The following is a 121,896-nucleotide window of genomic DNA, read 5'->3' on the forward strand; positions in this document are numbered from 1 at the left end:
AAGTAGTTTGTGTATTTTACTTTCATATAAAGTGTGACTGGTGACATACTTGTGGTGAATTGCTTCATGTTAATTTAATTCTGGCACTTAAGTTGATATTAGTCTGCAGTTTATTTTTCTTTCAATTTATTAAATGAAAAATAGTGAGTCTTATCAATGTAAATGGTCTTCAAATTATTTGATTTGAAGTGCATGACATTGAATTGTTAGTTTCAGCTTTATTCCTAGTGTTCTATCTACATTTTTGCTGTAATGATGCACATGTTAGATGTTGGATAGGTAAGTGTGGTGTATTTAGCATTGCAAAATTTGGGATAAAGTGAAAAACAATTGTTCTTGTATTTGTGTTTATTTTCTATTGCATTTGTTTTTTCAGGGACCTGTTTGTCAGATCATTTTTTTATGATCCTTTCCAGTGTTCCTGAATTGTTGTTGTGGTTTTCATTATATTTTGTCCATTTTTTTCATCTTCTAGTTTTTGCTATTGACATTTATTTTTTATTCACAATGGCAAATTACACTGATGAAACACCTGAGCTGTCTGGATTGCAGGAGATAGAGTTAGCATACTATGCAGAGCAACTTAGGAAGTCAGGCAAATACACTGTTTTGGCTTCAACTATTACAAGCACGCCAGCTGTATCAAAGGTTGAAAACCTCACATTGTCCACACCGACACCCGTTAGGGAATACAGGATTTTGCATGACGAACCTAAACCTGTTCCCCGAGCACGTTCTTTCACATCACAGTTTGGTAGTCCCATTCATGGTGGTTCCCCAGTTCATTTGAAGTCTCCTGGTGATGATATTAAACAGTTAGGTGGTACTACTGGGTCTTCTGCATTTAGAGGTGCTTTTACTGGCGCTGTTGGTTTCAAACCTGAGGTTGTTAGAGTGAAACCACCTGTTACATCAAGATATTCAGTCTTGCCACATGCTTCTCTTTCAGGAATGAACAGTTCAGCTGCTACTTCTGTCCCAGTTTCTTCAGTTAAGGTGCCTAAACTTCCAGAGTTTGCAGGTGAGGCAGTTGTTGGTGGTGTTGAGTTTGATGTGTGGAAGTATGACCTGAAGTGTCTACTTAGAAGTCAGGTTTACCCTGCCCACACTATACTTGAGGCAATTAGACGGAGTTTGAAGGGCAAGGCTAGATTGGTGCTGTTGCATTTGGGTGAGTTAGCTACAGTTGGTGATATTTTGAGTGAGTTGGAAGGCATTTATGGTAATGTGCACTCTACGGAGAAGTTGAAGGAGCAGTTTTACAGTGCCAAGCAGGAGGTAAATGAGAGTGTTGCTGATTATAGTCTTCGTTTGGAGCAGCTCCTCAGTACTTCCAATTTACAGCTTGATCCTCATAGCAAGAATGACATGCTTCGTAATCGTCTGTGGTCTGGTCTTCGTAGTCCAGAATTACGTAATGTGTCACGTTACAAATTTGAAAGTGTTTCTGATTTCAATACTCTACGGAAAGAGTTGCGGGTCATTGAACAGGAATTGGGTTCAGTTGTTTCTGTTAAGCCGGTTGGGAACAAGCAGCCTACTGAGACTGTAGGTCAACATATGAGTGTTGTTGAACATAAGATGCTTCAGCAGTTACAGGAGCTGAGCACGCAGATGAAGCAGCTTAGTACCAGGATGGGGAAGCTGGAGGAGATGTCTAGTAAGCCAGGACAAGGTAGAGGTGGTCCTAAGTCAGGTTCATACTCTGGTAACTCTAGTAATAGTAAACCGGGTGATTTAAACAAGAAGGGGCCCCAATCAAACGGGAGCCAGTAGGTGGCCCTTCTTGTCGTGTGACGGCTCCCCTTGTAGGTCAATCTAGTGAAACAAAGATTCTGGTAAATGGTGTCTCTTGTAATGCTTTGTTGGATACTGGTTCCATGGTAACCACTATAGGTGAGAAGTTGTTTAACTCACTTGAACCTCATCCAGCGTTGCAGAGTTTGTCCGATTTCACACTCAACATTACAGGTGCTGCTGGTGCGAAGGTGCCATATTTGGGTTACGGGTTGTTGGATATTGATATTCCATCATCTGCTATAGAATCTGTGACTGTTCCAGTGTTGGTTGTGCCAGACACTCAGTACTCTTGCTGTACCCCTGTTGTTGTTGGTACCAACGTTATAAGTTATGTTAAGTCAGCTGCTGATTGTAGTCAGATGCCCTCTGTTTGGCAAAACGTCTTTTCAACATTTTCAGAGGCGCGTGTTATGTCAGTAAGGTCGCTGAGTAGGCTACCTATTGTGGTGAAACCATTTGAGACCCGTACAGTTACTGGAGCTGTGAGAGATGTTGGAGGTATGACAGTTGGTGTTACAGAGACGGATGAACGCTCCACTTATTTGAATGTTTGCCCTAGATTAGTACAAGTTAAGTCAGGAAGCTCATTTTGCAGGATTCCGGTCCGTATTTGCAACATGTCTGCACGGCCGCTTACACTTTTGCCGAAGTCTGTACTTTGTTCTCTGCAAGAAGTGAATGTAGTACGACAGGTTGATCCTTTTGAGGGCAAGTTAGACAAGTCCCGGAATTCTGACAAGAGTCTGGAAGAGTTGGGTATTAGTGTCCCTACTGATACACTTTCTGAGGGAGATCATATCAAGGCCAAGGATTTTCTTTCTGATTGGAAACATTTGTTTTCCTCTGGTTTTACAGATTTGGGGTGTACTTCTATGGTCGAACATGAGATCAATTTGACAGACCCCACTCCTTTTAAGGAACCTTATAGAAGGATCCCACCGGGAATGTTTGAGGAGGTTCGTGAACACCTGAAGGAGATGCTGGAGGCCGGCGCTATTCGTGAATCGAAGTCCCCATTTTCATCAAACGTGGTCTTGGTTCGTAAGAAGGACAACTCACTTCGGTTTTGTATAGACTTTCGTCGTTTGAACTCTAGGACTGTTAAGGACGCGTACTCACTTCCACGCATTGATGAGACCATTGATTCTTTGTCCGGTTCTAGGTTTTTCAGCAAACTTGACCTTCGAAGTGGTTATTGGCAATGTGCCATGAAAGAGTCTGATAAGCCCAAGACGGCTTTTTCAGTGGGCCCTCTTGGATTTTACGAGTGCCAGCGTATGGCTTTCGGGCTTACTAACGCCCCAGCGACTTTCCAGAGACTCATGGAGCGCTGTATGGGTGAGCTGCATCTCAAGGAATGCTTGATTTATCTAGACGACATTATCATTTTCAGCGATACCTTGGAAAACCATTTTCAGAGGCTCAATTCCGTTTTCAGTCGACTAGAATCAGCAGGGTTGAAGTTGAAGGGCAGCAAGTGTGAGTTTTTCCAGCGGCAGGTGAAGTATCTGGGTCACGTTGTTAGTGAGTCGGGTGTAGAGACTGACCCAGACAAGATTGTTGCACTTAGACAGTGGAAGGTTCCGACGAACATCAAGGAGCTGCGGAGCTTCCTTGGGTTCGCCAGCTATTACCGGCGTTTTATTCACAACTTTGCACAGCTGGCGAAACCCCTGAATGAGCTGTTAGTTGGTGTTCCCTCCAAGCAGAAGAAATCCAGAACTCAGGTTCCGTGGGAATGGGGTGATAGACAGCAACAGGCGTTTGACTCTATTATTGACAAGCTATGTTCTACTCCGGTGTTGACGTATGCTGATTTCTCAAAACCGTTCATTTTGAACGTTGATGCCAGTGGAGACGGGCTTGGAGCCGTTTTATACCAGAAGGTGGAAGGAGTTGAGCGTGTCGTCGCGTACGCCTCCCGTGGTTTGAGACAGAGTGAGCGCAACTACCCCGCGCATAAGCTCGAGTTTTTATGTCTTAAATGGGCAGTGGTTGACAAGTTTTATGATTACCTTTATGGTAACCAATTTCATGTTCGTACGGACAACAATCCGTTAACGTACGCCTTCACCACGGCCAAACTCGATGCTCTTTCACATCGGTGGTTAGCTGCCTTATCTGCCTTTAACTTTTCCATCAAGTACCGGTCCGGCAAGGAGAATATAGACGCGGATGCTTTGTCGAGACTACCAGGTTTTGGCACGACATCTGGTTCTGTGCATGAGTGCGTAGTGTTTCCAGATGTCATCAAGGCCATTTTTCAGTCCCATATGGTTACAGTGGAAGAGTTCCCTCTCTTTGAATGTGTGTCGTTTGACCAGGATGTGGTTGTTGACGCAGATTATGATGTATCAAATATGGGTACACCATTGTCATCTGTTAACTGGATAGACGAGCAGTCTATTGATCCAGTGATCAACCGGGTTGTTCAGATTGTGCGTGGAGGTCATCGGCTTACACGTCGGCAAACAGCGCTGGAAGAAGAGCCAGTGAAACAGTTGCTTCGTGAGTGGCCGCATTTGTTTGTGCGTGATGGTGTGTTGTACAGACATGGTTTGGTGAGTGGGCATAAGGTTGAGCAGTTGGTAGCTCCAAGAGCATTTCACGATCTCATTTTTACAGGTTTGCATGAAGAGGCTGGACATCAAGGTCGAGACCGGACATCTTCATTGGTACGGTCTAGGTTCTATTGGTTCGGCATTGATGATTACGTTGAGCGGAGAGTACGTGACTGTGAGCGGTGCATTTTGAGGAAGACACCGGAGAAGAGGGCTGCTAATCTTGTCCCTATTGTCTCAACGCATCCTCTTGATCTTGTTTGTATAGATTACCTCACTTTAGACATGTGCGCTGGAGGGTATGAGAAGGTTCTGATAATTACAGACCACTTCACGCGCTTCGCACAAGCAATTCCCACCCGCAATGAGACTGCGAGAACAACTGCAAGGGCATTGTTTGATAAGTTCATTTGTCACTATGGATTTCCGAGCCGCATCCACAGCGACCAAGGTCGAAACTTCGAAAGTCATGTTATCTGCGAGTTATGCAAAATTGCTAACGTGGAGAAAAGCCGCACCACACCTTACCATCCCCAGGGCAACGGAATGGCCGAAAGGTTCAATCAGACTCTGATGAACATGATTGGCACTTTGACCGAGGAGGAGAAGAAGAATTGGAAAGCACATATACCTACGTTGGTGCACGCGTATAACGCAACTCGACACGAGAGTACGGGCTTAACGCCACACTTTCTTATGTTTGGGCAGCACCCTCGTTTGGCTCTAGATGCATTTCTAGGCATTACACCTGATACTTGTTCTTCTTCTTCTGTCGATAAGTCCTCATATATCAGAGATCTTAAGTCTCGTTTGCATTTTGCATACAAGGCTGCCAGTCGTGAATCCAAGCGACAGGGCCGGAGACATAAGCGCCGATACGACCATCGTGTGAGATCTTGTAAGGTAGAGCCAGGCGATCACGTTTTGGTTAGGAAGGTTGGCATAAAAGGTAGACACAAGTTGGCTGATCGCTGGGACCGTGATGTCTATGTTGTGGTTGATCAACCTAACAAGGACATTCCCATTTTCCGGGTCCGGAAGGAGTTTTGCAGGGGTCCTGTGAAAACACTTCATAGGAATTTGTTGCTGCCATGTTCGGCAATTCCTTTGAGAGGTCCCGATGTCGATGTTGATGTTGGTGAAAGGCTTGATTCAACGGATGTAGGCGAGTCAGATGACGTAGTTTCACCAAGTACAACAATGGCGTCCCCGCCGGGAGCTTCTTTAATTTCAGACTCTGGTGGTTGTTCTGATGGTACTCGTGCTTTGAGGTCTAGAGAGAGTAGCAATGTGGTAACTTGTTCAGATTCCAGCCAGAAATACGTCATACCGCAGCGACGTGAAGCGAGGGTGCGTCAGAGACCCAGATGGATGGAGAAGGATTGGGTCGTTTGACACTGGTTTTAATTTCAGAGTAATTACGGTGTTTTCTGAGATAGTAGTTTTGAGATCTGAAGATTTTGTTTCAATTTTTTTTCTTGTTGTATTGAACCATGAATTTGAAAATTGTGTTATTTATTGTGTTTGAAATGCGTTATTATTGAATATGTAAACCATAACGGTTAAAAATGCTGTGTTTTCAAATGATAAAACAGCAGACATACAATTATTTAAATGTGCCATTTATTTGCTATTGATTAAGATTATGTCTTAATTAATATTATTTCACTACTACATAAACATATTATTATGTTTACTGTTCAATTTGGGGCCCGTACTGGTTTTTTTTTTCATAGTGACTGTCACCAGCTACAAGTAGTTTTGACAGTTGTAGTGTACTTACTTAAATGTAGTACCTGTATTTAGAATTATGTATATTACTTTAGCTGAATTTTAGTTTACAGCGTCTAGTTACTTTGCAATGTCGGGACGACATTCTCTCTAAGAGGGGGAGGATGTCGCAGGGTCATTTGTTTATGTGTTTGTCATTGTTTGTTTGTCTATATGTGTCTAATATTATTCATCATAGTAATAGTAGAACTTAACCCCTGTCATTCACTTTCACTTTCAGTCTGGTCTTCATTATTCGTTCACTTTCAATTTCACTTTATTTTTCTATATCCGTTAACCTTAACCTTTCACTCGTGCACGAGGAATCCGCGCACTCGTATATTAGATTTTGGACATCACAGACGTGTTTTGTTTATGTCTTATAATTATACTTTGCGTGGCTATTTCTTCAGGTAAATTCCATTTATATTTCATTCTGTATTCATTTTATGTCTTACATGCTGTATTTGTATTTAGGCACTCGTATATTAGATTTTGGACATCACAGACGTGTTTTGTTTATGTCTTATAATTATACTTTGCGTGGCTATTTCTTCAGCACGCCTGGGTTTTGAACCCTCGTACTCCGAGTATCGCGACATTACTATTGCGGACTACAGCATTGGCCTTGGCGAGTGCCTTGAAGGATCGGGAAAAATTAAGACGAAAATCCGTTGGTTTTGACACAACTGAAACTATTTTCAAAGAACGATTTCAATATTCTAAGTAGAGAAATATCAACCCCGGTTCTGTACAAATTCAGAAGAAGTGAAGATAGCCAGGTATGATCGAAGGCCTGCTTGGCGTCAAGAAAAAATATATATATAGTTTCGAGTTATTTTCTTTGTCACAGTAAATGCATCCACGTAACATAAATGACGTCATAATACAATTTACGTTCTTTTGAAAGCCACATTGAGAGGGGTTTAACTGTATTGAACTGTTTTTTTTTTCAAGAAGGTTTAAAGAGACCATTTCGAAGTTTTAACATAGTTGAACAAAGGGAGATAGCTCTATAACTTGACGGGTCAGATCTTATTTTGTTGCCTCCCTTAAACAGAACTGTAATCACACCCTTCTTCATCTCTGTTGGATTGTGCGAGAAATGTATCATGTAATTAAACTATATTTAGCTATGCATTTAATTAAGAGATTTTCGCAGTGGATATAGTTTTCATAAAACAAATTGTCTTATCCACAAGCCTCCCTTTTTTGCATGTTTTTATCGCTGTTGAAACCATATCGATATATATATACATGTAAACTGTATGCCCCCTTCACTTGTATTATTTGTTAAGTCATTATGCTCCCTTTCAACATAATTATGCATTCCTTCACTGAGTATAACTTTGAGAAATATGTTTTCCAGCCATGGTTAATACGTTCGGGGTCTGAGACTGTATTGTCATCAAAATTCATTTCAAAGCCGGGTGTAAAGTTCTTTTTTGTTTTGTCTTTGTTAACTAATTCCTAGGATGCATTGTTATCAAGATCAGCGGAACTATCAAATCGGTTTTCATTTTCTATAAATGCGAGAACTTCATGACGATAAGCTCGAATAAATATTGCTTGTTTGTAGCTTTCGGAAGTGACGTCGCGGGGCTGTCCATCCGTAACCCAAACTATCCGCGCAACTTCCAATTTTTTGTGAAGTGTTTTAAGACTTACATTCCAACATGGTTTTATATGCGGTTTAAATTTTAGATTTATTATCACAGCGATACTCGGAAAGAGATTGTCAATATCTAATGTGGAAACGACGGGTAGTTCTAGCGCAAGACCTCGCTGTTTTCTAGAAAGTCCCTATAATTTTCTATATGCTTTGCTTTGACCTTGTGCCAGTTGAACCCCCCCCCCCCCCAAGTTTAGAAGGAACAGCACAACTGTAAGATATAGCAAACCGACATAATCGTTACATGGAATGTTAAGTTTACAAATTATTGGCCTATGGGTAGAAACATTTGTTGCATGATCCTCTAAAATTTCACAATATGTAAAGCTATCAAGTGCCATTTTTGATACAAAAATGTCGTCAATAAGCGTTTTTCTGTTAGTATTAAAAGGGACATTGCTAAACTCCGAACCCTGACAAAATGACATTGTATTTTGAGATTCTAGATTATTCGGTTTACTATATATAATTACAGTTGTGCTATCCTTGATCCTAATATTGTGTTTATACATCTCTCAGAAGGGAGTTCAGTGTTAAAGTCCCCTAAAATAATCAGTGTTCCTTATCATTATATTTGCATGCACTGTTTCCTAACTCTTCAAGATAGCCATTATACATATACATTGAATGGTTTTTACATGGTGCATAGACATATAGATATATGCATCTGGGACTGTCATAATTTGTATACCAATAATCCTTTCCGTATGAAGTTCCAAAGGCGATATCATGTGGCTTATGGGTTTTTTTCCGGAGAAAAGCAAGATCGCCTTTCCCCACCTTTCTTTGGGACATAAAATCTAGGTCGGGATCGGAAAATGAATAACTCATATACCTGTTATTTATAGAATCTGTATATCTAGTGCTCTGAAAAGTTATTCGTTTCCAGCAAGTAGCTAAAATAAATTGCGCTTGGCATGATTCCATTGGCATTCTAGATGGCTAAATTGAATGCTCTAGGAATGACCATGAATGATTGTTTATGAGCGTGTTGACCTTGTCAACTTCAGAGTCGAGGGCGGTTAACGGATTATAGTCCTCGTCATTATCGCTTTGACTACCATAATTACTATGCCAAGGCTAAGACCTGAACTGGTCGGACGCATGTCCGTTTCTGATTGGTTGTCATGTAAGTTTAAATTATGGTCTGCTTTACGGTTTCTAAAGCTACCATTAGACATCCATGATCAGCAGGAAATGCCGCGGAGCCAAAACTTTGGAACCTCTATAAGCACATTGGCCTTTCCGTCATACTCGACGTTAATTCGAACCACAGTGGCTTGCCTTTATTTTTTAGGAATATTGTAACCTTTGTGGGCTCGGAGTCCTTCGTTCATACGAAAGGTGCAATTTTGATTTTTGGTAATGTTGGGCCAAAATCCTCAGTCGTAAAAGCGTTTTGTAAGCTTGCGTACATATTGACTAGAATCATCATGAGCTCGTCAATGTTTACATATTTAATTAACTGATTTATAAGTGTTCAATTACCTATATATGTGTATTTATTGACCTATATATATATATATATATATATATATATATATATATATATAAATATATATATATATATATATATATATATATATATAAAAAATCAATAGCTATGTTAGCTTGTCTGGAAAAAAAAACTTTCTTAAAAAACATTCAAAACATTCAAAGCACTTAAAGCATTTGTGTGTTTTGTCCATCTCTTGGATGATGTGAAGCTTCAAAGCGCGTTTAGCCTATGTGTGTTTTGTCCATCTCTTGAATGATGTGAAGCTTCAAATTACGTATAGCCTATGTGTGTTTTGTCTATCACTTAGATGTGAAGCTTCAAAGTGCGTATAAACTACAAGTATGTGTGTTTAGTCTAACTACTTCATATGAAGCTCCAAAGTTCGTATAGACTATGTGTGTTTTGTCTATCTCTTAGATGTGAAGATTCAAAGTAAGTATGTGTGGTTGTGTCCATCCAAGGGATCCAAAACATTGGAAAGAAATACAGTAAAAGCTTCATACTGTGACCTTCATTGTAACTGTTGCCGCTGACAAAAAGCATTATCCTGTGGTCTTTATACATATTTTGTAATATTTCTATGAAAACACAAAACAATTAACATAGCTCAACAAACGCAAACACTTTTTTTAACAGAATACACATGCGGATCCAGGGGTCGTAACCGGCACCCTTTCCACCGCCCCCCACCCCTAAAAGCGTCCAAGTTTACATTTTATTTCAATATCGGAGAAAGAAAATGATAAAATACGCTCAAAATGCACCATTTGGTACAAAAAATTGTTAACATTTTCTTTGGGAATACAAAAAAACTGCCAACATTTTAAACCAAATAAAGCCTGGTTCTGAGGGAGCGGCGAAAGTCAAAAGGTTACGCCCCTAAGATACACCCCCAGTACCGTAACATCCTGGATCCGCCGCTGCATATAACCATACAGCTACGATTCAATTAAATCTGCATGTGTAATAATATCATTTACTGGCATCATTTCACAAATGTTATGGGGAAATAAAAGTAGTCACTGGCTTTAAAAAGTAAGAATGATTACGGTCAGTCTGCGGACGTATTCATGCAGTTTTGTTTTTTTCAATAGCCAGGACATACTAGGATACATAACAGAACAGAACAGTTATTTACCAGAAGATCATAGACCCATGTCACCGAATATCATACAAAATGGCACCAAATACAAAATATGTGTACATGTTTATCTATACATTTATGCAATATTATACAGTACAGATCAACATATAACATACCAATGATAACAATAACCATCATGATTAAAAAAATAGGAATGACACTAGAAGTGTCTTAACCTTTTTGCTACATAGAAAAAGCGTTAATAACATATTCTGACATTTCACTGTAAAGCTTAATGTAAAAATGATTACAACGTACATGTATCTGCTGTTTGAGCCAAAATTGTCTTCAATTCACTTCTTATGTCAAAATAATTGCATTACTGTGTGTTCAAGCAACATCTGGAAGCGCCTTAAGCAATCCTTACCGCAGGTTTGAAAGAAACCAAAATACCAAAAAATGCTGTTTAAAGAAACAAAGCAAGCATCACACTCTTGAAAAAAATCATAGCGGTCGCATACAAAGCAATGGCGGGATTTGGGTATAAACGAGATTATTTAAGGAATGAATTGCGGTATTGATGTCATTATCGGGGTATGAACGCAGTTGGGCTGGTGAACTTGAACGCGTTCTTTAAACAGCCAAATTGAGTTTATATACCCGATAATGACATCAATAACGCAATTCATTACTTATATTTACACCAAAAGTTCATTATTTCATTCAAACAAATGTAAAAAGAATACTTGATTTTATTTTAAGAAAACCTTACAGTTATTCTTTCTCACCCATTCTGTAAATAGAACGACCCGACCGTAACCGGAAACACCTTTTACAATTACGTTACGATAACGCGGGAAAAATCGAATAATTTTTAAACGTAAACCATATCATAAATTTACACCTTCCAATGTGTTGAGTTCAATTTATCGGGACCTGCTGACACAATACAAACAATACCAAGACAAATTTCACTTTAAAAGTATATTGTTATTCAATGATTCACGATCCGAACATATCCAAAGATGTTGCGTTCATCGGAAAGAAGAGCAATTGCCGAAAGACAGTTCATTACAGGAATAGAACTTGAGGTGATTAAATATATGACTTGCGAAAAAATACCGTTATAGAGTTTTATCTTAAGGGTTTTTTAGGATGCTGCACCCTGTCAGTTTGGGAAACACCATGTCAGTTTTGCTTTCAGGGAGACAAGAATGTGCTTTCGTAGAATTAAAAGCTTAAAGTAACCAGACATTTTTGTTTTGTTTTAATTAAAACTTTAAATATCATTATAAATTCATACAAACTTAACATAAGTTGCAGTTAAAACCTGTTATTACTTAAAGTAAGCACAATTTCTAACACTTTCTGTGAAAATCATAATATTCAATGTTTTCACAGTGCTTCGCTCATTGTGCCCCATAATTTATTCCTTAGCACCTGTTCCCTTTTCTGCAGCACCATATCCGTTTTAAAACATGGCCAAAATCGGTATATCTTAAAAAGAAAATGTGTTGAACAATACATCAGATATAATCGTTTAGCCAATATCTGAAAATGGTCCGACCGATTAAAAATACATTAAGCTTGTGATGCATGTTCTGACAAATTCCGTTCACACACTGAGCTCCATACAGACACTGGTCATCATAAAGATATGATCTACTGGCCAGTCCTCGAAGAATGTTGTTTGTAGTATTGAAGTGTCCACATGGTATGTCCTCACTTACATACAGTCCAAGATCATAAATCCTAAGCTCGCCGTGTATCATAAGCAAATGTCTTACTTGAATGTCAACCATTGCGACTGGTCCTACTATCGTGTTGTTCATTTTTTGAATTAGTTCTGAAAATTCTTGGATATATCTCAGTTTCCTAGAGAATGGTATTTTTCCTAGTTCTTCTTCCGTTGTTTGATTGCCATACTCATAAATGCTTACAAGTTCTCTTGATAACGTTGAAACACTCTTATATTCAGGTCCATAAACAGCTGTGTCATTCAAGCAAAACCCCAAGTTCTTGCTGAACGGTCGGAAGTTTAAAATCGCGTGGTAAATGATTTCCATTAGCATATGGCGCATGTCTTTACTTGAACAGTTGTTAACAACCTCTATCATTTCTTTTAAAGGTTTATCTTGATATTCCTGGAACGCTTTCAAACATTCAATTGCAATATCTTTATTTACAGTTTTCACTACGACCTCTTTACCTCGATACAATCCCAAAAATGCCTTTCTTGATGTACCGGTACCCAGTTTTTTTAGGATTTTTATATCCTTCACATTTGTACAATTAAATGAATAAGATGCTATACTTCTGAATGTTGGCACGTCGTCTCCCGCTTCGTTTTTATCCACGTACAGGTCAGATCTATGAATTTTGTCAACCACAATCAGCGTCGCATAAAAGAGTATCGCCATAATAAGAAGCACTATTCCTCCAGTTCGAAGAATTATTTGAACGTTTGCCATTTTTCTTACGTTCTTACGTTGACACTTAGATGAATGAAATTCGTCTGCCGTTTCGTATATTCAAAACGAATTTATGCTCCGATAAAAGAACGAATGCTTCATCTCAATAGCTAAAACGAACATGCGAGATATATAATAGTCAAGTTGCGTTTGATACAAGTCTAAGTTGCAATACACGTAGTCCTACATTATTACGGATTAACTGTATTTTGATCCCAGATAACGAGAACAAATGTCGACACAAAAGTTTAGTGGTGATTATTAAAGATATTAAATCACATCTGTGGCAAATGACAAAGAATTATGTATCAAAGATTAATTCAGTGTTCTTTCTTTCCTAACCATAAGTAATAAGGATTACAATAAAAAATACATATCGTTGCGGAAAAACGAAATGTTATAATTCCAAGGCAAATTTTTAAGTATAAGACTTTCAGAACAGTTCGGACAACACCGGGTAATATCGAGATATATCGACAATCGCAGTAACAATTCGTGACGAACGTAAGACGTATTCGTCCTGTACCGGATGTTGCCATTTTAAGTAACGAAAGGTATTTCTTAACTTTTAATTAGTCATCTGTGTAGTGTACCCAAATAAAAGTCTATAGTTGACCAGCCTCCTTATCAAATCGTAACAGTGTTTTTATAAAGTTACGTTCCTAGTTGTTTGGCTATACTCAAATCCGAGTTCCTATTTATCTTATATCGTATAGTGTCCTATTACAACATTTATGTTTTGATAGTACAGGTTGTCTCAAAACAAAAAAAAATCCTGTTCACACTTTAACCAGTTAGTATGTTACTTATTAAGTGAAATTCGCAAACCTTTACTAGTTAATCTGTTAGCGCCTGAATCTGGAATGCCTTTATAGCAAGTGGTAACACGAATCTTATTACGTTAACCAGTTAGTATGTTACTTATTAAGTGGAATTCGCAAACCATAACTAGTTAACCTGTTAGTTTTGTAAAGCGAAAAAGGGAATAGTTGACAGTTCTGCCAACTTTCAAGCCTGTTTTAGTCTAATGCTATTTATATTACCAAAACGGTAACGCGAATGTTAACTAGATAGCTAGATAATTAAGTAGTCAACACGAAACAATTCGCGAATGTTAACAGGTTATCGTACGGCAGTTACATGCCACCATAGATTTTGTTTGCATGTCTGTTGTAACATAATTGTTGTCGTGACAAAATAAAAAGTGAATTTAAAGCAATAATACTAATCAAATACAAATTGAAATTATTGTTTTGGAATGCCTAAGGGTTTTAACAGATTGTTACTTGTATACAAAATTTACATTTATCAAAGCATATGTTCATAATTCAAACAAGTAATGCAGAAAATAATCATGTTTGTTAATGCGAATTCAACCATGAATTACTCTTTGACAAAAAAATAATATACCCCATTCTAACATTATGCCATGTAATTTTACTGACAATAACCTGTTTATGTAGTCTTTCCTGTCACTTGTGTGCTCTATGTGAATGGGTGGAAAAAGAGAGCTAAAACAAACAAAAAAAATCAAAGTATATTAATGCTGTAAGTTATCCTTACACGTTAAGGGTTAAACAAATGTTTGACATATCATGATACTTATCAATAAACAATTTCCACGCCAATGGTTTAATGATTTATATATGTCGTTTAAAGGAGGGTTAAAATTGTATTTAATTGACTGGTACTCAAAGAAAAACTACTTTTTCTCCCTGATCTATATTTTTATATGTTCTTTTTATAGCACTGTTTCGTTGTTACTTTCACTATTCTTTTGGTATTGACATTGCATTCATCGTTGAAATGAAATTGTTCACACCTTGATCTACATTGCCTTCAGTAACACTTATCATAGGCTTGGGAAGTTTTACTTCTTTAGATACTTCTTTATATATTTGGTCATTTTTAAATACTTTAAAAATACATTTTTAAGAAAGATCCGGGTATGATACCCTAGCTCGTTTAGAAGAGACCTCTTGGTTTTAACGTGTTCTGTGTAAAGCACCTATACACGGGTAACAACTTTCCTGAGATGAACCAGTAATAGGTACACCATTTTCCCAGTACTGCCCTTTAAATACCATATTTGAACGTATTTCGGATTGGTGCGGCCGGGGTTTGAACACCCGACCTTCCACACAGACATATTAACATTCATCAGAACATGAAAACTAAAGGATCAAGCCAAAATTGTTGATTCTGGATTTAAACTTATCAGTAGCGATTTTACATGATTTTGTTTGCATTATTAACACCAGTATACGCAATGCTTTTATGTGATATATTAACAGTATTACAATCATTATTAGCAATGATTTTGGATGACACATCAATGATATTATTTTTCAAATTAAGGGCAATTCCTATTTTGCTACTGATCCAATTCAGATTTTTACAACTTTATAGTTCAAACAGAGAAATATATTACTAGTTATTGTTTCCTGATTAATCTAAGGGCTATACATCTTGTATAACTTGACCAATGCAGGCATACCTTTTGCGCATGTATTTTTCATTACCTTCTGTCTTTAAATTGTATAGAACTTACTGCTGACTGACACGTTTGTTTCATTACTTGAAGGGCTATAGCTTCTGTGTAACTTGCCAAAACTAGGTAATATCTGTGTGGGCTTACTTACTTCATGAATGTTTCATTAACTTTTGTATATTAGTTATTAATTACTCTGGACGGACGGACTATGCCAAATTGTATATTCCTTAGCAGAAACCTCAGGCGAAGGATAGTATACGACGATGTATTCAAACAAATATATATTATTAACTTTGCTTTTTCGATCGTTTTCCGACTAAAATATATCCTTAATTAATCCATTAACATTGAAAAATATTAAAATACAGTGTATATAGGTAGACAATTTGCCAAAATTCCCCGACCAAACCATCTTGAACAATTTACGAAATTTGTCTTTTTGAAAGAAATATTAGTAAAAATGTGACACTGCAAAAACAAAGAGCAAGGCGACTTTTCTTCATATCTACCCTTCACACTTAAAGGCCTAGTTTAATGAATATTTGGCATGATAATCCCCTGCTGTGCATCTCCTGTTTATTGCACTGGTGTCACAGTAGGGGCCATTTCCTATGTATTTGTTTATTGGCTCAGGGCCATTTAGGGTTGACACTGTTTAAGTAGATAATCTCATTGTCTCACTAATACATATAAACAATACGCATAGCTAATGTATTTATTAATTAAACCGATTGGAAATAAATAATAAACAAATAAGAGTGATAAGATTTTTAATAGTTATATAACATATATATTTAAATCCATTTTAAATGCATGGTCACGTGCACCATTGTTATATCAAAATTGCGAGGCAGGTTAAATTATATTAATGGGCTTTTATATAAAACATGACTCCCATTCTTATTCAAAGGCATTGCAATAATAATTTTATTATCATTTGAAAAAAAAAAAAAAACTAAAGGGGGGGGGGTACTTATAGAAGGCTTAAACTAGGCCTTTAACCAATTACAATATATCATTTCTCAAACACTTTGACCTAACATAACCAATTACTGATCCTCTGAAACTATTTTCACAAATACAAACAATTTGACCAAGTTTCATATAAATATGATTGTAAATAAGCCACCTTGACCAAGTTTGATATAACTATGATTGTAAATAAGCCACCAAGAGTGTTTCTAGTTTTTGACTAGATATAACTCACAATTTTACATGTTTCGTTGGTTTGCCTTCAGTTCTTTCAAGTATATCAATAACTGTAACGTCATCTTCATTTAAAGTTACATACAGCAGATTCTTTGTCTAGCGGTATAAGTGTCCGCCTCACACATTAATTGCTCAAAATTATCCAATAATTACCATTAACCAATTAAATATGGGATAAGCCCAAAATTGAGTTTTATATAAATATTAATGCAACTGGCTGCAGCTGTTTGAAAAAACACAACTTACTTGCAATTTAATTCCCAAATGTAAAATTAATGATAAGTTAATACGTGAACAGTAGATACAAAATATGTATATTTTCTTCCGGTCATAAATTTGTGTGTTGTTGCTCCAGTGGTTGAGCCAATCCCTACCTTCTGGAAGTCAACACCATGTTCGTATACACACTCTAGTAGCGTTTATCATCTACTTCCCAGTGGTCAATAGGCATTTACTAGTAAAATAAAACTGATGCCGATTATTCTCACTGTTTTGATATTTAAGCCCATCTCATTTCCGAGCATGTGGTGCATGTATTTACTGGAACAGTTGTTAACATCCTCTATCAGATCTTTTAATTGCTTAACTTGATATTCCTGGAACACTTTCAAACATTGAATTGCAATGTCAAGTTTTCACTATGACCTCTTTACCTCGATACAATCCTAGAAACGAGTTTCTAAAAGTACCTGTGCCAATCCGTCTTAGGATTTTGATATCCTTCACATTTGAACAATTAAATTGATAAGAAGCTTTACTTCTGAATGTTGGCACGTGGTTTCGAGTATCGTTAAAAGCCATGTGAACTCTAGATTCACGAATATTTTCATTCATTTTCAGTTTCACATAGAAGAGAACCACCATTATAAGAAGCGCTGTTCCTCTACTTCGAATGAAGTTTAGACATATGCATAGTTGTATTTCCATGGACCCCCCCCCCATCCCCTCTCTTTGCTATCGGTTGCACATTGTCATCAAGGAATTTTGAAAACGAAAACGGAAATAACTAGTGCGCATGCGCCAGGTCACATGTAAAACCACGTCAGCCGTACTTATATTACGATTAGTTGTCTTTGAAATATTACTTTCAGTTTTGTAGTTTGATTATCCCCGAGTTATATTTTTGCAAAATAAAGTGTGTTTATTGACACATTTGGGGTTCACCGGTGTATGAACACCTTTGGTCAGTGGCAGGATGATCGCGATGTTCGGACTTTACAAGCCGTGTCGTACGAAATATTTAATACATCGATGAATCGCAGTACTAAAACATTGAACCTTAATTAAATCATATTTGAACATTCATGTATATAAACTTTGTTCTGTAACTGGTGCTGTTATGCTCTACATTAATGGGTGTTTTGGCAGTCTTACAATTAGCAAACGACGGCTTTAACAAAATGTTTCCTCACATGAATACTTTATTTTATCTTTGCAAATACATAAGTGTTATGAAAATGTATTACTTATCATGATGGTAATCAAATTACAATTTTCACATTTATAATTAATTGATTTATATGTGTTTTTATTACCTATATGTGTGTGTGTGTGTGTGTGTGCGCGTGTGTGTGTGTGTGTGTGTGTGTTTAATTGCTTACATATATGTGTTCTTATGACCAGGAGGATTAAAGTCGTAATTATATAACAAAAAATCATAGAAAAACAATTTTTGAATCTTTTTTAACGAGTCCGCATCTATATGTTTATATGCTCTTTCTATAGCAATGTTTCGTTGGTTCTTTGACTCTTCTTTTGTTATTGGCATCGTATTTATCGTCGAAATGAAAATGTTCACAACTTGATCCGCATCTTCAGTTACACTAGTCATACGTTTGGGAACTTTTAAATACTCCTTCATATCTTCAGGAAATTCTAGATACTCATAAACATGACCTTGGATTTTCAATGCCCTCCATATCCTCTCCGTGATTTCTAACGCAGAAATGCATGAACAGTTGCTCAAAGATGCTTTCTGAAACATGGTAAAAATGAGTCCTTTCAATGTAGTCTGTAGATGTAATCCCCGAAGAGTTTGATCAATAACTTTTTTATTTGCTTCTTCTACGTCCATCAGTCCTAGCATAGCTTCAATATCATCCTTATAGGATTCTTGCTGGATCATAAGTGTGGGGTTTGTTAAACATGGATCGCATAAAGAGCTTGATGGTAACCAGTGTATATCTCCTTGCCCATTTTCAGTTTGAAATATAACAAAATCTAGAAACTCTTGGAATGTTATATGTTTTATCATACATTCGTCTGTACTTATGTTACGTCCGTAATATTCAATTTCCTTGAACATTTCAACTAAATGTTGCCACATCAATGGCACATATATCTTGTCAATGTATGCTGAATAAAGTCTATAAAATGGATTTCTTGTAGCAACAACCTTTAATGCATTCGATTTTGCAAACGTTTCGATTGGAATTTCGATTGATTCAATACCCATTTTATGCACGGAAAGCCTGGGAAGTTTAAACACAAACTTTTGAATATTTTCAATTGATTTCAATTTTTTAGCCTCTATCTCTTTTTCCTGAGCTGTTGGAACTCCAACGGAATTCAACATTTCTCGAGGATCATTTATAAAGTAAACAAGCTGTTTAAGAAACGTACAACCCGCTTTGGGAACTACGCACACTTCGGCGTTGTATTTTCTTATTGAATATATCTGATATTTACCAGCTTTAGTGTTAAATTTTGAATGCATCCCTTTCGTCTTCAATTTTTTGCACATTGACCTCAAATGTTGGATTTTCCGTCCTTGGGTAGAATTGTGGAGGTTGAAATTCAACTTTGGTGATCCATCTCTGCATCCATCTGGCAAAAAGCAGAATTACTCACATTAATGCTGATTCTTGCACAATACTCTGATAAGTTGTTTTTTATGTATAAGTCTATATCATTTTAGCAATGAGTTTATACGTGCTGTTATTTATATATTCAGTAGCATTATAGGCAATGAGTTTACGTCCTGTTATTAAAAATATCGACATCATTAAATGAAATGAGTGGACTTGCTGTTGTAAAAATTATCAACACAATTATAGACAATGAGTGTACGTGCTGTTATTAAAATTATCAACATAGTTATCGGCAATGAGTGTACGTGCTGTTATTAAAATTATCAACATATTTATCGGCAATGAGTGTACGTGCTGTTATTAAAATTATCAACATATTTATCGGCAATGAGTTAACACATGATTGAAAACACGGCAGAAAATACATAGCTGACAAACGGTACCGGCCAAAATACACAGCATTTTGCCGGGAAGCTTTAGAAATGCTCAAAATATATGTTAGTTATTACTTGGTGTTTGTTCATAATAAAAGATAAAACATCTCCATTTGTACACATTTTGGAAAACACATGTTGCAAAGAGAGTCCCTTTAACTTAATTAATCATTAATTGCAAGGCTAATCCACACACACACATATATATATATATATATATATATTAATTTTATTTCGGAATGATAAAACATTGTTTTATTTCGTTGATATTTTTTTGAAAAGTCTACAAAATATGTAAGAAAAAACATTTTTGCTTTATATATTATTAATGGTATCTTAGTGCAGATAATCAACATCATACAACGAATGTGAATAACCTGTTTATCAATTTTACAAAGTTACCTGAAAATAAATGTAGCCTCGAAGACATTGTGGTTATAAGAAAAAATAGTCCAACACTAAATAATAATAATTTCGTTTTCATGTCAGCAATCTATAAGTAAATAAATACACAAAGAAAACGTACCGGTACAAGCCTTTTAAACAATTAGAAATAAAAAAATGCTGTATTTCAATTTAAAGTGCGTGCTGTCATACTATACAGTGTCAACAGTGTAGATATCAATGGAGTTCTGTAATTGTTGATTCTATCTTAAGTGCCCCTGGCTAAACACGATCAACGAGTGACAAAATACGCATATACAATTTGCTCATCGTGAAGATGCTTAATTTGTATCACTTAGAGTCCAAGGTTGGGTACATATTTTTATTCAGATTTTATGTTTTCGACATATCTTTTCAAAATCTGCTCAAATTGAACCTTTAATAGATTCAGTTTTGCAATTCAAAGTCAACACAAAGTCAAAAGTTGTTTTTCATTATTATTTCTTTTTATGGTGCTTAGTTTTGTTATTGTTTAATTATTGTGAATTGACTTGTATTAACTTCATGGGTTGTTTATACATGTAGTTGTTTTGTTTCTATTCTAAAAAAAATAGTAGAAAATGTTTCAATTTAGCTTGTATGCGTCCTTATGACCAACAAGACAGCGAGTTCCTATAATACTTTCTCGTGCACCAGGGTGATGATTATATGCGTAAGATTTAGCATTGTCGAACCCCTGATGAAGGAGAATGCTAGAGTATGCTCTCACAGAGCTCGAGGAATGTGAACAGGAATTGTCGGATAAATTTTTGCCCAAGGAATTGTACTACAGATAATCGTTAAAAATGCTATATTTAGTTATTCAAAGTTACTGCGCTCTACGACGTCAGTAAACAGCGGCGCACGCGCTTTTTGGTGTAATTGAACAAAAGTTCACAAATTGATAAATTTAGATATGCAAGAAAATATATCAATCTATATGTATCTATATGTTTATATGTATCTATCAAGCCTCGTTACCGGCTTACGCACGAGCCCTCGGGTCGGTTTTTTCCATCCGTACCGGAAACACATGATAGATACATATAGTTCCACACTAAATAATAACAATTTTGATTTAATGTCAACAATCTTCAAGTTAATAAACAAAGAACAGTGCAGGTACAAGCCTTTAACTCGAACCCTTGTCGCAAAATGTTAAACACTAATAGAAAATCGCTGTATTTCAGTTTAAGGTGTGTGCTTTCATAATATAGAGTGTCAACAGTTTAGAAATTTAATAGTGTTCCGTAAATGTTGATTCTATCTTAAGTGCCCCTGGCTTAACACGATCATCGAGTAACGACACACACATTTATTATTTTGCTAACATGGGAGTTCGTAAAGATGCTTGACTTTTATCACTCATAGTCCAAGTTTGGGTACATTTTTCTTTAGATTTTATGATTTTGACAAATCCTTTCAAAATCTGCTCAAATTGAGCCATTAATCGATTCAGTTTTGCAATTCAAAGTCAACACAAAGTCAAACGTTGTTTTTCAGAATTATTTCGGATTATTTCCTTTCAGGGTTCTTAGTTTTGTTATTGTATTATTATTATTGTGTGTTGACTTGTATTAACTAAATGTATTTTTTTTTACTTACATTGTTAAGAATATGTTCGTAGATAAGATTTCTATTTAGATTGTTCGCGTAGTTAGGCCAACAAGACAATGAGCTTCCACAATACATTCTCGTACACCAGAGTGATATTGCTATGCGTTAGATTTAGCATTGTCGAACCTCTGATGAATGAGAATGGGTTTTTTCATGAAGATATGGCTTCTATTGAGCTTGATGCGTACTTGGAACCAACAGTTTGATCACACAGAGCTCGAGGAATGTGAACAGGATTGACAGATTAAGTTTTGTCCAAGGAAGTGTACATGTATATCGTTATCTCTAATAATTCTGCAACAATATCAATACCCAATACAGTCCCCATTGCTACTTAAGTTTTTATTTAAATCCTGCAGATTACTGACCGAATGAAGTGCATATGTGTCACATTGAGTGAATATCGCAGGTGAGAAAAATGCGTCAACTGGACAACTGAAAGGCCCAACAGAACCCCATGACTCGTCCGCCGCAATCTTGAAGACTGCACATAGTCAGTTAATGACGCCAGGTACTCATCCTTTGTCCTACATGTACATTGGAATTGACTTCACATTTGTTGAACCCTACTGAAACAGAAACTCCAAGTCGTGTGTCCAAGATGGTGCAGAATCTAGGCTGGGACCCACTTCAGCAACTTGAAGCCAAAAGGCGGTGGAAACCATAATGATTGATATATTGATGATCCTTCAGCGCCAAACGTTTTGTTAAAAGGAAAAGGCTGTCCTCTTTAGAGCCTCTACGCTGGTCTTAGTCGAGGCTCCATCGTCTGCACACAAGAATGTAATGTATTCAACACAAGGGGTCCTTCGATCCGTTGACGTGGGCACGTTATGAAGAAGGCTTTAAAGGCTATTATATTCTATTTGTAATGTAGTAATACATATTAAAGACTGCGTTTCATTAGTTATACACCCGCTTTACAAAGTAAAGAGGGGGCTAAATAGGAATCACGCACGTCGTCAAATCCGTCCGTCCCCTTTTTGTCCCGTCCATGTCTTTCTCATTTATGGTTGGATTTTAAAATTGTATACCAGGCCTCGATTTCTCGAAACTTCTGAAGTCTCTTATAACAGGATTAAGCTTATCTCTCTATTTTTGGTTTTCAATAAATTGCTTAATGTTTACTTCTTTTAAGAGTTTTCATACTTGAGATGGGAATTATTATCATGATTATCAGAATAAACAATTGGGATTTCAAAATTGGGAAAATTAAAAAACAAATGCTGATGGTCATATGCTCATTCAGGCTGCAGAGGAAGACATTACTTGTCAACACTTGGAAAACACTCCGCAATTACCCAAAGGAGCTAGCCGAAGCTGATTCTGTTCCATTCACCAACAAATGGATGAGTTTCATCGACTTTTTGAAATGGACATAGTATTTATTTGCAAATGAAGGATGCAACGAATGTAGAGTACTCCCCACTCCCCCCCCCCACACACACACTAAAAACTTGCAGGAATTACAAAATTTTGAAGCTCTATTTCATTTTAAAATGCCTTTCCAATGCCTAGTATAATACAAAACAAGCACAGGCCTTATTAACCAATGGCAATGCAGAGTGTGCAATAACATTTATTTGTAATTATTAACATCATAAAGAGGCGATAACATTGAGTCCACAATTATTTAGGCCAGAGTTGTGGGCCTTGCTGTCCATGTCCATATTGTAATAGGCGATAACATTGAGTCCACAATTATTTAGGCCAGAGTTGTGGGCCTTGCTGTCCATGTCCATATTGTAATAGGCGACAACATTGAGTCCACAATTATTTAGGCCAGAGTTGTGGGCCTTGCTGTACATGTCCATATTGTCCGTCTCTGGCAACATACATGTACATGTTTGTACCAGGTTTCAGTTTACTTGAATTTATAACTTCAATGGTTTTTGAGTAGTGGAAATAACTTTATTTCGAGACAAGCTAACAACGATCATTCATATTTAAACATGCCTTTATTTGAAATATGCTTGGATGGTTGACATTTCGAAGTCATAATTTTTTTAGTTTTTCAAACTACATGTAATCTCTTCATGACATTCAACAAGCATACTAAAAAGCCAATACATATTATGAAACAAATGAAATCTTCTTCACACAAGAGATGTTTTTCAACCATTATGCCCCCCTGAGCGCCATGTTGTCAAGAATATTTAAACAATTGAAAGAAATATGCATGGACCGAAATGACGGCTGATTTGTCATTGACATTGGATGCCTTTGAGGCAGTTTTAAGATTATGATCATTCATAGAGTGAGGATAGTAGGTACAGTTTGCAATCATGTTCATGCTCATTCTAATGACCAATACCAAGTCATTGAACGACCAATATGTGTTGTGACCTTGACCTTTGACTTTATGACCTAAACATCACTAGTGGTCATCTACTTGGTACCCCCAACCTTAATGTTAAGTTTGACGGCCATGGATGCAGGAATTGTCGAATTATCACTCAGACAATCTTTTTGCATTAAAGGTCACTGTGACCTTGACATTTGACCCAATGACCCCTTAAATCAATAGGAGTCATCCACTGGCCAGGCCCAACCTTCATGTCAAGTTTGATGACCATATGTCCATGAATTATCAAGTTTGAATTCAAGGTCACTGTGACCTTGACCTTTGAACCATAAAATCAATAGGGGTCATTTTCTGGTCAGGCCAAACCTCCATGTCAAGTTTGAGGGTCATGGGTGCAGGCATTGTGGAGTTATCACTTGGACAACCTTTCAGCAATCAAGGTCACTGTGACCTTAACCTTTGACCCAATAACCCCTAAAATCAATCGGGGTTATGTACTGGTCATGCCCAGCCTTGGTGTCAAGTTTGATGGCCATCGGTCGAGGCATTGATATGTTATCACTCAGACAAGCTTTGACAACCTTTTCTTGTTAAAGGTCACTGTGACCTTGACCTTTGACCCTATGATTCCTCAAATCAATAGTGGTCACCTACTGGTCAGGCCCAACATTAAAGTCAAATTTAATGACAATTGGTCCAGGAATTGTTGAGTTATCACTCGGACAAGCTTTCGTCTACCGATGGACCAACTGACCTACCGACATGTGCAAAGCAATATACTCCCTCTTCTTGAAAGTGGGGCATAATTACTTAACAAAAGTTTACTGAGATCATTGAATTATGAAATATGAAATATTTCATGTGTCTACATAAGTATCTGGAAGAAAATAGATAGGGTTTTCATTTTCCAGGGTGTGCATAGCTTTTTGTAAAAAAATATATATAAAAAAAATAACTTATATTTGGTTAAATCATTCAATTTTTTTTTATATTATTTTGAAATCTCTGAATATACTTACTGTATGTGGAAAACATTTTCATTTCTAGAAACAAAAAATCAGACCCCATTTTCTTTAACAATCCTTTAATAAAACAATAACCCTTAAGGGCATTGTTTTCGTTTCTGTATAAATTGCATTCCGGTAATTACCTATTTTTGATAAGATAGGAGATGTCTAAAGGAAATTATTTTGAATCATCGACACAATAAACTACTTTTATTTTTTAAAAGAAGTGTAAGCAAGTTATTCTGCTAAATGAAAAATGACACTTTAACCGGTTACTTACAATATTTTGAGAGGTTTTGCCAAGGGCAAGGACCAGCACTGGTATTCATAAAACATCTTAAGTCATTTCTGAACTCAATATTCATTTCTTAAATTTATTGTGTTTTTTTTTTTTAAATAAAAATGATAAATATTCAAAAAAAAAATCAATGTTAATAAAGTATTTCAGATATTTTTGAATTATTTAAGAAATATTACACACCACTGAGGGTCATATGACATTATAAGGACCGGCCAGTCAGCCTCCGAAGGTGTATATGGACCGAGGCATTAGCATAAAATTATATACACATAGAAGGGTCACATCAAGTAAGGTATAATATTTTATTATATGACAAGTGAGATACCTTATGGAGGAAAATGACTTGAGATAGATTATTACCTCAGACGTTTCATGAATACTGGCCCAGGTCACAATGTATGACTATAAATGAATGAGAATAATTCTTGCAGGAAAACAATTCCCCACTAGGTAAACTTTACCACTGATGTTATCTGCAAACAATTATAATGAAATTAAATGATTGTATGGATAGTTGTAATGATAAGTTTAAATTACTAAAAGCTCTTCCTATAAAAGCATGAACATTCTAAGTGATTGTGTACTGACATGTAGATTCAAGATGAAAATCTCAATTCATCATTATTTAAACATATACACAAATACACATACATGTATACACAAATACATAAGTGCATATTGTATGAACACATGATTTCATGGCATACAACACATTTTAAAAGTATGTTAACAATATATTATGTATATTTAACATGATGCTAAAATATGTTATGCAGTTTAACAAAATGAAGTATATAAGCATTAAGCATTGAAAAACCCCATTTCCAGTGAGTTCTGGTTTTATTTTCATGAAACATCAAAAACGATACAAATAATTATTGTCTTATTGTCTCTTCTTCTTTCACTTACCCGTCTTTAATAATCTGCCTACTATTTTCACGCCATTCACACCCAATAAGCTAGATGTTGTAAATATGACATGGTGACCTTTATTCAATATCATGTCAGACTGGTATTAATCTATATGCGCGTAGCTTTATTTAAAATATGACTTTTAAGAAAATCGGTATCAAACATTCGTGGCCCAATTGCCATTACCAGCCCGAATATTGGGGCCACAACCGTAGCCCCTGCGGGCCCAGCTCCTACAGGCCTGAAGTCTTAACTATCATGTATTTTGATATCATAAAAGTCAAGACTGGCTTAAACAAAATGCAAAATATAAAATGGCAAGTTATATTCAAAAGCCAAAACATACCGATCTTTGGCAATATTTAATTAAATGTTATAACAAAACAGTATCTTAATCTATGAGCATATCGATTTACATGGTATTATGAAATAAGTTATAATCTATGCATTTTCTTTGGTAAATAGCTTACAAATATTTCAATAATATTTTCATAAGAGCAATTGTAGAGTTATAAACTTAATATAATAAATAAAAAATCTCAATTTTGTACTTGACCAACACCTGATAAAAAGGTATACCTTAATAATAATAATAATAATAATAATAATCTTTTTCATGATTAAAATACAGTGATACAAATACTGACAGTAAATAATATATAAATTTCCTTCAGAATACACAAATAAATAACTTAAACATTGCTAGCACCACAAGTTTTTGTCACGTTATTGTGAACTTTACAGCTACGCGACTGAATATCAGTTGAGTCTGTCCTTGACATTTGTTCAAGGGCAAATTGAATATCTCTTTGGGCTTGCTGTAGGGTGCACATTACACACTTTTTGTCACACCCCTGACAACTCTGAGTATTTTCTTCTCTGACCTTGACCTCTGAACCATCAAGTTCATCTATTTTCCCAAGGTCAAATAAATTTCCAATTTCAAGGTCACTCATAAGAGGTTGTTGTGACTCATCCCCATTATTTCTAACATAAGCAGTTGCTCTGGTATCATTTCTTTCAGCCATGCTTGAAATGGTTTGTATAGTACTGGAATATTGCTGTGAATCTATATGACCTTGACCTTCATGTGAAGGTCGATTAAGAAGTTCTGAATGTAGGGTGCATCTGCATTGATGGCAAACACTGTCAGCCTGTACAGAAACATCCCTGAAATCAAAAAGAATTATAACAATGTTAATATCAACATCAAATTCATGACACCGAAAAGTATTTAAAGCTGCATTCTCACAGACTGACAATTTTGACAATTTAAAAAAAAAAGGTCAGAGAATCAGCTTAAATTGGCATCAATGCCTTCAATTTGGTCATGTCAAACAGATCCCAATACTTTAGAAAACTGCTGATAATCTTATTTTTCTTAAAGTGTAAGTAAAGCTTTAAGCCATAAAACATTAATCTGTGAGATTGCAGCTTTAACTGATATTCTTTATTATTTTTGTAAACTTCCTGATGAGATGGCCACAAAGTATTCATTTTGCAAATATGAGAATAATAGCTCTTGTTTGACAACATGCATCTATTCTTATTCACAAAAAAAAACATTTGAACAAAAAATAATATGCTTAATTTTATACTTATTAAAGTTTTATACAAATTAAATGAAAAAAAAAGATGCATATTTTCATTAAAACAAACAAGACAATCGGAAGTTCCTGTTAATGCTCATGTTCATCCATCATTTAAGCAAAGGTGATATCATGGGCTCTATTTCAAGTAAAACAGTTGTATGTAGTAAGATAAGTACTTTGTTTTCGGTGATTATCTTAAACATTCATCTGAGTTATGGATAAGGTTCATGATGTTGCACGACCCCATTCAGAGTGAAAAATCACTTGACTTGAAGGGTTCTCACATGGGTCACCATTGGTCTCAACCAATGCCAACAAACCAGTAACTGACGTTTATTTCAAAATATTTTTTTTTACAGAAAAGACAGAAAAATATTTCTTAGCCTATAAAAGAATATTATATTTAGGGGAGCTAAATGCGTTTGAGACAGCGATCTGCAATTATCATCAGTGTGCGATAACCACTAGCGTGGGTTTTGATAACCTCAACACGCTTTGCCATTGCTGAAATCCTGCACAGAGGAAAGAATTCAATGATTCAATCCTTTGTGTCAAATTTAATTATTGGCCAAGGATTGCATCAATAAAATATAAGGACCCGTGGTGACTCAAGTGAGAACCCCTTTAAGTCTTGTGATTTCTCACCCTGACATATCCACTAAAAAAATACAACCTCAAGGCTACGACAAAATTCAAAAACATATGAGCTAGATTATTTTCATATTTGGAACCTCAAATTTTACAAAAAATATATACCGGTAAACATTATTCAGTTCATTTAACATTCAAATTTTCAATAAGATAAAATAAATATTTGAAATGATAATATTTTATTTAATGTGCAGTTCAATCTTTTAAACAAATTATGCCAAAATTTTACACCATTTAAAATTCAGTTCTGAGGGAGGGGCGAATGTCTAAAGGTTTTGCCCCTAACGTCAATTCCGGGATCCTCCCTGGAGTGAACATTTGGCATAGGAAGTGAAAAAAATCTCTTAAAAACTGTTTGAAATGGATACAGCAGAGGCAATAATTGTAATAAAAATTATGCAATATAGGTAATGATAAGCATTTTATGTTCTACGTAACCGGTTAAAAATCAAGAACAATTCTAAGGAAAGCCCAAGAGAAACCAGCAACATAAATCTGCTTTGGACTCTAAAACTATTGGGAAGCTACTTTTAAACTAGAACTCTGCGAGTCGGATGTGTCGCCTGACGAATTATTTACTGTCGACATTATAGCTGTTAGATTGGCATTTTATTCATTTATAGACAATGATGTTGCCATTTAACTTTCAAGTGTAGGTGGCATTTGAACCCTCAATCAGATATACCTACGGAATAAGTTTCAGGTTGAAACCTCCTATAGTTTACGAGATGTGCCACGGACAAAACCTAAGCAAGAAAATTAACAAAGGGCAATAACCCTAAAAATATGGCAGCAAGAGTAACGGTTCTTGTGCACTGCACTGGCCCTCAATGAGATCTATCTAGCTATGAAGTTTCAAGTTGATACCTCTTATATTCTTCAAGATGTGCCACGGACAAAACTTTAAGCATGAAAATTAACAAAGGGCAATAACTTTAAAACTAAGAAAGCAAGAGTTACTGTTATTGTGCACTGCACTTGCCCTCAATGAGATCTATCTAGCTATGAAGTTTCAAGTTGATACCTCTTATATTCTTCAAGATATGCCCCGGACAAAACTTTAAGCATGAAAATTAACAAAGGGCAATAATTTTAAAACTAAGAAAGCAAGAGTTACTGTTATTGTGCACTGCACTTGCCCTCAATTAGATCTATCTACATATGAAGTTTCAAGTTGATGTCACTAATAGTTTAGGAGATATACCCCGGACAAGCGAAAATGGGCCGCCGACAAAAGTAACCCCTATATGTCGTCTTTTCAGGCGATACAAAAATGAGAGATTGCATCATCGGGGTAAAAGGCAGGGATATATTCTTCCATAGTATTACCACATAAATTTCCACTGCTATAATTTAGTTACCACAGAAATTGCCACTGCTGTATAATTTAGTTACCACAGAAATTGCCACTGCTGTATAATTTAGTTTTCACAATTAGGAACAGGAATTTTCCAGAAAATGGAAAAAAGGAGGGTGAAAGATTCCAACGTGAAAAGGGGGTTTCCGTGGTGATGGGAAATACTTACAAATCATCTCTACACATCTAAAGATAGATATGAGAATCTACTTCAGAAAATAGCCTCTACAAAGAACATAACTAAACCAATTATTAGAATTAACTAATTCTAATCAGATACTGCAATCTATATAAATAAATAATTCAAAATGAAAATATTTCTCATCATTATACAGTAATTTAAAGGTATCTAATGTACACGTGAGCTTGTCAATTCATTGACCTATTGGTAATAAAGTTTTATTTTATGTTTTACAGTGGTTTATAGAATGCGTAGTGAAATAAAATTGATATTTCACTGTTTCGAAGAGTAAAAATATGAAATTGATATTTTTCATTGTTTTGAAATTTAACCCTGCTCACTGTTTTAAATCAATCAAGGCTGGGAAACAATTTAACTGCCATCAAATTACATTATGTGCGCATACAAATTAGCACTTTTTTTCTACCAAAAAATGTAATCAAATCAATTTAATTCCAATTTAAGGCATATAATAGTAAGAAATAAATGTTTGTTCCAGTGTAAGATAGCATTACATTTCACCTTATGAAATATAACTTTTGGTGCTCACTCAGTGAACCTATTATGATCTTACATTGAAATAACAATTATCCTCTATAAATTTTGAATCCTTAAGTGACCAATATGATTTTGGTATCATTTGTTATAGCATTGCTTGCTGGTTACTAATATATAAAAAAACGACCAAAAACTTAAGATATATATATAATTTATATATATATATATATATATATATATATATATAAGATATCATTGCAGTTCCAATTTTTGTTCTTCTTTTCTACTGTTAATGTTATATTTTAAGCCAAAAGTCCTTGTAATATATTTTCGGTATAATATTAGGAGCATTATTTCTCTCATTACTAAAAATAACTTAACCATTCCCTTCATAACTATGCCTTTTTACTTCTATGCTAAAGTTATATATATATATATATACGAGGGATTTCAACTTGGACGACTGATTAGGCCACTTCTCAATGAAAGAAAGGGCATATATTCAATGATACCAAAAAAGTATAGGGTCACTAAGCCAACAAGATTAACATCATTGTACGATGGATACCTTAAAATACAAATTAAAACATATAACATTAAGAACTGCGTAAGAAATAAACTTACTAATTTATTATATGCTTTCAAGTGGTTTATAGAGATTTATCAGTGAAATAAAATTGTTATTTCACAGTGAAAATATCAATTTGATTTATTTTTATTTTTTGAAATTTAAGTCTCCAGGTCTCAGTTCTAAATCAAACATAATTTCAACCACGCCATTTCTCAAATGACTACGTGTGCATTCAAATTGGCGCATTTTTAAAGAAAAAGTGTAATTAAATTACTTTTAATTCCAATTTTAGGCATATAATAAAATGAAAAATAGTTTGTTTCTGTGTTAGAAAGCACAAGATTTCACCTTAGGGACACCAAAAAGTGAATATTTCAATCGTTGCTACGCCACTCATGAAAATATAAATTTTGGTTCTCACTCGGTGAAATATATTACGATCTAACACTGAAACAAACAAAAATCCACTATATAATATTAAACGAACTTACTAATACATCTGGCATTTTAAACATGCAGAAGAAAAGAAAACAACTGAGACGATCATTGGCTAAAACTAGAAATAAAGATTACTGTGAGGACACAACATATATCAATCTGCACGAAATGTTGACTTTACTGTTTCCAGGCTTAGCGCTAGACTGTTGTTACAACTTCTATTTCTATATCGAGTTCCAACCTTCTTGCACTTAGCCTAGAGTTTGGTTTTCGTAATAAGTGAAAAAAAAATAATCTTATTTTCTTTAAGGTGGAACGCGACTATGAATTTTTTTTCGAGTTACTGTCTGAAAATTGGTATACGAATAGAAGAGCTTATGCCCAATTAGGGACTGTTTTTACTTTTTCAATATTCGGAACGGTTTTGAAACTATGACTCCTCAAAATATACCACTGACGTCAATTTTGAGACGTCTCTCATATTTTTGCGTTCCAGCTACAATAACCGATAGTTTCACCAATTTTTCGTTTACCGCTAAGAAATTTAAACCTCAAGTGCGTCTTGTGAAAACGTTCACGCTCATTTATTTTTCTTTCTATTGTTTTACGTTATTTATTTAAAATTCGTCTTTAACGTCATTTTTCGCGGGAAACACGGCGTCGTGTTTTGCTGAAAAAAGTGCGCCTTTCTTTAATTCTTGAAAAAACTGCTCGTTTAATTTTTGATTTTTTTAAATACATGTATTCAATGTTTTATTACAAATCGCCTGATATCAAAAAAAGGGTACCTCACCGACTTCGTTTTTGCGCAGTATCAAATAATCTAACCTCTATACCTGTTTTTTTCATTACGTATTGTTATAAAACGTTTAGCATGACGTAAATCGAACTATTATTTACGCTAATAAGAGCTTAGTTTTGAATAAACCACTGATCAATAACATATAACAGTTGTTGTTAATTTTAGTTAGATTGATAATTCAACATTGTTTTCTTCTGTTGAATTCCGAATAGTTAACATTTTTAAATAATTAAAGCACTGATTGTAAATGAACTATAGTTAAAGTGACATGCTTATCCAAAATCCATGCATAAACATGTATAACAAGATCAATTTTGTCTAATAAAACTTTAACTTCTTACTCAATTATGCATTTATGGAAAAATTAATTACTGATTACAAGATTTTAACCGCGTGTTTAATAACAGAATGCACAAAAATATTAAATTATTGGTGAATGCTAAAATATTTACTGTGGTCTACTCTAATCTCATAATGTAAAAATACCATGTTTTATGCTCATTTCTTTCAAATGAACTCGGTATTTCTCATAAGAACCTTTGTTTTCGACAAAATTTCTCCATCCAAGCGTCAGATCACATACGACCTTACTTTCATGAAAGTCAAATAGACTTATTTTATTTGCATGTAAAATGTAAGCTTTTTATTTATACTTATATATAGCTATATCCTACCTATATAAATATTATGACAACAATATGCTATACTTTTAAACTGTACTATTATTGTATATACTATAATTTATGTTCTATGTCTATCAATGTTTGGATATATTATGAATATGTCCAGCCATGGGGAAATTAAGATATTGAGTTGAGTTGAGATGGGAGAGTAAGAGTGCATCTTTAAATAGTTAATATAAGCTCATTTTGTTAAGGGTTGTTATAGCTCGCTCGCTCACACGCACGCACGCACGCACGCACGCACGCACGCACGCACGCACGCACGCACGCACGCACGCACACACACGATCATACTCACGCCCATACACACGCACGCACACGCTCTCACACGCATGTACGCTCTCACACGCAGGCATGTATGTACACACGCCCGCACGCACGCACGCGTGTACAATACGCACGGCAGGGACATTGAGTGCGGGATAAGGTAGCTATGTTGGCTTCGGTATCATGGGCATTGAATGCATCGCCAAAAGTTGTCTCATGAATTTGCTTGTACTCACGAGAAGCTTTGATTGCCTTATAACTGCAGATCTCTACTGATACTTATTAAAGAAATTGGTAACTAATAAAGTAGTAGAACCGTTTATTGTTGTGTTATTACTGTAGATGTATATATATATATATATATATATATATATATATAAATAAAAACAAAGCACTAATCAGCATAGTCACAGCTCATAGCATAGTGACTGGAACGATTATTGTTGTGTATTATCAAAATATTATAATTCGGCAAATGAGATTGCTTAATAATTAAGAAAGCCTCTCATTAAAATAGCCGCCAGATTTAAGTCATTGATGTATAAAGCTGGTTATTCAGCGCCCGTCTTGTGTGGAATTAGATATTTTCACAACAACAATAACAAATATCCCTAACATAAAACTGATCAGACACTCTAAGATTTCTAATCTTTCCATTTAATAAACAAAAACAATTCGATTAACGTCATGCTAAACGTTTAAATACACTACGTATTGAAAAAAGAAACAGGTATAGGGGTTAGATTATTTGATACTGCGCAAAACGAAGTCGGTGAGGTACCCTTTTTTTGATATCAGGCGATTTGTAATAAAACATTGAATACATGTATTTAAAAAAATCAAAAATTAAACGAGCAGTTTTTTCAAGAATTAAAGAAAGGTGCACTTTTTTCAGCAAAATACGACGCCGTTTTTCCCGCGAAAAATGACGTTAAAGACGAATTTTAAATAAATAACGTAAAACAATAGAAAGAAAAATATATGAGCGTGAACGTTTTCACAAGACGCACTTGAGGTTTAAATTTCTTAGCGGTAAACGAAAAATTGGTGAAACTATCGGTTATTGTAGCTGGAACGCAAAAATATGAGAGACGTCTCAAAATTGACGTCAGTGGCATATTTTGAAAACTCGTAGATTCAAAACTGTTCCGAATATTGAAAAAGTAAAAACAGTCCCTAACTGGGCATATGCTCTTCTATTCGTACACCAATTTTCAGACAGTAACTCGAAAAAAAAATCATAGTCGCGTTCCACCTTAAAATTTAAAAAAAAAGTGAAATGCTTGAAAAGAAAAGAAGTTTCACATTAACATGTACAAGAATTCAGTCGAATAATCGTTCTTTTCAAAAAAATATTTCAACAATGCACCTGACTATAAAAAGTATGTCCCCCAGGGGCCTGTTTCAATAAGGGATTTTAATTGTACTTTGTAATTTCAATAATCTTAAAAATGTATAGACATCACAAATGGCCATACAGCAATTATTTTAATTTCCTCAACCTATATAATGTGTTCATTTTCAATACTGGCTGAAGTTTTATTGACTCAAATATGCAGCAAATTATGAAAATATGCCAGATTTGAAGATAATTTCAATTTTCGACATAAATCAACTAAGATCTTTATTAAAATGGCCCCCAGGACACTTTTAATAAAATGTTACTGAACATCATTTTAATTTTACGAGGTCCTTTTTTGTGCATTTTTTTAATTCAGTCAATGAATTTATCTTCCATAAAGATCATTTTCTCCTACTTTGCTTTATCATAAATTTCCAACTTGACAGCTTAACAAAAATTGTTAGTATCAAAACTATGCTAAATTTGAACAATTTACATTAATTATTTAAAGACAAGCAGTTATGAAATTGTTCATTCATGAACCATCTTAATGAAATTTTACTGAGAATTTTTACGTAAAGAATGCTAAATCAAAAATCAGTATTAAATGGTGAAATCAAACCTGTTGTATCGACTCCTCCTGTTAGTGGTCAACATAATATTTTGTCCAATGTTTAGGACAAACTTCCGAAGTTTTCCAATACATTTATTTCAGTAAATCAGCAGTCAGCTGTTATTGGTTTTAATCATGTGAAGCGGTAGATACAAACAGTGGCTGTCCCAGTTAGTGGGTAGTTTACAAAACAGTATGTAGACAACCAAAAAGCTTAGATATTGTTAGTATAATTATGCTTACACAAAATAAATGGTTATGTAACTGTGACGCTTCAAACCATTTATTTTTGGAAGTACATTCTAACAATCTATCTTTAACCATTTTTTAATTTCAACTGGAACTCTTTCACTTCTTCATCTCTAGATACAAAAAAAATAACCAAGAAAACCAATTTGTGCAGTAGAAGTCTAACATTTCGTGCAGTCTGACGGGTATTCGTATCAAATCATACCTCTTAAGGCCAGTCATATTTCTCTGAACAAGCACAATGAATAGTATACATATATTGTCAACTTTATACCAAATGATCATCTGTTCTATATAGAAACCAATCAAACATCGTCCTACAATACTTGTCAAAAATTGAAAAATACAAAGTTCTGCTTCTAACCAAAATAGTAAATCATATATTTTTAGTATATCTAACATTTAAAATACATGTTTTTTATAATTCCAATAAATTAAATATCAAACATTGGGTCGACTGTTCAGAAATAAGTTAGATAACAACGTTGTTAACACCATCATTGTTGACTTTAAAATCTTTACTGCACTGGAAGAGTAATGGATACACTTGTAATCTGCAATATTTCTGACAAGATCTGCTACAACTGTCTTAGCTGTACTTGTTTTATGCAAATATGTGAGCATATCATACAATAGTTCACCTTTTTAGGTTAACAACGATGCCGTTAACAAATTTGTTAATCAACAAAATTCTGAACTATCCGCCCTATATCTAACATTCCCAAATCTACCTTAAATGCCCACATCATTTAATATCATCATCATGTCTGAAAAAAACATCATATCTAAAAGCCATCCAACTCCAATCCCCACTAAAAACATACATATGTTCAACATTATAAATTTTTTGACACACGTCACATCTAAAAAAATGAATAAATAATTACCTTAACATGACCGTTGCCCTGTATCTTGGCCCCGTCATGCAAGTGTTTAGGATCAGCCATGCCGTTATGCTTGGGCGCCATTTTTGCTTCTGAGGGGTAGGGCGAGGGGCCCACCCAGCTGAGTATTACGGGCAGGTATACAAGCCCATGGTAGAGCCCGAAAATAACCACGGTCATAAATACCTGAGAAAAGCAGTTATCATAAGGCATGCGTGTTATATAAAAGTTAAAATGCTGAACATAAAAATATAGGGACCATTTAATACGCCAAAATGTTGTAAGAAAAAGTAATTTATTGGTCAATAAGTCAGCGTAAGAAATCAAATAAAAATGTTAACTTGCAAAGACCAATAGACCCAATGTTATATTTCAAGTAATAGTTAGATGACATGAACTAAAATCTTAATGATTAAGAATGGGCGGAGTGAGCAAAGCAAACTTAACTGACAGAATACAATCTCATTGGCTGATACAAATAAATTGCATAATCTAACGCAGGGAGTGTGTTTCAGATGAGTGGCAGTAGGCGGACCTTTAAATTAAGCCTGAGTACATAATGATTGCCTATCTGCAATTTCATTGGCTGTAAATGTAGGTTGTATTCTAAGCCAATTTATTAGTTTAGAAGAATTTCTTATTAAAAACCAAAAATAAACATTTTGTTAAATCAATTGCTCCAGAGAGTGAGAGATAGTGTTATTTGTGAGGCAAATAATGCTTACTTGTCTGTTGTAATTGTTTTCAGTGGAAAAAGGGGAATAACTCTACAATAATTAATGCCGAGTTATGGACCTTGCTACACATGTGCAACATGTGAATATGATGTTTTCTGAGTTATGGCCAAGTTTGATATTTGTGCATGCTGTAGCCAAGGCCAATTATGGCAATACATCAAATACGTCAGGTTGATTTCGTCTAAAAACAGAGAAGCTAAAAATGGCATTTCATCACTGATTTTCTTTTATTTTGGCATAGTATTCTAACTGTACAAAGCAATATAATGCCTACTTTGTATCTGTTCAAATACAATTCTCAAATATCGTCTGGTGTGATTTACAAAAGAACAATTTTCTTTCGCATGCTAGAAGGCTCTTGAATTACATCACCATCAGTATCCGCCTTCATACAAATAAAAAATGCAATTTATATCCAGTGTGAAATTAAGTCTGTCTGAGAGCCATCATTTTTATCATTCTCGCTAGACATTTTCATGTGAGCATAGACCTTGAATGTTATACAAATAAGTGGCATGGCGTGATTTTGGGCCTTTGGACATAATTACTACATATTAAATTAACTTTATTATACTAGACATCAAATCTCTAGCCAATTGAAAGAGCCTTTGACACAGACATAATGCTCTTTGATGCAATTGCAACACAAAATAACATGGTGTTGAACAATAAGCAGATAATTATCATTGCAATTTATGGCCCAGACAAGGTTGAGGTCTAGATGGACACACTATCATACATACATGGAACCTGGTACAGACTTAGGTCTTCTTAGCCACACAACACCTCATCATGTTGAACCTTCATGGCAAGTTTTTGAAAATCCTGTAATGCATGGTCAAGATACAGCCCAAAAAAGTATCATTGCACCTCTAAGAGTGACCTTGACCTTTGTCATACAGACAAGACTCTTGTGGGCTACATGCCACCTCATCATGGTGAACCTTCATGGAAGGTTTTTTAAAAATCCTATAATGCATGGTCAAGATACGTACAGCCCAAACAAGGATCATTGCAACCTTTGACTTCTAATGGTGACCTCGACCTACGACATACAGACAAGAATCTTGTGGATTACATGCCACCTCATCATGGTGAACCTTTATGGCAATTGATCATTTCAACCTTTGACCTCCAAGAAAGACCTTGACCTTTGAGGTACAGACCAGGCTCTTGCGTTTGACACCCAAACCTATCATGGTGACCCTTCATGGCAAGTTTTTTGAAAATCATATAATGTATGGTCATGATATAGCCCAGCAAAGGATCATTTCAACCTTTGACCTCCAAGACCTTGACCTTTGAGGTACTGACCAGGTTCTTGCGCTTGACACCCAACCTATCATGGTGAACCTTCATGGCAGGTTTTTTGAGAATCCTATAATGTATGGTCAAGATTCAACACGGAAAAGAATCATTTCAACCTTTGAACTCTAAGGGTGACCTTGACCTTCGAGGTCTGGGTCTTATGGTAAGTTTTTTAAAAATTCCTTTAATGCATGGTCAAGACACAGCCCGGACAAGGTCAGTCCAAACAGACAGACACACTGACAAAAGTACAAACACGAAACGGACATTGTGGCAATATGTCTAGCTGACAGCACAAGGGCTTGACAAAAATACCAAATATAACAGACTTTTTATTGCATTTCAATATTTCAATTTCTGCTAAACTTCCTTTTTTTAATAATTTATGAGCACTGTTTAAAAGCGGTTTGACATTTCAGACGCACTGAAACTTTAAATCAGGAAGTATTGTTAGTTATTAATTTTCAAAGCAGCCATAAATTATTATTTTCATATAATTATGTTTTGCATTAGCAAATAATAACTTTCATAAAAATATTATCATCATCTTGAAAACTAAAAGCAAGCTATTTTATCTTACTGACAAAAGTTTCCACACTCAATACATCAACTTTAGTTTCACATAAAATTATTCCAAAGGCCTTCCAATTTAGCGGCTTTTTCAGTTATAACACATCTAATAATAAATATTTCTTTGACTTCAGCCATTTTCAAATTTAAAGAAGTATATACACATTTTTAACATGATAGTCTGTATTCTTAATAAAGGCAATGAAAATAATATATTTCAGAAATTATCAAGTACTTACATCATATGACCAGTGAGATTTGTAAATTTAGAAAATTTCTTGAGTTTAGAAATGACTTAAGATATTTGATGAATACCTGTCGTTTCAACAAGCTAACTGCTAACGGATGCAAATGCTAATCTGTTTTTCTAGGTCAATCAAGGGACAAAACTCAACAAATTCCTAATGGTATGCATCGTCGGATACCCCCAATACACTTTTGTGCTATGCTTTATTGTGTACTGTGGGCGATTTGGCTAAATAATTCTCAGAATTATGAATAATAAATGAGGCAGTATCATTGATCCACATGGAACCAATGTTGAAATATGCTTTAACACTCATACTAATGTTTTCCCCGTAAAAAAAGGTATTGTGGCAAAAGCTTGAATTGAACTCGGTCCGCCAGTTCACTACAAATTTGAAAAACAGCCTCCACAGTCTCCAAAAAAGACCACTCTAAAATACAAGGTCTATATACTGTCTATATTCCGAACCAAGGATATGTTTCAAATTTTGTATCTATACTAAAACAGAACCTTATCATCTTAGACTTAATCACTTTTATTCATGCATTGGCTGAAACAAGAAAGTTGTAATGAAACTACTTGTTCTATATTTTATGTCTTATTCCGACTTCAGAATATAAACGGTTCATGCGAGTTCATTGGAAGAAGAGTTGCCTCCCCTGCATATTCATATGAACGAGAATTTGTGAGTCAATTGTCCCACCATAAGCATTAAGTGTAACGGAAGAAAGTAGAGATCACTATGTATGAGGCTGAGTTAATTTGTGTACCAAGTTCCAGTTCAGTATCCTTAACAGTTTAGATGATTTGGTCATAGATTATTTAATTGCACTACTCTGTCGCCCTCACAAATAACATCAAGTCTATGACAACACCAAGGACTAACCTTGAGCTTTCCCCCTCAACCTTTCCGTTTAACAAACCTAATTATCTATTTACCCGGAAAAACAGCATAAATCCGTAACTCGTGCTGTTTGCAAGAAGTACAAAGGCAAGGAAGGTACTGAGCCCTCCGTTCAATACTGCTGGACCTATACTGCAAAGTGTCGCTTTCGCTCGATCTGAAATAGACACAGAAAATCATATGAAAACCTTTTTTCTGGGACATGGACTTGCTTAATCAATGTAATAGCAAAATCTCCCATTCAATAGGATGATATGGGTGTCTATTTTGTTTGGAAGGTATACAAGCCACACAGAGTGAATGTAAAATGCTGTTGTTGTTATTCAGTTGAGCAAGGGGCATAACGCAATTATTATAAAGCCAGAGTTATGGACCTTGCTATACATGTGCCTCTTGTCCCCGGCAACACAAGTTTCATTTGAATATCTTGAATGTTTTTTTTTTACATATAATTGCTGAGGTTCAAGTTTTGCAAAAGGCTGCCCCAAACAATAATGACACATACCTCTCATTTCACTTTGAAAAAAAGATGAGCTAAAGATTGTTCTGTTATTTAAGTCAAACATGTACATGTGTTAATAACCAGGAATAAGGAATAACCTCTATCAATAATACATTTATAAGTCAATAATTATGAAACCTTGGCATGCTGGCAGTTGAATAGTAATCAAGTTGAGGATCTTGTTAAGATCAGACCAAAAGTACGGCCCAAAACAAGTCCCTTATATACCAGGATCAACTGTAACTCAATATTTTCGTTTTGGTTTAATTTGTGTTATACTCCCCTTTTAAAGAGTTTTGTTTTGTATAAAATCAATTTTAAGCAAATTTTTAGGGTACATGAAACATTATACTTGAAATTTTCATGATTAAAATACTCATGAGAAATTGGGGCCATATGTTGGACATATCCAATCTGGCTCATTATCATACCCTTTTGAAACAGGAAACAATACACAATATCAGTGTTGTCTAACCTTCCCTATCCCCGAGTAAAGTCATGAACATGTGACCCACATGGGCAGAATAGTCCACTGCCAACCCAACTGACAGGGTGATCAGAATGCTAGTAGCTGTATCAATGGTCACATCCCAAAACTGCAGGGTACCAGTCACATCAATCTGAAAAAAGAGGTACATGTATTATAGCTCATTATTGTATACTAAGGGGTTATCAGAATGCTGGTTGCCATATACATGTAAATGGTCAAATCTCAAAACTGCAGGACCAGACACAGCAATCGAAAATGAATGGAAGAGTCCATGATTGCTTATATATGGAGGTTGATAAGGATGCATGTTGCTGTGTCAATGGTCACATCCAAAACTCTTGAATACCAGTAACTGCAAGCTGAAAAAGGTAGAACAGCCAAATATTGTATTATATGGAGGGTGATCAGGATGCTGGTTGCTATGTCAAGGGTCACATCAAAGAACAGAAGGAAACCACAAACATCAATCTGAAAAAGGTGGATAAATCTATTATTGTATTTTATGGAGGGTGATCAGAGTGTTGGTTGCTGTGTCAATGGTCAAGAACTAAAGAACTAAAGGGTACCAGTCACATAAATCTGAAAAAGGTGGAAAAGTCCATTTTTGTAATATTATAAGGGGTAATCAGGATGCTGGCTGCCATGTCAACGATCACATCCAAGAACTGAAGGGTACCAGTCACATCAATCTGAAAAAGGGCAGAACAGTCCATTATTGTATTATATGAAGGGTGATCAGAATTTTGGTTGCTGTGTCAATTGTCATATCCTAGAACTGAAGGGTTCCAGTCACATCAATCTGAAAATGGTTATAGGCCATTTTGGTATATTTATGTATCAGGATGCTGGCTGCCATGTCAAATTGGTCACATCCAAAACTGCAGGGAACCAGTCACAGTAATCTGAAAATGAATGGAATAGCCCATGACTGTACAATGAGGGTAATCAGGCTGCCGTGTCAATGGTTGCATCCCCAAACTTTAAGGTATCAATTACCTCATTCTTGATCACATCTAGGTATAATCAGGATGCCAACATCCAAGTATTGTAGGCTAACTGTGCCACATCAATATAGTAATAGGAGGAACAGTCCTTTGACATTTCTATTTATGGACTTATTTTTACAGAAAGTCTGCAATCAAAACCACAAAAGCAACTTACCACAGTGAAAGCAACACATGAGAAGACAAGGATGCTGGTCCAGAGATTGGAAATCAGCAGCAGGGTGACTATAAATACACACAACCCAGCCAATGCCAGGTTCCGATACAGCTCACCCTTTAACACCTGTAAAATGGACAGCATTACTCTGGGTTAAAATGAGTCTTTTTGGAAATACGGTCTGCATAGGTTTAAGTGAGGTTTTTTAGTCTCCAAGTAAGGATGGTGGCAAAAATTAAAAATACTGTTTGGCCTTTTACTTCCTTGCAAACCCCACTTAATTGTTGTTGAGTTAGCCAAGCAAAAAGTTTGGGGATTTTTCAGAAAAATTTAGAAGAAAAGTATAATATCTTAAACAGGCTACACAAATAATTATCATAAAGATACTTTTTGCAAAAAGACTGTACATGAATTTTTTTCTTAGAAACTAAAGCAACAGCAGAAGACAAAGTTTAAGACTTAACAAAAAACCCCACATAAAACATTATATTACCGCATCAGCTTCATTATTGAGATTTATGGATCCATAGTTAAAGCAAGATCCATTCATAAAGTTTGTTATTTTAGCTGTTTTTTTTTCTGATCATTTTTTTTCCATAAAAAGTGTTTTTTTTAATCCACAAACTTTCAAAACAGTTGGGTGTGCGCCTGTATCGTAGATAGGGTCAGGAAGCCCGTCCAAGGTGTTGTTTCTGTTAAGACCTAAGTTAAACAAAGTTAATCTTAATAAAACTATCCATAAAACTTTATATTACCCTATTTGTTTCATTGTTGAGATATTTGAACCCATAGGAAAAGCAAGATCCATTGACGAAGTTGGCCTTGTCCAAAATGGCCATCAGACTATCCATGGCATCGATATCACCCGCCGAGCTTGCCTGGTGCGTGTGGAAGAACGGGATATATGTGGCCTGTAAATGGAAAAAAATTATCATCATGTTTTATTACTGCTTACTTCTATATAAATATATTTCGCCTTTGTTCAAATGCTTTCAATGTTGTACATAATTTCAAAATTGTCTATTTCCAGTGGAAGATACTACTGTGAAATCATTTATATTCGTTGGCATTAAATTTCGTGGTTTGCCAAAAAAATACAATTTCGTGGGTACTTGAATTCGTGGTTTTTCGTTTTTGAAAAAAAAATCGAAACTACGTTCGTTCTAGATCGTCTGCATTATCTCCACGCGCTGGCCCGTGATTTCCGTCTTCTACGTCACTCGGTTTATAACACTCGCTAAAGTGGTACGGCATGCCAATTAAGTGCATATACCCATGTCATACCGTTGTTTTGTACATTGTCACGTTGGAAAATAAGTAACCTCCAATGTAATCTATTAATCATTTCATTAAAGAAAAAAAATCGAGAATCGACACTCACTCTTGTAAACTTGGAAATTTCCATTAACAGCACATGTTTAGGCACGTGCTTCAGTTATTTGGTTCATAAAACACATAAAAATGATTTGGTTTGTTATTTGTTAAAGGCTGATATAATATATTAACAAAAAAATGATAGTAAAATATGCAGTGAGACGGAAATTTACGCTGCGTACTGCGGCCTCTGTAACGATTAAACTAGACTATACGTACATAACATGGCAATTGAAAAGTGAAAAAAGGGTTTATATTTCGTTGGATCTTGAATTCGTAGATCACCCAACCCACAAAAACCACGAACATTAATGCCCCAAGAACATTAATGATTTCACAGTAGTTCGGTCTAAATACTAAATACATCATCCAAAACCTTTTCCTCTACCTAAACTGTACCTATACAAGTATATGTTTTCTAAAACAAGAGACCCACAAGGGGACATTAATGCATGTCAGTTTTTCTCATGGTTATCAACAATAATTTAAAGGGACTAGACACCAGTGGTTTAAAAATTGGCAAATACAGTATTTCCTCTAAACAAGCCTAGAATTGTCAATGTGAGCTAATAGGAGGCCGATAATACATCATTTTACATATTTAAAAGAATAAACACAACAATCATGATGCTGTCTCATCTGAGTTTCCACAATCAAAAATAGCGGTAATATTGGTTTCCTAGTTTAAATTAGATGTGTTTATGAGTACAGATAAATATATCAACGCTATTTTTAAACTCACTGGAATTTAAATGGTAGACAACCGCAGTAAATTTAGAATTGGAAAAAGTTTTTTACAATTTTATTTTTTTTCTTGCAATTGTATCATCTGGTGTCTAATCCCTTTAAGACAAAGTAATAAACCATGCAACACATGTGCAATATGTGAATATTTTTAACAGTATTTGAGTTATGGCCAAGTTATGGCCAATGTTAACACTTTACACGATAACGCTCTCATCACCACCCCTAGACATGCAAACAAGGCTTCCACAAAATCTTCACTTTTAACAGACAAGCTTAAAGGATAATTAATTTTATGATTCTAAGCATGCATTGAAGCTAGAAACTCCTCGAACCAATCAGATAAAAAGTGCTTTCAGGGTATTTGTTTTATATAGATCTAAAGAAAATAAAATGTCTCTGTTTTAAAAACTGATTATCCTTCCCAAACTAAATTGTGATGGGATTTCACCTACTTGAATTGTTGGTGTGGAAGAGTTATCAAACTTGATGAACTGTCCGAATGATCTCCCTTCCCGCTGTTGTAGGAAATACAGCAACAAGGAGTTAAATGCTTCACTGGACTGAGGAAAACCATCTGCAAAATGATCGTGAAAATTATAAAAGTAGTTTTCCAACCAGACAAATCCTGTGCTTGTCATTTTTGCAGACACTTTTTGCACTCATCGTTTCAAATAAAAATGGCAACAGACACTGACAATGACAACAAGGCTGTCACAATTCTTTTAACTTATAGTTTTAAAAAACAGAGAGGGGGGGGGGGGGGGTGTTGGAGGTTGTTTGTTAAGCTAGGTACCAAAACATATGGAACTCATTCTTGAAGCTTGGTACCAAAACGTAACAGAACCATTATTAAAGCCAGGTACCAAAACATATTGGATCCATTCATTAAGCTGGGTACCAAAACGTAACAGAACCGCTCTTACAGCTAGGTAACGAATCATAAGGAAATCATTCTTGGAGCTGGGTATCAAAATGTAACGGAACCATTATTAAAGCCAGGTACCAAAACATATCGGAATAATTCATAAAGCACGGTACCAAAACATAACAGAGCCATTCATAAAGCTGGGTACCAAAACATAACGGAGCCATTCATAAAGCTGGGTACCAAAACATAACGGAGCCATTCATAAAGCTGGGTACCAAAACATAACGGAGCCATTCATAAAGCTGGGTACCAAAACATAATGGAGCCATTCATAAAGCTGGGTACCAAAACATATCGGAATCATTCATAAAGCACGGTACCAAAACATAACGGAGCCATTCATAAAGCTGGGTACCAAAACATAACAGAGCCATTCATAAAGCTGGGTACCAAAACATAATGGAGCCATTAATAAAGCACGGTACCAAAACATAACGGAGCCATTCATAAAGCTGGCTACCAAAACATAACAGAATCATTCATAAAGCTGGGTACCAAAACATAATGGAATCATTCATAAAGCACGGTACCAAAACATAACGGAGCCATTCATAAAGCTGGGTACCAAAACATAACGCAGCCATTCATAAAGCACGGTACCAAAACATAACGGAGCCATTCATAAAGCTGGGTACCAAAACATAATGGAGCCATTCATAAAGCACGGTACCAAAACATAACGGAGCCATTCATAAAGCTGGGTACCAAAACATAACAGAATCATTCATAAAGCACGGTACCAAAACATAACGGAGCCATTCATAAAGCTGGGTACCAAAACATATCGGAATCATTCATAAAGCACGGTACCAAAACATAATGCAACCATCCTAGATAAACAGGTTATGTCTCTAATGTGAAATACAGAAAATGTATACAAAACAATTTATACCTTTTACTTGTGAGGTAACCATGGAATCTTGTGTAGTTTTGAGGTAGTTGGTGAATGCTGGGTACCAAAATACAACAGAACCATTCTGAATATATGGGTCACTGGTTACGTCACTGTACATAGCTTCTAATTTCCTTCTGTTTACAAAGTAGTCCATGCCATCTGGAAATTAATAAATAAGCATTACGAATCTAGAACAATCACTATGACTATCACTGAACTCAAAGCAGACTGTAGCTATACATATTAATGACATTAATTTTTCTTCATACCGCAGTATATGGAAGCATCAAATCCCCTGTCTGGGTAGTATTTCAGCTGGGCTTGTACATACTCGGTGGCGTATGAATCTTGTGGAAGGTAGTCGTAGATGTTAAAATCCTGTCGCAACATAGTAAAGCTCCATATATTTACACACACTAGCACGGCTGTCACTATAACTACACATACCTGAAATATATTAAAAAGTTATCAAACAAAACAATAAAAATTGCAATAGTTTCTATGTTTACAAAGGGCCATTAATCTGACAATGGTAGAAAAAGTTTGTTACATGACTTGTCACAACATAGTGTGTTTTTCCTGTAAGGAAGTTCAGAAAGTATGAATTGGATATCTTGAACAGTTGATAAGTTATTAACAATAGTTATAAAAGAAATGCGGTGGGATGGACAGATGAATGAACCAACAGGGTGATTATAAGTATCTTCCATGGCCGAGAGTGTAAGATAGGTTCATTCCGACCCGAGCGTAGGGTATTTTGCGGAAACAAGGTTTACAGAGTTTCCACAAAACACCCTGCGCGAGGGTTGGGATGAACCTATCTTACACGAGCGGCTATGGTAGATGCTTTTTCTCCCACCTCAGTTAAACAAAATTAAGTAAAAATGAATATTTTGCTGGAACTATTTTGTACTTGTGCGCAGTAATTCAGATTATGTTAATAGTCAAATTGGACTTTAATTAGTTCTAAGGAGAGTGAAGCATTGTTTCTTGAAAGGTGCGTGCAAACTGTTTTATGGTGACATTTGAAGCAAGAAATAATTTATAAGTGTTCTAAATATTGCCACAAGACAAGGTTTCCATGCTGCTACGGACGATGTCCAGTCTTCAACAAGGGAGGTAATTACAATGTGGTGACTATTAAAAAAGGAGTTCCATACGGGCATTTTATCTTCGCCCGTGGGCAAGATAAGAATATCTAGCATGGTAAAATTATTGGATCTACTTATCTGAGGTGGGAGAAAACTATAGGGCTCCTGCAATGTTTTGTGTGCACTAAATAAAACATGAAAGTTTATTTTCGCAGTTGAGAAAAAAGTATGTTTAAGCATTTGAATGGGGTCAATTCCATCCCCACATTGGTCAGAAAATAAGATGCAGGATATTACAATACCTCAACTTTGTTTCTTTGAATCCAAAACAAGCTTAAAATTGCATAATTTGAATATACTTACTTTACATGGTAATTTCATTAAAGTCGGTCCATAGATCTTCTTTATAAAAGATCCTATAATATCGCGCTTGCTACAAGAGTTTGGCACATAGTTTTTATGCTTATAACAAAATATCACAGAGTTTCGATTATCACTAATCCTTCGCTCGTCCAGAGTCAATATGGCAACGAAGAATGTCGAGACGAGGAAATATAATCCCAGAATTCCGAAGGCTGCGTACGCACAGAAAGCGCTTAAAGCTGGGATGACCTGAAATAGAAGAACTGTATGTAAATCTTATATGTATCCTAACTTATGTCAATATGCAGAGCATGTATAACATGAGTGTTTATTTAATATAGAATATCAGTGTTCTAATTAAGAACCAGCTCCCTGCCAAAATTGACGATTCAAATGGCAATTGGAAAAGTAAGAGAATCTCAAGTAGATTAAGAAACAGCTGGGCTGTTACTTCACTATTTGAGTCGGTTCAACCGAAAGTTTGTGATAACCCTAAATATATAAAACAAGTTTTCTAAATTGATAAAAACGATTCTTGGTGAGATTCTATCAATTTTCATAAATGAGTTCAACAAATTTAGTTCTGAATGGCCATGATTTTGATATTCTTTTTATATCATACATACTTCTTTGACTATTCACAGAGCTTAATATAAAACACTGCTATATATAGCAAAATCACATTTTCAACACTATTCAAGTTTTTATACTAGTTATATACGTATAATATAACATGTAAAATGACATTTTTCATGCTGGCAACATCATGCTGAAACAATTTAGAGCAAGAGGAATGCCTGATGACCCCAAATTAATTTTCAGTATCATTTGAAAGGGTTTAATGTGTAAAGGAAGGATATGTTAAAATAGGTGAACATTAAACGGATACAAACATTATTAACAGGCTGATCTGACTTTGAAATATTGAAAAATCATTAATTTCAATTCCGATTTCAGTAAAAAAATAAAGATCAAAATAACAAACTGACATAATTCTATCTGTAATATTTTCAGTAACTTATTTAACATATTACTGATCAGTATTTTAAATGATAACAAAATTACATGGAGTCATTCGGCATCAAAATATGAATTTATTGCCGATGGCTGGATGGAACGAAAAGCTTATATGTACATCGGATACATTAAGAGCCTTCAATAGGAAGCCTTACCGTGGAACTCCCAATCGCAAACGCAACAATATCCGTGACTGATGTCACCGTTATCGACACACCCGCGTGTTTCAAGGTCAAGGCCATCTTTTTGTCAATTGGCAGCTTCTGTTCTTGAGGACTGAGATTCTGCCATGCTCCAACGATCACAAACATGTCATCCACACCAATACCTGTTGAGTAAAATAAGATAAAATGAAATTTATAAACACAATTATGCAAGGCTGATTCTTTTCTTTATCAACAACCCAGCTTATCTACATACATGTGAAATGTCATTGGAAACATGTATTAAGTTTCAAGTAAATATCTTCAAGAGTTTTAGAGTTACGACTTAAGCAAAACTATTTCATGATGATGACTAGAACACCACCAAGTGTCTGACAATACCTTGGTGTTTTTTTGTTTTTTTATAAAAGATGACCTTTAAAAGGAACTTTTATTATGCTCAACATTAATCTCATCTTAAAATGAATCAAAAAGCATTCTACTAAATAAGTCTGATTTGTTTTAGCATTGCAAAAAATCAAAGAGAAACCATTCATATTCATGTTGACATTAATTTTATCTAGTTGTTTCCCTTGGTTATTAACTCCCTGGAACACATGAACAGTTATAAAATGACCTCCCTTTAATTGCCTGGAGAACGCATAGAACAAAAACAATATCTACATTTTCTCTCTCAGTTCTTAAGAACTTTGATTATGTTCATATTTCAAAGTCAATTTTAAAAATTAATTAACTTCAAAAACTTCTAATTCAAATTCTAATTCAAATTGACACTGATTAATTATTTAGATTTCATTTTTATTCTTTCTTATCTGCCCACATACCCAAAAGCAGGAAAGGCATCATATTGTGTATGGGCCCATAGAGGAACCCAAAGCCCATGGCGAGCCCGTAGCTGAACAGGATGGAGAGCCCAATGGTGAATATACCGGTCAGGGACACATATAACTGGAAAAAACAATATTGATAAAACACATTTGTGCAAATAATGCTTATAACAATTATTTATAAAATTGTTTGTAAAACAAATAATTTTCAAATGCAAAATATTTGTGTCCCAATATTCAACAAGAGTGCCACGGAGTGAATGCAAATGCTTGACTGTTCTTTTCCTGTTTAAAAAGGGGCATAACTCAAAAACTATTAAGCCAGAGTTATGGCCCTTATATTGCATGCATGTACTGACTCTGGCAACATGTGTACCAAGTTTCATTGTTATATCTTGACCACCAAGGCTATCACAGTACCAAAGAATTCTTCTTTGATAACAGGCGAGCAAATAATTGCACCACAGGCGGTTTTTAACACTCATCTGGTTATCTTTGCATCGTGTTTTGCCCCTGAAATATGTGTACCTGGTTCAGTGAAAGTGGTTTGAAGGTTCAGATTAAAACTAGAAATGTGTCCATAGGACACGGATGCCCCCACTTCGATTTTTTGTCACAGAAAATAAGCCATAATGATTATTCAGGATAATCTGCACAAGGGCAAATCCTTTTCAAAAATTAGATTGGATAAGATATTTTTTAAGTATTGTTGGGAAATAAAGGGCCCTAACTCCTAAATGATTAAAGCGATTTCCATGGCTATCGAACTTGATCAAGGTATTATGGTCACAAACATGTGTTAAAAGTTTGGTGAGGATTGGACAAACAGTTTTCAAGAATTAGATCGGAAACAATCTTCGGGACGTATTTTTCAAGTCTTTTTTTGCAAATAAAGGGCCGTAACTCCTAAATGACAAAAGCGATTTCCATGGCTATCGAACTTGATCAAGATATTATGGTCACAATCATGTATGTAAAGTTTGGTGAGGATTGGACACATACTTTTCAAGAATTAGATTGGAAACATATATTTTTGAAGTATTTTTGGCAAAAAAGGGCCGTAACTCCTAAATGACTAAAGCGATTTCCATGACTATCGAACTTGATCAAGATATTATGGTCACAAACATGTGTTTAAAGTTTGGTGAGGATTGGACAAACGGTTTTCAAGAATTAGATCGGAAACAATCTTCGGGACGTACGTACGTACAGACAGACAGACGTACGTACGGACAAGGGCAACCCTATATGCCGCCACTTTGTGGGGGCATAAAAATGCTTTCACTGACAACACCGAAGAAAAAGCAATAACTTTTCATCAAATGAGAAAAAAATATGCAGCCAGATTGGAGTTTGAGTCTTGAACCTCCTGCTGAAAAGGTGAGTGCTCTTACAATTGAACTGCTGCACAGGTTTTCAGTACAATGACATATGCCCCTGCCATTGTTTCCGAAATTCCAGGATAGAGAACAAAGAAAATAAACATGATCTCAAGAAAAACACAGATAGGATATGGAGTACTTATACATTCACAGGCACTGGTTGGGGGCCATATGTCACCGGATTTCAAGGTCAAGTCTTGCTGCACATTTTTCTCACAAGGGGACATATCAGTCTTTTAAGATAAAGAATAACAATCCAAGTACCTTGTTTTCCACCATATTGAATCTTCCAAGGACTAGAATAATAAACACATAGACGATCATGAACCCAGCGGTCAACAGAGATGTGTCTGCCTTCACTGCTCCGTAACCCTCATCATCAAACCTACAATTTAATGTCATGTTGCCATATTATTACCCAGTATATTCTCATTTTGTTATGGTTGCAGAACAATAGTAATGAACACACAGATTATTATACATCCTGCTGTTTATAAAGAAGTGTTGGCCTTCGATGCTTTGTTCTATAATTTTATTTAAGTTCTTAATAGCCCGATACAATGTGCCCTTTTACCCTGTCCCTTTCCTGCAGCACCCTGCCCTTTTTAAAACCTAGCTAAAACCCTTGGACCAATTGACGCCAAAACACTTACGTCCTTGTTGCATAGATATATGACTGGGCAAAATATGGTCGGCCAGCATTCACCATGTCTATCATCTGTTTTTCCCAGTCAAGGGCAGCTGTTTCAAACTGAAAATAAAAGTTTAAAATATGTAGAAATACATAAAATTATACATGTCATGAGTCAGTATGAAAGGGATCTATGAAAAACTGTTGTAGATAAATCAGGCACACTTCAGAATCAATAAGTAAATTTGGTCAAATGCCGTGATTCAAGGGCAAAAAGTCCAGAGTGAATTGTGCGATCAGGCTGGTTATAATACATGCCCAAGACATTGTGTTCTTCAACATTGTAACCATATTTTGTAAGTATTGCACAAGAAATGTATAAATTATAGAGAAGACAGGGAAGTGTGAACCTGCAGAAGTGAACAGACACTGAGGCTGCTGCCAGACACTATGATCCATACATGTCTGCCATGAGCGAAGTGTGCACAATTATATACATGCCACATAAAACATAAACAAATTGTTCACAATTATAAGCAGGCCAAATAAAACAAGAGCAAAGTGTTAAAAATTATATGCAGGCCACATAAAACATGAGCAAATTGTTCACAATTATAAGCAGGCCACATAAAACATGAGCACAGTGTGCACAATTATATGCAGGCCACATAAAACATGAGCAAATCGTTCACAATTATAAGCAGGCCACATAAATCATGAGCACAGTGTTCACAATTATAAGCAGGCCACATAAAACATGAGCACAGTGTTCACAATTATAAGCAGGCCACATAAATCATGAGCAAAGTGTTCACAATTATAAGCAGGCCACATAAAACATGGGCACAGTGCTCACAATTATAAGCAGGCCACATAAATCATGAGCAAAGTATTCACAATTATAAGCAGGCCACATAAATCATGAGCACAGTGTTCACAATTATATACATGCCACATAAAACATGAGCACAGTGCTCACAATTATAAGCAGGCCACATAAAACATGAGCACAGTGTGCACAATTATATACATGCCACATAAAACATGAACAAAGTGTTCACAATTATAAGCAGGCCACATAAAACATGAGCACAGTGTTCACAATTATAAGCAGTCCACATAAATTATGAGCAAAGTGTTCACAATTATAAGCAGGCCACATAAAACATGAGCAAAGTGCTCACAATTATATGCAGGCCACATAAAACATGAGCAAAGTATTCACAATCCAATGCAGGCCACTTAAAACATGAGCAAAGTGCTCATATTTCTACACTGGCATAATAAAACATGAGGAAAGTGTTCACAATTCCACTCAGACCACATTAAACATAAGCAAAGTGTTCATAATTTTGTGCAAGCCTGTAAATCATAAGCAAAGTGTTCACAATTCAACACAGGCCACATAAAACATGAGCAAAATGGTCTAAATTCTATTATCTGGAGGACCATATATCAAGATCAGAAATTCACAACTACAGGCACCAAATAATACCTCAGGATTTTTATGTAGAACCCAGAGCATGGTTGCTGATTCTGCCCCTAAAATCTTTCCGCGGTTATCTCGACGTATACCTCCTAGCATGTATTCCAGGCTGAATTCTGTACCGTACGTTGGGCTAAAATGTACAAGTAGTAAACATTTCATAATTCATGACCAAAAATGTAAAAATACAATTCTTAATCAAAATATATAACATATGACTATTTACTAGGATTTGATTTTTGTTTCATACATATTTTGCAATATTTCCCAAATCTTGCACATCACGAATTTCCAGCCCCAAACTGTGACCAATCAGTGCCTGTCATTACCTTAGATAGGATGATGAAAAATGAAGAATTTTTAATACAATTAGCTAGTGTCAAAACAGTAACTCATAAACCTGTGTCTAACAAGTGTATTGCTGGTGTAAAGTTAAATAAATTAAACCCAATTTTGGCTGGTTTTGACTATTAGACAATAAAGTAAGGCAGGGTCTTTTTTCAACACATTTACATTTTCTGTATTATTAACTTATCTATTCCCCTTGGTTCCTCACCAAAATTAATATAAGATTCTGCGGCTTGCTTTCAAATTCACATTTATATTACAATCTTATGAACATATTTAAAATTCGCACTATTTTAAACCGCATTACTTCATACACCCCATTTTGTGACATCTGCACATTAATTCTTTTTACTTGTCATGTTAAAAGTAGATCTGACGATACCCGACTTCCATTTGTGGTACTTATTCTGTAGACCACAGAAAAAAAAACAGAACTGGGGCTTCAACCCAAATTAGATCGTGTGTTATTTATATTTATGTAAAAAAAGCCTACCTACGACCATACAAAAAATCTCACATAATTTTTTCAACTTTATAAAAGTTCACCTAAACTTGGACTGCTTTTTTGCACTTAAGTTTGAACAAGATCTCTCCAAATTTCAATTGAATAGCATAACAGGCTAAACAAAATATGTCTCAGGTTTCATGCAAAATAAATAGGGTAGGTAGGACGGAAATTCTTTGTATTTTTTTATTAGGCAAATTGTTTCTCAATGTTATTTTGTTACCAAAAACTATACATTATAGGCTTAAGAACACATATACAATCCATCTTAGCATCAATGGTATTAAAAAGTCAAAAACACTTCATTTTGTAAGAAAAAATAAAATAATCAAACAAATGATAAAAGAAAACATTTCTTAATGCAAAAAAGATCTAGGGTAAGGGGAAAATATGGTAGGTCCTGAAACCTAAAACAAACGTTTTATTGTCTAAGCCTCAACTAAATTTCAAACCTTAACTTCATACCTTACAGATTAAATATAGATAACCTAAATATCAGTAATTTGCAGAACAAGAATATAGCCTTATTCAAATTACAATTAGTATTCAAATTTTTGTAAATTTACCTTCCTGGCCCCGTAATTTGTTATATTTATTGCCTGTTTAAAAGGTAACTTAAGATATATCTATGCCAAATGCTTTTACAAGTACATAAAGTTGAACAGATTATTGTTCCACTGACATATGAATAAACCGATATGTTTAGACACATCATACAGAGTGCACGTAAGTCATGCATGTGGGTCTTGAAAACCATTATCTACTTTTGTTCTTAAACAAAACAGGGTAACCTTGAAGTAACCTGACCCATTGACCCATCTAAGCTTTTCTTTACCCAACATTTTAAAGGGGAACAATATAGGTCGATGCAAAAAATCTTTTTTAATTTAATAAATGGCCACAGTAAAAAAAGCGCCAACAAATCATTAACATTTTTCAACTAAATTGTGTTAAATATAATAATGTTATTAAATTAAAAAACAACATTTCTTTTCATCAGCCTATATTGTGCATATAAATAGATAAATATAATCAAGGTCCATGTAATAAAACTTTTTGCGCTTAAGTCATAAGGAGTTGTTTTTCAAATTTCCAAACACATGACATTTTGGACAATCGTAACTAAAACATATGTTTACGAAAGAACATTCAAGTTATTTATTTTATGATTTCCTTTTCACAAATTTATATTTACACCTCAACTTTCATTCCTGAAATGAACTGCCTTTCGGCAATTGCGTTCATCAATCGATGAACGCAACATCTTCGGATATGTTCGGATCATAATTCATTGCATAACAATATACATGAAAGCTATTGATCTTGTTATTGGTTGTATTGTGTCTGCAGGTCCCATAAAATATAGATCGACATTTTTAAAAGTGTTAGGCCAGAGTTTTTTTTATTTTTCGTTTTACGGGAGCGCCGTACCTAAATATTGCAAATCCCAAATAAGAAAAAGATTCAAATTCCTAACTTTATTTTTATTTTTTCCGCCGCCCGTTTCTTAGATCTCCGATAGAAAATAAAAATTGTTATTTAACCTAATGCTAATTTCACAACAACAAAAAAATATGGCGCACAATTTTCAAGATGGCAAAAGCCGGCGCTTTTGCTTATGATGTCAACTGAAATATGTTTCATTGTTTTGTAATATCACATGCATATTATATGCAATGATGAAAATAAAACTTGAAACCTGCCTATTATCATCATCTAAGCGCTTGTAAGGAAAATGGCTGCCTTTTATGAAATTTTAAAGTGGATTGAGTTTGAAGACTAATAATGTCCTTTATTGTAAACTTTACAATGTAATTGCCTACTGAACTAAAAGAAATATAAGCTTTCACCTGGTTTTATACAAAGGTCAGATAACCCCAGTGCACTTCCAAAATTAATGATGATGCATAAGGATCCAATGCTAAAATATGCCTAGACACTCAAACAAAATTTTAATATCTTGATTCTTCCCAAGAAAAGAAAATAAGTACAAATTTTAAAACAACTACTTAGACCATTCACCTGTGCAGACAATGGACAATTCAGGGTTATTGAAGAGTAACTGAAATACCACATAGTTTACAATGAATTTATTTTTCACAGTTTTTTCATATTTTTCCATTAAAAAAGATTACTAGGTATATCTACCTAGTAAAAATCAATTCCTTATGCGTGATTGGCTAGTCGAGGTAAGCCTTGGTAGCACAGCGGATAGAATGCTGGATTGCAATTTTGGCGATACCAGTACGAAACCCGGTCTCCGACACAATTTACTCTTTTTTTTTTTTTACAATTATGATATCAAAGAGTAGAACACTTTATTAAATGATTATCCTGAGATTTGGTGCCAATATTGTGTATAGTCCTTTTAATGTTACAGTAACATCTTTGCTTGACTTGTAAAAATTGTTTTTGCATCATACTGTGATATCTGGTAACAGAATTTTTGCCATGACTGTAACATGTTTACAACTGTACCAAAAGACTAGACTGTACTTGTACTATTCACAGAAATACTACCCAACATCTTAACACATACACCATGGGCAAATTCAATGAAAATCTGATGCAAAACCAAAGTACATCACCTCATTGTGTAATTTTGTCCACTTTAGCTATACGTGTTGTAATTTTACATAATACTATACTAAAAGGAAATAAGACCATTTCATGAATGGCTACATAAGTGCTAATTAGTTTGAGGAATTTACACAGACAAGATTTTCTTTCACGAGGTCTTGACACATCTTGCTTACTTTATTGTCAGAGCGGCTTCACCCTGATCAATATTTCAACAGGATCACTTTCCATTACTTTCCACAAATCAATCCATGCATCTGTTTTTCTACCTCCAAATGCATACATTGTACATGTACTCATTATTTGCTTTACAGTACTTTAATATACTGAAACTTTCAAGGCCTGTAATTTCTTGTTGTTGGAGTCTGTTGTCAAAATATATGCTTTTTTCACATGTAGGTACATTAAAGAGATAGAAGAAACAGTTTCAGCCAAAACTATGTCCTTATTTTTCTTCCCCGCTCGATTAAAGGCCAAGAAAGGCTAGCTTTATTTAAGACAAAAATGGACAAATTGAAAGACGAAAAGCATGTATGCTATTTTTCCAAAAGGGTACCAGGGGATTGTGCTCAGAAAAAAGGGGATTTTGACCTATAAACCATGTGATTTTTCTCACTCGTCACTTTAATTGCTCCGGTGCAGGCATTTTTTTTATGTTCTCTTTTGTAAAAGCTTTTTAGTGAAACTAGAATTTCTATTTAACTGAAAAGCACTGTCACATATGATTATATATATCTAATTGTGAATATAACTTGTAGGAAAATGTTTTATAGAACAAAGATGTGTAGTATCTGGTCTTTTTCTCAATCATACACAAGCAAAAAAATAATGATATGATATGATTATATAAGATATCATTGCCATGATAAAGTGACATTTTTTAGCAATTAAGAAAAAAATCTGCCTTTAATCAGATGTGTGAAGTCAATTAAAGTTTAGAGATATAATTCTGCTAACTTAAGGTGAAGGGGCATTTCATTTCATCCCCCCCCCCTCCTTAAAAAAAACATAATTAAAAAAACAGTGTAAATAATTTTATTATTTTCTGAAACAGAAAGCGAACATACCACATTCTTCAATTTAATTATATTAAAGTAAGTCTTAACAAAAAGTATATTATAAACAAAATTATTGAAATGCAACAGTGACCTTTGAATGACCTAATGTATTAATACACGTTAAAGTAAAGTGCTTGCTAAAGTGCATTATACAGTTGACTAGAGGCATATCATAATTCAATAGAAAGTTTTATACTTGGATAAAAAAATGCTTAAGTCTAAATATTTTTAAAGTGCACCAAAACATATTAGAGTTTTTACCTCAGTACAATAGACTGTCATTACGGTGCATGCATTTGCAGAAAGAATTGTGATTCCTGGGGAGTTTTTTATGGCCCAAGAGTGAATATGAACAATTGAATTTCACCACAAATATGTTGGAAATGAACCTTATCGCTCCCATACTCAACTCTCCCCAAAAATATGGAGTTAGAGGTTGTAATTTCTTTAGAATTTATGAAAAGGTCAGAGAAAAAAAATGTCAGAGAAAAAAAATAAAGAAATGGAGCTAACTCTAAAATCTTGCAAATTAAAATCTTCTCAGGATTGGCCGTAGATAAACTATTACTTTATAATATTTTTTAAATATACATTTCAAGAAACCAACCTGTATGCTATCTTCTGGTTCACCGTTTGGAGAATATCATCGAGGGTTAGACTTCGAATGATTGTGCCGTTATACTGCCACAATTCTAGGAGGCTTTTGACATGGCACATGTGACCAATCCTAAAAAATGTTCAATAACCCATAAAAATTATACTAAATAGGTTATGATTCGAAAAGTAAAATATGTTAATGGTCAAAGGAATCTTTAAGGAAGACATATTTTAACAAGAGCATAGCCGAGTGAAAGTCAACACACTTCTGTTGTTTCTTTTAAAAACAGAAACCTCTAATGGCATACAATAATCAAAGAAATTTTATATCATTTTCATTCAGGTTAAACTTTTGAAATTAGTGAAAACTGTACATCATATATATAGCATTTCAGTTCTATTTTTTTAGGCATAATTATTTATCATGTTTTTCTTTTGGGGCTGACACCAAATAATGATAAGGAGACTATAATTTGATATTTTCACTGTTTCAAACAGTGAAATATCACTTTTATTTCACTGATAAATCTCTATAAACCACCAGAAAGCATATATATATATAAGGTTTGTAATAATAGTCTGTTTTCATTAAATTTAAAAGCAAAGGACATCTTGGGGATATTTGTTTCAAAAACGTACTTGACACACATGTAGTCCAGGTTTTTATTATCGACAGTAAAGGTCATCCGAGACTGCAGATACATATCATACATCTGAAATACAATAAAAATATTATAATTATGTAATAAGAACTAAAGGTCATACATTAAACTGGTTGATAAAATTTTGGTTCATAAAAATACCTGCTAGTAAATTATTTTTTTTATTATAATAGGCTGATTTGAATTTCAGTTAAATTGTATGAGAGAGTGTAGCCCCCTTTCTGGTAATTTCAGAGGCCTGTTAACATGTTTAAATGTTTCATTTATTCATCGGAATCGTAAAATAGACGCCATTTTGGTATGATATACATTTGGTGACCCAAAATGGAACAAAATTGGGTCACTGTGTGACCAGTCCTGTACCAATGTCGTTGCATCATTTATGTATGGAGGCGTGATATATATGTATTTATTAAGAGAGAGATTATTTCACTCATGATAAACCAGAACTTACAGAATTAATTGTTGTAGGCGAGAAGATATTATAAGCCGTGACAATAACGGAGGTGAATCGATATTGCTGGGGAAAGTTTTCATCGACCCAGGCCTTTTCTGGAAGAACGCGTGACTGCTTTGGGACCCAGAGCTTCGCATCATCAGTCGTCTGTTCAAACCGCATCAGACCGATTCCGCAAAGGCCGCAGAGGGAAAGACTTAACAGAATTGTGAGAAATGGATGCCGCGCAACGTACAGGCCTACCCTGAAATAATAAAAGAAATTAACTAAATAATAAAAGAAATTAATTAAGAAATAATAATAATTACCTATTCTAAAAGTTTTGCAAACATCAAATATGTAGCAATCCAACAATCTAACTGGAAATGCCAGATCACATGATGCACATCATTCTTAACATAGGTCATTGAGCAAAATTCATTGTTTCCTATTTTCTTATAACAGTGACCTTGACCCAACCAATCTCAAATGGACTTAACGTGAGTAAACTAATAACCTAGTTGCATTACTATACATCAGTCCATACTCATCTCAAGAGAAAACTGTTTTTTATTCTTTTGCATATCAGTGACCTTGACCTTTACCCCTTCATTTTCAAATGCATTCCACAGCAGCTTACTACTGGGGTATATACCAAGTTTCATCACTCGGCATTATTCCATGTACAATGACACTGACCTTGACCACCACCAACCTTAAATGCAATACCAAGGTACATATCCACATGACCTTGCAATATACCAAGTTACAATAATCATGCAGAAATCACAAGTTAACCACTTGCCCAGGCGCCAATCCACCCATCCATCCAAAGACAAACCCCATCCTTAAAACAGGGTCTTCGGTGAAGTAAAGTTATACCAAAACACCCAGCAATTATTCACATTTATCTATTATTTCAAGTCAGTAGATTGTAATTAATCTAGCATAGTTCGGTTAATTTCATTGAAAAAGGATTTAAAGGTTAATTTCAATAGAAAAACCAAAATATGATTCATTGAATGTGGGACCAATATTATCAACACTTGAATTAATGTAAATATATGTACTTGCTGTTTCAACTCAATGTTTCAGTTAAAAGTTCAACTAATCAACACCTCAATTTTATAATACCAGCGCGCAATGCAGTATTTTAGAGTGTGTAATGCAGTATTTATGAGCTTATTCTGTCAGGGGCGTAGCTAGCCCTCTACTCATGTGGATTCATAATTGTGCTACGGGAGTTCAGGGAAAATTTTTGTAAACCATTGTGCGATCTGATGCATTCTTGGTGTTTTGAGATGCTTTATTTAGTACTGGAAAATGGACAGTATTAGGATCATGGAGTCAAGTACGCATACTATAACTTACGCTGTTTTTATATATGTCAGAATCATGTGGATTCAGCCGCGTACTCAGGTAAAGGCAGCTACGCGCCTGTCTGTTAATGCATCATTAGTCAACAATGCAACTTGATGAGGCTCATTGTTTCATTAATAGCACCATGGGCCATTTGACTAGTAAAATCTAGTTTACAATGCAAGCAAATTTGATTTAGAGACTGAGCTTTAAAAAATAAGCAGACTGCATTATTCAGTTATTTTATACTCAACAGCTCATTCAGTCACTCAGTCAGTAGGTAGACTGCGAATCCCGTTACCTTGTAGAATGGAATCTCATCAAAACTGCAAGCTTTTGTTAATACCATATACATACACAAATCTGCCTCCAATCATTTAATACCTTTTCAATACAGTAAATAAACTGCAGAACTAATTAGTGACTAGCAGAAATGGGGCTTAAAGTGCATATGACATAAGAAAACAATACAATGAGTGGGGCAACCACCTATACCACTAGACCACTCTCACCCTGGTTGGGATTGAACCTACAACCACTTGGGTGAGAGGCGAACACCTATACCACTAGACCACTCTCACCCTGGTGGGGATCAAACCCAGGACCTCTTGGGTGAGAGGCAGACACCTTTACCACTGGACCAACCACACCCTGGCAGCAACCTATACCACTGGACCACTCTCACCCTGGTGGGGATCAAACCACCAACCGCTTGGGTGAGACTCAGGTGGACACCTATATCACTAGACCACTCTCACCCTAGTGGGGATCAAACCACCAACCACTTGGGTGAGAGGTGGACACCTATATCACTAGACCACTCTCACCCTGGTGGGGATCAAACCACCAACCGCTTGGGTGAGAGGTGGACACCTATATCACTAGACCACTCTCACCCTGGTGGGGATCAAACCCAACAATCACTTCGTAAGTCTTTGTTGCTATCAATAGATTATAAAAGGCTATAATTTATATTTTCATATTTTACCATGTTATTGCAGAAGTATTTTGCACAAATTAAGCATTAAGTCTACTAAAACATATTTTACCTCTTTAATTAAATTTGGTAAACCAAGCTTCAAATGAAACAGACGACAGTTTTACAAATCCGTCCACGTTCAATTATCTGGACTTAGCCTAGGTTCAAATGAGTAAGATGCACTTATATCATTTAGTGCATTTTAGGTCAATTAATGTTTTCGAACATTGAAAGCTTTATACCCAGGTTAAAACAAGAGCCGCACTGCAAGATTGTTGTTGATTTTTCAGTTAATAAAGGGGAATAACTCAACTATGAACAAAGCCAGAGTTATGGGCCTTGATACATCTGGGTGTGTTATAACTTGTAACAAGTTTACTAGGATATATGTAAATATCTTGAATTGTTTTAAAGTATTATCTTAATATCTTGAATTGTTTTAAAGTATTATCTTAATATCTTGAATTGTTTTTAAAGGGGCTGTACTCTGTATGATGAAATAGCGGGAAAAAAGAACATTGTCGAAAAATGATTTTTTTTTCATTTTGGTATTTTTTTTACATTTATGATATCAGAGAGTAAAACATTTTATTAAATAATTGTCCTGAGATTCGTTACAGAAAAAAACTTTTTTTGGTTCCAATCTGGTGTACAGTCCCTTTAAGTATTATCTTATTATCTTGAATTGCTTCTTTCAAATTATGACTACGGTTTTGCACAACTATGTTTACAATACCAATCGAATGAGTGTCCTTGTTTCTTACAATACAAACAAGCTGAAAAAAGGCTACTTAGTCTGTCATTATATTTATATAAGTTATTTACAAGTCCAGAAGTTTATTTATTAATTAGTCCTAAAAAAATTGTTGTTTTTTTTTGTTTTGTTTTTTTAGTCTTTCATTTTGTTATCAAACTGATTATAAAAACATTAGGGTCGGCGCCTATTCGAAGCACGCCAGCATTAGCGAGACTGCAAATTGTGCAAAAATTGAAGGAGAGCAAAACACGGATAAAATGTACTTCATACCCTTAGAGGCCAATGAAACTTGATATTATAATTGAGAAACCATCCGAGTTGCCATTGGGCGTTGAATTACTAAATGACATTTTACAACTTCTTTACAAGATAGAATATCTGCATTAGAATCTAAAAACATGAACAAAGCAGTCCTTGAAGGTCACATGAACACATCAGTCCTTAAAGGTCACGTGAACACACCAGTCCTTAAGGTCACGAGAATTTAACAATACCTTAGTTGGTTAGAAAAAATAAAAAGGTTAAATTTCTGCCAAAAATGATTAAAAAAATCAAGATCATTCAACTCAGTTCGCCTTTAAATATATAAAATTTTCTTTTTCACAAATTCTCATTTTCAGAAGTTTAAAAGTGCAGAAACATGACATTTTATTTTTAAAAATGTACTTTTCAGAGGACCATGAAATTTAATGTAATCAGTCTGCATCAGTTACACATGACCGCAGCCTTACCCAATTGCACTTTGCGACCTCTTCATGAGATAGAATATCACACAAACTCAATAAAGATGGTGTAGATTTTAGATCATTAGTCTTTGTATGGTTACATAAAAGTCCAGGATGATCACTTTTCAATTAGACATCCTTCTTTTTCAAAACAGCATACCTGACTATAGGATGATTTTAACCTTGGGAGAGCTATTGTTATAATAGTTTTTTGGTTGAATTACAGGTTAAAATTTTAAAAATCTCTTTAACTCAGAGGCCACAATAAATAAATAAAATGTTTGACATGACCTGACTGAAAGACAAAATATCCGTAACCTAAAAGTCTATTAAAGGGACTCGCTCAGGCTTTGGCACCATTTTTTTTTTCTGGAAAAGCATAAGAAACCACAAATTATAACAATTTTAGTTTTTGATATCAAAATTTCAAAAAAAAATCACTTTTAAATATCAAAAAAAATTCTAGTTTCAGTTGAATGCACACCCAGGCCAGTATAGTCAAGGAAAAATCAGAACTGACAACAAAACCTCACGCCAACAAGGACTACACAAACATAAGGATAATAACGTTCAAGCCTTTTACTGTAACATTACCGTATTATATCATGCATAGGACGTCTTTTTTACCCCTAATTCTCATCTTAAAAATTGCCTGCGTCCTTTCTATGCTATTAGAATTTCATCTGTTTTTTTCCAAGTCCATTTCAGGTCGAAAATATCGGACCGGGGAAGAACGCAGTAATAGTAAGTATCTGTACTGCGTCACCGAAGAGAACAACTGACATAGGTAAATTCACGCAAGTTAACACACGCAGAAATATATTGAATGTTTAGTTTAAAATGATTTATTGAGAAATAAATTGAAAAAAACATGAGTGTTTACTTTTTTACAAAAGGGATGCTACTCACAAAAACTCGATGTGAGTCGGCACTTTAACTGGATTGAGTTATAACGGCAACAGAAAATCGGGAAAGGAGGTAAATATCAATTAATCGTTGTTCATGATTTTAATGTTTCGATATTTTACAAAACATTTTGTTGTATCTTACTGTTTTAAAAAAATAATAAAGGAATGTGCACAACGCAAAGTAGCATATATTGTCACTATCAAATCTTTTCAAATGTGCGAAGGTGTGAAAAACACCCGCTGTGTGTCATTACAAAAACATCAATAGAACAAACTATTGAGATGGTAATACTTTATAAAATTCTTATAGACTCGCCTATAATACGGGCCCCCTACTTTAAGGTTTAAAATCGGGACCAAATTTCCCCGTCTTATAGTCGAGAAAATACGGTAAGTTTCAATGGATTGTACACATCGATACCAAGTTTATGTCAGTTTTTGACAATTTTCTTTTTTTTTGCTTGTTCATCATACAGAGTACAGCCCCTTTAAAACTCTTTAAAAGTTGGTTTATTCATTCAGCAAAAAAATCTCTATAGAACAGGAAACGTCTTTATGAATTCAAATTACCCATCTTATTTCTATCACATGAAATTCATCCTGGATGCATTTCTATTTATTTCTATAGTGTGGTTCAACTTTTTGGAGAGCTGCCAAGGTATATGTACTATTATGACCTTGTCTATTTTAATTTGACATTTGATAACTATAACTTTTCTGCACTCCTGAACATGTAAGTTTACTTAACAGTCATACTTGTCAGGAAAAATAAATATTTGGTTCAAAACTTTGGGGGAAACATGTCAGATTTTTAAGGTTTGTGTATTGCACATTACTTTCAATACTCTGCACAATGCATTCTATTCTTTGGTTATGAACATACATTGATATATTTATAAGGCCAGAGTTTTTATATCTTTAGATTTACGGGAGCGCCGTACCTAAATATTGCAAAACCCAAATAAAAATAAAATTCATTTTCGTAGTTTTATTTTTATTTTTTCCGACGAACGTTGCTCCAATGTTAAGAAGAAAATAAAATTAGTGTTCTATAACCCATATCCCAGAACCAACTGGTGTACCAATTGTCATTAATTATAGGTCTTTTTACTGCACAAACCACGTAAACCAGTCGGAAATACGCGGGGAAACAGAACAGGTACCCGTTACCATAACAACGTCCTGTCAAAAGTGAAAGTAGTTTTTGTCATACCCCTTATTTCTCGCAATTTCTGCAGCTATATAGAAATGTTTTACTACAAAAACGTTCCGATGTTTATTTTTCATTATTTAAATCAAACCGTGGAGAACTTTAAGCGTGTTTATTGTGAATTTTTTTTATATATTCAGTATGTTGTTCGCGTTTCGTGGAATGATTGCGAAACTTCCGGTCAAAATAAGGAGACAGAAATTCTTGGGTTGTTTTGTCTATTAAAAGTCGTTGGCGCACGTCGTATATTAACAAGGATGAATTGGATTACAGTGCAAAAATGTATAGCTTCTGACAAACACAAACTGCAAAATGATATCGTGTTCATCATAGTCAAAATGGATATTTTTTTCTGAATTTGACTCTGGGGAGCATTGAACACACTACTTCACGATCACATATTTGAAGAGAAAAACACAAGGTATCGTGATATTCGTAGTTGTTAATTAGTTTAATAATGAATTAGAATTTAAATCGTTAAAGAATACTGAAAATGATGTAATAATAACATAGTGTGTGTTTCCGATAAAACAGAAAAAATCTGAACATAAGATATCTGGCAGTCAGTGCAAGAAGTCAAACTTATCCGTTGCTTATTGCCAACGGGCATAGCTGGAATTAGGATATTTATCAGGACTGCTTCTAAAATCAGTTCTTAGACCTGGTTTTTTGAAACATATAACACTTGTCAAATTTATCATAATGCTCCCAAATTTTCTTTGGTGAAGTACATAAATGTAGATTTTGACTGTCTGTGTATCCGTAAGCCCTGTCAAACTTTGAAGTGAAGAGGAATTTCCATCAGGGCGTCAACTTTTTTTGGTTATTTTTTCTATATCAAAACCACATCACGGTAAATTGTCACGGTACTATTTCGTTAAAAACACATTTGACCTCCTTATTATACCGTGTCTGAAACTGTGTTCAATGTTTGATTACTTCACAATGGAAAGGATATGCTTATATTGTGGGCAAAAGGTTAGAAATGGCCATTTAAACTTCTTTATTACACTGACATGTTTCATAAAATCCATGGGTTGATAATATATGCACCTCATATGCATAGATGCATTCGAACAAATATATACAATTAATTTTAATGAGCGCTTGAACTCAACAGTGTTGAGGTCAATATTTTCAGTCATTAAAAGGATCTTATAATTATGCTTTTGAAACTTTATGGTGATCTATCACCCTTTTTTCAGCCTATGAAATAGCTGACACAAGTATGGTGTGTTTTGTCTTCATGATATAAGAAGATTTAAAAAATAAAAAAAATCGGAGAAAAATCCGTTTTATTTTTATTTATTTCCCCTTCGGGACATTTTATGCATTTTATTTTTATTTTTATTTCCTCCTCCTTACCCAACTTTTTGAAAAATCTCCCGTAAATCTAAAGATAAAAAAACTCTGGCCTAAGCTATATTCATTTATCAAATATTGTACATTCATCTTCAAAAATACATTAATTGCAATAAAACTCATTTAAGGTTTTTTTTATAATTATTATCCAACTTATCAAATAATGCAGTGGCCTAAGGCCATAATAATTTTCATCCAATTTATCATGTAAAAGCAGTGGCCTAGCTGCTATAGTAACTATCATCCAACTTCTCCTTCTCCAGTGGCAAAAACCTATCACGTAATGCAGTAGCCTAAGAGATGTAAAAATCATCATCCAACTTACCACATTATGCAGTGGTCTACAATATATGATAATATCTTATCACATAATGGCCTAGAACTTATCACAAAATGCAGTGGCCTACAACTTATCACGTAATGCAGTGGTCTAGAACAAATAACACAATGCAGTGGTTAACAACTTATCACATAATGCAGAGGCCTTTAACTTATCACATAATGCAGTGATCTAGAACTTATCACATAATGCAGTGGCTTACAACTTATCACATAATACAGTGGCCTTTAACTTATCACATAATGCAGTGGTCTAGAACGAATAACATAATGCAGTGGCTAACAACTTATCACATAATGCAGTGGCCATTAACTTATCACATAATGCAGTGGTCTAGAACTAATCACAAAATTCAGTGGCTTACAACTTATCACATAATGTGGTGACCTTTAACTTATCACATAATGCAGTTTCCTAGAACGTATCACAAAATGCATTGGCCTAGAACGAATCACAAAATGCATTGGCCTAAAACTTATCACGCATTTCAATGGATAACAACTTATCATATAATGCAGTGGCCTACAATTTATCACATAATGCAGTGGTTAACAACTTCACATAATGGAATGCAATGGCAATGACTGGGTATTAGACGCTATTTTTTCCCTCAGATTTCGATGTAAAAAAATGCCTGCGTATAATACCCAGTAACACGCTTTTGAACTTTTTTCTGAGGTCGATTTCAGGCCGAGAGTTTGTTTAGATTGTTTAGATTTATGTAGAAAGGGAAGTTACTCGCGTCATATCGATTGAGTATATACGGGTTAAAACGGCATTTGAAGATCGGGAAACGGTATATCGCAAGATGTTTATAATTTAAAAAAAATATTGTACGATTTAAATTATTAATATTATTAAATATTAATTTGAATAAAACAATAATTAAACATGCATATAAAAAAGCAAAGATGGGCACTGTCAGAATATTTTTGTCAGTTTTACGATAAGGTGTGAAAAATTCACACTGCCTTAAGACCTGTTTAACATACCAATACTACAAACTGATGCAATAATGGTCATGATTTTTCGCACTTTTCCATGTTCTTTATTCTTTTCTGTAGTGTTGAAACTTTGAGAACAAGCCCTTACATATAAAGTTTTTGCATACAGTAACTCTCCTATTCATTCTCGACAGGTTATCGTTTACGATATACTGTCAGAAAGAAATCTTAAAAATAGTCATAAAAGGTACATTTCAGTGCCATCCAGAAACAAATTGTCACACTTAGTAATTTTCAGTGCCTATCCTAACATGAAACAAATAAAAATGAAACATATTTTGCATTATCGTTGTATGGTTTTAAAGATAACCATCGCCATTTTCACAAAAAAAAATAATTTCGTCACTGTCAACAAACATGGTGGCCAAGATTGGCAGACGATTTTGACTTATTTTCTATGCGTCCTTTAACCCAAAACTTTTTTTCTCAGATTTTTCACATATTTTTTTGCCTGCATCTAATACCCCCTATCGTCTTATACCCAGTCATTTACGGTAGGTGATTAATTTCCTCAAACACTGATAAACACTTTTTTCAAAGTATTATTTTGACTGTGCTCCATCAGGCAGCAGTTTGTAAAAAGGTATGTCAAAAGGATATAAGACACACAAAAAAAATCATCACATGAACATCTAAACTAGATACTGTACAAGTTTCATCGAGATAAAATCAAAACTGAAGACTGTATCGTGTTCACAAGCAATTGTTTACAGACGCACGAACGCACGACTGCACGGACGCACGGATGCACATACAACATACACATTACCATCGCATAAGCTCTTCTGGCCTTTGGCCAGTAGAGCTAAAAAACCAGGATAGGCATCCATAATTTGTTCAATTTCACGGTGATGATGCAAAGTGGATTCTTTCTGTCCACATTTTTCATTTTCGGGCTCTATCTGGCACCGATGCGGATTCTATCCGTCGTGTTTACATTAAAAAGTGGAATGCCAAAATGTAAATCGGTAAAAATAACAACAAGCCCTGTAATTATGTTTGTGATTTTATACCTATAGAATAACTCCATCAACTATCGACAAACAAACACAAAAATGAAAGCCCCATATCTTTTTATTCATCTAAACGAATGAAAATAAAACAGCCATCATAATTCTGACAGCAAATAGCATGCAAACGAAACCTTAATATTTTCTTACTATCAGCTATTTACATCCTGATAATTACGTTTATCTTTTCAAAAAAGGTATCGAAGGAGGTATAGTTTAATTTCTTGCTTCTGTATATACTCTTTGCGATAAAAAGTGGAAATAAAGTCCTCGCTTCTCGGTTCAGCGGAGCTCTGGTTTCTATCTTTTATGAGTAGTTGTACAGAAATTTGGGCACCAGATATATTTTGACACTCGCACCAGGTTCTATCCAAGATTTGATATGCTTTTTTTTTTCAGCCGGAAAAGAAGATCAAATCAACACGTATATCATTCCCAGGCATTCTAATGACATAAACAACAAAATAAACTAATTACTTGTTACTCTTAAGATACGGGATAAGATCGTCTTGTATGAATAAATATGGAGCAAAATCCAAATTCCTTAATTCACATATGAGAGTTATAAAGTCTTGAGAATTATTTGCTTATACAATTTAAAGTAAATACTTACTTAATGCTTCTTTGCTGTTGCCTGAAAACAAATGATTATTTTTGTTTGGTTTCGATTGTTGCAACAAGACCGTTATTTTTGGAGCATAGATGCTAATTAACAAAAGTCCTGAAAAGAAACAGATTGATTAGTTTTAACTACTATCCATTTAGTCATTAATTGGCTTTATTACGTGAATCTAGAAGCTCGCGCATTCGCATGTGCACGGGCAAATATAAAGGCATGCACGAGACTTGTACAATTTATACATTGCAATACTCCCTGGGCCGTAATCTGTAAACTAAAATACTTCATCCCTATATATATTAATATACAATAACGCACTTTTATTGATTACTTTCATTTTGCATAATTTTAATTCATCTTCCCTTTTAATGACTGTTTCCTATATCAGGAAAAGGCATCATGATTATATAATTACAGTAACAATGTATATGAATATAGAACTCATGCCATATTTGCGACACAAATGAGCAGTGAGTTAAACTAATACCTTAAATACACTTCTAAGTATCAGACTAAGACTAAAGAATTGTTTCTGTGTAAAAGGCAACCTGACATACCTAGCACCCCCACTCCGGAACAAGGAGTGCCTTCGAGTATATGATAAATATATGTTTTGCAAACGTTATATTTGACCTTAGTGTCACGACCCTTCTTTTACGTTTGAGACCACTACGATAAAAACAGATTTTTCTTTTTCGGCCTACTTTAGGCCCAACCATTTATTCAGTTGAGCATACCAGAGTATACCCTTACTAAATACACACACAATCCTCTAGCATTAACTACCTACAGACTCCAAAACAATATAACATGTAACGTGCCATTAGAATCCGGTGACCACAAACGCTAGATTCCGTTGCCGTGTTAAATCGAAAGAAAGTTCTTAAAACACGATCGAACAATGAATTTAGTTTAACTTGAAGCACGATTCTAAGGATAAAACTGCTATGCGTTAATATAATATGTTAGAATAAGTGTTATTTAAAAAAAAACACACAAAAAACACCGTTTCTGCTTGTCGCCTACGTTTTTCATGTGGATTTTTTTTCATTTTTTGGGTTAATTTGACACGACATCCCTTAAATAAAAAAAGATTTACATTCACTAATAATATGGTCATTCTTTAAAATAAAGATACTTTCCTAAATCCAAAACGATAACAGTAACAATGCGAAGAAAATGCTGAGATGTACTGAACTTTGTTGCGATTTTACGGATAGAATCTGCATCGGTGCCGGATAGAACCAGCAAATGAAAAATGTGGACGGAAAGAATCCGCTTTGCATCATCACCGTGTATTTTGAACGGGATTACAAACCAAATTGACCTATATCAGGGTATTTTAAAATAAATTTTAAATATAATATGGTCAAATTTCAACATGTTAACTCAAAAAGCGCACATTTTTTAGAAAATTACGAAAAAAATCAACACTACGGCAAAACAAAGAGTAAGGTCAAGAGGAAAAATAGGGTCGGTTGGGGAAGTCAAAACAAACAAATCTTATTTACGCCTAACGACAGATCTATATCTAGCCTATGCTTCTTATTACTTGAGTACCAAATTTCATCAATACCAGTTGTTCAAATTTAGTTTCTCTCAAACATTTATGACTTACATGTAAAACATAGTCTCCAGAACTCGTATAATTCTGTTGCTGCATCGTTGAAGACACGAGGGCTCGTACTCCTGATATACCACCTCTGTCGTCTGGTACGTCTTCGTAACATGCACACCATCTGTATTCTCTTCTTCATTTACCTCCACCATTTCCGTTCGTTCACGTTCCATGTTGATAATGGGGCTGCAGAATCAAATTATACAGTAACTACACTAGTTTAAATTATCAATTGTAAGAATGTTTACCCATGGATAACCAAGTGGCATGCGCGACCCATTAATTGCCGCCTCGCTATAAACTTATCTAGAGCTATCACTGAAGGTGATTAATACCCCCAAACGCCCCCTCTCATTATGATTTATCACTGAATGAAGTTTTCTGAAATTCCATCTAGTAGTTTTCAAGTAACTGTGCGGAACTAAATTTGACAAAAAAAACACAGAAAAAGGCAATAACTCTGTAATTTGCTAAAAGAGTGCAATGATTCATGTACACTGAACTCCTTCTCATTGTGCTGTAACATTGTATAAAGTTTTATTACATTCCATCCAAGAGTTTTCAAGTTATGCTCCGGACAAGAAAAAGTAACAAAGGGCAGTAACTCTGTAATTGGCTGAAATAGAAATGCAGTTCCTGTACACTGCACTTCCTCTCATTATGATCTATCACTGTATGAAATTTTATCAAATTCCATCCAATAGTTTTCAAGTTATGCTCCGGACAAGAAAAAGTAACAAAGGGCAGTAACTCTGTAATTGGCTGAAATAGAATTGCAGTTCCTGTAAACTGCACTTCCTCTCATTATGATCTATCACTGTATGAAATTTTATCAAATTCCATCCAATAGTTTTCAAGTTATGCTCCTGACAAGAAAAAGTAACAAAGGGCAGTAACTCTGTAATTGGCTGAAATAGAATTGCAGTTCCTGTACACAGCACTTCCTCTCATTATGATCTATCACTGTGTGAAGTTTTATTAAATTCCATCCAAGAGTTTTCAAGTTATGCTCCGGACAAGAAAAAGTAACAAAGGGCAGTAACTCTGTAATAAGCTGAAATAGAATTGCAGTTCCTGTACACTGCACTCCCTCTCATTATGATCTATCACTGTATGAAGTTTTATTAAATTCCATGAAATAGTTTTCAAGTTATGCTTCGGACAAGAAAAAAATAACAAAGTGCAGAAAAAAATAAAAAAGGGCAGTAACTCTGTAATTAGCTGAAATAGAGTTATGGTTCTTGTGCACTGCACTTCCTCTCATTGTGCTTTACCATTGTATGAAGTTCCAATCAATTCCATCCAGTACTTTTTAAGTTAAACTCCGGACAAAAACAGAAACAAAGGGCAATAACTCAGTAATAGGCAAGAATAGAGTTATGGTTATTATACATTGCACTTCCTCTCTTTATGCTCTACCATTATATGAAGTTTAATCCAATTCCATCCAGTAGTTTTTAAGTTATGCTCTGGACAAGGTAAATTGCAACGAACCGACCGACAAACCGACGGACTGACCACAGGGTGACTCCAATATACCCCCTTCAAACTTTGTTTGTCGGGGGTATAATAAATTTGGATCATGTCTGATGCAATAGATGTCGTCTTAAATAATATGAATACACGAAAGGCCGTCATAAACCAATTTAGGCAGAAGGCACATAAGGGCGAGCTGATACAGCAGCATTGAATATTTCAAGGCTTCACGTGGTCGACAACGCCAGTAAACTTGGAATTGGAAATATATGCAAAAACTGTGAAAGATACATGTGTTATAAGTGATACTATGCATCAGTAAGTATGATTCAATGCGTTGTACACAACGATATCAGTTTTATGTGAGTTTTTGACTATTTTCTATTTTACTTGCAATGGTCTCATCTGGTGGCTAGTCCCTTTAAAAGGGTCGGACATCAAAATCAATTCACTGCATAAGAAATATACAGAAAGTCATTGTTTCTGGGATATTCATTATTGAAGCTCTACTGTGAACAAAATCAAATAAAAGTGACGGTAAATGCTTTGAACAATTTCACAACTGTTTTATTTCTATTCTTGGAATGAGCCAATATTTGCATAAATACATATATCTGAAAACCAGAAATATAAGACTGCTGTTAAAATATCAGATTGCAGATTTTCATATTTATGTTCAAAGATTGATGTTTTATGCATTTATCTCAAAGCGTCAGTAATGTTTTAGCCATAAATCATTAATATTCAAACCATTTTTACATCTTTTTTCTTTTTTGTCTTGGAAAGAGCAAATTTTTGCGTAAATATCTGGAAATCAGTGATATAAGACTGCTGACAAAAGATCAGATAGTAGATTTTCATATTTCCGTTCAAAATTAATGTTTTATGGCTTAAACCGTTACTAATAAACCATTACTAACGGTTTAAGAAAAATGCATAAAACATTCACTTTTGAACTTAAATATAAAAATCTGCTATCTGATCTTTTGTCAGCAGTCTTATATCACTGGTTTCCATGGATTTTCGCAAATATTGGCTCATTCCAAGACAAGAAATAAAAAAGTTGTCAAAACGGTAAATCTGTGAGAGTGCATCTTTAACATTTAGCAATTGAAGCAGTATCATGCTATTTATGAATGTTACCATAAGTTTGTTGAATGAAATGTTTGAAAACAAGTTGAACATTAAATGAATCATGTAAGTATTATTCCCCTAATGCTATTTTTCCCCAATCAAAGCTCGGCTCCACCACATTTTCCTTATTTATAAGTGGAAAAGAACTAATAATTAAAAGTTGATTTATTGACAAAATATAAAAACAAATAACAAATTTGTATAACAAATCTATGCCTGTAATTAATTTCCCATGTCTTCTTAACCACAAAAGTGATAATCACAATGTTTGTATTATTTTAAAGCTAAATTTATTTCCTGAACATAAATGTTAATTTTGAATTGTCCATAGTTATTATAAGATATTTAATTTTGTATGAAAATATCCCCTTTTTTTCAAGCTCAACAACACAGTGTTGAAAATATCCTTTTTCGGGGTGTACTATCAAAGCTTATGGAACGATTATTTGATAGATATTTGAAAGCAGTATAACATTAGCTTGGTCAATCTGGGCCTATGATTTTCATCGATTTTGACAACATTCGCACAAAAACTTGTGATATACTTATGTACAGCATTGAACACAATAAATTGCTCAAAATACTGTGAAAGTGGCAATTGAACTTTGCAAATGTGAAATATCAGCGCAACCAATTAATATGTAGAAACAACAATGACTGAAGAATCAGAAATACACTTGAAGCTGAAATGACTCTATAAAATTCATTTTTTTTTTTAAGTAAATTCTTGTTTTACATACTGGAAAGAAATTTAACAAACCTTATAAAACAATTCACTGAAGATTCTGGAACTGTCCTCTTATTCAGTCTTCTTCCTCGTTGACAGAAACACACATCCTTCCAGTACAATATTTTCTCTTTCTCTGCAATTAACAATTGCACAAAGTTTTTAAACAAAATTTCAAACACAACCTACATCTACAGCCAATGAAATTGCATTTAGGCAATCATTAGGTACTAGGCTTAATCATTAAGAATTTAAACTTTCGCGGTAGTTTAAAGGTCTGCCCACTGCGACTCATCTAATACACACTGCCCGCGTCAGATTATGCGCTGACAATGTGTCAGCCAATGAGGTTGCATTCCAAGTCATTTAGATTACCTGAATTAAAATCTTAATGATTAAGAAGGGCTTGTTTGCTACGCTTACTCTGCCCATTCTTAACCATTAAGATTTTTATTCAGGTCATCTAACTATTACATAAACAAAGCTTTTAATGTTTTTTTTTCCAAATATTTCTTTTTTGCAAATGCTAAGTAACATAAGCTAAAAAGAGCTTTTTATAGTGACAAACATATCTACAGTTCTTATAAAATAACCAGTACTGGTACTTGAGTCATCAACTAGGCCCTGAGTGGGATTCAAACCTGGGATCAGTCAGATTCAGACACTTACCATGCCATCCTTGCCACCTATAAAAGGCCCCCTTATAGTAACTAAAAATTATTTATTTTTTGCTAAATTATCAATACATTGACCACTGAATAAGGCGCCAACTCCTATGAAAACTGTCCAATGTCCTTTATTGATGCAGATGATAAAACTGTAAATTAGTAAATTAGAAATTATTTCCTATAAAATTTAACTGTGTCTGAAAATTCAGGTTTATCACAAAATACTCCCTCAAATGCACCATATTTTATCTATTGAATACTGTTGTTCCATCCACATATTCTAATTTCCAGATTTTAGTTTTCCTTTTTGTTATATACTTTTTTTTCTTTCCCTTTCATGGATCAATAAACATTAAATTTTTGTACAATCCAGTTTAAACATCCTCTCAAATAAGTTCTTTCATACAAGACACAATTAAAATTATACTTCCTCAAAAACATAAAAAATCACAATTATGTCTCTTATTGATCTGCTACTATATCATGCATATATCATATTTCAGTTTTTCTCATGTCTGCATTCTTATACCTTTTCAGTAATAACATAGCATTTCACAATGATAAAATAAGCTTTGAAGTCATCGGCCTATTGTAAGCTTTCCTAGATTTTGCACTGTTTAAATAATCCAAACATGAATATCTGTTAAAGGGACACAGTCAGATTTCATGTCATGCAGGAACAAAACTGTCAAACAATTTTTTAGATTTTATTATTGTTCTACAATTGTTTTAAAAACCATGCCAAACAGAGAGATATATGCATTTAAAAATACTTGTAAATTACAGCTTGAAATCACCCAACTTTTAATTGTGTTTTGAATATTTTCTGTCAAATGAAACATTTTCTGCCATATATTTGTTTCAACCAGTCTAGATATTTTGTTCAAACTGACCTTTGTCACAAGTTAAATTTTCAGATTGGAAAAAGATCAATATCTGACCATATAAATTAGTAGACTACCTTCACCCATATCTATTTTCTAGTAAAACAAGGGCATAACTTAATGATTATTAAAGCTAGTGCTATGGACCTAATTGCTATACAGGTCTCTACTGTGTGTACCATGTTTGATTCAAATACCTTGAACATTTTTAAGACTTTATATGGCCAAAGATAACTTTATTAGATGCCGCAAATGTCAAGGCTTTATATGACATGTGAGTACCTAGACTTTTACTATGACAAAGGCAGATGAGCTAAAAGTGTGAGAAAGTCTCTTTAAAGGGACTAGACACCAGATGATAAATATACACACTATAAAATGGGAAACCATTATTCACTACTTTTAACACATAAACTCAGCCGAGACAGCGACAAAATATAAATTAAATCATAAAAAATGATGTATTATCGGTCTCATACTAGCTCATATTGACAATTCTAGATTTGTTTCGAGGAAATACTGTATTTGTCGGTTCTGGGACCGTCTCGTGTCTAGCCCCTTTAACTGTGTACTTGCATTCATGGACAACTTACAATATTAATTGATAATCAAGATACTTATAACCGACACAATACTTCAGAACCAAATTAATCCTTAAGAGCTGTTTGAATGCACTCATACATGCATGAAGGAATATCAGTTAATATATAAAATTGTCCATTTAAAGCTGCACTCTCACAGATATACCATTTTTACAACTTTTTTATTTTTTGTCTTGGAAAGAGCACATTTTTGTGTAAATTTCTGTAAACCAATGATATAATGTTGCTTACAAAAATCAGAACGTAGATTTTCATATTTCTGTTCGAAAATTAATGTTTTATGGCTTAAACCATTACTAACGGTTTAAGAAAATGCATAAAACATCAATTTTTGAACTTAAATATAATAATCTGTGATCTAATTTTTTGTCAGCAGTCTTATATAACTGGTTTCCATGGATTTTCGCAAAAATTGGCTCGTTCCAAGACAAAAAATAAAAAAGTTGTCAAAACGTTCGATCTGTGAGAGTGCAGCTTTAATACAGTGACAAACAACCCGATGTTCCACTTAGTTTCTGTGAAATAACCTGTTAAACTGGAGTAAACATATACTTAGTAAAGGTCAATTAGTTTTGCAAGGGATTTTGTTTGTTGTTATCATTAATTATGTTGAATTTAAACACATTGTACAGAACTTCTCGTCACCTTTACGTGCAAGAACTCAATATCTGCTTCTATTTTTTTATATAGTTATTGAGTTATTGCACTACGGTAATGTTCTGTACTAAAGTATACACAAACTGTATCTTTAAGTAAAGATAACATCCTGTCAGTAATTGCTTAACATCATAAATGTCAGTAGATCTTTGCTCTAAATGCACTTAGTTTAAGCATTCATACAATACATTTTTGATAAACTAGTTTGATAGGCCCAGCTATTTTTTTTTGTTATGTATATTCAGGAGTAAGACAAGATATTTAAAGCTGCACTCTAACAGATTTACCATTTTTACAACTTTTTTCTTTTTTGTCTTGGAAAGAGCAAACTTTTGCGTAAATATCTGCAAACCAGTGATATAAGACTGCTGACAAAAAATCAGATAGTAGATTTTCATATTTCCGTTCGAAAATTAATGTTATATGGCTTAAACTAATGGTTTAAAGAAAAATGCATAAAACATACATATTATATATAAAAATCTGCGATCTGATCTTTTGTCAGCAGTCTTATATCACTGGTTTCCATGGATTTTCGCAAAAATTGGCTCATTCCAAGACAAAAAATAAAAAAAGTTTTCAAAACGTTCAATCTGTGAGAGTGCAGCTTTAAGAAGCAGAAATAGTATATAAAGCTGCACCTCCTCCTAAAATCTGTCATGATTCTTTTGTTTTGTGCAAATAGCACTTGTCTGTTTTACATCCCACATTACCACATTACCACAGACGACCCTTAATTTTCATATTTTTTAAAAATGTTTTAGTGAAATAAATAAAATATTGTTTAAACCAAATAGGTATATAGTAGATATTGTTCAATATTATGTAATTGTTTTAGGTTTTAAAAAAATTGTTAGTTGCCATGCAGTCTCCTAACCATTTATTTTGCGTAAGTAGATACTAACAACCTTTAATGATCGTGCAGTCTGCATTCTCTTGTGTTAATTACCTGCTAAATGTGCTGCAGCCACCGTTTACATATATCGCTTAGCATTATTAAAGTCAACAAAAGCAAACTGCTGATTTACTAAAATAAATGTATTAGAAAACTTCAGAAATACTGCCATCTCATTGGACAGAAGAAAATGTTGACCACTAATAATAGTTTTGAACATGCCAGCTCTATTCTAATACACCATGTTAGCGTGGTTAAGTAATTTTGATAAATATTGATGCAACAACTTTACAAAAACTTACATGCAAATATTGACATGATATTCATTAGCCGCAGTGGGTTTACAATTTCCATAAATATTGATGCAGTTTTACAACCTTCACAAATATTGACTTGACATTCATTAACAAGAGCAAACTTTTCACTCCGATGCAATGTTTACTGAACATATTCAATAACGTTTCATTTTAATAAGATTATTAAGATAAAGCAGATCTTATCACAATGCCAAGAGCAAAAGTACCATTGATATATACTCCGGGCTGACCCATAAATTTGTTATCAACAGAAAAATAAAGACAATGCTTTTAAGGAGAAATCTTCTTGTTTAGTCATGTTTAATTTTCTTAAAAGTTTTATCTATTTAAAGATTAAAAGTACTAGACACCAGAGGATACCATTGCAGAAGAATTTTTTTTTTATCAAAAACTTACATAAAATTAATATTGTTGTATACAATGCATTGAATCTTACTTACTGATGTAGGTAGCACATCGCTTATTACTAATGAACCTTTTGCAGTTTTTGCGTATTTTATCAATTTGAAATTTACTGGGTTTGTCCTCCACATAAATTCAAGTTGATTTAAAAATAGTGTAAGTATATGTATCTGTACTAATCACATGACTTTCACATGCTTAATACAAATGTATACACACTATAAACTGGGAAACCAGTATGAGCTATTTTTAAACGGATCAACTCAGCCCAGAAAGCAATAAAATATTATTTTAATCATGCAAAAAATTTTTTATCGACCTCATACCAGATCAAAGGGGTATTTCTAGACTAGATTTTATTTTAAGAAATACTGTATTTTTCAATTTTGGGACCATCTGGTGTCTATTCCCTTTAAAACATTTCAATTGAAATTTAACTGCATGAAGAGTTAACACATTGTTTCTTTCCACAATAAATGAATAACTGTCTTGATATAGAACAATACAATTTATCATTTTCATGAAATGTCTAGACTGTCAACCCAGAGGTTACAGGTTCGATCCACTGTCTCACCAAACTAAAAAAATAATGCTGATTTCCGTGAGAAATGTTATTCCTCTCAACCTTAGCAAGACTTACTGGGTCCAATGCCCTTGGATAGACAAAATACAAATATATATCGCACAAAGAATGACTGTATGATTTGTCATTCATAATAAGATGTGCAACATCCGTCATTGTCTTACTGTACTTTTGAGTTGAACTGTGTTAAAATATATAGCAAAAAAGGTCCAAAAGATATTAACAGACATGGGAAATGACATTTTGCAAAGTCCTAAAAATGGCTTCATAGACAATCTAAGCCAAGATGCTAGATACATCGAGTTACATGAAAACAATTGCAATAACACGCTGTTAAACAGTGTGTGAAATTTGAATTGGGGCCATTTTATGATTACAAAACAATGTCCAAGCGATTTAAGGTCCTACACCAGACATTTTTGAATACTAATTATTTTGGTATATCTAACGCCTAAAAGGTCTAAGACTGCATAGAATACATCACAAAACATGCAACACTTATAAGACAAAAATTGCAAACTAAAAGCCTGGGGGGGGGGGGGGGGGCGCCACAACCTCAGGGTCCACCACACACCCCCAGCAAAAAGTTTAAGCCTATATTTAGGGGTTTTTAATGTGCAGCACATGTCAGCGAGGGCTTAACGTAAGACTGTAAGGCCTTCTATTTCAATATGAGTAACACTTGCACTAGCCCAACATCTCAACTTGAGCCCTGTCTTACCTCAAACTCTGTATCAGCACCTGAATACCATCATTCTTGTCTCCTAGTATCATAGCAAAATTATTTCATTATCATTGTGCAAATGATTACATGTACATGAATTGAATTATGGTATTAAGCTGGCTTAACAATCATATTAAAGTGAATGACCAAGATTACAAATGTTTGATAACACTGTCTGGACATTAAATGGTTGACATAACCTCAGTGACATACTTAAAACACCTAAAAGTACAATACAGTTTGCTCTGCAGCGCCCCTCTTGATGATATATATGGTCAGTCATTTTCCATTAACTCCTCTTGATGATATATATGGTCAGTCATTTTCCATTAACTCCTCTTGATGACATATATGGTCAGTCATTTTACATTAACTCCTCTTGATGATATATATGGTCAGACATTTTCCATTTACTATTTGTTTTCGGTGTAAAAAAACCACTTGTACTCTAAAAGTACAGGGAAGTTAGTGCCGCACTGGTACATGAATACAATACCTTTCATAAGACATAAAGACATAAAAAGTCTAGGTCTGCTCTTCAGCGACCCTCTCATTAATGTATGTGGTCAGACAATTTCCATTTATTATTTGTTTTCAGTGTAAAAAAAATATAACAACAATGTACTCTAAAGTACAGAGGAAATTAAAACATGAATACAATGCCCTTAATAATCACTTGAGCACTTGTAAAAGACAAACATCGCTTAATAATATCAAACAGACAGTAAAATTTTAATGAAACAAAAAAAGAAGGAAAAAATACCCACAAATAATGTAAAACAGTACCAGTTTATCATAGTTTGAACCAAATTACCAGTTAATTATCATTCAATAATTTAAGACTGACTCTATTACAGCAATTTTGAACGAACAAAACACACACACACACAAAATAATGAATAACAGTACCTGTTTATGTCAAAATTGAAAGCAAAAAACCTTGAAAATTATTCCAATTTTTATCTTAAACAAAAGAGGAAATAAAATCCAAATTTATTTTATAAACATCACAACATGACATTTATATATAACTACATGCAGTACATATAGGGCATGTGCTATCATATTTGAGTACTGGCAGTTTATAAGTATAACTGATAATGTTTGTAACTGACGGCTAAGCCAAGACAGGAGCTGACAAACTATTTATTAGTATGATTAACTAAGGTTATCAGGTCATTAAAATTAATATCAAGGAAGCATTTGTTAAACGTTAACTTAATTATAAATTATACAACTTAGTATAGTAGTTTCCTTACTGCCAATGTTAACAAGAAATAATAAAATAAAATGTTATTGCTTAAGACCTTTGACTTTCATTTTAATAAAAATAATTCATCAGTTTATTACATGTTAAGATATATGACATGGGTATGTCTAACTTTATGTATAAAGACACAAGCCCTGTACTGCCTGTTCTGTTCTGTATTCCATTTTGGTCTGTATACATGTTTATTTTAATAAATCCAATCTAATAGCCAATCTGAACTATTTTGATATTTTTTTGTTCTTTTATTTCAAGCTATCATGATTTAACTGAAAATCAAAATTTCTGGGGGGGGGGGGGGGGTATTTTTTCAATACCTTAGCTGATTGGCCTTTTATCTACCTTGTGAAAACATCTTTAAATCCCTCCAGGGAAAAATCCAGTACTGGTGTCCTCTTTGAGTGGCCAAAAGCATGATTGTTACCTTGAAGGGGCTAGGGTTTTAGCTGAAGGGTGCTGCACCCTGTCCTTTTCAGTAGCACCCTTCTGCCTTCATAGAATTAAATGCTCAAGAGTCAAGATTGTCAAATATTTCTTTTGTATCATTTAAGATCTATAATAAGATTATAAATACATACCCACTTTACATTTCTGGCAGATGAAACCTTATACTTATTCATTTAAAAACAATTTCTAACATTATCTGCCAAATTCATAATGTTCAAGTTCTTCATGGCCCGTTTCAATGTCCCCTTTTAACCCTTAGCACTCTGTCCTTTTTCTGCAGCACTCTGTCCTTTTTATATTCTGGCAAAATCTCTAAGGGGCTCAAACTCAAAACAATTTGGGTGAGAGGCGGTCAGGCGGATACTTACATGTAAACCACTATAGACCATGCTCAACTTTTCTTTGAAAAATCATGGACACTGAACAAATTGGGAAAATCAGTCAGAATGTTGGCCCTGTAGAACAAGAGTGAACACCAGCCCTTGTCTGTTTTTCTTCAGTCGACCAAGGGGCTTAACTAAAAAATAATGATATCCTAAGTTATGGGCCTTCCTAAACATGTGCTTTGGATGCATTTGAATATCTTTCATGGTTTTTTGAGTCTAATAAGGCCACGGTTAAAGATTTTGCACAACAACGCCAATGGCAAAATCTTTTTTGTTCTTCAGACAAGCTAGGGATAACACTTTGTAATACTTTAACATTTGTTTGTTTGCATACAAGCTTTTTTACATAATTCTTATACATTCATTTGATTGCATATAAGCTGCAAACATTTATAAGCTAGCTAAATACATGTAGCTCACCATATATATAAAGCACTCTACATAAGACAATCTGCAACACTTGAAAGTACTTAAAAAGCAATTAACATAAGACACCACTCCGGATCACAGTAATGATGATAATCTTTGTATCAATTACCATAAATTATCAACTGCACTGTCATTTAAAGATGCACTTTTGCTTCCAAATAAGATTTACCACAATTAATAATATTGTTTTAAATTTTCAAAAATGATGAATAAATGTTGAAAACAATGGTTCTTTTGAAGGATAGTTTGACTTGAAAGAAATTAACATAAAACACGGTATTTCTACCTTATGAGACAATAGTAGACCACATTAAATCTTTTAGCATTCACCAATTATTTAATATTTTTGCACTTTCTGCTATTAAATACACTGTTACAATCTTTTTAACAGTTATTCATAATTTTCATAAATGCATTATTTAGTATGTAGTTAAAGGTTTTAAGTCAAGATTAATGTTTGTTACACTTGTGTATGTATTGATTTTAAATAAGAGTGCCTCTTTAAGGGAAATATTTTTGTACAATACTTTGTAAAGAACCATTTCAACAGCCTTTTTTCAAGAGAGCGAACAAGTATTTCCAAATATACATTGGACATATACAATTGTATATGGTCAAAAGAACCAAGGGACAGATGCTTTAAAATATTAATATACTGAACCAATGCAATTGATCTCCTCTTAATGTGTACTGGTGGTTAACAATCCAGACAAGTGGGTGTCCCCTGGGTTCTCTGGTTTTCCAACAGCACAAAGATTAAGGATTTCCTTATAACATCATGCCAATCAGTGTGACAAGATAACATTGTGAAATAAATCAAATAAGTTGAACATATATTTATGTATGCAGCTCATAGGCCATAAAGGTTTTATAAGTCTTTTACTCAGCACCCTTATTAAAATGACTGCTCACATATTTTGGACGCATATTGCATTGAAGTAAAAGCTAGGGGCCCCTCAAGTTTGCTATTTAGAAAAAATAACAATGCTTCCAAAAATGAAAGATTGTGTGCCAGTGTAACCACAGGGGGCAGTAGCAAAGTATGTCTATGACTATGTTTTCCTTGCCATAACTTTATACAAATTGCTTTTGCCCATGTACTGTAGCACTGGAAATTCTAATAGACCTAGCAGAGATTTAACAAACCTCAGGTCTTCTATGGCCTGAGCATTTCGCAAAGACTGTAAGCTAAGCCTATGCGACAACATAATAATAATATTACACTTTTTTTCACTATAAATTGATAATGGGTTTTTGATTTAGATTGGAAAAAGGGACTTTTATCCTCTGAAAAAAATAGTTGCATGTAACCTCAGGCTAATACTAAAATTATGAATTACTAGCAAAGTTTGTAAAATACATTTTACAACAACTTACCATTTCAAAGTAAAGCACCGGTTTATAAAAATATATTTACTCTGATATATTCGATACTTTCACTTTCCTAAACAATGGTTCGTTTGATTGGAATTATGTCTTCTTAATCGATCAATGTTTGAAGAGGGAAATAAATCAAAGCACTGAAGTGAAGAAAGAGGATGGTAGTTTTGATAGAGTCTAACAAGTGGCTGATATATATCTTTACATATGTAAATTACCTATCACTATTAACATTACCCAAAATGGCCAAATAGTCAATTGATCCAGTTCTATGCAACAGGCTGCTGTATGTCAAAAGCTGTAAGAAGCCATTATAATTACCACAGGATTCAACACTAAAGTGGGTATTCAGAAGTCCAACATTGTAAATTTGGGCCTTGACTTGTAGGTTGTTAAACTTGGTACCAAGTTCATACAAAAGGTAACAGCAACAATAACCACCATTTTGGATCTATTTTTGTAGTTTCTGGAATCTTCATATTGAAACTTAAGACATGGTAATTTTTGGTGATTTTAATCAGCATATTTGAAATATAAAATAATTAATTATACTTTGCGACATTTACTTTCTCTTTGGTGCATTCGGATTTACATATCTACTTTCGCTTTGTCTCATCCGGGTTTGTTGCAGTTAATGTTTACATCGAGTTTCATTTGGACGAAATTTTGATTGGCTGTTCATTCGCGCTAATGAAATTTCTTGGGTAAATTGTTACGCGTTTTTTGTCATTCGATCTTAGTTGTCATGACAGGCAGTTGACTTCAGAATAATTTTAAATTAACAATCACTATAAATCTACATCTAACAAACCAAGCTTAAAGCTGCATGTTTAACATATACAAACCTGTTGGAAACTGTATGAGGCCCCTTTTTTTAAATCCAGTAAGAAGTGTCTTTATTGGTTATGGACTGGGAGTAGGATCTTCGTATCTATATACTTCATATAACTCTAATATCCAGCTGTTTCATAGTGGTTCAATACTTACTTGATTTTTTTCTAAAATGCCATAGTAGTTCAGAAAAAGGTCTTTTAACTTAATAGTAAAGACAGATTAGCAGCTGGTCGCGTAAATGGTCTATTGGTTATCTTGACATGTTTATTGAGGTATTTGGGAATGTGTGAATAAAAAATAATGTTTATGTATAACATTTGCTACTGCCAGCCATTTTGAACTGAAAATAATTACTAAACATTTTTAACACAGTTCAGACTGGTTTATTAGCATTTTTTTGTTACTAAAATCAGTCTTGCATGCGTAAAACAGGTCAATTGTAAAATTTTATCAACCCTGGCAAAGACATATCAGGTATTATGAATCATGCTTTAGTTCCTTTCCTCGGTTGTAACAATATCAATAGGATTTGTATCTTTTTTGAGCGGTCAATAGGACACGTCCCTTGCAGGGCTCGAAATCCCCAGCCCCTTAGGAAAATGTTGGACTGCTATAGTTCTAAACCGTCCAACCTCCTCTTCCTCATTTCCTGGATTGAAACCAGTGTTGTAATACATATTAGACCTATAAAAACAATATCAAACTTGGGACAAAGACACCTTGACCACTCTCATCTCATTTAAGTTTCTTAAGGTTAGCTTGGAAATATTTCTTTTAAATCAGAATAGCAGATAATGTCAAGGGAACGTAGTAACTGGAGGAACAATTCCAAATTGCAGTATTTTTGCGGAAATTGATAACAATGAAACCACAACACAACATATTCACTACAAAAGCTTTTATTCATTGGGAAATAACAACATAATCAAAAAAGAAGTACAAAATAAGGTTAATACGTAAAATTGAATATCATAACATTTAAGTTGATCTGTATGATTCAAAACATTCTAACATCTTAAAGAATCCTATGGACAATCATGTGATTTGTTGTTACATAGTGACCCTGTGCTATTTTGGCATTATCTGAAAGCATTTTACAAACAGGGGAAAGAATATGTTAAAATAGTACCGAAACAATTATTGCAAAAGTTTTTTTGTACTTGGGATATTACCATATTCCAGTCAAATTTCAGTTCAATTACTGGTAAAGACTAACTGTCATAACTTGTAAACAACGTAATTTCAGTAAATACTTATTTTACATATTAGTAGTCATCAAGCAACACCCTTTCAAATGATACCAAAATCATACAAGGTCACCAGGCACCCATATTGAACATAATCGTCTATGGCTCGATAAAATGATAAGTTTAGTTTTACATGAGAAACATTAACAACTAACAATTTTCAAAATCATAAAAATCAAAATTGCAGAAATTCCATGCAATCTCATAACTCTTCTGTTGATTCTGGTCTTTCAATAGTCTTACACGTACGTTTGTTCATTTCTTACCCTGAGTTATGGGCCTTGATGGCAACACTTGTACCAAGTTTTATTTCTAATATTTTGATGTCTTTTTTTAGCTATGGCCAAGAGATAGATCTTTGTACACTGAGACAACACCACCAACTACAGCGACAATGACACCAACACTTTGACAATAACTATACTTTTTCTTCTTACACACCAACAAGATAACAGGCATGAAACATATATTTTTGAAAAAAAGCAAGAAAAATACTTAAGTTATAAAATAATAAATTATGCATTAATACTAAGGTACATGTACATAACAGTATACTAAGGCATTTTATCTCACACTAAATGGTGAATAATTTGCTTTATATTCGCATGTGTATAAAAATAGGAGCATACATATTTGAACATTGTCACACATTGAATAAACATACTACAGCAAGGTTTGTATGTATTTGTGGTTAATGTAATCTTATGCATCTACCTAAGTTTTCCCCAATGGGGTGGCATGCTTGAGGCAACTTTAAACAACTGGTTGTCTCTGACAGAAGTGATTTTGACAGGCCCAAAGAGACTGCCACCAAAGAAATAAACTTGGCCAGGTTTCTTTTTAAAAGGGTTTTTGATACCTGAAACTGACATCTGATTTTGACAAGTTTCCCCACTCCAGGGGATAGATTTGAACCACAAAATTAGAAGTTTTGCTAAATCCTCTGGGTATGCCTGCCTCAAATGGGGTTGAACCATACAAAGGTACTAAGGCTAAACACTTATTCAAACAGAAACTTTTCTCAAACCTATTTACTTGGTGTTGCATTATATATAAGCTGTAAATTTTATTACAAAACAAAGAGTACCACAAATGGTTGCTGATGCTAATCTGTTTTTCTCAATGGATCATGGGCATAACTTGAGAATGATAAAAGTCAGGGCCCCATTTCAATAAGATCATAAGGGTCAAGTTCAAATTTCCAGCCATAACCTCAATTTTGGCAGAAACTGTGTTTGAATAAAAATGTCGTAAGAATATAAATCGCATAGATTCCGCATGTAACTTTACTGGTGTACCTAAGCACTCTTAAGCAGTAAGCAGATTTACAATTATCATAAAAGATATCTTATTGAAGCGGGATCCAGAGTTATGGGCCTTGCTAGCTACACCATATGGCTATTGTCGCTGGTAACATGTGTTCAAGATTTCGTGTGAATATCTTGAAGGTTCCCCTAATGGCCAATGTTATAATGGCCAATGTTATAATGGCCAATGTTATAATGGCCAATGTTATAATGGCCAATGTTATAATGGCCAATGTTATAATGGCCAATGTTATAATGGCCAATGTTATTTTTTCCTTGAAGAAGACACAAAGGCTATGACAGTGCCTCATTTTTGTTTTCTTTCAATAAACACACAAACGTACACATAGAGAATAATATACATTGAAATTATGTCAAAATGTGGATTAACCCTTAGGCTGCTGATGGCGATTTTAAAGGCTTTGCAAACAGCTTGGAACCAGACCAGACGCCGAGTAACTCGGCGTCTGGTCAGGTTCCAAGCTGTTTGCCACTCAGTCAATATATCCCCAAAGTTTTAAGTAAATTGAAAGAAATTTAGAATAAACCAGATGACATTTTTGAGCAGACGACAATTTACCCAGCATGCAAAGGGTTAAATCTGCACTTGTAAATGTAATGCCCATTCAGAGAAATATTTGAAATACATTCTGATGAATGTTTAATACTATTAGAATGTTCAATACTATAAGAATACTCATGAAATAAATACTTTCAGGATCCTTTAATTAGTAGAAACATCATAACTGTTTAATCATGGTTTCCTTGTGCATCTTCTCACACAGGAAAGAGTTTTGATTTACCTATAAGTCTATCCAATTTTAACACCTTTTCTTTATGCACAAGAACAATTGAATCCCTTTGGCTCGAACTTAATTGGCTTGATTTCCTCTTTGGCTCAAACTGGATGTAAAGGTAAGATTCCTTTCTACTGAAGGTTAGCATTCCTGCTTGGCTCATCTTTCCCAGAGGCTCGAGGTATTTTCATAGGTCCCTGGGAGTTTAAGTCAACTGGGTTCCACTGTAGTTTAATGAGATATTAAAAGCAAAATACCATTTCATATGGACTGTAATATGTCACGATGTGCCAAAAATAATTGAGAAGAACAAAGAGCAAATTGCAAGATTCGCAGCTTACTTGGTAAAAGCGCATTAGAAAAAAACAACAGATGTAGATAATGTGTAGGTAGTTATGGCTTTTCGAAACCTTATTGTTTTAAAATGGGTATCCTAGTTTAAGAAATGAAGAAAGAGCTTAAAAGGCCAGATAATTTCAGTGCAAAAAGAGTGTGGATTCCAAGATGGAGTCTAATTTGGAAGACTAAAATAGACATTTCTGCCGAGCCATAATCTATAATGATAATGCACCAGCAGGTATGTGATTTCTCTGAGTTTCATGCCAGGTAAGAAGGTTTTGAATTTGATTCTGAATGCTAAACATAGGAACAATTTGGTATGGCTGAAGTTTGCGTGAAAAACTTACTTCACTCGGTGATAGTAAGAATAAGACTACAACTAAACACAAACATAGTATAATGCTTCAAATATATAAGACAAGTGGTACGCCTTTGAAGAAAAAATTAAAACAGTGACTTTGGTTAGAAAGAAAAAATAACACTAAACACATGTTTATAACATAATGGTGTTCCGGTAAGTTAAAAGGGCCACTGTCATAGATTGACACATAACAACTTTTGCTAAGAAAAAAAAATATTAAAGAGAATAACGAGCATTATATTAAAGCACCTATCCCACATTTTTTTTAATAATGGGAAGTTCAAGTCTGTTTTTCTGAAAACACATTCTTTTCCACAACATTTCACCAACTTTTAAATGTAACGAAAAATACATGTAATTATTCTAAATGCAATACATTTGTTTTGATACGAAAGCCAAACAATACAAACTTAAAAAAGCTAAGGAATAAAACAGGTGATCAGGTATCGTAAAATCTCAATCGGTTATGACAGAGGTTGCCGATGATCGATTGCATAATTACAGACTTGATATGTGGTTTTATTCTCTATAAACAGAAAAACAGAAAAATAAGGAAGAACAACAACATAAACTATGTGGTGAGCTAAAACACTAAATATTATCATTGAAAAAATACTTCATGATAACAAAAATACAACATAAAATTTGCTTTTATTTCATTCCTAGTTTAGTTCACTTTAAAAAAATATTTTAATGAACTTACGAATTGGATAAACATAATTGAATATTTATCAAATTTGCCCGATCAATTTAAACTTATTTTCAATCCTGATGTTAGCCCATTGCCAAAACACAATAAAAATGAAAAATCAAATTGATATTTTCACTGTTAGAAACAGTGAAATATCATTTTTTGTTTCACTGATAAATCTCTATAAGCCATTCGAAATCATAAAATAAATAGTTTCATATTTTCATTGGTTTCAATGTATGAAAACAAGGGCGTTTCAGCTTCTCAAAATCTATTTATGCTTGAAATTCTTTGTTTATGTATCCAATAATAAAACCAACAACTTAGAATATTTGAACAAGAAATACATATACATATGGTTCTTATTGGTTAATATACGGTAAATGTTAACAACCCTGAAATAAATATGCATCAAATACACAAGTCAATTAACAGTTTGTTCAAAAGCTCTACAAGAAAACAAAAATCAGACAACAGGCCTTGGCCAAAATGATGGAGTAAAATGCTGTAAAATTTAACAACATGCCGCCTTGATGTTTGTAACGAAATGAAATCGTAACAATTTTTGAATGAGAACCGGGTTAATACAACATGTTTAAGCAGTTTGACATTGCAGTTTACAACACAATTTTAAACCTAACTAATACAAAATTACAGAAGTATGCATTATAGTGTAATGTTTTATCAATACAACAACAGAGTGGGAACGACCTGCAGGGATACATGTAAAGTCTGTTTATTTTGCAATGAATGAACTATGATTTGCTTATTGTTTATCGTTGAAACTCAGCCCCAATTTCAACAATATCAAGTCCCTTATAACATATTAAGCACAGCACATGATTTTTGTACTGGTGAAAATTGTGTAATTTTTTTAATAAAAATGTTTTGAAATTGTTTTAAAAATTATCATAATACATAACTGTTTGTTTTGCATCACCAAGTTAAAGCAAGCTATTTGGATACCTGTTAAAATACGCTTACGATATTTTGAGATTTTCTGTTTTTAGGGGCCGTATCCAATATAGTTCTTATCCTTATCCTTAGAAATGACTCAGTGATTCCATTCAATCTATTGGCCAATTAATTTTACAGTCCAATCAAGTCACTCTGATTCTACTCTTAAAACTAATCAAAGGTGGTTATTGGATACTGTCCCAGGAAAGTAGATCACATAATATGATGTCATGTCCTCATTAATGACAAAAATGAAACGAAGTCAAAATGTATATTTAACAAAATCAATGATATGTAAAACTGAACATTGATCTGCTACCTTTGTATCAATCGGAAAACCTCAGCCATTTTCCATCGAAAACAACCTTGGATGTATATGGACATTTTACAATGTCAGAAATCTTTACATTTAACTAAGCTGCAAGTAAATCGCGTAGTTATTTCAACTTGGCAGTTAAACTTGATGACTTTAATCATGAAAATCTTAATTTTTATGCAATTATACACTTCACTGACAATCTCTTTAAGTTTAGTAATATATAGTACACATAAAAAGACAACAATTAATTAAAACTATTATTTTAAACTTTGCAAACTACTTCTATTGATGTACCGGCATACATCCGAGGTGTTATTTTTAATGTATAATGGCCGAGGTGTTCCAAATGAACTGGGCATCTATTGGCTACTTTGTATCATTAACAAAATCAAGGATATGTAAAACTAAGCATTGATTGGTTACTTTGTAAGCCCTGAACCAGGAATACAAATACAGTCGAACCCTGTTGGCTGGAACTCCCAGGGACCGGCGAAATTACACGGAGCTTCGGAAAATTCGAGCAAAGCAGGATTGATAACATTAAGTTTAAAGAAATCGGTCCTCTACATCTAGTTTAAGCCAACGAGGAATTCAAGCCAAGCGAGTTCGAGCTAAAGGGGTTTGACTGTAGCTCATGCTGCAAATGTAACGGCTTAACAATTAAGTTTATACCACAATTTAAGCCTTAAAAAGGTAAAAACAAACAAAAACATTTAACAAAATATCTAAATTAAGCAAAAAATATCATTTCCTATAGCTCTCTAACACAATGTGTAACGGGGGTAAAAATATATTAAAAGAATAAACTGTGTAGTTAAGGTTACATCTTGTCTGTAGATTTGATCGTTATTGCCATCTTTGAGGGAAAAGTAATCTTCAGTAAAAACCTTTTTAAAACTGCATACTGGTATTAAAACACACATTTTCTAGATTGTTTTGTTTTATGGTGTGTATTTTTGTAATCGATGGACTATAAAAACGGTAGGGTCAGCCTCTTTTTCATAGCTAGGGTCGGGTAACCCGAACCACAAGTTATTTTCTAATCCCCGTGAGAAGTTCAATTAATTGTTGTATGGACATATTAATGTGTATGGTGTTTTCTCTATGATTTGCATATACATTTGGTGTAAAGAGAACAAGATTATGTTTCTTATGGCACTGTGTTTGTTTTTACCTGCCCAGTATGTAGGTAGATTCTGAACTTGGAACCTGACCGTAAACATAAGATTTATCTGGCATAAATTGAACGTTTGGTTTAGTTTTAGACAGTTTATCTACTAAAATTTTGAAAGGAAATAAAAGCAAACATTACTTCCCTAAGATTCAAACAATAAAATATTATTTTCCTGAAGATATCAAAACTACACACAGTTTTGTTTCCTTAAGAAGTCCTTAAGATGCCAAGCAAAAGTGTGAACTAATAAACCCTACAAAACAACCGTTATCAATGTTTCTTCTGTTTTCCATTGGTTACAGTAGACCCGTTGCCTGTATGGCTATCTTTATGACTCTTCCGATATGCTTGAACGTAGAAGTTCCCGAACATAATGAGGAATATAAGAGCATAAGATAGGATCCAATATACAAAGACTGTAGGGTAGTTGCAGTTTTTCATCCATAGCAGCTGTACAGAATGGATGGTCACTACCAGAAACTGAATCTGAAAAAGAAGAGATCAAATTATGGTTAAAAGGTTTTGTTTTGATAAGATTAAACTGAATTAATTTATCTTGATGGTTTTAAGCTGGTATAAGATAATCATGATCCAGTAAAAGAATTTTCGGGCTTGTTCAAATTCTAAATTTTATGTAGCAGGACTTGTTGAAAAAATAGATACCAAGCAATATAAGTATTCTGGCTTTTTCATCCAAAAAATTAATTCCGATGACTGATGCAATCCAGGCCCTATCCTAGGTAGTAAAGAGGCCATTTGACTGCCCTAGCGAGGATCAAACCCACATGAGTGACGGACACCTAACCTACTAGACCACTATCACACTCAAGGTTTTATTGTTATAATACATTTACTGACAACTATTAGTCTTCAAAAAAAATCACACACATTGCTGCGTTTAGAAGCGAAAACTACTGAAGCCTTAAGTCCTCAGATAACGAGTGTTATAAAATATAGCAAGTGTTATATATGGTAGGATGGAAGGTCTTTCCGGGCAGAGAAGTGATCATTGTCTGACCCCCCCCCCCCCCCCCCCCCCCCCGTTTCGTGTTCATATCTTTTACACTTTTTGAGATAAGGCAGAGGTTCAAGTTTTATGCCAATACTGATGCTAAAGACAACAGCAAGGCTAAAACAGTACCATGACATTTTGTTTTTAAAAAAAACCAGCTGTGGCTGTCTAAATGCAGACTAATCTCCTAGTCAAGAGGCTTAGCCTCAGTAGATCGCAGTGTGGTTGCTGTTCTAATACATGACACCCCAACTGAGAACTAGGTCATATTCAGTTGAGCAAAAAATATATCAAAATACATACCAATCCTTTATGGACATTTCGGCCTTCAGGCCTTTTTCAAAATACAAAGAAACTCTTCTTACATTTGAGACTTAAAGGTACTAGACACCAGATGGTCCCAAAATTGGCAAATACAGTATTTCCTCAAAACAAACCAAGAATTGTCAATATGAGCTAGTATGGGGCCAATAATACATCATTTAACATGATTAAAAGAATATTTTGTCACTGTCTTAGCTGAGTTTACTTATTTAAAAATAGCGCATAATGGTTTGCCAGTTTACATTGTGCATATTTAGCATGTGAAAGTCACATGATTAGTACAGATAAATAAACCAATGCTATTTTTCACTTAATTGGGATTTACATGGTCGACAGACCCAGTAAACTTACACAACAATATCTTGTAAGTTTTTGTCTAAAAAAATTTCTTGCAATGGTATCATCTGGCATCATAGTCCCTTTAACATGGGATTCTTTGCAAGTATTTTGAAACGACCTTTAGGCTGAAACGTCAAAATAGAATTAAATAAAGGATTTGTACAGTGACAGCTATATGATGATATTCTGTACAAGTCCTTTATTCAATTCTACAATGCACGAACAGGAATAATAACAGTGAAAATACGTACTATTTGCATTTTGGTCATGTACCTCTTCCACCACAGGTACTTCTGGTATTTTGGTCCCAGGGCGGACAGAAAGTAGTAAAAGTACATCACCATGTGTATAAAAGAGTTCAGCATTGCGTGGAATGTGCCAAAACCTCCTGGAATTAAAATGTTTATAATTTTGTTAAAATTTACTAAATTAAGCTGCGTTGTTGTTTTTTCATTTCTTTGATATCAATTTCATTGCCCTAAAATATAAGTGGAGGAAAGTAAGGATTTTTTAAGGTAAAATTGCCTCTGAATATTTTTGTCAATCTTTTAAAGGGGCACAATATAAACTGATGTAAAAGCCTTTTTGTTGCATCAATTATAATGCATTATCATGACGAGGGCTCAACGCAACACTATTGTAACTCATTTTTTCAAATTTTATAGGAGGTTGAAAAAACTTCACAATTTTTTGTATTATACATATTTTGTAAGAGTCTTAGTATATTTGTCTTTGAAAGTAGAATCAATTTATTAATCCAAATAGAAATTTGAATTATAATGTTGTGTTTTTATTATATTTAAATAAATATTAGTTACAATACTGTTGCCTCTGAAAATGAGAAAATATCATTTAATTTTTCAACGCAACACTATTGTAACTGACAAACATCTTAACAAAATACACTCAAAAATGCCAAAAAGCTAAATTCTGTAAAAATTGCAGTTACAATAGTGTTGCGTTGAGCCCTCGATGTTTAACTCATATGGCTCTAATGATGAAAAACAAAACAGAAAAAGCATATGATTTGTGCGCGTTTTTTGTTTCAATCATTTAAGTCAAATGAGTTAAACAAGATAATGCATTAAAATTAAAAATAAAATTGTTTGCATCAACCTATTTTGTGAGCGTTTAAAACAGCACCCAAGTAACACAATTATTATCACATGGTTAAATGAAAGTTTAGAATCTTGTGGAGTATCACACGTTCACAGAATTTGAAATTTTGTAAGAAGAGTTAAATTGACCAATTATTTTATGATGGTCATGCATTACTGGCATGAAAAATATACCAAAATAAATTGTCACCAAAAATAGTTTGAATTACAGAATATTCTTCATTATGAAACCCAACAGGGCTCCAGACAGTTGTTGTATATTTAGTTAAGACTCATTATCTTAGCTCAATTGCAAAGGTAAAAGGTTATATGAATCCCTCTCAAGTCTGTTTCGTTGGTAGAGACCAGTATGTGGGCAGCAGGGCTTCTTAAATCTTGACAGTTAGCCGGTTTTGAACGATTTTGACCAAGCTGGACCGATTTCAGGAACAGAAATGGCTAAAAAATCGGTCCTAATTTTTTTTTATAAATTCAGTCCTACATCAGTCAGTAGAAAATGTAATAGACTGACATTCCCCAGTTATGATTCACAATTAACTGCAACATATGTTAAAAAGAAAAAAATTGTCAAAGCTTCCTTCATATGTAAGGCCAAAATAACCATGACTGGACAAATATCTTAGCACAAACCTGCGACAAACCGCACCCCAAACCACCAGGAAACTGGCATGATGGCGTGATGGAACACGTGTAGAAATGTACACTGATTAAACTTCTTCCTCAACACAAAGAAAATCTGCAATGAAGGGAATAGGGACATAAGAATATTATCATTTTTTAACAGTTACCAGAACAGTTACCATTCATAAAATGGCGGGGAAAAAAACTGGAGAAAAATACCGTATTACATTGTGTATGGTGCCAAATTTTATGCGTCCTACATGTATTTTCTTTTGAAGATGGGTTTACAGACATTATCCATCAAGGATTAATCTGTGACGCAGAAATGTAAACCAGTCTGAAACTTTTGTATTTTACAGCAGCCCTTTTAACAATTTTTACAGTAAACATTCCTACTCAAAATGCCTTGACCTTTATGAAAATTGTTGCTATGAAGACCGCATCCGTCGTAAATTCAATGCCGTATTTCTTAATTCTTAATTTATAGACAAATATTGCAAATCACTTTTCCCAGTCACTGCTAAGGAATCAGTTATTAACTTATTGTGAATGTTACATGCAGTTGTATGATTCATGTTTAATATTCTAAGCTTCCCCATTAATAAGCTACTTACGGTATCTAGCAGTTCAATGAACTTGGAAAAATAAAACCACCAACACACATTAGCCATCTGAAAATTGAAAAAAATAAATAAAGTACATGTCATTAGCGATCTAAAAATTGATTTTATTTTAAAAAGATAACATAATGTTTCATCTCAGATTCATAAAGAGAAAAACCCAAAAAACACATGACAGATAATGTTAATCTAAAGCAGATAAAATTCCGATTGCTCAGAACTTTGTTTAAGTTCACAATGTGATTAACAACATTATTGTTCACATTTAGGCCTGAATTATTTCATGATGTGCTCAGAAATTTAAATAAATCAGGTACCACTGAAAAGGTTGTCTCAACTTGAAAAACAAGCTATGCTGACTGTTATAAATAACAGCAGTTTTCTGCAGTGTATCATGTGACAAAATATATTTATCAAACAACAAGAGATGCCCCAGATTTTGCCTCATCAGAGTGATAGCCATTTGTATATAAAGATAATTTGAAAAGATGGTTATAGCTGAAACAATAATTGTAAAGCTTATATGAAATCCCTATCCATACTGTACGACATTGACCTGCAAGAATGACCTTGACCTTTAAGATAAGAGCATGAATTTATGCAGGACAACCCAGAGTGTTCTAAAAATGTGTGAAAATAAATCATTTCCCATTCCCATTAACAGTTATTGCTATAAAATCCATATTGTATAATATTAACCTTTAAGCGTGACCTTGACTTTTGAGATAAGACCATAAGTTTGATAACCAACACACTTTCCCATGGTGCTCAACAGAAGAGCGAAAATTGATTAAAATTCCATTTAATAGTTAATAACCCTTACAATGTATGTCTGAGATATGAAATAACACTTATCTCCATGTCTGACCTTGACCTGTGAGATAAGACCACAAAATGCATGACACACCTTCCCATTGTGCTCCTCAATTATGTGAAGTTTGAATGAAATCTCATCAATTATAAACACAGTTATTGCTGAGACAAGGTTCTATCAGACAGATACACAGACGAACGAACGAACTAGCTGACAATGCAATCACAATATGCCCACCCTTAGTGGCACATTCAACCATCAAACATCAAACTCTGCCACCTAGAGTTCTTTGAAGTGTCCATGGCTATAAGAGAGATGGTAAATTCAAATAGTTATACCCTTAGAGCCTTTGGTGAATTGGAGTAATCCACTTCTTGACAGCCTAAAGAGTATCCGGTGAACCAGCCAGACAACCCATACTGCAACAGAAGAAATATTTACAGAACTGAATTCATACTGTAACATTGTACCTGTAAAGTTATTTTAAGGAAATCCATCAACAATTTATCAAAAAATAAAATACTGGTAAAGTGTCATTTTATAGTTACAAAATGTTAAGTTGTAATATTTTAAAAGTTTTTCAAAGGGAGCGTTCTTCATATAGGCATTATGTTATTTAAGAAACAAATAAACGAATTTGCTATTTAATCATAGTTAAATCTTGTTTAAATATCTCCCTTTAATATATCAAATCATAAAAGTAGCGTCATTATGGTGTTACTGTATGATATCATGCATAGGACGCACTTTTTTACCCCCAATTATCGTCTTAAAAATTGCCTGCGTCCTTTCTATGCTATTAGAATTTCATCTGTTTTTTTCCAAGTCCATTTCAGGTCGAAAATATCGGACCGGGGAAGAACGCGGTAATAGTAAGTATCTGTACTGCGTCACCGAAGAGAACAACTGACATAGGTAAAATCATGCAAGTTAACACAAGCAGAAATATATTGAATGTTTACTTTAAAATGATTTATTGAGAAATAAATTGAAAACAAACACGAGTGTTTACTTTTTTACAAAAGGGACGCTACTCACAAAAACTCGATGTGAGTCAGCACTTTAACTGGATTGAGTTATAACGGCAACGAAAAATCGAGAAAGGAGGTATTTATCAATTAATCGTTGTTCATGATTTTAATGTTTCGATATTTTACAAAACATTTTGTTGTATGTTACTGTTTTAAAAAATTAATAAAGGAATGTGCATAACGCAAAGTAGCATTATTGTAACTATCAAATCTTTTCAAATGTGCGAAGGTGTGAAAAACACCCGCTGTCTGTCATTAGAAAAACATCAATAGAACAAACTATTGCGATGGTTGCGATTGTTCGCACTTTACCCGAGGTGCCTTCTGCTGGCAAGGCTAATTACCAACACGCAATAATTATGCTGACATGCTTTAATCTGCGCAGCGACAAGCCTTATCAAAACAATCATTAGTTTTGACAATACACAGTTTTGCAACGGTTGCAACAGTTGACTGTCATTCAGAAGGCATGTCGGGAGATGCAACGGTTGCAACGATTGACTGTCAATCAGAACTAGTCTATTATAGCATTTGTATAAGTCTTATATTATGCGTGAATGTTCTCAAAATGTCAAGACATATATCATTGTTGTGTACGCTTAATTACCGAAATATGACGATAATTATCGAAATACACAAGACACTTATCAAAATATGCCTTATATACAATTTTTGTTTGTTTTTTTACTTCAATATGTTATAAATACTTTACCAACCTCAATTTTTCGGCTCCGATTTTGACATTTTTCCGCTGCGTCCTATCTTATATATTAAGGGGTTTTACCCGTTTTCTCAACAATTTTTTTTTGGCTGCGTCCTATCTATGCTAGCGTCCTATACATGATATAATACGGTATTTAAAAATTTAATCCATGCAAAAATAATATAATGGTTAATAAATTTTATATAAATTAAAATTTGCTCTAGTTAATGTACATCTCATCCTAATAATGGATGGCATACCTTAAATGCAGTTAGTAAATAAACTATGTTTTCCCCTATGTTATTTTTAGAATGTATTTGTCAAGATTTATTAAGAATGTTTTTGAATTTCTCTATTTATTCAATTGCATTTGGAATAAATTTATTTCTTTTTTATTTCTAGAATAATAGGCGCGATAAACTCAACGTAAAAAAATAAATAATTTAGTGTGGCCGGAATTTAATTTGCACATAAAACAATTAGTCAGACAGTTAATTCTAAACAAAATTGTATGGGTATCTTTATTTTACCCATATTTATTATTAAAGCTATAATCCATTTAAAGTTACAATTGATTCTTACCTCAAGAAAGCAAAAAGTTGAGAGGAACACCATAGCAAAGTTGTAAACGAGCAGAATTTTCCTGAGACAAAATGGTTCCCTGTCTTTCATAAGCCATGGGCCCAGCTTAATGATGACCACATAGAGCATACAGATCAAAAAGCTGGGTATTGGTGATGACATCATAAACCAGTCCTCAACACGTGGATCTTGTGAAAACAATTAAGTAATTTTATTCATTGAGATAAAATTAAGATTCAAGTTCTGATAATCGGTATTTAAAATTATGGATTTAATGGCTGATAAAGTAGAAATTTAAACATTGAAGTACTTTGAGTGAACCTTAAAATTATTATAAAAAGATGTGAAAATATTAAACAGTTGATTTTACAGTATTGGTCAATAAACAAACAAAACGTTGAAGGTTATAGCACTTTCAAAAAAGTAAAAAAAAAGTTTAAAAAAACAACATAACAGTGTTAGATTTCAAAAGTAATACCTTCATATTTTCCTAGCGTCTCATCGTAAAACTTCACAGCCTTGGTATACAGTTCTGCCATGGTGACTCGGTCACTGCTGCCTAAGAGTTTAAGTGTGTGTTTTTTGTGTGTGTTTTTTACAGAATACATAATAAAATACAATGAACAATGAATGCTCTTTAGTCATGGAAGGTATGGTACAGTCTGTCAGCAGTTCTGATTTCATAAAAAATCAGTAGCTATATATGTTTCTCAATTTTCATATAATTTTTTTAAACAATATCAAGTGATTTGCGTGGATGTGGCAAATGCAGACTTAAATATCTGCTTTATGGGTTGAAAAGCAAAATACATTTCCAGGCTTTGTCTTATTGGACTGGACAATTCTGGTACCGAACCTTCCTGACTTGAAACCACATGCCACTTCCTTTTTATTGGCTTCAACACTTTAAAATTGTAGGTTTCATGATGAACTTTAAGAATATGTATGGTTGTCAGAGTGTGCATCAGCTTCAATAATCTTAAATTTGTTTAAAAATATCTTTATTACATATAAAGGTAAATAAATAACTCTATAGGAAAATGTAATGGTAGCGTGCAACTTCTACAAAATCTTAGATTTGAGCGGAACGTTATGAGTACGAACGTAGAAAAATACATCGTGAAGAAATAGAACGGAACCCGAAAAGCAATACAATTAAAACTTTTGGATAATTCAAATGAATTTGAGTAATTTCTTTAATTTCAAATATTTCCACAAAATCCCCTTACCCCTCCGTTATATTCAGGTTACCCGGACAACACCCAAAAAACACTTTACCGTACCGGTAACGCTTTTACTATAAAAGGGAAGTCACTATCGTTGACCGACAGGAATTTACCTGTGCCCGGCATCGGAATATTTGAGTGCAACTGCCGCATAGAACTTAGGTATAAGGCGAAATGTTACTTCCGTGTTTACTTTTTTGACAGAATGGTGAGATTTGTCTTGTGTTGTCTAATTTGTTTGGGTTTCTTACGGCAGTTCATATCTTTAGAGTGCATAAAAAGATTTGTTTATAAGTCCATATAAACAGCTGCTTCAGAGTCTTTAGACCTTTTCTGTTTTCAGACAAGTGCTATTTTGTGTTCAAATTAGTCATTCTAAAATGCCGTCCAGGCTTTTTTTTTAATGATGGTTACCCTGGACGACGTTCCAGGCTAACCATCATTAAAAAAAAAGCCTGGACGGCATTTTAGAATGACTAGTGTTCAAATGAACTTTATTATGAAACTTTAAAATAGTAATAATAGGTATTGCAATGATTATGATGCTGTTTTTGTATAAAGGATTAAAAAAATTCTAAAGTACTTTCCATGGTAATCTCATACAATTACTAAAGGTAATTCTTCTATTTTGTAGTCTCGGATGTCACGTGGGTCCCTGTTGGACAAGAGACGACCCCTGCGTACCACCGCCCTAACTTCAGCTGCCTTGGATAAAGAAATTTGCTTCCTCCAAGACACTCCAAACCACTTTATTGAGTTTGATGTGAAGGTGACTAGTGTATTTTTGGAAGGGTGCTGCACCCTGTCTTTTAAAGGACTTTTGGGTAGCACCCTTCTGCCCTCATGGATACCAACATGGGAACCTTTTTACTTTTATAGAGTTTAAGTCTTAGGATAATCAAATATTTCTTTTGATTCAATCGTAAAATATGATTATGAATTCATACAAGCCTGTCATATGATATATGGCAGTTGAAACCTAATAAGAGTATTATGACTTCAATAAAGCACAATTCCTGACATTTTATGAGATTAACAGAGAAATTTAAAATGATCAAATTCTTCCCTTTCTTTTTATAATGGAGTTAAAAAAACACAGTTTTATACTTTCAAACATCTCAATTATTGTTTGTTTTATACGTGTAGTGGATAAACAATCCCATTTCATTTGTGGCAATTTCTTGTATTATTATCCCCCGCCTATGAAATAGGGAGGGGGATATTGAAATGGCGTTGTCCGTCCGTCCCTCCGTCCGTCTTTCCTTCATTCCGTCCGTCCGTCCGTCACCTGCGTTTTCTCAGTAACTAGCTGGTATAAATTCATGAAACTTAAAATAAATATGAACCACTATACTGGAATGATGCCCGTCCAAAAAAAAATTTGATTGGTCAATTGTCCTTGGAGTTATTGCCCTTGATTTTTTGAAAAACTCTCATTTACAGCCATTTCTCAGTAACTAGTTGGTAGAAATTCTTTGAAACTTGAAATAAAAATGAACCAACATACTGCGATGATGCCTGTTTATTTATATTTTGGATTGTGTAATTTCTATATGAGTTATTTGCCCTTGATTTATTAAAAGATCCATGTTTGCAGCCTTTTCTATGCAACTAGCTGGTAGAATTTCATGACACTTGGGATAAATAAGAACCAACATAATGTGATGATGCCTGTCTATTTTTCTTTTGGATTGGTCAATTTTTCTTAGAGTTATTGCCCTTGATTTATTAAAAAATCATTGTTTGCAGCCGTTTCTTAGTAAAATCAATGTGCTTATCTTATTCTTTCTGAGATTTTTTTTAACCTTCAAGCACAAACAAGCCATCAAGCACAAACAAGCCATCGTTGGCGGGGGATATCTTTCCACTGAAAATGCTTGTTTAATTTGCACTCATCGTCATTGTCGTCGCCGTCAATATAATGAACATCACCATCATCATCATCATCATGAATTCAATTTTATGATCTTATGCTGCAATATATTTTGGCAGTGAATTGAAATAAATCATTATCTATTTAATACTATTGAATTTGAAGGTGAGAGTGGTCGAGTGGTTTAGGTGTCCACCTTTGCACCCAAAAGATTTTGGGTTTGTTCACCACAAGGGCATTTTTCTGATGGCCTCTCAAAATGGACACCAGTACTGGTTTCTACCAAGGAAACAGACTTACAGCTTATTAGCTTACAGCTGTTTTCAAGCTTAAATAATTTAGCATAAAATAAAACAATGTTATCAATTGAAATCTATTTTCCTTTTTTACAGTATCTTGGTGAAATACCTGGTGTACCAGGGGACACAGATACAACCAACAGAACAGAGGTGCTCAAAATCATTGACCGAGGAAAGGTATTACATTGACTACTGACCAATCAGTCGGATCAGATTTTATATTCATGGTTGTAGGAATTTTATGGACTTTTAATACTCTGGGCCCAATTTTTTGTAAAAGTTTTGACCGAAATAAGCTTAAATCTCTTTTTTTTTTATTTAGCCAAAGTACTTACTTATAATCTATTAAAAAAATAGTTAATCATGATTATCATACAAATAATTTTCTTTAAAAGTCCTTAAAACTCATTAAAATTAAAATAATGCATTAATTATACCAAAACAAAAATAGTGAGCTTAGCTTAACCCTTTTATAAGCGAGTGAAATTTGTTTGAGAAATAAGGCCCAGATGGTCCAGATTATAAGAACAACAAAATTTATTGCCCAAGTGCTATTAAGACCATGAAAAATCCCTACTTTTAATCTTGTCATTATTAAGAAGCACCCATTAAGGTATTCATCTTCTTCTGGTGGAAGTCCAACTTTTTAAGTTATTTACTTTTGGTGCAAGTTTGATTTTTAGATCTACAAGCCAAAGGCAAGAAGAGCTTTTTGGCGCTATGTCTGTCGTCCGTGCGTCTGTAAACAATAGTTTGTGAACATGATACTTTCTTCAGTTTTGATTGTATATTAATCAAACTTGTACTGTAGTTAGTTAACCATGAGAGGCTTATTTCTTTCTTAAACCAGCCAGATCCACCCATGCATGACTGGCTTATGGCCCTTGAAATGCTTCAGTATTTTCTAAGGGAGACAACTTTGTACAGAGTTGTGTATTATTGTAGTACTTGCCCTTTGTAAAACATTTCGGTTCACTGTTTACAATATCTTTGAAAGTGAGTTCAATTATATTCTATAACATTAATGGCAGTAGAGCATAGGCCCTCATGGGCCTCTTGTTTCAGTGTATAAATACACCTTAAACAATTGAAAACACAAAGACTAGTCTACTTTTATTTCTTGTATGTTTGCAGAAGCAGGGCTTGGTACCTTTGCAAGTTACACTCGACCAGGATGCCATTCTGTATCTGAGCACTGAGATCATACGGATCACAAGAAGGGATCCACCCGAGGTATGTAGTTTACATTTATGATACAATGAAAACTACAGGGACAAGCCCAGTAGTAAAAAAAATAACATTTTATCAGGCTGTAAAGATTTTGAACATTATAAATTTGACATAAAATGGTAGGAATCATGTTAAATCTAAGTATTTTTATGTTACAAAATTTAATGCCAAATACATATTTTTGTATGTCTTATTTGACAATTATTCAATTCTATGAAGGCAGAGGGGAGCCCCTGCTTGTCTCTATTAGGGCAGAAGGGTGCTACCAAAAAAAGACAGGGTGCACCATGCTTCTATTACTCTTTAGCTAAAGCACTGCGTCAGACCTCACATTCACATAAACAGCTTTAGATTAAATATGATTTCATTTACAGCTAATATGAAGAAAAGTATATGAAAACTTATACTTAGTCACTATGGCAATAAGTGTGGTCTTGTGTTTTGGGGGAGGGGGACTGGAGTACCCGGAGAAAAACCCTCTTGTCCAGGTTTGTTGCCACTAACCAAACTCACATCTGCCCAGGCGGGGAATCAAACCCAATTCACCTTAGTGAGAATCGAGTGCGCTAACAAGACAACCCAGAATACCTTCATTAATAATATTGGGGTTTCTATTTTTGTTAAGTCTTGTTTATACTGAATAATATTAAAATGTGTTTGCAGGTAAAATTTGGTATGTTATTTCTATTCAATTTGGAAGGCCAAGTGAACATGCCTAACAAGTCTAACACAAGGCAGGGAAACCATACCATATTTTTTTTGGCCAGAGGCTACATCCATTTCAGAATTACTGTGCATCCATTGATCTCCCAAAATTAACTAATTATTTGAGTAAAAAATGTATTAATGCGACTGTTACCAGAGACGATGTATTTGTCACCCACAAGGGTCCTGCGAGTAAGTCACAGTTTAACATTTCGAGGGAAATCATGCTAAGATGAATGGTATCGTTTGCCACAACACTATAGAGCCATTTTATCAATGTCCATATCATACAATTTCAATTTTCAAATTAATATTTTTGAGCAATTCTAAACAACAAGCGTTGTTTTATGCAATTATGGTAAATGTTCATCTCTTATTTCAGGAAGACCTTCACCAGTTCCAACTACATGAGATAGCCCAGGTTTGCTACGTGGCAGAAGAGGGTCAACATATTCTAGCTGTCACACATGGTAAACAATACCCCCTGTCAAAGATTGGGGCTTTTTGAGCAGGCTATTAAAGCCCTATGTCACAAGTTTAAGCTACTCAAGATTGGCAATGTTTGCAATAAGAACAATTTGGCCTGTTTTCACCCAAACATACTTTTTGCATTTAACATTACAATATAGTTTACTTACACTGCTGGTATGGAGAAAAATCACATCCAGATTGTTTTCAGGGACCCCAGACATTTTGAATATGACGGTGCTCCTGTGTGATAGTCAGGTAAAACCATTTGAATCATAGTTGTTAAGGTAAGCCATCCATCATAAGGATGCAAAGATGTGTTAGTGCATTTAAGATATTAACATCAAGATGATTTCTATGTTTAATTTTTAAACCCACAACCACTTGGGTAAGAGGCAGACACCTATACCAATAGCAGTGGTCGAAATTAACACAAGCCCGCAAGCCCTGCACTGGTTAAATGTCTTCCGGGCTTGCTCAAAATCTAAATTTTATATAGCAGGGCTTGTTCGAAAATTTGATGCCAAGCTATAGAATATGAATTCGGGCTTGTTCATCCAAAAGTCTAATTTCAATGATTGCAATAGTAGACCACTCTCATTGCTACTTTATTTGTTATTGGTATTGACAACCCAGCTCGCTTTCATAATGATGTAAGGAGGGCCCTCTAAGGGGCTTTTAAAAAGTCAGTTTTGTCTCTGCTTGATCCTGTCATCCTATTGAAGGCCCCCCCCCCCCCACCCCCCCAAAAAAACTAGCTAAAACAGTGTCAGCCCTTCAGCTGCTCGGATAATCCCTGAATTTAATGGTCTAACTTAAAAATGGTAAAATATCATAATAGTGTAGTAGGTGTTAACTCCACTAACCCACTGTATTTCAATTTCATATAGGAATTAGCTGATGGCGTAACATCAATTTGGTCGTACTGTTTCCACCTCGTGTATACAGAGGCTATGGTCGAGCTTATCGAGGAAACGATTGATATGGTCATACAGGAACAACCCAGGCCTTCAGGATCTGGTACGGGATTAGTTTTGTTTTCATATATGAGTGTTCTTTTAAAATGTTGATTAGTAAAAATGTTAGTATATTTACCCAAAAAGTTTAGCCAATCTGTTTATCCATGAAAAACCATTTAGGTTATGCATGGCAATAGTGTCAAAGGTGGTTGCGCACAAATCATAATATAGGCCACTACCAGAAAACTGCTTATTAAAAAGTATAATTAAATTAATTATTAATACGAAACTTGGTACACATGTTAAGCTGATCTGCTTTTTCTCTAAAATAATATCCTGGGACCGCCCATGATAGTTATATTGATGTTATCTTTGTTTCTCTTTCAGATTCAACTATCGATGATGTGTAAGTTATTGTCATACTCTTTGTTAAAGACTTGATTTTAAAATTAAGCCTATGCATGTGATTGTTGAAAAGGGTATCCCTTTATGTGTAGCTTAATATTATCACGCTCTTCCACCCAAACCCCCCCTCCCCCATTTGCCATTGGGCATTTGTCATGTGACTGTGACAGCTTTTGTTACTTGTAATATTAACTTTATAAAGGCTTCACCCATGTTATATATTATGTTATATACAATATCAAACTTTTTTATACCTTAAGAAGATGAAGGGACTTGGTCATGTTTTTTTGATCTGATACATTAAAGGGGTCAATATATTAACAAGCTTACAATAAAATGTCTTATGATCAAGAATTACAATGAAATATTTAGTAAGAGCCAGAAATCAAATTGAAATTTGACCTCATAAGAGTTTAAAAGTTCAAAAATATGTAACTGCATAACTACCGTAAACAGAAAAATAAGTTAAAAAGGCAATAATTTTATATCGATGGCCTCACGTCAAAATGCTGAAGCTGCATTTTTTCGGGTTTTAGAATTTTTACATCATTAAAATTATGAATCCGAATAAACAGTCAAATGAGAACCTTCAGAAAGACAAACTTCAGCATTTTGTAAACAAACTTGTGTGGTAATTTTAATTACCAAGAAAATACAAAAGAAACATTACTACTAAAAACTTGGACTTGTAGCTTCTGTGTTTTGCCGTGATGCCATCAATATGTGTGTTAAAATGATGACCCTTAGTATGCTTATCAAGGCTATGAAATGAAAAATAGTTTCTAGGATCAGTTTTTGTATTTTCAGAGTAAGCGTGAGTGAGAGTTCAACTCAGGCGTCCGAGAGAGCCAGCATTCTACGTGACTACATGTGGCATGTATGACAAGACCTTTATTTGCGAGAATTAGATAGAATATTATAAGATCAAATGTTTCAGTTAAATATTAAGTTAATATTTAGAAATTTAGCTGAATTTTTTATGTTAATTATATTAAATGTTTTCTCCCTGCTTCCCAATGTAATGTTGGGGCTGAATAGCAATCACGCACATTGTCAAGTCCGTCTGTCAGTCCTTCCTGGCTGCTTGTTTCTGGTCCATGAGTTAATATAGAAATTTAGTTGAATTTTTTCTTGTTAATTATATTAAATTTATATCTCCGCTACACAAAGTGAAGAAGGGGCTGTATAGCAATCAAAATCATTATACAGCCTGTCAGTCAGTCCTTCTTTCCGTTCGTCCTGCTTATTTCCAGTCCATATCTTTCTCATTCATGGTTAGATTTTAAGATCATTTGGCAGAATTGAACACCATAGCTTGAGAATGTGTCCCGCACAAGACCTGTGTTTCTACCTTCAAGGTCAAGGCAACCTTCTGAACTTAGTATGTTTTGCTATTTAAGCTTTATTGATAATTGTTTTTTACAACGATTGTGAAACAGGTTTTTATACGCCCGAAGGGTCGTATTATGTTATGGCCTCCATCGTCTGCCCGTCTGTCCGTTCGTTTGTCCGTCCGTTAGCAATTCCGTGTCCGGGCCATAACTTGGTAACTAATAAAGCGATTTTCAAATAACTTTATACAAATCATCTTTACATTAAAAGGATGTGTCACGCGCAATTTCCAGGTCCATACCTAAAGACTAGAGTCATTTTCAAATAACTTTATACAAAGCATCATTACATTAAAAGGATGTGTCGCGCGCAATTTCCAGGTCCATACCTCAAACACTAGAATCACCGGGGGGGGGGGGGGACGTTAGCAATTCCATGTCCAGGCCATAACTGGGTTACTACTAAAGCAATTTTCAAATAACTTTATACAAATCATCTCTACATTAAAAGGATTTGTCAAGCATGCTTTCCAGGTCCATACCCCAAAGGCTAATTTCACTAATGTTTATTAAAGACCTCAAGCCGAATCTTCTTCGGGCATATAATGCTCCGTTTCGCGGTGCTCTTGTTACAATATTTTATAAATCAATCTCGTTAGCACCCTGTTACGCAAGAGTGCGGTCTCGTGTAATGGGGGGTCACCAAGCTGGACAAGTGGGTTTTCTCAGGGTTCCGGTTTTCCCCACAACACAAGACCACACCTTCATGCAACATTGTGCCAATGAGCATAAGTTGATGTAACTTTCTTCACAATTTTTGTAAGATAAGTTTAATTAAAACTAAAAAAAAATATTACTATCAACATTACCTCATCAAATATTGACGACAATAAGGATTAAGTTATTAAATAAAAAAAATGTCAAAATGTCTTCTCTCTTTTTTCAGTTGAAGACAAAGTTGAAAGTGGAAGAATTGATTCAGTTCTCCCAGTTCTGGAAGACATGGAATTACTCGAGCAACAAATTGCAGGAATTCTGTGATAACCTTCTCACCCTGTTTGGACCAGAGAGGACATACTTATTATCACGTAAATTCAATTTTGTGTCTTATATTATAGATATTTTGAAACAGTTAAAAATACATTTTTTTCTAAGCCAATCTCAAACTCAGACAGAAGACTTTCATGAATGAGGATCCTTCTCCATTCTGCTAAACAAGTTTTTGTCTCAAAACAGCTATCAATGATGAGTCAAAAAACGTATTTTTATTTCAGGGTTATTCCCCTTCATCCCGGCTGAGGATACATGGAAGTTTGAGGCATTCTTGAAGAAACAGGACATTAACCTACCTGAACATGGGACTCTGAGTAGTCACCATGGTTACCCAGCATTTTATACGTAAGGGCAGAAGACTTGTGTATCACATGAAAATCCTGTCATAAAATAAAAAAGGCATATTATTTTGGTACAGGTAAAAACTAGGGATGGAAACCGGATATCAAATCGGTATCTGGATATTCGTATCAAGTTTTTGAATATTATCCGGATACTCGTATCAAATTGTTTTCATAATAAGTAAATTTCCTATTATATGTCACCAACCTTCTGTTATTTGACATAATTGTCCACTTAATTTATAAATCGTCATATGGCAATTTCACTTTTTCATTCATTCTTTCTCAGTCTTAATAATTTATAATGTTATAATCAAAGCTAAACAACTCATTTTACGTCATAAAACTCATGATGAATACCACATAAACACCTCGCGAATTTGATAGTCACTTCGGCCGAGGTGGTTGCTTGGTTACTGCCACGTGCTTTCGAGTTTGTTATTTATCAGCAGGTTTCATGTTAAATGACGCTTTGATTATTAGATAATCAATTGTAATTTTATTTCATTACATTGTTTTTTTCTTTATTTACATGCGTGTACTTTTTTTTCATCAATAAACAAAACATGTTTACATATCGTATGAAAAATAAAATACACTACACAAAATAAAACGTGAATGAATACTAAATAGAAAATAAATCATTTATATATTTGATAATTTAACACTGTACACACACTACTTTCAAGTCTGAAATGTTTGAATACTTCACAACAGTTTTCATTTGATGTCGCACTTAATCGAACGCATGTTCTTGTTCAGAAACAAGATAGCGTCCACCATGTTACTGTTGAGGCGATTTCTAAGTTTGCTCAGTACCAGACTGGCGGATGAGAACACTCGATCAGATGGAACAGAGGTAGCCGGTACGGTCAATTCATACGGATTAATGATCAATCCGTTTAATATCAACTAGTGCCAATTAGTGTCAATTAAGCACATCTGAGATCATAAAACAACACTTGTCATTGTAAACAAGGTCATAGAACTTCATAGGGTGCTGCACAAGGACACAATATCACGCCTTGTGCAAACACCCAATTAGCAGACGATTTGTGACACATACCCGCTTCGCGACAGACACTGTTGATCACCTGAAATATTTCATCTGAAAACAATTGCTATGTCTCTGCTAAGCTATTTCATTAAAATTTTAATCCTTAACGAATATTCGAATACCCATTTTGGTGTCCGAATACTTGCGTGATATCCGGATATCCGTATACTCGGATATTCGCTTCCATCCCTAGTAAAAACATATAAGCGATATTTTGGCGCTTTTTTAACTGGGGAGTTAATGGGTACATAGCTTTTAATTAAAAGAAACATGTATAAAGGTTAATATTTTTTAATCTTTACATAAATCATATTTTTTTTTTTTTGGTTTTAATCATTAAAGTCAAATGAATTAAAGTGATACTCATATTTAAAATCAATACATACACATGTATAACAAACGTAAATTTTGAGTGATAAACCTTTAACTACTTACTAAATAATGCATTTATTGAATATCTTAATTACTGATAACAAGATTGTTACTGTGTATTAATAGCTGAAAACACATAAATATTAAATGACTTGTCGGTCCTAAAAAAATTTACAGTGATCAACAATCATCTCAAATCCTAAAAATAAAGGATAAAAATATCCTGTTTTCTGCACCTTTCTTTCAAATTAAACTTCATATCCTTCATTATAAGAACCCTTGTTTTTGTTATGTATTCATCCTTTTGGGTAAAAAATTAAAACAACTGAATAAATTGTGGTACTGCTTATTTGGGAGTAAGAGTGCATTTTTAAACATGGTAATGCATTAAAATTAAAAAACAATAATTTAGCATTAATCTATATTGTTCATCTTTGAAGCCTTTAAAAGTAAATGGGCATAATAACACTATTCCCAACATTGTATTCACTTTCAAAGGTAAATACTTTTATTTTTCAGGCGATCAATTAGCGATGTGTCTATAAATAGTAACACTGCAACGAGCAATGGAGCCGATCTTAGTGCACGAGACTTGGACAGCGAACTTGATTCAATGGGCCGAACATTTGAAAGGATTGAACAAAGTGTCGGGGATACAGTGCTCTCATATCTACCCCAACCTGGCGCATATGATCGGCCTAGTCAAGATACATTGATATATGATAGGAATACAAAAGCGTAAAAAAATGTGTGCGAGTGGGGGGGGGGAGATTTTGGTGCTTACATGTACTGAATGTTTTATTCAGTATATAACTTTATTCATAGCTTTGCTTTAAATATTTAAGGGTCTTACCAAAGGATATGTATCTTGCATGATGAAGAAGAAACACTTTGTCTGGTGCCGTTTGTTGTCAGGATCACTGGCTGGGCTCTCAACCGCCAATATGGTTTCCTTTGCCCTGTATACCCAATATTCGGTCACCTTTTAACCCCGTTACTTATTATATCATGTATTGTCATCAAAACTTGTCATGTATTTTGACAAAGTGCTTAAAAGTCGGGGCACTAATTAAACAAAGGTGCATTTTAAGTGTATTTCATCATGTGATAAGCCTGTTATATATATTTTTTAATAAATTGTTGAAAGCCTATGTATTTCAAGTGGTTTTCTAATATCAATGTTTTTGAATAAAGTGTCACCAAGGCAACAACTACACCCAAAGTTTTTTCCGTGGAAAGCAGATATAACTTGCACATGTTTTCATTTTATGAATTTAAGTAGGTCAGTTTGTCTAAAATCAAGGTCAACAGTTTTATGTAAACTTTGTCCACACCTAAACTCATGAATGGCTGAGCATATGATCATTTATTGTTACTGGTAGGTTGCCCTTGACTAGTACATCACCCTTTATTGTATATTGGTTCTGAAGGCCAAAGGTCACACAGGATCATGAAACTCTACTGGTAGGTTTCTCTTGACCAGCACATCACCCTTATTGTTTATTGGGTCAGTAGGCCAAAGGTCACATAGGATCATGAATCACTACTGTTAGGTTTCTCTTGACCTGTATATCACCCTTATTGTTTATTGGGTCAGAAGGCCAAATGTCACATAGAATTATGATACTCTACGGATAGGTTTCCCTTGACCAGTACATCACTCTTATTGTTTATTGGGTCAGTAGGCCAAAGGTCACAAAGGATCATATATCACTCATGGTATGTTGCCCTTGAACAGTACATCACCCTTATTGTTTATTGGGTCAGTGGGCCAAAGGTCACATAGGATCATGAATCTCTACTGGTAGGTTTCTCTAGACCAATACATCACCCTTATTGTTTATACGGTCAGTAGGCCAAAGGTCACATAGGATCATGAATCTCTATTGTAGTATAACAAACAACATAAAATCTAAACAAGTGAATTTAATCATATAAAATACAAGGTGTAAAAATAGGTAAAGGAGGTAGGATGGTGAACATAATAAAATAAAACATTCTGAAGAAAGACAAATCAATTTAAGGACTCTGAAAAATGTACCATAAAGAATCATTGCATAAACATCGAGGAGGGAATGCCAACGCTGATCTGTTGTTGTGTTGCAGTCAAACAAGGGATATAAAACAACAATTATTTTAGACTGAGACCCTCATATACGTTTGTATACAGACTCCTGTAACATGTGTACCAAGTTTCATTTGATTAACTTGAATTTCTGTTTATGATTTATGGCCAAGTTTAATGTTTATTGCGTTACAACAATGGGCTGATTTTTCAGAACATTTCAAAGTAAACAACGTTTCAGCTGTACTCATTTATATTTATGTGAGCCCACATTATTATAATATTTCACGTTTTGAAAGTTAACAGCAATGTTGTTAATCTCGTTGTTAACTTTAACATCTCGTTGTTAACTTTAACAATGTCCAATAACAATCCGGTCAATGACTACACAAGTGTCACCAATGCTTTGACAATACCATGCCTTTTTTGGGTTTGAAAAACAGGCAAGTTAAAATGTTAAAAAAATATGAATTTGGTGATAAACGTAACATGCATTTCAGTAGAATTATGTTTGTAAAATTATTGCATAAATAAACAGAAGAAGTTTATATTACATGTACAGTGTATATGTCGCCTGTGAATTGTACAATAAGCTCAAACACAAAAGATGTCTTTACATTTTCCTGAGAAGAGTTTTTTGTACTATTTATAAGATCAGCAGCCTTATTAACAATAGAGGGCAATAACCATAAAACAAATATTTTCAAACAATGATCATGATAAATTGATCATAAACTACACAAAATGAACAATGAGGTGACTCATTGCTCAGAACACAATAGGATTGTTTGGATTACCTCCCTTTTCATGTCTTCCTGTACATTCTTTCATTGTACTTGCCATAAAGTCACGCTCGTTTAGATAATCAACGAGCTCATCACGTTTTCGACTCCGATAACCCTTCAAAACGGCATTGTGAGGGTTATCTCGGGAATCGGGATTTCTTGTCTTGTATTTAAACTCTCGTCGCGTGATAACCGGAATTACGACACCCTTTGGTAGTTTTACGAGATCATTGCCGGTGTTTTGGTCAATGAGATAGGGGAAGCGCTTACGAACATCTACGACATCTCGTAATGACTGTTCCCTAGCTTCTTCAAGATCTGTGATGATTCTGTGCGGGTAGGTCACACCTGAAATATAAATGGAGGTTTATTTTTAACATATTTAATCAAAATTATTTTTTTAAACATAGTTTGGTCATTTAATCTATGTTAAACAGTGTAAAGGTAACTGACACTCTGTTTTAGTTTTCAAATCTCAGAACAAACTATAACTGATTAATACCCCAGCATGCCCAAGTGTCAGAAATACTGCCTGGATAGAACAATTCAAGAAATCAAGCAGAACTTGTTTTGATGTTATTTTGTCATGCACAGTGTGATTTTTAAATAACCTTGCACAGATGTAAGGAACACAAATATGATGTGTTGCACGCAAGAAATACATCCCTATCCAAATGTCAAGGTCACACTTAAAACTAAATACTTCGGCTTCATGCATACACATAGAAAATAAGCCTCTATGACTGTGTTGTTACTTTAGCCCATGTGGATGATAAAAATCACCTCGCGCAGAGGTTTGGCACATAAAGACAGCATGTTGCATACAAGACCAACTTTCCTACCTTAAAGGTCAAGATCCCACTTAGGGGTTAATCATAATGGAAAGCTTCATATGTATATACATTTACACCTCAACTTCCATTCCTTAAATGAACTGCTTTTCGGCAAATGCGTTCATCAATCGATGAACGCAACATCTTCGGATATGTTCAGATCGCAATTCATTGCATAACAATATAAAATGTACATGAAAACTATTGATCTTGTTATTGTTTGTATTGTGTCAGCAGGTCACTGTAAAATATAAATCAACATTTTAAAAAGAGCTTAGTTATTATATTTTAAACGTTTTGTTGCCAAAAGTGTTTCAATTTTACGTTTAAAAGTGATTTCAAGTGGTTGATTTTTTCCCGCGTTATTGTGACGTCATTTAAAAAAAATGTTTCCGGTAACAGATCGGTTCGTCCTATTTACAGAATAGGTGAAAAATAATTATTGAAAGGTAATCCGAAATGAAATGAAGTATTTTTTTAACGTTTCTTGAATAAAATAATGAACCATTGGTGTAAATATAAGGAATGAATTGCGGGGTTGAAGTCATTATCGGGTATATGAACGCAATTGGGCTGGTCAAAGTACACGTGGAGTCCTTTGGACTCCACACACTTAGACCAACCCAATTGCGTTCATACCCCGATAATGACATCAACCCAGCAGTTCATTCCTTAAATATATATATATATATATATACAGTTAAATTGGTCATGACGCAGCTGTAACTTGGTCATGCAGGAGGTAACATTAAAATCTTCTTCTTTTTTGCCTCGTAATAGCAGATATCATTAGCTTCGAGGTCAATGGGCTATCACTCAGACAATGTAAAATCAAGGGTTGTCTCATGTTCCTCTGATAGCTCTTGTTAAAAAAATTAATTTTTAATCAAGCATCTGTAATTACAAATGATTAGCTCTCATTAACTATTGCACTTCAATTTCAAGAATAACGAAATAAAACAAGCATGAATAACATACTCATTTTAAAACTGTTACAATCTGACACATTTAACCACAGTAGAACTGTGTTTAACACTGTGGTTAAATGTGTCAGATTGAATGCTGATTGTGTCAGGGGCTGGAGGCCTGAATCATATAGGAAATGTCCCATCTTGTAATTCTTAATAAGCAGGATATTAGGGTTTAAGCTAATCAGTCATGGAAGGGTGCTACCCCCTTTTCTTTTTTTGGTAGCAGTAAGTACCCTTCTGTCCTCATGGAGACCAGCATGCATACATGCCATATTTTCTGGAGACCATTCAGGGGGATTTGTTCAAAAGGCTGAAAATTCAGGGGGATTTTGGTTGTATTCAGGAAGATTCTTTTAGCAGGTCTAAGTTGGCGAAATTTTAAAGTATTTTTAGACGCAAGTATGAAAAAATGTATTCACATATAGTTTGCTTTGAAAACTCTAAACTTTTTCATTATACAGAATTATTTTATGTCATGATTTATCATATTTTTATGATACACTGTCATGTCATACTGTAATGCACTTGCAGAACAAAATATGTCATTGGAAAAATATGTTTTCGAGACAATTAAATTAAATTTACCTTTCTCCAAAGTCTTAAAAAAATTGTGCTTAATTCTATCAGCTTTGATGACTTTCAGACAATAAGAGTATAGAATAAATATTATTAAATTCTTCCTTCCAAAAGAATAATATTTCTTTGCCTTTGATAATGACTACAAATTAATTGATCACTTGTTGTAAAAGTTTCCTTTTGGAGAGTTTCACTCACATACTGTGGTTTCACTTTGTCATTATTGCCTGATGTAAAATTTCAAAAAAAAAAACAAGAGGCCCAAAAGGGCCTATGCTCTACTGGCATGGCTTTTGTGGTCATATCAATCCAGAGCATGTATGTATGGGTAAAAGGCAACAGACATATGGTTTATGTTTTGTGTTTGGCTTACCTGAAAACGTAGCACGTTCAACATCTGAGCCCAGAAAGTATTGTAAGCAGATTAGTTGCATGAACTATTTTAATATGTGCCAAGTAAAAGTCATCTGACAAAAAAAATAAATGCTTTCAAAACTGTACTCATAGTAAAAATTTCTGTAGTTTTAAAAGTTAAAAAAAGTTGGTCAAAAGGTCAAAGTCAAGGGCATCCTAGGACAACATTGATCAATTTGAACAAACATTCACAATCAATTGTGCTGAGATGGATGCACGAACACACAAAAAGATTTTCAAACCTTTCCAGATTTATGTTTACCAAACCTGTGAACCCTGGGTGTGGCCAGTAATGACACCAGGTGCATAACTTAAACATTCACAACCAATTTTGTTAAGATGAATGGGCAAACTACAGAACTTAAAGCTAAAAAATGGCCTTTGGGCTTTCAACAAGAACAAGGCAGAGTAATTCACAAAATCAACTGCAGAAGCAAAAAGCAAATTGTCTCTCAAAATCCTAGACTTGCAAATTGTCTCCCTTAACTCTAGACTAGAATTAACATATACATGTAAACTTGGTTAAAAATAGAATTCACTCATGCAGACCTGGCTAAAAATAGAAAGCATTTCTTTAAAACTTTCATGGCCCATAATCTAGGCATTCATGGGCGGATCTTGCTGGTTTTCGAAAGGAACCAAGCTCTAATGGATATCTAGATACTGTACAAGTTTCATCGACATACAATCAAAACTGAAGACTGTATCGTGTTCACAAGCAATTGTTTACAGACGAATAACCGCACGGATGCACATACTATGTACACATTACCATCGCATAAGCTCTTCTGGCCTTTGGCCAGTAGAGCTAAAAAAAAAAAAAAAAAAATTAAATTCCGGGGGATTTTTATCTCCCGCCGGGAGACCGGGGGATGGATCGAAATTCCGGGGGATTTTTCCCCTCCTGCCTCAATAGAATAAAAGGCTAAAGATAATCAAATTCTTTTTTTTTATTTAAGCTTTAAACATGACTATAAATTCATATAAACTTGACAAATTGTCAAGCGGTAAAACCTAATATTACTTCAAATTAGCACAATTCTTCACAGCCCGACCCAAAGAGCCTTTTTTCTCCCTTATCACCCTATCTCTTTTCTGCAGCACCCTGCTCTTTTTAAAACCTGACTTTAACCTTAAAAAATAAATTTAAATTGTTTGGATACATACCCATCTCAACACCAGCCCTCCTCAATATCGATGGTGGACACTTCCATGGCTTATGAACAAACTCTTCCGGCATGTTCGACAACTCTGGCACCCATTTTCTCACATAATCTCCCTTGGGGTCACAGGTCATTGCAGCGTCGACAGGGTGCATAACAAAATTCCATTGGTCGAGGCCACTCATACCTCCATTTTGCCACATCATTGCATTGATTGCGACATCAGCATCTAGCAAGGTGTCCTGAAAGGTGATTTTACTTTTTTAGAAAACAAATACATTACAGGCTTAACCTTTCACAGCCAAACAACAAGAGAACATTTTTATAGTATGGGTAAAAATAATTGTATTTTATGATTAAAATGCTTATTTTTTAATAATTGTATTTTCAGAGCATAAATATTACACAAATAGTAAATCTCATACCTTTTTAGTCATCCCTCAGCTATTATCGAGACAATGGATTTAATGATAATGGTCATATGTTAAACTTTATCGAGACTAACGATTCATTATCAAGTCTATCGATTCAATGAAAATTATCATACCTTGAACATTATTGAGACAATCGATTAAATGATAATGATCATACCTTTAACATTATCACAATAATCGATTCAATGATAATGATCATACGTCCTGATCATACCTTAAAAATTATATAGACAATCGATTCAATGTTATAATGATCATACCTGATCATACCTTAAACATTATTGAGACAAACGATTCAATGATAATGATCATACCTTAAACATTATTGAGACAATCGATTCAATAAACATGATCATACCTGAAACCAGAGGTATCCTTCCACCCAAGTAATGTGTAGGTATGAAATGAGGAAGCTGGCGACCACGTGTCTCATGTAGTTGTTCATCCAGCCTGTCAGCCATAGTTGTCTCATGGCAGCGTCAACTAGGGGATAGCCTGTGTAACCCTTCTGCCAGGCTTTGAGATGGGCCTTATTCCCACTCCATCTTTGGTGCTGAAAATAACAAGATTATCAGAGACTGATAGATTGAAAGAATAAACACATCAATCATGTCGCTATCTCAGCTGAGCTTCCTTGTTTGAAAGAATAAACACATCAATCATGTCGCTATCTCAGCTGAGCTTCCTTGTTTAAAAATAGTGCATAATGGTTTCCTAGTGTTACAGTGTAACAAAGCACGAAATGTTTTTCTAAAAATCTTGCAAGGTCATGTGATCGTTTCATACACTAAACTGTCAGTAAGCATTTCAGCAACTCGCTGTCATTTTCAGGAGATTTAACCTCTTTCAAAAGCTTCCATTAATCTGTAGGGTTCTGAGTCTACATTGTTTCCAGCAGTTCTCTGCTTCCTTGCAATGTCCTTTCTCTGGGAAGCCATGAAGTGTCTATATTTAGCATGTGAAAGTCACTTGATACGGACACTGCTACTGTTTTTAAACTAACTAACTGGGATTTAAGTGGGAGGCAAACACAGTAAAGTTTGTTTTTGGAAAAAGTTTGTAAAAGGTGCAAAAACTTCAAAAGATGCATGTGTCGTAAGATTTGTGATATTTTAGTAAGTAGAATTCAATGAAATTTAAATTAATGCATTGTACAAAATGATATCATTTTTATGTAAGTTTTTGAAAAAAATCTTCCTTTTTTCTTGTAATTGTATCATCTGGTGTCATGTCCCTTTAAGGATTGGAAAGTTATCTACCTGGTACTGAGGTCTTGTCGGTGCATGTGGCAGATCTGGAAACACTGACAGCAGCCAGTAAGATAAGTCACGCCAGGCTAGTTTGCGGAGGAATTTTGGTGATTTTACGTGACGTCCCTCACTGAGAATGGTACGCGGGCTGATCTGACCAAAGTGCAGATACGGAGAGATACGGCATGTGTTGAGCTGGTCCCCTCTTGAGGACTCTTTCTCATACTTCTTTACCGCTGTAAGTACACATACATGTACTTCTTCATGTAGCTTCATCAAGACAAAGCAGGTAAATAACAAGAAAGAATTAATTATATTCGCAGGCTATTCTGCTCTGTTTACAGGTCAGGTGTAATAAATAATATTAATAAGGCTTTGTTTTGTTTTTATTTGGTAAAGGGTTACCCTTTTCAAAATCAGTTAGGGTAAGTAAGCTAATTAGGGTCAGGCAACCTGAAGGAAAATATTTAATTTTTTAGGCCTATATAAAGATATGATGACCGAAAGGCATTTTAAAGTTACAATTAAAAGTATCATGTAGTTAACAAGAACAATCAATAAAATAAACAGTATTTTATTCATCTTATACAAAAAAGGCTGAATTTTGAGAATGGTCAACAACAAGGGCTTTTTAACAACTGTATAGAATTATTTGACTAAATCTAAATACCAACCATCACTAAGGAAGAGTTGCAGGGCCTCCCATGCTCCATTCTCAGAAAAATCCCAGCTCTCCCGGATAACTCTCGCCCAGTCAATCTGAAAAATGGTAATTGTACATGTATATCGTATGTATATATCCAAAATAAGTTTTGTGCAATTGCTATGCTTTATATATATATCTGAAATGCAGTCTTGATGGTAAAAAATCACATCAATCATTACAATGATCTCATTTATCTTTATAGTTAATGAAGTCTTAGATGTGTTCTGACAACAAGTAGTCAAAAAAGCTATTTACCATGGAGCCATCTTTTCTTCTTGGCAGCTTTCCTAACTGGAGATCATTGAATTCATGTGACAAAGGTCTGGAACTTCCAGCTGGAAGGCAACCAGGGGGGTCCACTGGAAAACCCAGTGGTTCTGAAGATGACTGGCGGCACAATTCCATGAAATGTGTCACAGACCCCATACCTCTCATGCACAAGCATTCAGTTCTTATGGAACCAGGCTGATGTAAAAGGTATGAATGATATCTTTCACACTTCACACCTTTTCGGGTCAACTCCTTACAGATTTTATCATCTCTCTCTTTCAAGAAGGGCTCATAGACATCATTCATGATTATAGTCTTTGCACCTGTAGTTTTTACAATCTCTACCATGTCAGACAAATAATTTGAAGACCTTCTAAATATGATAGGGTTGTTGTATTTATCCTTCATATCTCTGTTTAAGGTGGGGAGTGCCATATGCAGCCAGTACTTAGTAGCACCTCCTGTAGCTAGAGCAGAAGTTGGTCCTTCTTCAGTGTCTGACCAGAGGAAAACTGGAATCACTGGAGCTCCAGTTTGCGAAACTGCTACAAGGGCAGGATTGTCATATACTCTCAAATCTCTTCGGAACCAGTAGATAACAGGAGGGTTTGATAACGGATGCTCGATCTTGTTCTTTTGTTTCTTTCTATTTCTTTTTTTCTTCTTCCCATCACCAGCAGATGGATCTTCTTGATGAAATTGATTTTCTGCTTCTTTATTATTCACCTCTGAAACTGTGACAGTTGCATTGCCAGTAGCTTTACTTGGCGGAACATGTTTCTTAATATTTGACACTATACCATTTGAGGGCACTGACCTATCAACTTTAGAACTAGCATTTGCAATGTCAGCATAAGATGGGCTGTTGTTTGCTGTTTCAAGAGAGAGTTTCAGAGCAAGTTCAAGGTCTAGCTCATAACCGGTCTCCTCAAAATCTTCAGGTTGGTCGCCATATCCATCCGAATACTGTGGCCCACATAATGCTTCAGAACTGTCATTCTCATAAAACCCATTCTCAACAGCACAGTCTAACTTGTCTGGAAGCCTGAAATTGTCATCTTGTGATTCAAAATACCCCATGTAAACGTTGAGCAGCTGGGAATATAAACGTGTGTTGACACTTTTCAGCCATGCGATGTGTCCAAGAAACGTCAATTTCAAAGCATCATACCCAACGAGCGATAACACCATGCAGAAACATTCGTCTGCTGATAGATCTCCATTCATGTAGTCATTTAAAATAGATTTTATTTCAGCTTCGCTGTCCATTTTCAATGTAATCGTTTCATAAAAGTTTATGTAACATTTTTGTTTACATGCTGTCAGTTCGGGGATCGTCTCAAAAGGTTTAATTGTTTTTAGTAAAAACGTCTCTTTGAAAAGGATCGAGTAAGTGCTCGTCCAAAATTTGAACTGTTATTTTTTGTATGAAGGTGCCTGTTTTTTAATCTTTATTTTTTTAGCAATTTAGAACTTAAATATTAGATTTTTACTTAAGTAACCTTTATTCAAGCATTTGCATACGTTAATGTGTGGTCCGTTATA

At 34.4% G+C, this 121,896-nt stretch overlaps 4 protein-coding genes across 10 annotated transcripts; 1 reads left to right on the forward strand and 3 right to left on the reverse strand.

Annotated features, from left to right (window-relative positions):
• Positions 1-23,782: 23,782 nt before the first annotated feature.
• On the reverse strand, positions 23,783-84,495 carry LOC128214032 (NPC1-like intracellular cholesterol transporter 1). Of its 7 annotated transcripts, none has more exons than XM_052920248.1 (22): positions 84,373-84,495; positions 74,768-74,870; positions 71,398-71,583; positions 69,774-69,794; positions 59,525-59,771; positions 59,048-59,121; positions 58,419-58,538; positions 53,330-53,453; positions 51,857-51,954; positions 51,468-51,588; positions 49,819-49,942; positions 48,986-49,158; positions 47,814-48,062; positions 46,629-46,806; positions 46,357-46,518; positions 44,989-45,110; positions 43,171-43,326; positions 42,416-42,541; positions 41,240-41,384; positions 40,298-40,419; positions 36,500-36,682; positions 23,783-27,538 (listed from the first exon to the last, which is right to left on the reverse strand). In XM_052920248.1, exons 3-22 carry the CDS (start codon positions 71,568-71,570, stop codon positions 27,518-27,520), a joined length of 2,739 nt encoding a protein of 912 aa, XP_052776208.1. In that variant the 5' UTR covers positions 71,571-71,583; positions 74,768-74,870; positions 84,373-84,495; the 3' UTR covers positions 23,783-27,517. The 7 variants fall into 7 exon arrangements, with proteins under 7 accessions (XP_052776208.1, XP_052776209.1, XP_052776211.1 ...); XM_052920249.1 differs by lacking the exon at positions 84,373-84,495 and adding an exon at positions 81,376-81,511; XM_052920251.1 differs by lacking the exon at positions 84,373-84,495 and adding an exon at positions 75,932-75,997.
• A 1,597-nt stretch (positions 84,496-86,092) lies between these two features.
• LOC128214603 (elongation of very long chain fatty acids protein 7-like) lies at positions 86,093-100,888 on the reverse strand. Its single transcript, XM_052921164.1, has 8 exons — positions 100,795-100,888; positions 100,044-100,124; positions 99,566-99,753; positions 97,588-97,668; positions 96,430-96,486; positions 95,825-95,930; positions 94,328-94,464; positions 86,093-92,887 (listed from the first exon to the last, which is right to left on the reverse strand). Exons 2-8 carry the CDS (start codon positions 100,102-100,104, stop codon positions 92,672-92,674), a joined length of 846 nt encoding a protein of 281 aa, XP_052777124.1. The 5' UTR covers positions 100,105-100,124; positions 100,795-100,888; the 3' UTR covers positions 86,093-92,671.
• Positions 100,889-100,951: 63 nt separating this feature from the next.
• On the forward strand, positions 100,952-112,035 carry LOC128214246 (cerebral cavernous malformations protein 2 homolog). Its single transcript, XM_052920619.1, has 12 exons — positions 100,952-100,999; positions 101,426-101,560; positions 103,057-103,140; positions 104,098-104,196; positions 105,281-105,368; positions 105,578-105,624; positions 106,257-106,386; positions 106,713-106,731; positions 107,538-107,607; positions 109,008-109,149; positions 109,336-109,459; positions 111,404-112,035. Exons 1-12 carry the CDS (start codon positions 100,997-100,999, stop codon positions 111,624-111,626), a joined length of 1,164 nt encoding a protein of 387 aa, XP_052776579.1. The 5' UTR covers positions 100,952-100,996; the 3' UTR covers positions 111,627-112,035.
• Positions 112,036-112,795: 760 nt separating this feature from the next.
• Positions 112,796-121,677, reverse strand: LOC128214245 (deoxyribodipyrimidine photo-lyase-like). The gene is made up of 6 exons (XM_052920618.1): positions 120,337-121,677; positions 120,050-120,134; positions 119,385-119,611; positions 118,484-118,678; positions 117,696-117,933; positions 112,796-114,082 (listed from the first exon to the last, which is right to left on the reverse strand). Exons 1-6 carry the CDS (start codon positions 121,618-121,620, stop codon positions 113,718-113,720), a joined length of 2,394 nt encoding a protein of 797 aa, XP_052776578.1. The 5' UTR covers positions 121,621-121,677; the 3' UTR covers positions 112,796-113,717.
• Positions 121,678-121,896: the final 219 nt, after the last annotated feature.

The sequence above is a fragment of the Mya arenaria genome, chromosome 13 (genome assembly GCF_026914265.1).
Source record: "Mya arenaria isolate MELC-2E11 chromosome 13, ASM2691426v1".
Classification (NCBI taxonomy): Eukaryota; Metazoa; Mollusca; class Bivalvia; order Myida; family Myidae; genus Mya; species Mya arenaria.

Excerpts from the sequence above, each read along its gene's own strand:
- LOC128214032 (XM_052920248.1), bottom strand. The coding sequence starts at position 71,570 with ATGGAACGTGAACGAACGGAAATGGTGGAGGTAAATGAAGAAGAGAAT. Across the intron at positions 59,772-69,773 it reads CAACAGCAAAGAAGCATTAA|GGTAGGCCTGTACGTTGCGC; the intron begins GTAAGTATTTAC and ends TTATTATTTCAG. Across the intron at positions 53,454-58,418 it reads AACCAGAAGATAGCATACAG|CCCAACGTACGGTACAGAAT; the intron begins GTTGGTTTCTTG and ends TGTACATTTTAG.
- LOC128214603 (XM_052921164.1), bottom strand. The coding sequence starts at position 100,104 with ATGGCAGAACTGTATACCAAGGCTGTGAAGTTTTACGATGAGACGCTA. Across the intron at positions 99,754-100,043 it reads GACGCTAGGAAAATATGAAG|ATCCACGTGTTGAGGACTGG; the intron begins GTATTACTTTTG and ends TGTTTTCACAAG. Across the intron at positions 97,669-99,565 it reads CAACTTTTTGCTTTCTTGAG|TATGGGTTGTCTGGCTGGTT; the intron begins GTAAGAATCAAT and ends CTTCTGTTGCAG.
- LOC128214246 (XM_052920619.1), top strand. Across the intron at positions 101,561-103,056 it reads TTATTGAGTTTGATGTGAAG|TATCTTGGTGAAATACCTGG; the intron begins GTGACTAGTGTA and ends CCTTTTTTACAG. Across the intron at positions 107,608-109,007 it reads TACGTGACTACATGTGGCAT|TTGAAGACAAAGTTGAAAGT; the intron begins GTATGACAAGAC and ends CTCTTTTTTCAG.
- LOC128214245 (XM_052920618.1), bottom strand. The coding sequence starts at position 121,620 with ATGGACAGCGAAGCTGAAATAAAATCTATTTTAAATGACTACATGAAT. Across the intron at positions 118,679-119,384 it reads CGACAAGACCTCAGTACCAG|CACCAAAGATGGAGTGGGAA; the intron begins GTAGATAACTTT and ends TGTTATTTTCAG. Across the intron at positions 117,934-118,483 it reads AAGGATACCTCTGGTTTCAG|GACACCTTGCTAGATGCTGA; the intron begins GTATGATCATGT and ends ATCACCTTTCAG.